The sequence below is a fragment of the Argiope bruennichi genome, chromosome X2 (assembly GCF_947563725.1).
Source record: "Argiope bruennichi chromosome X2, qqArgBrue1.1, whole genome shotgun sequence".
Taxonomy (NCBI): domain Eukaryota; kingdom Metazoa; phylum Arthropoda; class Arachnida; order Araneae; family Araneidae; genus Argiope; species Argiope bruennichi.
Window position 1 is genome coordinate 64,899,327 of NC_079163.1, and position 144,179 is coordinate 65,043,505.

Genomic DNA, 144,179 nt, shown 5'->3' on the forward strand with positions numbered 1-144,179 from the left:
CAACAACGGAAAACTCAATTTATAAACAATTTTCACAACTCATAAATAAATTTTAATAAATGAGGAAACGATTGATTTGCACCTAAATCTTTCTTTGGTGATATTAAACTTAACAATTCTTTGAAAAAAAGGAAAAAGAAAAATAGAAACAGAATTCCTTTCGCTTAGTTAATAAAATAAGCTTCGTGTAATGAATTGCAAAGATATGTTTTGATTTGTACAGATGACTTTATAAAATGATAATCTGTTCCAAACTGTTATCAAAATATTTTAAGCACTTAATTGATATGAAATTCAGGCAAAATTTTTCTGAAATTATCGTTCATCCTTTTTCTACATTTTCGCTTCATGTGGATATAAACATACTATCGACAGTAGCAGCTACATGACATCGAAAAGAGCAAATAGTAACTACAATTACGCGACATTCACAGTGCGAAATACTTCGTGTTTAACTGGGTAAGAGTTAAAGCATTCATCATTCATTTTCATTTGGGGTAGAAACCAACTCTTTCAACGGATTCATTGAAGGGTCAAGAAAGAAGATAAAGAGCTACAAATACAAATCTCCAGAATTTCTTCCCTTATGTGGATCTGTTCCAACTTCATTGTGTATTAAATATCCTCATTTGATAGGGAACCTAATTTTGAGAAATATATTCGATATTTATTTAGTCGTATATATAGTATATATTATATATATAGTCGATATTTTTGGTTTCATCATCTTTTCCTGATTTGGTAAATTAGCAATTTCATCTAAACAATATTGACTATTTTTGAAATATTTAATTTGTAACTACAAAATTATACATAGAGAATGGCCACATAGTTTTATAACATTTTTATTAGACTATGTAAGCTATCTCTGGGTTTAACGCAATTTTATTTTTTCGGTAATTATTTTATTGTACTTTATATTTTCTTTTGATATGATATTTCTTTAATTGTAAAATAACATTTGTAAACAAAAAAAAAAAAAAAAAAAGGGAAGCCTTTATTTTTGTTTTTTAAAGAAAAAGTATTCCTATTCTATTAGTGACAAACTCAGTAAATGCCATGAAATCATAATTAGTAATAACCATAATTAGTTAGAATACAGGAAAAATTTACAAAAATTTTCAGTGGGATAAATACAATAAAAAACTAAACAATCTGAGATGCAAAACTTTCAAAACATTCAATTTTGGATATCAAATTAAAATAATTTCTCTTATCGACAAAAGCATTCGTGATAAAATACCATTACCCCCCCCCCCCCCCCAACAATTTTAGAAAAAATATCTGCTTTCAAATAAGAAAATCTTTAGGTCAACTTAGGCTATCTGCAAATTCTTTAGAAAAAATGGAATGGAATGAAACCGTTAAACTAAAATTTTGTTTAACTGTTTTAACTATTTTTAAAAAGCAAATGTTTTTAAAAGTAATTACAAATAGAATTGACAAGGATATGAATTTATAAAATATGTTCCTAAAAAACTGGAAGTATATCATTTATTAACAGAGAATGTTCAACTAAGGAACATCTTGCTGCCTGTGAGATAATTTGATTTAATAGCTGTCAACATTTTATGAACTTTTGATTCCAGTCTAGATGAAACGATCAATTGCACCAAGACCTTTCTTTTATGAATTGTCAAGGGGAAAAAGGTCATTATCGATATATTACTCGCTTTAATACTGCATTGTTTGTATCAATTGATATTAAAAATATGCACAATGAAATCGGATGTACGATCGGTCGCGGTAATCACATCATAAAATCTCAATTAATATTATATCGACTTCCTATGCCGATTAAATTTACGACACTTCTTTTCCACAATGCATCCCTCGTCTAAACCGCAATTGAAGTAGAAAAAGAATCGGAAAAGAGCGCACCTGACTGCAAAGAACATGGAGAGCAGACGTTCTGCTTTAGTATCTTGTCTGCTGCACTGACAGCAGCATGGTGTGTCACTGCTGCCTGCTCTAATAATCTTCTCTCACTAGACAAAGTGTGAACTAACAATGATGTGCGAAATACATTTATATTTCATGTGTGGAAAACATTTGTTTTTTCTACTTTTGACTTTATTTCATGGAGTAACGAGTTCATTGGATCTGGAAGGGAGCAGGTAAGAGAGTTCTCGTGATTTTTTTAATTTTGGAAATGTACATTTGTAGTCACAAATCTTTTATTTACCAATAAAAAATAATTTAATCCATTTTTTTTTTCATTTCACCTATTAAAATCAGAAAAGTACTGGGAAATATTGTGTTTTTGAAAGATTGTAATTCTCATCTTTCAAAAAATATTACAGTAATATTTCTATAAGTTGAAACAAAATTATTACTTAAAATAAAATTATTTTATTTGGTCCGTAGCTAGATTATAAAATCGTATTTGCTGAAATTTTGTGAAATTTTTCACATTTTTAATTGCAAACATTTTCTGACGACAATTCAGTTCGACGTTAGATTCACATTAAATAATATATCCAAGATCAAAATATAAAATACCGATAGTTAAACCAAAATTGAATTGTGAATTATAAAAATTATGATATATAGTTGCATTGTACTGTCAAAAATGCAAATACCTCTTTATTTATAAAATTATTTAATATGTCTTCTTTAATATGATTCACAAAGTAATATTTAAAAAATATTGATATTTATTTCATTTTATTTATTTTTAAAAATATTACTTCGCTACTTTTATGTTGAGCAATTACTAATAAAGAGAGAAAATTAATATTAAAAATTATAATTTGTAGATAGTTTAGCAATTGTTTTATTTTCAAAAAATTATTTACTTGAAATATTTTCGTAAAATTATTTAATTCATTCATAACATCTATAATCATTAAATTTTCATCTTGGTTAATGATAATTTACCCTTTTCTCCATAAGTTTGAAATTTAATTCACATAAAGCATTTGTAATTGATTTTTTCAATATGTATAATTTGCAGTTGTATTACTCTAAGCACGTCATTATTTAAAAATTATAATTATAAGATGTAAAAACACTCAGCTCATTGAAATTCTTAAACTTATGCAAGTGTTAATTATGTAACGTGAATTATCATGGATGAAATGATTTTAAACATTGAAAACAAAATGTCACTTTCCGAAAAAAGGTTGATTAATTAGATTAACCCTCGGTATTTAAATTACAATAAACAATTTGAGAATCTTTTAAATTTTAACTATGTTCATATAAAATTCAACTGACAATCCTATCTCCATACTTTCATAGGACACAAGCCAAGATTATTTCTACAAATATTTTTACATGAAAAATGAGCCTGCGTTTTTAAAAAAAAATATTTTCGCATTACAAATGCATAATACTTTTTAATACAATGCATTTTTTAAAAATATATCTGAGCCTTTTCAAATGTTAAACTTTTGATTTTGTTTTATATAGATATCATCTTAATTTTTTTTTATGGAAATAAGAATTACAGTTATTAATTATTTCATTCTTTTATAATTTTTATTAGATGTTATTATACGACTTAAATTATCATTAATAGAACGGTTGGAATTCTTTTTAAGAATTTCAAGGAAAGCTACGATTTCTAAAACAATTTCAAATATGTTGTTTCCTTAATTAATAAACCCTGCATGTTGAAATCAATTAGGTTAATTATTAAATATAACTTTCCTTTGAAATCCAGTATTGAATGTTTTGTGTTGATAATTTATCATAAATATAAAAGAATATAGTGTCGCTATAACTCTTATGTGCTTTCTTATATTTTTTTGAAGGATTAAAAATTGAAGTTAGCTTTAATCCTATTAAAGTACGAATTTCAAAAGCAGGAAATCTTACCACCTATTTTATATAAAAGCTACTTTTTTTGTGAACAAATCTGAAACTTGTTTCTGTAACACTGAATAACTGTATCAAGGATGATTAGTTACATTTATTTTATGCAATTTTTACGTAGGAAGTTTGAATGAATTGGTTGAAAGCAGAAATAAAATGAATTATTTTAATCGCAATATAAAAAGAAATAATATACCGGTTATATCCAGCCATTTAAATATATATACTAGATATATTAATCTGTACATTTAAATGGTCGAATATAACTGGTATAAAATCTAGTATTTAAATCTAGAAAAGAATCTAGTATATACATTAAATATATATATTAAATTACATCAGCCATTTAAATCTCTCCCTCTCTCTCTGTATATATAAAGAGAGAGAGTTCATGGTGAGTAAATTAATTAAACAACTAAGCTTTCTATGTAATAATTGGACTATGTACTTTAACGGTAACTCATGCATTGAAAAAAAGGAATTTAAAGACTTGAATTTATCTATTCAGGATGCTGGGAGAATAGAAAGTTAAAAAAGGCTCAGAATATCTGTCTAGCTTTGAAATAAATCTATTAAACTAAGTATCTAGCTTTCAAATAAAATATAGCTTTATGGGTTCAGTGATATTTGTTTTACACTCTGAACAGAAGAGTTTTAAATATTTGCATTTTTGCAGTTCATTATTTGGATATGATCCAAAGTTTTTTTTTTTTTTATCGTGAATAGTGTTCAGATGATATAAGATTGTTTAGAAAAGCGAGAAACCCTTTCCTTTCTGTTAAATATAAACAAACGAAAAAAATTATCAGCATTTGATGAGTGCATTCTTTATTTATGTCAAATAAGCGGGAAAATATTTCCGTACTGTCAAAATATGAAATGAATACGTATCGCGCTTATTTCAGATGTGGGCCTCTATACACACAAGCCAAATTTTATTTAAAATTTTGTAAAAAAAGTGAAGGAATGTGTCAGAAAATTGATCAGTTTCTTTAATAATATTATCTTATTAAGGGAAGTCATTTACTTTTTTTTTACATCAATAAGTGAAAATAAAAGAATAAATTAACCCGAAATATCTGCAAGTTTTATATTTTTGTTACGTTTTATAGCTCTAACTTTAATCTAATAAATATTTCCGATAACTAAGTAAGAATTTCTAACTAATAAATTCAAGCTTTTAATCATTAGTGAAGTTTTTAATCGTTGTAGTAATTTATTTAAACAGCAAATATGGATAATAGTATCGGAGTCATTTTATTTCAAACTGAAACAGATAGTTATAATAGAATGCCTTTTCATGGAAAAAAAAGAGTTTATTTTGGGATGGGCAAAACTCTATAAATCCACATAATCGTGTATTGATTTAAAATGTGAGTCAAGAATGAAAATTATAGTTTTTCTCTAAAATAAAAGTTACAAGAAGAATATATGAAGCCTGAGTATATATTATTTATAATATCACATGTAATCATCCCTTTTATTTTTCAACTCATAGTTGCTGCAAATGGAAAACTGAATTGAGAAAATAGTATAAAAAAACTGACAAACATTCCGGGTTTTATACATATCGCAAAATATAATTGAAGTTTGAATTATAGCCTTCATTGGGTTTTAATTTTGAAACCGAACTGAATAATCGGTAGAGAAAATTGATTTGAAAATTGGTCAAAATGAATAGAGGTAAATGCAGTTTTGGAGAAAGTAAATAAAAAATTTTATCCAAGAGGAATTCGGCTGTAACATAGTGCCCTTCTGTCAAAGATTATCGCATTTTAACATTTTGATTAAACGTAATTTTCATGGATGGTAAAAATAAAATAAGGATTATTAGGCATTCTAGAAATGTTCTTAAATCCTAAAATGCAACATAAATTAATTATGAATATTTCTTTAACAAATCAATGTTAACAGAACTTACAGTACAGGTATTCTTTGGTAAAAGTGTTTAGAATTAATCAAGTTTGATAAGTACATAAAAATTATTGAAATCGTAAATTTGATGCATATGGTATTAAATTTAAATATTAAATCCAAAAAGTTTGAAAATGCGAAGCAATTAAAAAAAACATTGAAGTTGCAACAGAAAGAATCTTCAAATTGAGAATTGAAAAGGTTGAAGGAGAAGAAATGAAAGATACATGCCAGTAAACCACCGTTAAAGAACTTCTTAGGATAACTGAAAAGGCAAAAGAGTTCCTAAATATTCTAAACGTAGAAAAAGCATGATAACTCTTTGCAGCATATATGCAATGATTGTTATCATGAATAAGAATAGTTTTCGTTTGCGAATGAAACGTTTATTTGTATATAATGTTTATACTTATAACCAAATGAATTAAAAATGGATGAATTTATTTGAATAACACCCTTAATGTTTAATGCAATGAGAAATGCGGATGGGGACATAAAACATATTGTTTCAGCTTTTATAATTTTTTCAGTAATTAAATATAATATTAAGTATTATTTTTTTTATATACATCGAAGATGAGTGAAGGATTCAGGCTTTTCAATTTCGATTTGTGGCAATTTATTTTATACCTTTCAGTTTCTCACTTCCATCTTTTGGAGGTAGCTGAAATGAAATTTATTTTTCGAGAATAAAGAATACATGAAGCAAACTCTTTCAAAGGTAAAGATACCGCAAATGGTATATACAGTATATGTAATTTAATTTAATTAATGTGTATTACAGTATATGTACAGTACAGTAATGTAAATTTGCATGAATGGGATATTATGTCATTATGTGATTTTCAATTAGATCTAACTGCCTTCGAAGATCTCCAAATGTTGAATTAGAAACTGTTGGTAACCGTCGACAGAATAATTAATTTTAAGAATCAGCAGGTGATAAGGAAGGCTGGATTGTTCTTTCAACTAGTATTAGCATACTAATGACTAGTATTCCGTTAAAGCATTTCTCCAATTCTTGACGGAGCTAAACATCTTAGTAGTCTGTAACCTTTGATATAAAATAATTGAAGAAGATTTATTGATATTGTGTTATTTTAAGGAAGAAATCTCTACAATATTTGAAACATTTTACTAGAATTTTGTGAAAACCCTTTTCCCTGTACTTTTAAATAAAAATATAACGCAGTTGTTAGTCATAGGAAATATGGGTAAACAAAGTAAGGAAAATTTTCCTTTTCAGAGTTTTTAAAAGCCATCTTTAGCAATTCAAATAATATGAACAGTAAAATTGACAGTTTTTCAATGGAAAGGGATTCTAATATTTTAATGGAAAAGGAGTATGAAATAGTAACTAATATGTCTTGTGCTGCTTGAGATAGATTTGTTTCTGGTAACTGAAAGAGATATAGGTTAAAGTTAGAAGGCAAAAATATATAATTCTAAGATTTTTAAAAGTCAAAATTTAAATTATCTCATTTCCATTGTTTTTATTTCATTAAAATTAGGCGATAGAATAATAATAATGAAATAATCACCGAAGACGGCAACTATTAATAAGATGAATTCAGTCAGGTTAAACAATTTTGATGAATATATCTTATCACAAAATTATGCTATTTTAAATTATGATTTAGCAATAATGATAGAGCATTCCGAGTGGTTAGCTATACTTAAAATGCGGCTACATTAATTTGTGATACTCCTATAATTGGGCTCTTGGAATTAACACTTGAAGAATATTATCCTGCTTAAGTACACATATGTGAAATAATTAATTATCCTACTCATTTCAAGACTTATTTTTTAAACTTCATTCAGTTCTTAATTGAATATTAAACTGATGTGACATAAAACATTAGTCATTGTTAATTACTATTAATTTTTTTAAAGTCAACTAATTAACCAAATTTTTAAAAATGTTTCTTGTATATAAAGAGAAAGTATTGTAAATTCTTTGACGGAGATAATTTAATAAATCTTTACGTTTTAGACCTTCTTGAAATCGAAAACACACACACACACACACATACATACACATTTTCAGAATTATTTCGGTTTATTACCGGTGAACACGATCACTTTAAAACGCAAAGTGCCGAATGGATGAAATTTGATATGTGGATTTTATGCCAAAACTGTACAACTGTACTGTATGGACGAAACCCGTTTAATGGAAAATCTGTTTGTCCTTCTACCAGAGTGTATATGAATATAATAATTAAAAAATGCAACGAGCTAAATAGGTGAATTTTAGCAAATGGTATTTTCATCCAAATTGTAGATCTATATCTAATTTTAGATCACAAAATGAATGATATTTAGTGTATAATCTTAATATCAAAATTGTAGACCCATACTAAATTTTGAACCTAATAGGTCAAAGGAATAGTTCCAAAACACATGCTTTACACTCTGAAGAATATAGCAACATTACATATGGAATACAACAATATTGAATATTACACTCTTGGAATATTGCATTATTATCGAAGGGAGTGTTTCTCTAAAATTCGTCTGATTAATTCGAATTACTTTAATGAATTGAAAATATATTCCCCATTTTTAAAAACAGAGCCCATATCAAAAGTTTAGGATAAACCCCACAGTGGTCTCACTATTTTTAATGATGTTTTCAGAATCTTACCACAATTTATCTGCCACAAGAATTCTTCTTAACTTAACAAATTTATTTTAATATAGACCTTGATTTACATTACAAAGATATGAAGTATAGCATTACTCATTTTATTAACCACATTCCGCCCACTTCATATACTTTCATTTTCTCACTTACTCACACTCGGTAGGAGTTCCCTGATAATGGCCTTTTGTCCAAATCATATCCTTCTATAACAACTCGAATGCGGTCATCGGGAATTTTTTTCTCTGGTTTCTTTGACCTTTTTCAGTTTTGATGATCTCACACCTGTTCTCCAAGAAACTGGTTTAAATCTTTATGCAGGGGTTTTCAGGCTGAAATTCTTTTCTTTCAAAAGTAGGTAGTAGTTTCAAGGATCAAAGTTTATAAAATTTGCTTTAAACTGCATCTGGCAATGAGAAGAAGAATACATAAATTTATTTAGATACTAATAATGAATTAGACCGAGTAATTTATTCATTTTTATGGTTGTAAAAAACTAAGAGAAATTAAAAGATTTGTTGTTGGAAGTTTATAAATGTATAAAAAAACTGGGAAAATTCCGTTATGTGAACTATAAATAGTTATGTGTGAATAAATAATGCATGGAAAGATAAAGAGAAAATCACCATATAAAGAGCAATTCAGACATGATGGTATTAATATTACTGTTTATATTTTTGATCCTCTTCCAACAGTGTGAGCAGAATACATATGGGCACAGAAAATAATGATATTAACTTTTCGTTACTTTTTTAAAAGAATTTTTCAAAATACCATAGTTACGGTGTAGAAGAAATTATATTGTTTGTAGGAAACCGAGACCTTATACAAGATTTGAAAACATACTTCATTTTCTAATTACTTGGGGTTATTAATTCTAACCTATTTGTTAAATATGATGGCTATTTTTTAAATATGATAGTAATTTTGTAGATATTTGTGTTTTAATCAACGGCAAAAAATTCTTAAATCTTTACTACTTTTTTTAATCAAAGAAACATTTATGAATACCGGTGAATGAAGAAATCTACAAATAACACCGACAATCCATTGATATATGATAGAATCACAAACCATTTGTGTATTCTATTAACACTCTATGTGTACTCTAACACACATTTGTGTACTCTATTACTCTATTAACACGCAGGAAGGATTCTTCTCTATTTGATAAGTAAGTATACTTTATCCATTACGCCTGACAATAATGGATAAAGGATATTTACTTTAAGAAATTGTCTCGAAAATGATGTATCTTTCGCGTGCAGTGTCATTATGTGCATGATCCCTGCAATGTACTTTATGATTTTTACAAGGACTTAATGATTTTTATCAGGACAGTGAAGCAATTAGATGAAGATCAAGAACACTGAGAAAGATGTCTTAATTACGAGATAGTGATACATAAATCGAGATAGGGATTTCAAGCTTTTCTTGTGAGAAAAACTGTATACTTGATACTTGTATAATCTGAAAGTCTGCAAAATCCCTTTTAATATTTCCTTTTTAATTGACAATGGAAGCAGGTTTCGACAAACACAAACATTTTAAATCTTCATATACTGTAATTTACTTTTATATATATTTATTAAGTGCCCAGAAATAAATGATCGGATTTTGTAAATCTTAAGTCTGGATAACGGAAAAGAATACATTTTTCTAGTCGAGCCAAAGAGTCGAAAATCAGGATTGTTTCAGCTAATTTTGGCTTTTCTGAATCAATGCTTCCCCGGAAGAGACGTCTTATATATGGGAATGAGAAACTTCCGAAATAATTTTTGGTTCTCCCCACCACTGTGTGTACAGAAATGTTGTGGGGTCAGCTACCCTCTACCAATGACAGGACATGTCATCGGTAGAGAGTAGAACCCCGCCTACAAGACTAATACAGGATTCCTACAATATTCCGTGTCCAATAATTGCCCTTTTAGAACTCAAACTTAGTTTCAGCAAGTGCTGCCGCAACCTCAAATTATGAAGATTTTCCCTGCGACTCAGAGCGGATTAGAGTAGTTGTTTATGGTTAATTAATCAATGCTGCCTCTCAGTTTCCATTTCGTAAATGTCTTTAGTTGCCAATTGATATTATTAGCGTCTTTGACCCTCATGATGGCACGAACCTACATGTATCAGAAATTAAGACGATATAGGACATTTAAAGTTCCGTTTGCTCAATTTTTTTTATGATTTTGTTTGAAAGTATCAATGGTTCCTGAACATTTAAAATATTACATAATGTATGAATAAGCTTACAAGATAGAGACATAAATCCTCTCTATGCAAGTAGAAATTTGGTAATTTTTTCTTTAAATGCTTCTATCTCAAAAATATAATTGAGCTTATGATTTTGTAAACATTATTCATCGCATCGCTATGAAATGTTCCCGCGTATGTTTATATAACAAACATTATTAAAAAATCAAATCATTCTGTATTATGATTTAGTTTTAGTTCTTGACGTTTTATTTAAAATATTTAAGAAAAAATATTATTATGTTTTAATGATTTAAAAAATAACTTAAAAGATACTGTGGTGGCCAAAATTGTGGAAATCTTTTGGAAAAATCATTTTTTGATGTTTGAGGATTCAGAACACTAAGTTTTTTTTAAAAGTAATACCATAAAATTATATATGGTGGAAAATATAATTATTCAAGATAGTTCTGGAATAACTTTTATGCAGGAAATTTTATTACGAAATAAGTTATAAAAAAGAAAAGGGAAACAGATAGAAAAAAAAGGTGACATAACAATCAATCTGATAATGCAGCTTAATACTTAGTTGGATAATATTTAGCTTTGTTAGCTACTTTTTTAAGTTCATTAGTTGTTATAATATGAAACCAAAATTTAATTATTGCTTCGATTAACTGGGTTTTATTGCTGGGTTGCTGCTGACACACAAGTTTCTTCAGCCGCTTCCATAAATTTTCAGTTAGGTTAAGATCTGGGATATTTGGAGGCCATACCAGTAAAGGAATGCAATTATCTTGAAATTACTTTTAGCACACATTAGAGACATGGCATACAGCTGAATCTTGTTGAAATATAAATGTTTGATTGTATTCGAAAATATCACGTGAAAAAGGCTTCAGTTTGTGTTCGGAATTTTCATTTAGGTATATTTGGGCATTTATATTTCCATTTATCACAGAAATCCTACCTACACTTTTTGATGTCATTCAGCCCTATATCATGACACTAACTGAGTGTTTCACTGCAGGTGTATGCATTCAGGGATACATATCTTCGCCAATTTTTCGTCTAATTTATTTTAGGCCATCGCTACCAAATAGGGAGATTTTGGTCTCATCACTCCAAATAACACTGCCCATTGTCTTTCTGTCTAATTAACATGTGTTTTAGCCCAGTTTAATCCTTTCAACCTTTGTTTCAGAGATAAAAATGGCTTTTCTAATGGAATTTGATCATGTATACTAAATTCTTTCAATCTGCGTCAAACATATAGTGCACTAACCTTTATATTATATTGTGCTATTTCTTCTTGTATACTCACAGAGGATTTTCTTCTGTCACATAAGCTTAGTCTTTCGATTCTCCTAACATCAGTTGTGCATCTTCTTTTTCCCTTACCAGTTTGGTTTTGAACAGATTAAGTCTCCTTATATCTCTTCAAAAAATTAGAAATGCCATCTTTGATTAAATTTCCCCGAATTTTTCTTCTAATTTCTCCATAACTGTAGCCTTGATCATGTAAGAGCATTATTTTACATCGTTTTTTTAGGTAACCAGTTAACTCTTGTGCCATTTCTATAATTTTATTACTTTTTATGAGCATATTAAATGAAAGAAAACAATAACCAATTTACTAGCAATAATCTAACACATTGACAAATGTTTACGTTTAAATTTTAATTCTACTGTAATCTGATTAATTCTTTGCCAAAACAAAACGATACCTGATTGACTCTCTAAACACTCAAGCTCCTTGGCTGCATTCAATTGAAGAAAAGCTATTCCTATACAATTAAGCAAATTGCGCTTCTTTTTCCTTGTTATTTAACCGCGACCTTTGAGGGAATGCAGATAATTAAGCAAACTTTATTGCATTGTGTTTATAATTAAATTATCTTTCCAATGATATATACTTTTATGGCAATATTCTAAATATATTATAGATGCGAGCCCTCAAACCTCAAAAATGAACTTTCTCCTTAGAATTTCCACAATTTTAGCTACCACTGTATGTAAATATTTACCATATGACATGATTTTCAAACTGTGTTATTTCAGTGTGAATTTTTATTATAGTTTTTTTTAGATGAGTTTCTTAATAATTTAAAAACCTTCCCCTCAAACGAAATCCATTTTCGAAAACTCGCAGAACGGATTTACTATACGTTTCAGATGCTCAAAATTTTTTCACTGACTTTAGATTTCATATTTTAAAAAAAGAGCATGTCATCTATAACTGCAATAAAAAAAGTCTATTAGAAATCCTCTAAATATCTGTTACTTCGCATTATAACTACTTTTGAGTTGCTTTTTTGTTGTTTCAAACATAAACTAAGGGATAAGAATGTTCAATCCGTAATATTGACAATATTCTCTAAGCAGTAAAATTTGGGAAGACGAATTCGTCAGAAACGTCGATTCAAGAAACATAAAATCTACTTATTGTCTTAATTTTTTATTACAAATCCTTTGCTTATAAGTAAAAAAAAAGAAAAAAAAAAAAAAAGAAAAAAAAAAGAACAGTTAGGAGTATTTTATGCGAAGTCAAGAAAATATCAATGCATTTGTTTACTTTAGCAAAGATTATTGTAAAACGTGAATGAACAATCGTTTCTTTTTCTCCAATTGTCGTAATATGGACAAATGAGTGCAGAACAAAAAAAGAAAATTTTACTTTGAACTAAAAAATAAAACTGTGTATATAAAAGAAATTCTATTTTCTTTGCCATTGCTAATGCCCTGCTTATTAATAAATGAAAAATGACAATTTTGTCCAATTTCGTAGGAAAAGAAAAAATGAAACTATTACTGATATTCAAGTCACTTTTTTAAATCAGCGGTTTCCACCAGGTGGCCCATTGACCACAGATGGTTCGCGAAAGCCTCAGAAGTAGTTCGTGGACAGCACATATAAAAAATAATATCTAACAGATAAATGCATTATAAAAATGCCTCAAAATGCACTTCTTAGCTTTTTAATTTAAAAAAATAACAATGGAGAATCCTCGCACCATCTCCCTTTTGTCTAAAGTTATTCTATACTCTCCAAAAGATTCACTCGGTGGCGGGTGTGGTCTGTACATGACTCAGTTTCTGGCTTAGGCTAATGTCTGCAAACTTTTATGAGCTGGGAATCACTCTTTTAAACAGAAATTGACAAGGATTCGCTCATCAAATTTTCTTATTAATCCTTCAATTGCTTCAAAGAAGCATAATTATATATATTTTTTATGAAAGGAAAACAAATGGTTTCCTGATCTGAGGAATTAAATTGACGAAATTAAAATTTAGATCAAGAATGGAACTTTTGTTACCAGCCATACTACAGCATTAAGACAAGAAATAACTAATTACTGATTCAAAGATCATTAAAAGGTGTCATCTAAGGATTTGCGATCTAAGGATTTTTTGGGAGAAAAAAGATATCTTTTATACATGAAGTAAATACTATACTACTAACTGAATACTATTAAAATTCATTTAGCAATTTAACCATAAAAAATTTAATTAAAAAAAAATTAATAAATGCTCTCCTTTATGACGGAATCTTAACTATGTGTCTAAGAAAAGTATGTTAGAAAGAAATGACATGAAAAGAGCATTTTTTTTTAATCTTCAGAAATATATTTAAACTTCAGTGAAAGTAATGCTAAATGCGTCCTTCCAGAGGAGTTCACTTTGATAGTCCTCATTTATAAATAATGCCAAATTTCTTAAGCTATATTACACAAAATAACAAGAAATTCTTACGTTTGATAACTTATTATTTTTAATATAATGTCAAATCGCATCTCAAATATTAATTATTGACACATTCAAACTAACTCATCTGCTATTGACTACAAGAGTTAAATGTTGGTAAAATACAACCTTAACGTTGGTAATTTACAATTCCATTATTCTACATATTAGGCTGAAACAGGGTGAGAAAAAAATAATATCAAAATTCCAATAAAAAGTAAATAAATATTTATGCTTCATTTCGAATCAATTATGAAGTGAAAACGGTAGATATCGTATTATTTCCGTCTATAATATCCATTGCCGTGGGAGATGGAGATCTTGATATGGTTGTCATTCCTCAAATGAATTGCATTTTTTTCGTTTTTTTAAATTTACACCTGCCTTTGAGTTTACAGGACAGAAGCCATCAGGTCCTTTTAAAGATTCAGTTAGATTATTTAATTTGGTATTATTTATTCAATATTTAAGCTCGATTTTGAATATCTTGAGTAGAGAAGGGATTTCGTGCATAGAAATTCGAAACTTGTTGATCGGTCATCTAGTTACTGTATAAGTAATTAGATTTTGAGAAGCTAATTTGCATCTACCAATCCATTCGACAAAAATATCCCCCACACGTGTCAGGCGTCTTAAACAAGATAGAGGTGTCTTGTTTTAAAATAAAAATATACGGAAGAATATTGAAAGCCTACTTACGAGAAACCAAACCCAACATTTCAAATTTATAATGCAGACGGTAGAGTGGTTCGATGAACCAAATTTTTCCTATTTTACATCTAAATCACATAAATTACACGATAATTATTTGTCAAGACCTGAAGATAAAAACTTCTATTGTTGTTCCGTTATGGTTGCTTATTCTTAATCTATGGAAATTACAGTACACTCCCAAGCATCCGGTTCGCGACTCTCCTGCCTAGTTTTCTTTTATCGTAATTAAATGAAGAAGGCAAGGCATTGGAAGCGGCCGTCTGCTACGATCCATCTACGTGTCATGTGCAAAATACAAATTGTGACTGGAAAAAGAGCAGCGTTAAAGTTATCTTTTCATATCTGTATAATCATTTATCAGTTAAAAATAAAATCAACGTGAGTCAATTTTTTTAAGAATTAGGTCTACAGTTTACGTAAATGTTTCGTTTATGTTTCCTGCTTTTAAGTTAGGCATTACAGAATTTATGTTAAAATGTGAACAGTTTATATCCTTTAACTTACTTTTCCTCTAATAAATTCTTGAAACGTGTAGTGCAGTATATAAACATATATAAACTGCCAGTGCAGAGCATTCTATTTTAACACGACACGTTACCGGCAACTGCTTCTATGATTCACCGGCACGCAGCTGCGTTCACATTCTACGTGGTTTGAAGTAAATGGAGGGCTTAGCATTCAATAAGAAGTGAGAAAATACGTATTATAACAGTGAGTTTTGGTATAAAAGCTTAGTCATCTGATATTGGTGGGCAAAGAAAATGAGTTCATAAAAATCCAGCCTATCCGGCTTTTTTGTTATGCGGCCTGTCCTTCCACCACATTAGGCCGGATACTCGGGAGTGTATTGTAATTTTAATGATACACTGACTATGCGAAAAAATTACGAAATTTATATTATTCAATTTTAAATCTTATTAGACAGTAGAATTCTTAATACAGAAAATAATTTTTTTAGCATCTTTTTTCTCAAAACTGGCCTTTTCGTTTCTCCGTATATTCCGTAAAAAAGAGCAGCGTTAGTGTTATCTTTTCATATTTGTGTAATCATTTATCAGTTAAAAATAAAGTAAACTTGAGTCGTTTTTTTAAGAATTAGGTTATTGAGCAACTACGGCCATTAATTTACTAACTACAGTTATACGAATCGAAGCTAAACTGATAAATCATATTTTATTGAAAAGAGAAATTTTTTTCCATGTACTTATATCCATAGAATTTTACTTAATTGAATTATTTATCAAAAAAAAATCTATATCGAGGGCTCATTTTCCCTAAAGAGAAAGATTTTTGAAAATTTTTAGAGAAAATTAAATTAATTTTATGTTTGAAATGAAAATAGTAATTTCGATAATATCAAACATACTTACAGGGTTCAAAATTATACCAGACATTAAATTTCATTTAAAAACTCCAACTGAATCTGCAACAAACATGTATAAGCTTTATTATCTTTAGAAGTTAAATATTTTTTGCTTATAAATCAAGATGTTATAAATGAAGTTGGTTGAATTATTTTACGATGTATGAATGCTACAATAAAATGATTAAGAACATTTCAGAGTATCAGCTAAAAAAAAAAATGTGTGGAGGTAAACCATTGTACACTTAAGGATAATCTTTACAAAATCTATTAAAAGAGTCAATGCGTGTAGTTCAAACCAATCATTCACTTAAGTATTAACATTCGTACGATGTTTAAGTATCTTTCTAAAATAACTTTTTTTTTAATTTGGTGACTGCTATACATTATTTTTGAGAATCTTCGAATTCCAAGACAAAATGTATTACACATTTATCAAAAAAAGAAGTTTTGTAATTAATTTCCACAAATACTGAGATACAACTACCTTTTATTATAGCATTAATAATTGTCATCCGATTTCAATTAATGTATCATAAAATATGAGATACCGGTTTTTCCATTTCTGAATATTAATGGATTTAGTTGGATCTAAATTATTATCTATATATTTTAAATTTTCATTTCTAGAAAATTTAAAATTTGAAAATAAAAATAAATTTAATTCGTATATTCTTTCATTTGAAGCTCTAAAGTAGAAACTAAACACAAGGATTTTCATTTCATTTTGCATAGCTCATTGAATTATATATTCAAACTGAATGATTACCGGATACGAAAAATTTACTGTTATAAAATCATTGCCAGTGTATGCTTCTTTAGTGTTTGGACGTAAAATTTATTTAGAAATATATTTCGATTAATTCATAAATATACGTTTACAAATAAAATCTATTTAAATAAAATTCGTTTTGTGAATAATTTGCTTTATTTCCTGGATTTTATGTTCATTTGATGTTTGATGAGCGTCAAAGAGGCTCGTGAGTTTTCTGCAATTGAATGGTTAAATTTGAAAAGAACTGTTTATCATCCAACTGAACCATCATTTATTATCATATTCAGATATCTTTTTAAAAACTCAAGAAGGAGGAGTTATTGACTCTATAAGCGAAATAACGCCCTTAAAAAGAATATAAACAACAAGCATTTTATGGGTTAAAAATACATGATATTTCTATCAATATCGGGTTGTTGATATAATCTGAAATTCCAGAAAATGACTCTTGCCCTACTAAACCCCACAAGCAATTAAGCAACCAACTGATTTTAAAATTGTAGAGAATGCCAAGAGTTAAAATGCTGCCTTGCATTAGAGGATTGCAATTTTCAGCTCATAACTTTCGAGTTCCTACTTTCGAACGCGTTGGTCGTATATGGTGTTTACAAACATACTTTGGTAATGGATTTTTACAAAATCTCTGGAATGGGAGTTTCTGGCCAGCAACCCTTTCCTCAAAAGAAAATTACTCACTGGGATAAACAAAAAAAGAAAAGATCATAGCAGTCTTGAGGAAGTGCCAAGAAGTGAGACCCAAATATAATCTAGCTACAAAGACAAATAAGACAATTTCAAAAGTGAGAATGCTTTAGACACAAATGATTAAATTGTAAATAAATAAGAGATTAGGTTTGATAGTTTTCTCAATGATTTAATATTGAAGATGTTACTTGTGCGAAGAAAAGTATTTTACTGAACAGGTAACAAATTCATTAGATTAGAAATGCAACAAAAATACGATTTTTTTTTTTTTTTATGATGATGGACAAAAGTTCTAGATAATGGCAATTTTTAACTCTTCTTTGCATGATGATAGAAATTTGCATCATAAAATTTAGCGAACAGAGAATTCTACTCTAAACAGATGTACTATAACTACTATTTCTACTCTAACAGATGTTGGTTGTTGCTGGCAACTTTGTTCACGACTATTGCGTAATAAGGAATGTAGAAAACCCGCTAAATGTCACAATCCTTCTAACGTGTTTGATCTAGTCATTCCGCCGTTTTGTTGTGGTTGGAAGGAACGTGCGATTTTTTGAATATTTATTATAACTAATCTGAGATTTTTTTTTTGCTCATAAATGTAATAATAAGTGGAAAAAAGGTTTTTTTTTTTTTTTTTTTTTTTTTTTTTTTGTGTGTGTGTGTGTGTGTGTGTATTTCTGTTATTTTCTGTGCAATTTATATAGAATACCCCTAATAATCTTTCCAAAACCATGTGGCAAGAAATTTACATCACTATGCAGTTGTTTTGCTCCTAATGTATGACGAAAATATTTTTTACTATATGTTTATTTTATGTTATTTTTGTAGAGAAATTTAGAAAAGAGAGGCATTGAAGATTGGCCAAAAGTATGTGGGTCACTCCAGTGCAAACACCCTAATTGCAAAGGGTATTCTAAAATCTCATGCAGTAAATATGGAATTAATTTTTGTCTAAATAAGAATTATAATTGGTGTTTTAATTATCATCAGGAATAAAAATGATACAAAGATATATTATTTTTTAAATTTATTTTGTGCTGAGCTTAACATGTAAATTTGCATGATGATTTATTTTGTCATCTCACTGTTTTTTTAATGATTTTATATTACATATTTATACTAGGATTGTTTTAAAAACATTTTTCCTTTAATCTAAGAGCGTGAATTATATCACCCTGATTTATTTCACACACACAAAAAAAAAAAGAAAAAAATCTTGCAAAGTAGGGTTAAATATCTTTTTGTAATCTTTTAAATGTTTGTATATTTTTATTATATTTAATTATAATTCATGCACCAACTGAATGTTTTTATATACACTTTGATTTGAGCTTTCTGAAGTTCATCTACGCAAAATACTATGTAATTGGGATATTACAAAGAACCTGAAATTGCAGAAATCAAATATTTTCTTATACATTGAGCTAATGCTGTGAATATATCATTAATAACGCTGCACACACGCTCCACAAAATTCACTTTCTATGAAAAAAATGTGTTAAGTATAAATCAATTTTTTTTAAAAAATATTTATAATTTAAAAATATTAATACTTTCATAATTTAAAAGGAAAAATGAAATGATTGTTGATTGAAAAAATTATTTGTACATCTGTTTAATAAGTAGGTATAAGATACAATAATTTTATTAAAAAATAGACACTTTTCGCTTGGATCTTCGTTTGTGAAAGTTTTATGGTTAGGAGCTGAGATTTTTTCATTACTTATAAAATGTCTCTTATTTTGACCGATCTTCGTTACAATCAGCTCAGTTCCTATGCCCTTTTTAACAATTTTTTTGAATTCTTATAAGTTAAAAATGTTTTATTTTCTTTTTTATACAGCATTCACTGTAGACAAGATATACGATAATTTAATTCTTCATTCGTCATTTTCCGATTTATTCCGTGACTTCACTATCTACTAATCAAAAATTCCTTCGCCACAAATTGCTCTTGCAATTTGTATGATTTTTTAGTTCCATTTTGAATTAATAGAAATCCATTAAATTCGTTGATTCAGCAATTTTTAGCAATGACAAACCTAGCAGCGCTTTGCAGCGTATTTCGCATAAATGAAATTCTAGCATTAAACGAATTAAATGAAATTGTTTAATATATCTTGTATGGACTAAACTACGTTCTGGAAATCCGTTCTCTGTTAAAGTTTACTGCTTATGCAGTTGATTGATTCCCGAAGTGAAAAAAATTCGGTAGAGAATCTATCGGAAATGTAAAAGATAAAGAAATCTCATCACAGATAGCTCTTAAAATATGTGTCTAATAAAAATTAGCAACGTATGCTTAATGTTTAAAATTTTATAACATCTAAAAGTGAGCAATCATGAAGTATGTTCTCTTAAAACAAAAGTGGGGCACAGTTTGCTGATTGATTATGGTTCTTTGAAACTTTCAGTCTTCGTAATGAAACAGCTTTATTATTTAACAGAGTAGATATGTTTTCAATTAAAATTGGAATTTTAATTACTCGTTGCAATAAAACTTATTATAGTACTTCTAAAAAATTGGCTTTTCCTGAACAGATGCCAAGCATCACGAACATTATGCCACTGTGAATTAAGTGTTTTCGTTAAGCTCACAATGTCAGAGCAATGTACATCGTTAGCTTATTTTTTATGAATGTCTTTTTGTTCTAAAGAGATGGCAAACACCCAAAGAAGTTTTTAAGCCTGTCAGGTGGAATTTACTTTTATTTTTAATTATATGTCTTTAAAAAAATGTTCTATAATATAATGTGGAACCAGTTCTAGTCATTTCCGAATCTTTACCTCGCATCATAAATACAGAATTACCAGAGGAGATTTCAGTTCATGTTATACTCAGAGAACATCGAGGTGTTCAATCTCTCTCTCTCTCTCTCTTTTTTTTTTAAACGCTTATACCGAAAGAAATGTCGAGCTACTTGTTTCGTGTAGATTCAAACACTCAAAGCTGATGATTTTGATGGATGGCTATGTTTGTCGACACTACCGATTTTCTAAGCCTTGCCAACTACAAACAACCATCACATGCCGAAACTTTTGCTGCCAACGCTTTGTAGCGTGACATGAAATGCGAAGTGAATTTTACCGCTGGCAACTTCTTCGTTTTTTTTTTTTTTTTTTTTTTTTCCCTCTAACGATACCAACTACCAACTTAATCTAGTGAAAACACGGTGCTGAGAGATGACTGCGCTGAATCTAGGGCTGATTTGTCTAAACGGCTAAGTACCTGCCGGTGTGAAGGATTGGGATCGTTGCGTGATTTAGAACAAGATAAATTTCTTCTGTCTGACAAAGTGTTTCGCGTCTTCCTTTGACTTTATGAAGATAAACTTTGCTTGCCTTTTTCTCATAGATATATGCAGATATATATGCAATGAAGTATTCTTAATAGTTTTGTATTATAAATTTTTGGAAAATTGCGCAGAATATTTAATTATTTTATTTTGATTAACGTGTTTATTTGAATTATTTTGACAAAATACTTTATTTCTTACTTTGCTATTTCAAAATAACATTTATATAATGAGTCACATATGATCGTTAGCAAACTCCTCATGGTCATCTGTCAGACCTTGATGTACGAATTTTACATAAGAAATTGTATACAAAAATAAAAAGAGGCGATACTAAAGCAACCTAATTGACAAGCAAAGAAAAAAAGTGTCAATAAGGATGGTGACATAACTTAATTAACAGAAATAATTATAAATATGAAGTAGAAACTTACAGTTACAACATAGTAGAGTTTATGGCAAATTTTACAATCTGAGATATTAAGAATATAAAAATTAATTTTAAAGAAATTTCTAAATTTAATATTTATAAATTGCAGATACAAAAATGAAAAATATTTATAAAATTTTTTTAAAAATGCAAAGAAATACTTGGTAGCTGACATTATTGAATTAATTCATATAATGAGCGCCGACTCTGAGCCTTTCAATTATTGGTATATTTTTGTATTTTATTTTGTTTTGTTTTGTAATGGCCAAGTGCTGAACCAATGCACAAAATGTGTTTAGAAAATAATTGGCTTGTTTGTGTTACTGAAGAATGACAAGCTAGTCAAGGCTGAATAATGCATAGTTGTTTCATGTGCACTACTGCTCCTTTTAGTTTTTCAAATTTCAACACCGTGTCTTTCTCCCTTCGGTTGTAACCTTACTGATAAGTTGATTTAGTGGATTGTTCATTTTCTCCTCATCGTAAGAAATGAAAAGTGTGTCAAAGTGAAATTCCTTTTTTGACAGAAAAAAAAAATGCAAAAAAACTTATTCGTTGTTGAATGAAGCATATGTTTATGTGTGTGTGTCACTTACTTACATTTTTGAGAAAACTAAAAGATTTCAAGAGGAGTCAGAAAAGGTTCTGGATGACCTTTATGAGTTTTGTTTATCGTAGGCATTTTTCACATTGATCGGTCAAACAGTCAACCAACATAATTACCAAATTTGTTATGCAGCTGCAAAAATGATCATTTCTTTAAAATTTTTTTTTCAAAGATTAGAAAATTTCTTCTACCACTTGACAAAATGGAAGTATGTGGTGGAAGAGATTAAATGGATCCGAAATCTTAAAAAATTGTATTTGTAAGAAAACTGAGATGACAACTTTTGTATTTATATGATGGAAGTGTGTTTACTCTTTACTTGGCCGGTAAGGAAAAACAAATTATATCTTCTTTATCAGGAAGGAGCATTGCATATATATCTGCATATCTTCTTTACGAGGAAACCTTAACCCACGATTTAGTGTGCGTCAAGACGTTTCGGACCAAGAACAGAATCATCATTTCTAGAAAATCAATCCTATTCAAGTGATTTCACTCTGCATCACATCTTTTTATTCTCCATGATCAAGTCAGCGCTGAAAGGAATTAAATTTGATACTATATTCAGTGGAAAAGTTTTCAGGATTGCTTCGAATAACAGAAAATTTATAATGACTTGTGCAGAGACGGAGGAGGGGAAATACATAGTGAATCACAATATTAAAATTGTAAAAAATCATAAATAAGATGTTTTAAAGTATCAATAAGGCTATTTTGTAGTCATATTTCGTGTCGCTGTACATTGTTCTTTGCTAGGAGAAGTCCCATAAGATTAAGATGGATGGTACAAAAAGTAGTCAACTATTTGTGTAACTAAAATTATTGTTAACATTTCGTTTTCTTGCTTGTTTCTTTATTTCAGTTCATCTAAAACGAAATCCCACGATTAGTAGAGAAGGGTCTAAATTTATTGAATAAAGATTGTTGATGATAAATATTTTTTAGAAGAGTCGCAACACTGCAGAAATTGATTGTTATATTCCTTCAAAGTGATTATTTTTTTCCTAGAATTATTAAATTCTTTCATTATTGAATTCACGGATTTTGGATAGAGGCATTGCAACAGTTTTTCTCATGTAATATATTAGAATAATAATCAATCATAAAATTGAAGTTATTGATATGAAACTATTTGTAGAGATTCATTAACCTTTAAATGTATATATTTGCCAAAGCGCTATCAAGTTTTTTACGTGCGTTTCTTTGGAAGAACCAGCCAGTAAACAATCAACTTTAAATTTCTGCACCGGGAATAATTTGTAAGCCCCTGACATGTTCATTTTGTCTGCATTTTTATTATTTGGTGAATAAGTTGAAAAAATAAGAAAACACACAGATAATAGAAATTGTTTTGCTCTATGTAAGTGAGCCACATGATATTGCTACATGGAAACATATGTTTGTTTGTTTGTCAAAATAATATTTTAAAATAGAGATAAGATTTTCCCATAATTTTTTAAATAATTTTTAATAATTCCCATAATTTTCTCCCATAATAATTTCTACAACACCTAAATTAGCTGAACATATTATTTCAACACATAAAAACAGTAAATTAATTTTGGAACACAATATAAAAAATGACGCATTTGAAGGTCAAATAATTTGATGAATCTTTATCTTACAAAATTTACAATTAATTAAGGATACTTTCATTCACAAATATTTCAGTTAAAATTAGTTAATACTGATTCTTCATTTGTGCTTTATGCATTAAAATATCCAGTATTTCCAAATACTGAGTTTAAAAATAATCTATTTATTACCTGCAAAATAATAATCTTCCTCTACCACTAACCAATAACACTACATTCATAAATAAGTTTCTAAACATTTTTGTACTTGAGAGAATATAACGTGGTTGTACTATTTTGAAGCCGACAAAGAAATTATTTCGTTTACGTTGAATGCTTTCCTTTATTCAAAAGTATAACTTTTTTATTCATGCATTCAAATAATTTTCTGAGCATGTTTTTCATAACGTTTTGTGTTATTTAGATAATTCACGTTGATTAATTCTTTATTTTGTCACGATCGATCCTGAATAGACTTTCTGAGCGTGACACTTTTTTGATATTGGAATTTGTCAAAGGTTTTTCGACAAAGGATACTTTGTACATACATGACAAATATTTTCACGTTGAAATTTTTCTTTTGTATTATCATTTTATTCTTCTCTTTTTTACATAATAAATTCATTGAAAATACACATTTTGATTTTCCATATTGAAATTCACATGCAATAAAAGTCTCTTAGTGAGTTTGCGTCCTTTTACAAGGGAAAAAAAATAGTATTTGAAATGGCTTTTATCGATTGGGTAAACGATTTTTAGGACTGAAAGGAAGTTAATTGCATTTCCACAAAGCGAACTTTCTATAAAAATGGCCCGAGTTCCAGTAACATCTTAAAAAAAACAACAACAACAACAACAAAAAAAATAATGAAACACTTCTTAATAGTTGCAGCTAGATGTTTTTTTTTTTTTTTGCTTGTTTGTTTAGAAGTCCAAAGAAAGGATTAGAAAAAGAAATGAAATTCTGTGTAGAATTTCAGATGAAGAATGGAAAATTTATGTAATATTCATGAAATAAGACAGCTAATATCTGTAAGAAATATCGAACATTTCTCCAACTTTCTATATATATTTGTCACCATTTTTCATATTCTAACTTCGGGAAAATTTCTTCTTTACACATATAATCAGCTTCAAATCTTGTGAACTGGAAAGAGATATACTTCACGCCAGAGATCATTTAAAGATTTTAACATAAATGGTATTCGTAATTGCTTTTTGTATGCAAAATACAACAGAAAAAAGTAAAGGCATATAAAACTAAAAGAATGCTACGAATTAAAACCAAAAAAGTAATTTTGACAAAAATGTATTTGCTAGAAAAATAGGAATGATATTCTTTTTGATAAATTATTGTCTCGCATTTTTAGTCAAAACTGAAAATAGAAAAATTAATAATTTTTGAATTCTGTGAAAAAAATTTGTTAAAATAAGAAATCTTGTACTATAGTCATGCGTCTATTGTTCCGTTTCATTAAAAAAATAGGTAAGATAATATATTTTAATGCTATTATCCGCTAATATATTACTAACCAAACAACTAATTTAAAAACTTTCCTTTAATTTTATTTCATATTTGAAAGAAGAAATCTATTTCTTTGATACATTCGTTTCATGATTAATTTTAATAATTGAAGCATCGCTCTGTATGGGCTTGTTTTCAAATTTCTGTATTTAATTTTTAAAAATGAAATATACATTAATTCTTATTTATAAATGAGTTCACCTCTTGATATATGGGTTAAAGTTCTTTCTTCCATTAAAAAGTGGGACAAATGCTCTGAACTCTCCATTACTATTTAAAAAACAATGTAAGGTTAACATGCGTATTGCTTAGATATTCAAACGATTATGGGCCGAGAGACTAAAAATTTCCGTTACTCGAAAAATATGAACAAACTGGAAGGCTAGTCATCAGTGTTGCCACATACGTTGTATCTAAAAGTAGAATTAACAAATAATTTTGTTTAAAACTCATTTGGTGTTATTTAAAGTTTTTCTTTTTTTGTCCCTATTTCACCGCCAAATGTGATATAAATTCTTACTATGACGTAATAATAATTTTCATTAAATATTTCAAACAATATTGGCAAAACAACCCTCATATGTCATGGATCAGGTGACTCGCTATCTACCAGTCACAAAGCGAATAAAACACAATGTTTACATAAGAGATTATATATATGCATCTATTGTCATATTACATTTATTTATTTTATGCCGAAGGAGTGTCATTAAAATGAAATTTAACCACGGACTTTACAAATTATCCTTCCAAGAGTAAATAAAAATTGTTTTGAAATAAATAGGAAAAGATACAAGAGAAATGAGTTAAAACAATTAATCATAAAAAAAGCTTTTATGATTATTTAACATAATGTCTAATTGCTGTTTTCGGCAAAGATAATGTTAATTTTTTAAAAAAATCATGTTTTTTAAATATGTTGTTTGATGTATCTTGACCTTGATAAATAATGATTTTAATATACATCTTGTTCCTTTATTTTAATTTTAAAATACAACATGAATTTTCTCAATAGTCCTTCTCAAACTAATTAATTTCCAGGCTTTTTCAAGTTTGTTGTATGCTCTAAAATACGTTTTTTTATTACAATCGATAATAACAATCATAATTATCTGATTTCACTTTCATAATATAAAAATTCATTAAATTTAATATGTAAAAGATAGAATGAATCATTCAGAAAATTCAGCAGTTTTACTCATCTTTAGTCCAAAATTAAACCTTTGGAACCATATGCTGATTGATGTAACATTCCCTGCCATTTCTGAATCAATTTCTATAATTTTTATTAAAAGACAAATATCACATTCTTAAACTTCTTTTTCAACTTTCCGTTGTAAACCATAAACACTACAATTTAATTGCACTGAAGTTATTAGTATGGGAAAGTATCACATTAAAATTATTTTTAATCAGATGATATTTGCTATTACGATCATCGTTCCACAGCCGCCGGTTAACTTAGAAACTTAACCGAAACTAAAACTGACATTTCCTTGTTAGGCATGCCATCCTTGTAACGAACCACTTTTTTTCATTATTATTCTGAACTACAGGAAAAGATTTTGTGTTCTGTCTTCATTCGATAACGCTTATAACCCAAACATTTTCATTTCTTTTATTTTTTTCTTCTCTTAGAAAATTTTAGCAATGTTACTTTTTTTATTCTCTGTTCTTGTAGATTTCAAGGTTTTCAAAACTTTCCTGAATTAGACTGAAAAGAATAACAACGAAAATAAATTATCTATCGGTATATTTACTAATATATTTTTTTATATCTTTATTATAATGGGGTTTACTTTATTTATATCCGAAAATTTTCTTATGGTCACATTTATACTATTTTTGTAACCACCCAAACTTTAAACATATTTAATTATCTTTCTAAGCCAAAGCCAAAGGAATAAGAACAAATAAAAGTATTGAATAAATATTTCATTTATTCAAACTGATTATTACTTATTCAAAACTATAATTTATTCAAACTGAACTTGAAATTTTGGATTTACCTGGTAATTTCTGTTTCTGGTGAATACTGATCAGTTTGAAATAAATTTTTCTTTTAAACAATACTGTTGAGAAACTTGATTACCCTTTTTAAAACCTATGGGAAAATTTCGCTTCACACTCGATATCAAGTTCCTATATCAATGTTTATTGCAGTAAAATTTAGTTAATAAATTTGATTGATCAAGCAAAATTTTTGTTATTTAAGGTAGGAGGAGCCAAATATCACCCATGTTCAGAACATCGTCTATCAAGATGGTTAGGGCTGGAACCTGATGGTCATTATGAACTATGAATCTTGCTTCTTCTGTAATGGCTTGTGAAAGCCATGTGCATTTCTGCTGATTTTTCTATCTTCGAAGAATTTTAGTTGATTTGCATGTATAGTGAATTAAAAATTATGGGCCATTACTATTAGTACAATCAATGAGTTTCAAGTGATATTTTTTTTAGCATCCGATGCAATGAAAATAATTGGAACAGGCTACATTTTCATGTAGTTTGTTGTGATCCAGTTCCAAAATTCATAGAATGCATAGAAAGGAAAAGTACTATCACCTGAAGGTCAGTAAACTTTTGAAAAATATCAAGGAAAGCCGTAAAACAGCCAACTTATCATCCCCTACCGATAAAAGCAGAAAACATAAAAGCGAAAAATTGATACATACATACTCCAAATGATTGAAAAATCTATGTATATATCAAATGATGATAACAGAAAAATAGGAATATCTAATATTGTGAAGGACTTTACTGAAATGATTCCCACTGAGAAAAGTGTTAAAATAGGCTATAGGATATATAGTCAAATAAAAAATGCTATTAGAGGAAAATGAAGAAAGAAAAAAAAAAAGGGGGGGGGGCTGCAATTGTATCGAATGCTCTTAAGTTTTCTTGTCTTTTAATTTTTACTTTTGAAAAGAGTGAAAAGAATGCATTAATTATATTTTTTAAGGAAGCTATCTTTTATTTTTTACACTTTTTGCTGTGTCTTTATTAATAAAGGAAGGACGATCTCAACATAAATTAAACTTTATTTCAATTTATTTTAAACGTAGGTGACATAAAGGTCATATAGTGGCCTATATTAGTAATACTCTTTTTCATAGAAAAAAAAAATGCAGCGGCCACAAAAATTTCTTGAAGGGAGTTAAAATTATAAAGGAAAGTTGCAATCTGCTTTATTTTTGAATTGTATACTAGATAATAGATTATACTTATTTTTAGACAAATGTATTTCAGTTAGTCCTTTGATTAAAATAATGTTTTAAGTAGATGGCATTTGGTTTCCCTATCAAATATGCAATTTTTATTTACCTTTTGGAACTTGCAAAAATATCTTGATACTGAGATATACTTTCAGGGTAAAAGAAATGAAATTTCGCTTTACAAAATATTTACGCGCTTACTATTTCGACTTACGACTAGCTTCAAATGTCTCGTGATATCGTTCTTTAATTATGAAAATTAAATATATATTATTTCATTTTGTTTGCATGCAGTTTTAAAACTAGAATTTAAGCAGCTAACAAATCATGACGCAAATTTCGAGCGATTTTGTCAAGTATGTTTTTTTATTTATTTTTGCCTTAAAATTTGGACTAGTTTAGGATTAGGATTAGTTTTAATCGCAGCATTCTTATCTTAAAGTTCGCGATCATATAAAAAGATAGTTCAAAAATAATAGCTTCAGATGGTTTACACAATTTAAGCTTCAAAAAATGAAAGTTAAAATACGCTTAATAGAAATGAACGTAAACTTCTGAAATGATTTTTTTAAACAAATAAATTTTTCGTAATTTTTTTCTTTGATTCATTATAACAAATTCTTCATACTATAATCCAATTATCCTACTTATTAAAACCCAAATTATAGGCATGAATATCATCTGAATATGCTACAAACATGCAATTTGTGATTAAAGAAAATTGATTTTCAACGCTGAAAATATCTCTATATTTAGTGAATTTATAGTGAATTCTTAGTTTTTATGAAGCAGATTCTTTTGTATAGACTCAATGTTATGTAAAAATTCGAATTACAATTCAAGATTTGTTAAACAAAATTCTAAATCCGAAAAATCCTAATTGGTTGTGAGGATTTTGATATTTGTGTAAACTTTTACAATTTTTGCAAATGAACTGAAATTAATTTTTTTTTTCTTTAGGTGAGCATATTGTTGTAAATACTTTTTTTTACCTTTATTTAGTTCTCTCTTCCAAACTTTATGGTTCTTTCACCATGACGAAAGTAATATCTTCCATGCATAAGATGATCTTTTTGAAATATATTGGAAATTTATTTTGCGAAAGAATAATTTCTGTTTAAATCCATTTTAAACAGTAAGTATTAATATCTTTTGGAAGATGTAGAACCTTAAGAGTGCCTAAAGATTTAAAAATCATTTTTAACTATTTTATATTTTTATCTTGAAAAATAAGAATATATTTTAAAAAATTGAATGAATATTATATATCGCTTTACCAGGCAAATATGAATTATTTCTGTCTTAAGTCCCGGGGTTTCTTGAAATCAAAATAGTACGGAAAAGATTTCAAATCGTTAAAATCAACTGACACTATTATTTTTTTTATCGTAATTGAATGAAAGCGGTTACAGCAATTTTACCCACTAAAGTATTTGGACCATTAAGAATTCTTATTGTACAAAGTTATCAATCGAAAATGTTACAAAACTGATCTTCAAAGATGATAAAACCTGTCCCTGACCAGATCAGCTAATTCCTAGTAGCTGTAGGCAAGCAACATAAAGGAGAAATAGGACAGTACTTTCATTGGCGGTTAAATGTTATTAATTGAAGATTTTGAAATCAGTGATGCGTGACATAGATACGAGTTTTTTGTTTCAAGTACCTTTTGAACTTTTTATCGTAATAGTACACAACGCAACAGGTACATTTAAGGAGGAAAATAATGAATGAAATGAAGCAACTCTAAATTTTGATATTTGAATAATGAGAAATAAGACAATAAATTTAAATAAACTTTATTTTTGTTGTATTTTGTAACATTACGTACATAATATAACAGTGCAATATTATACAACAACATACAATAGTACGTCGAAAAATTTTTTTATAGTTTATAATAGCAATATTAAATTAAAACGCAAAACTTGAATTTATTTTCATATAACATCGATGTTAAACAGAATTTAAAGGCATTTTTTTTAAACTAACAGATTTTTAACAGTATGATGAGATTTTCTCAGAAATGTCCCCTCAAGAAATACAAGCAGCGAAAATGCAAGGTTTTTTTTTTAAAAAAAAAAAGCTATTTAAGACCAACAGTGAAAAGTGACAAAAATAAAGCAGAAAGAGCAATTTATTAGTATGCATTATTGCCCTATATTCGCAAAGATCTAACATTTAAAACATTTATTAGCAAAAGAATGTTTCTACATTATGTTTCATTGAATACCTTTAAATAAAGAGCAACTTAGAAGTATATTTGACAAATATCAGTGTTGTGTATTTTTGTGAATCAGTTTAAAATTTCGTAATTAAAAAAAAAAATTAGTATTTAAAATGTGGGAGAGTTGGAATGAGAGTTGAAAGGTGAAAAAAAATTGAAATATTTATAATTAATTTTTAAACTAAATGACCTTTGACGCAGGTTCTGAAAAAAATAAAATTTATGATAGTTAAATTTTTATGTTGAAGTAACTTTATAGTTTTACGTATCCATTTTACATCTAGCTGCAATCTAAAATTAACTTCTCTGCTCTTGAAAATGTCTCCGATTGAACAAAGTGGCTGTTTTATAGTTGCAAAATTGATATTAATGTTATTATATTTAATGATTTTTTTCAAGTGGCACCATCTGCAAGCTTAAAAAATCATATTGATAGGATTTATGGTTTTTAACTGATGCAATTTTATGGGCTTTTAAAATGGCGGTTTATTTACTTCTGATTCTTGAGATGTCATACATAAGAATTTCACAATACAATTGGATCCATAAATTTATTTAATTATCTCAGTCATTTTACGTTCATAAATCTTCAGTATTATAATGTGTTTAGGTAATTAGTGATCGATAGTAACTGGATTCAACCGCAACAAACGGGTCTGGAGTAATCGCTATTTTTTTTTCTTCTCATTAATGCTCTAGGATCTTAACCATGATATTTTACACACCACAGTCTTAATTCAGGAAAAAACCAAAAGGAACGAAGGTTTCAGAAATCATTTAAAACTAAAATTAATGAAAAACTTACATAGAATTAGATCGAATGAAACAATTTCAAATTGAAATAAAAGCGACATTTAGAATACGTTTAAAACTGAAAAGAAAAAAAAATCTAATTCACAAATGATGAAAAGATAATAATTGGATGAAGATTTGTTAAATGTATATGACTGATTTGTATATATGTTACTGTCAATGTTTTTAATTGGCAATTATTGATAATAATCAGTAAATATCAATTTTAATTGAACTTTTCAATCGGCTATAATTAATATTAACCGATTAATCACATTGCCGTAATATACATATTTCGCAAGTAAACGTATGAGGGGAAAATATCATTACCAAAACTTTTTTATGCAAATATTAAGGCGTTAATTTGCTTCGCAACTATAAGGCATTCTCATACAAATTCGAATGAATGATCTATGTTTAAGCCAGTGAGTTGTATTTATTTTTTTGACTTCGCGCATTCCCAGACAGACAAATATCATTACCAAAACTTTTTTATGCAAATATTAAGGCGTTAATTTGCTTGGCAACCATAAGGCATTCTCATACAAATTCGAATGAATGATCTATGTTTAAGCCAGTGAGTTGCATTTATTTTTTTGACTTCGCGCATTCCCGGACAAACAATATATGTAGAAGAGAGATATAAATTACTTTTTCAGTTTTCGATAATATTCTTGCAATGAAAACATTTTCTTCTGATGAGAAATAGATTTAACTTTAAAAATAATATAATTTAAACAAATAGAACCAGAAAAAATGACTTTCAATTGACTCACTAGAACTTTTTCAAAACCCACAATACAGGAAATTTTGCAATTAATATGAAATGCACACTGACAAGTGTTTAAAATAAAGCTAATTTTAATATAATAAATCCATGAATACTACGCTATGAAGAAAAGTAACGAAGAATGTTACCAGTGTTTATAAAGACCCTCCTTAAGTCATGAAGAATTTGAATTGTGATGAAATGTTAATTTCCACCACCAGTCATAGTATATAACGTCAATGGCGGATTGAAGGTACAAAGGCTTAGTAACATTTTTGACTAGCCTTGCCTTTTGAACCGCAATAAAAGGGAAAATGTATTGTTATGGCACTCTTATGACTAGTGGATAATTCTTCCTTCACTTTTCCATGGCGTTTGAACACGCATAAGCTACATAAAACGCATTACAATTATGTAAATTCATAAAACAATTCGCATTTTATATCAAATCCTAAAAGATTGTAATGCATCTTCTTTAAAGAGCGATTTGTTTCCATCGAAATGATTTTAATAAGTATACTTTGATAATCAATGACTTTGATTAAAATTGCATTTTTCCTAGCAAACTGCTTGGCGAATTAGCACTGCTGAATTTCCCTCCTATTTACTAATGTCTTAATTTTTCAAGAGAATGGAGTAAAATTTAGGTCGAATCCAGAAGCTGAGCTTAGACATAAACCACTCAATACTACCGTCAATCTTTCAGGTCAGTTTGAACAAGAGACTGGCCGTTTCCATTTCAAGCGGATAAATTATTATAATTATTAGCTTTCTCTGATTAAAACTGTTCATTATAAGAGCTTTAATAACTTATTTGAGTTTTATTTTCCTATCGCATTACTTTATAAATGTTATATTACCAAAAGGAAAAGGAAATCTGACTAATCCAAGGATCGATCATTTCTCCGTCTGGCTGGAGTAGAGTTAGCATATATTAAGCTTCTGTTGATACTGTGATAAAGACTCTTTTTTTCAATTTGTATCTGGCTTCAGAAATTCATTCTATAATGCCTCTGAAATATATCCCTTCTCTTTGAATATATATAAATTTGCACTCTCTTAATCCTCATTGAATAGTTTTAGTTTACGTTAACAGCTTCAATCTTTGTCTCAAATATTAAATTATAATGTAATATTTGATAGTATAATGTATGCAAATAATTATAGTATATGCATTGGTAAATTTTCTAAAGCATATTTCGCAAAAAGCTGAAATTTTCAAACATATAAATCTTTTATCACACGATGGAGTAACAATTAATGGAATTATAAATTTCGTAATGCCTGTGTTACTGTTTGTAAGGAAATGCTTTGTTTTCGCTCTCTTTTTTCCTTGACCTTGGATGAACTTCAAGGGAACAAGCTATAAAATCAGAGTAATTAAGGTCAAGAAAGAGCTGAAAGAAGCGTATAACTATTTAAAGATGTAGTTGCAGAAAATTAACGCTCAACAATGTTAATGGAAATTCCATAGCACTTGCGTTTGCTTAGAGATGCCGCGATATGTTACTGGGAAGTGCGCCAGAGAACTTAGAAGAAATGAGAATTCTGGTACATCATGCGGAAACTAACTAGAAAGCAGATTGATGGTGTTTTAAATTAAAGTAAGAAGATGCGATTTATTTAGGAGCGTAAAATAGAAAAAAAATTGTAAAGGGTATATTCGTATTCTGGATCTTGATACTTACACCCTTTTAGGGATTACTATACTTTTTTAGAATTTTTCATATCAAATTTTATATATAAAATTCATATTAAAGCTATTTTATCTTGATACAGAGGTTGAGCTAAAGAGATACTTTTTTAAAGTTCAAATTTTGAAGGTTAATGTAAGGGAACTAAAATAATGCAAACAGAAATTAAAATAAATTTTTTGAAACTGTATGTATGAATCTTGACAGAAATTTGATCATTGAACGCAATCTACCTGTGTACAGATGTGGAGTATCTTAAAATGGATGCCTTTTATCCGAAAATCGCTTAATAAATAGAGCCACCCCCTCACAAAACATCAGAAAAATGCTTTAAAATGAACATTAAACAAAACCAGATGAAATGAAAATGTAGCTACAGACACCATTCTCTTAGTTTCGACTTACACCACATCACTAACACGTAGATACTGCTTTCGTTCATAAAATCGCGGTTATTTCTAATCAATGAATAGAATGGTAGTTTTTGCATTCCAATTATATCTACGCTTACAATGGAAGGAATTATTATTGGAAAAAATTAATTTTAATAAAACGAAATGAGAACCCAGAATGTTTTCAATATAATGCAAAACAGAAAGATTAAAAATGCTTTTAGAAATAACTTCATTTTTATTTCTTGGTCGTGTTTCGGTTTTGTTTGGAGCTTACTGCTCTTAATGGAGTTGTGGATAGTTCTTCTGCGATTTCTTTATTATTGTGATTATTTCTGAAAATTTACGGAGTTTTTTTATGATTCATTATTTATTTCTGTAGAGTGTTGAATGGAAATTGAAATATGATATCTGGATATTTTTGGAAACGACCATCATTGCGCTTCCTTCTGTTTAAGAGGATGCTCATCTATTTAATATTGAATTTTCCATGAAATTTTGTTATTTAATCTTTAATGAGCTCATTTCTAAGATTTTGTATTCTAAAGATTGAATATATTTGAAATTTTGTTTATCTTCCAGTACAAAGAATGAGATTTTTATTTGTTCGATAATTATTGGAAAACTACATTTATGCATATAAAAAAACAATTTTTCAGTGATTTAATCGATCAATCTTTGATGTGTTTATTTACAAAATTTTATGCTTCTTCTATTGAGCATCTGATACTTAACTTCCCACACACTGCAGATTATTACATTCAAATGAAATGGCATTCCATGCATGCCACATTCTTCTGGGAAAAAATGAATTCAAATGCGCCAAAACTCAATCAAGGTACAAACATTCAGATTGCAGTTGCTATATCTTCCGGAAATACTACAACAGACCAGAAAAACAAAATTAACCATAAAAAATTAGCCAATGAAAAAGGATATAGAAATTTTTATGTTTTATTTAATTAGAGGTAACAATCCATTAAAGTTTTAAGTAATACTTTTAAATGTTTATATGGCCAACGAAAATGCATCGCATAGATTTGCATAAATATGACGTTATAAATTTAAATTGAATAAATTATACTATTGAAAAGGAAGTACGTTAGATCAATTTGGGATAGGAATGCTTGACTGCATCCTCGTTTTGTTATTACTTCATCCTCTTAAAGGAAATACAATAAAATCAAGGATAGTTGGTTTTCATCAACTATTTCTGTAAGTATAGATTTAGTGAAACCTCAGAAAAAAATATGGATTTAAAAAACATTATATGAAATTTTGACTATAATTAGTAACAATGAAATCTCGGATCAAATTGGTTTTAAGCATCAAAAAGAAAAACTCGCTGCAAAAATTTTTAGCTTCAACTTTAATCATCAGTGCAGATGATTTACTGCATTACTTAGATGTTTGTGCATTAATTTTTTTGGCTCTAAACAAAGGATCTTCAAAAATCTTCTGCTAAGCTCAGCAGTCTGCTTAATATCTATTTTCGTATTTAATGAGTTGAAGCTGTAGTTTCATGTATTAAAAAAAGTAAGCATTACTTAAAAACCGCCTGTTTGACTATAAACATAGTAATATAGTACAAGAAATTTCTGATAGAAAGTCAGATTTGGACCTCTATTTCTCTCTGGCGAAGTTAAGAAAATAAACCTTATATATTGTTCTTTTTTTTTTATCTCGATTCGTAAATAAATACTATTTTTTTTCAATAAAACAATTTTTTTCCTTTGAATAAAACAGGCTTATAAAATAATTCATGAGAACATCATATCGTAATTCCTTCATTATATCAACTTATATTAAATATTCTTGCCCGTCTAATTTGATTTCATTCAGAATTAATAAACAAAAAATTAATAAATTTCATAACTAAAACATAAAATGAATATTTTACTTATTTCATTATCTTTGATAAATATAAACAAGTAAGTGTTTTAAAATGCCTTGATCAGGTCGTTATTTAAATCCATTCAGAAACTTTCTGCTAAATTAAAAGTTTACAAGAACATTTATCATTTACATAAAGCCATTTCTGAATTTAACTTCTGAGTATGACTTTGTTAGTGTTATTTTCTTCACGTACTTTTATTTATTTGGGGTACTTAAACAAATATAAAGTTTTCAAAAATAGGAAACTCAAATCATCTTTTGAGCACCTCTTATTAAAATTCCTTACAAAATTTTAACAAAACTTTTTGCTTTAGAAAGCTGATTTTTGAGCTTTATTTTTAATTCAGATGTCGTATCTTATTCCCTTCTCCCCCATACTGAGTTTTCTGAATTAAAAGGGCTCTTAGATATTTAACAATTTAGTGAAAGATTTAATTGAACTTAGAAACATGAAAGGTAAAAATATAAATAATATTTAATTAAATATTCGAAGTAACGTATTGTTTTATGCTTGGTGCTCTTAAAAGCCTACTCAACCTACTTTAAAAAAATGTGTATATTTCATTTTGAAAGAGGAAACACACAAGAAAGATTAAAATCAAAGCTTTCTATTCACTAAGCAAACCAGAATTTTCTTAAATGTAAAATTTGAATCATAGTCTTTTAAATTAAGAATCTATAGCTATCGAGAGCTTGAAAAAATGCTTACATTGTACCTCAATATAATTTTTTTATTTAAAAATAGGGGAGACCGGGACCTTTTGGCACTAGGGGCAAGTTGGTACTTGGCTAATAGTGCAGTTAAAAGTCTCTAAATGGCAGTAGAAGTGGGAACAGTGTAAACAGGAAGTGTGACTTCATACGCTCAGAAGTTTTTAGTCAGTTTCATATGGACCTGCAGACACTAGAGGTCAAATTGTTACTTTTTCTTGAAAAGTAATTATTAATCACTCGCTTAGAGTGTACAATAATAGCAATGAAGTTTATTGTGTCTTACGTTTAGTAATTTGACGTTCATGAACGTATTTATGAGGATATGTCTTTTGATTAATTTTATATTTCTGAAAAAATGGAATCAAAATAAAAATGGCATGATGGGGCATGTTGGCACCAAGCCGGGCGGGGCAATTTGATACCAGTGAGGTACGTTGGCCTTGTGTTTTGAATGCTGTCGACGACTAATATTTTTTTCAGAGTCCTGGTTAGAAACAGAAAGAGTACGACGAATCGTGCTTCGACTCTTGGGATGTCATTTTTGAGGCAGTAAAAAGAGATATTTTATAATGAACTGTCGCATTCAAAGACTGCTAAACATGTGGGATATCTTTGCTTTCCCTAACACGCTATTGCCAAAAAGCTTCAAAAGCCAGGACTGCCTATCAGCTACCTGCCAACACAAAACATTTTTCAGCTGTCAGGAGGAAGAAGATCTCGCAGAATATGTGAAACAGGAACGTCAGATGTTTATTTTGGTCTCAGTCCGAAAGAACTATGCAAATTTACTCACCAGTTTGCTCTTTCATTAAAATGGAAAGAGCATGATTCATGGAAGAAAAATCAATAAGTAAGCGAGGACTAACTAGTTCAGCTTATTTTTAAAAAGGAACTCTTCTTTATCTGTTAGAAAGCAAGGAGTCTCAATCGGGCTACCTCATTTAATGAAACAAACGTCGCAATCAAACTTTGGTGTCATCGATAATGACAGGGAATAATCGGAATTGTTTCAAGATAATCTTTCGTTTATGTTGTTCATCGTATTGGTGTATTTATCATTTACTGTCTTATATCTATAAAATAAAATGATTCAAGTTTTAACAGTATTTTGTTGCCATCTTATGAATAAACTAAGAAAATAATTACCGATTATTACTACTACAATTTTATTTGTCATTTTTGACAGACAAAATTAAAGATTATTACTACATACCAAATAAAATGTTTAAAAAATGCATATTTGGATAACTTCAAATCCACTGTTACACTTCGAAAGAGGAAGACAGGCTCATCTAGCATTGTAGTCAATAATGAAATTCAATATATCCAACAATCAACTAGAAGGACAGAACATCTTCTGTAATACAATTTCGAATTTTGAAGCTTGACAGTTCTTAAATCGAATACTGATAAAACAGTGCAGTTTCGATTGTTGTTCTCAAATATTGCATTTTAACTTCTTGCCATATTATGGAAACAATTTGAAATAAATTTTAATTTTAAATGGAATTGGCAAAAATAAACAAAGCATTATTTTAAAAGAAAATATTGCAATAATTAATAAAACTTAAGCCTCTATTAAAAAAACGTATTCAAAAGAGAATCAGAGAACCTCTAGGAATTTTCAAAACAAAACCTCCATATTGCAATAAAACAATTTGTTTGAACGTTTTATTTCCTGCTGTGTATTTCGAATATTGAATCCTCTTTATTTTCACCAGTATAAAAGGATGCTTCAACACTCAGAGATTGTATAATTGCTTGCATTTTAAAATTAGATAAGGATTATTTTCCTCTCGGAAGATATGAGTGAAAAAAATGAGGATAAACAAAAAATTTGATTAATTTTTTAAAATTTAGCAAAGAAGTGTACATCTTGAACATCCAAAGTACACAAGTGTAAAATACTACAGCTTTAGGTGAATGGTATCTTATGGATTAGAGTTCTGGAATCAGGCATTCATTTTCATTGTTAAAAGAAGAAGAAAAATGATACAAAAAGACAACTTCAGCTCTTAACGATTGTATAGAAATCGTCAGCTCCTTTTACTAATTTTTCTCATTCTTTATGGATAATAATGCTACGATAAATGCATATGTTCGCATATCAGTTTTGAAAGACTTTAATGTTAAATAAAATCATTTAAACAGTTTTATTGCCAAAAAAGAAAGTTAGAATTTAAAATTGCTGATCTCAAATATAAACTATTAATACAATTTTATTCGATCTTTTAATTCTTAGAAAAATAACTAATTACCTTCTTACTAAGACAAAAGCATTGACTGGATTTTATAGTATAAACAAAATATATTAAGGTAGATGTATGAGGTGACTGATTTTGCATCACAAATTGATTTGAAGTATTTCTGCTAGCTTTTTTCTTCTTATATACTATTGTAATGAATCGAACTATTTAGTAAATATTACCATTAAATATGAAAACGAAATTTCTTGAAACAAATCGTGTAAAAAATAATTAATAAATATAAGTAATTCATAAACTTAGTAGAAATTATTAAGTAATTAATTGATATGGTCATAAGCACCTAGTTCCCCATTTCATCTGTATAAACGGGAGCATCCAATCTAAAATTTAGTAATAACAATTAGAATTTATTTTTAATATATGGGGTGTTCTTTCCTTATTGAAGATTATTTAAATACAAATTTTATGGTTAAAACATAACAATTTGCAGTTGTAAGGGATTGGGACAGAGCTTTACGTCTGCTGTTGAGTGTCTCAAATACTTTCAGCTGAATTACAATGACGCATTTTTTTAAAATTATTTATTTAGCACACGCGTATGCGTTTGTGGGTGGAATAGCCGGAAATAAAATACTTTGACTCGGACTTCGGAAAATACAATATTTCTTAAAAACTTTAAAATAACATATCACATTATTTTCGTAATTGTCTTGACAATATAAACTGCTGCATATGCAAGTCATCCCTTCTTAAAAAAATAAACTTATATACAAATATTTTAAGAGAATTTATAAAGCTAAATTAAGTAGCAAAGCATTCAGAATAATTTATTACAACCTGAAAATATTAATTTATTACAAACTGAAAGTATTAATTTATTACAACCCGAAAATATTAATTTATTACAAACTGAAAATATTAATTTATTACAATCTGAAAATATTAATTTATTACAACCTGAAAAACAGTGTGTTATAATTGCAACATAATGCTTAGTGTTAGATGATTAATCGATACGATACAGAAGAGTAACAGCCAACTTACTCCAAAAGAAGTTGAAAATGACCACTAGTTAGAAATTTCTTGATTGTCAGATATAAATTAATGACCTTTATAATAAAGGTAAATCAGAAACATCATTCATCCCGCTTTTATATAATTGCTTAGAAGATGGGAAAAGCATTTCAAGATTATCATGTGATAGATGCCATCTTCTGCTGGTCACTTCCAATAGGCTTACTAACTTTTCAGAAGGGTTTCCGATAAACAAGTTTTTTAAAAAGCAAATGTTTTGCGACTCTGTTTTCAGTACTCATATTTAAAAAAAATGCTTCGTTTCAGTAAAAAATGTTCTTATATTAATTGCAGATTAATCATTTCCACTTTAATTTAAAGCATAAATTCTACAGGAGCTAACAGAAAATTAGAGAGATACATATTACGTCATGACTGAAGGCCTTTATAATATTATGAGTGAATTATAAGACTATCAAAATTCGAAGCTTAAATATTTTGATGAAGAAGCTACTAAACTTAAATATAACATAAAATATTTAATTATTAAAATTTTAACTAGCATTAAGATTGGCAAACCGGCTGGTCGCCAAAGGCGGCTAGTACCAAATAAACAACACTAACGGAAAGGAAAAATTATTACTTCCATAAGGATAGCAGCATCCAAACGATTACCTGAAAAATGTATACACTGTTTCAAATATTTTTAAAGTGAAGTCGCTATGGCAAGAGAAAATTCACTGGTGCCAAAATCGACTGCAAAGTCATTAAATGCATCTGTAACATCAATATATAAAATAATAAACCAAGATTTTGAAGCATAAAACAGCTAAAAAACATCATATTCACCAGTTTTTGCAAGGCGTGTGACTTAGTGCACGAATAGTAGTCTGTAAAACCAAGTATGAAAAATATTCAACAGGAGATAAATAGAAAATACATTGTGGCCCTTGATTAAGAATGGGTTTATTTAAATAGATCTGTTGTCTGTTGAAAAGTACTTTCTCTAATTTCAAACCCACCATGATTGATTGGAAAGTAGTAGAAGAGGAATGGAAATGAACATGTTTTGAAATTTTATGAAAATCTGTTCTGTCGTGGAAATCACGACGCAAACTTATAATCCAGGAAAAAGGCTATATGATCGAGCATTTTAAAGAATCGTCTTTACATTTTAAACATTAATTAAACAAGTCCGAAATCGTCTTAAAAATGCGTAAACAGACTCTGCATTTTGAGGCCTGAACACAAATGCGGAGTAGGGTCACTAGTGAATAACAACAATAAATAAAATCTTTAATTTTTAATACAAGATTGGAATATATAGAATATATATTCATATCTAAACAGTAATACTTAGTTTTTAACATATTAAACTTAGTTAAAAAACAGAAAATACGATTAATTTCTTTCATTAATTTAATTTTAAGAAAATATTATTTATTAAGAATTCCGATAAGCACACAAAAATGCGAAGAATTAAAAGTGAAGGGGTTATTTGCAGTCAGAATATTCCAAATGATTAAATATATAATTCATAGTTTTCCATTTTGAATTTTTGGACATAATAGTTTAGTATTTGCTTTTTATAGAGGCAGATACAAATTATAATGTTTTTTTCCTTTAAGTTTTTCTGGGTTTCAGAATTCAGGAAATATATTTGACTAGATTTCTTAATATTATAATAGTATCTGATCTCCGCCAAAGATATATCAGTGGCAGGCCCAAATAGCCCCGATACTCGGCAAACATCAGGTTATTAGACTTTAGAGATACTAGTGATGGGTTTTAAAAAGTCGCTATATCATTCATGCGTTTAACATGACATTCATTCCGAATATTTGAGTTATCAGCAATCACAACACTCGGATTGAAGGAATCTGAATGCTTTCTTGTTTCGTAGTGTTTCATTTTAGCCTTTAATATTTAGTTTAGTCTCAAGTATATCCTAAGCCCTATTTTTAAATCCTTTTCCCAGTTGCATTCCCTCATTTTCTTGTTTCTATTTCTTTTCTAAAGAATTTTTAGATAAGCAATATAAAAGGATGGCATGAGTTACTATACTAATTTTCAGGGTGAGATCTCACATTTTAGTTCTGAAAAGTAGGACAATAACCTATTTATGTGCTTTTGTAATTGTAACATCTTGTTATGGGAACCTTCCAAGACATTGAATAACATTATCCAAATTTTTCCATTTGCTTATCCTTTTATCTATAACTACGCGAAGTCAATATATGTTATAACTTCAACATTGTTGGTTTGAAGATGGAGGAATGCAAATGCATATTAACTAAAGGGGACTAGGTACTATTATAACCAGTTCCACAAGATAAAATACTCAATTATCCTAAATCAGTTTTTGAAATGAACTAATTCGGCAATCCTTTATAACTTTTTTAATTTTAAACAAAAAATGTAAATTGAAGAGTAAATTAGAATTTCAGCGTACAGTCTTTAAATTAATCTAATTATTTTTAGTGTAATCATAAAATTGCACTCAGCCAAATAGCTTGAATCGAGTAGTGTCTCAAATTGCAAGCAACGAAATTTTTTCGTTCCATAAATAACCTCTCTTCTCAACAGCACAATTCCGCGTTGTTTTGGAGGAAGATATATCGAATGTTGCAAGTGAAACATTTTTATCTTTTAGTTTAACAAATACAAAAGAAGTACTCAAATATAACTACAAATTGTAACATTTTTGTCCTCAAGCACACATAGAAACATTATTATTTAAGATTATTGAAGCGCCTTGAAACTGTTATCTGTAATTTTATTTATTTCATTATCTTACCAACTCTTTTATTTCAATTATTTTATCATTTCATAAAATGATAATTTGATTTAAAAGAAATTTTAAGTTATTCTTCTGATTTTTATTACAATATCACGGTTTTAAAATTTATTTTTAGTACTGAAAACTAAGGACCAAATTAGGATTTTCTTGCTTATAAGATTGTATCAGCCTGTTTCCTTTTCCCTCAATGATCATTCTAAATATTAAATTGAATTTGTTTCCTAATTTCTTTCAAGATATTTATTATTAATAATTAATAAATCATAATTTTTCTAAGAAAGACAGGATTGGTGTGATGCCAATTTTCTGAGAATCTATTATAATTTTAAAAAGTGTTATTATAGTTTTTAATACAAGTTATTGCTACATTAAGATGTTTACAAATCGTGGGTGAAATGAACTGGGGGGGGGGGTGATTCAAGGATGTGCTAGTCTTTATCTCTTGTAATAGTTTGACAGCAGTTATCCAATTTCTTTTGGTTGATATTTGTGTATAACGATTATCATTTGCAGTATTCTGGCTTATTGACCAGAACTTTAATTTCTAATCACAATTCCAATTAAAAAAAATTTTCCACAAACATCCGGCTGGAAACTCCGAATCCATTTGCAACATCCTGATTGAAAGACCCTCTTCTACTTTACCATCTATTCTTCTCTGAGTAAAATCGTCTATATACGCTCTTTGATTCAAATTATTTTCTGTATCTAGAGAAAAAATAAATCATCTGCATCACATATACACAATATTTTTACTCACAAATACCGGCTTTACCTTATATTTTCTTGCCTTTTATTTTAGCGTGTCTATCGCACGAGTCAAAGTATTTGCATATTCATCAAGAATTCAACAGCATATATTTTCTATACCTGGCAGTTAAGTCGCCTGTTTTAGAAAATAACATTTTTTTTTTTTTACTTGAATGTTAACACATTTTATGCTTATTCCTTAGTCTACAGATGTCAACTTATATATATTTCTGCAAGATATTCTAAACGGCTTTAGGAGAATAAAACATTTATTTTCTTCTAATTCACATATTTTTCAAAGATATTATATAAAATAACAAACGATATTTTTTAAAAATATGAAACATTCTTTTTTTAAGAGAAAAGCAAATATTTTAGACGAGTTCAAGAGAAAAAAACAATTGTTTTCCTTTTAATTCATGTATATTTCAAAGGCATGATATAAAATGACAAACGATGTTTTAGTAAAATATGAAATATTCTTTCGCGCTTAAGAGACCCATTTTAAAATTTAGACACGTAAAGTGAAAGAAAATTGCATTATCTGACTCAAAAATAGACCAGTGCTTAATCTCTTGCTGTTGTAAAATAGACTGCTGCGTTATTTTCAATAAATTACATCAAGCTGTAATTCTTCAAGAAAACGCTTGCAATGCCAAGAATCAATCTTGCAAGAACAATTCTTGAACCTTTGATCGTTGTTCAAGGATTGAACGAATTACTCGTTTGTGGTCAGGATCTCATCTTCTCTTTTTCTTTGTCCTTGACACATTAAGTGAATATCGACCTTGTATAAAGTTGTTTAAATGCTGTGTCTGCTGTCATCGTTTAATAAAATGTATTCAATTGAATCACCACATGAGTCATTTTATATTTATAATTCGGCAAATAAAAATAACATGAATAATCTAAGTTATCTAGAAAAAGATCTCATAAAAGATTGCATAAAAGGCTTAATATCTAAAACAAATCATAAATGGAATGACAGAATTTTATTTTTATTGGTAACAAGTAATTTATTTATAGTAAGATGAGGAAAGTGGCTCCACGGGACATCCCCTTAAGACTTCTTAAAATATAGATTAAAGAAATTTCCAAACTAAATATTAACAATATTCGATAGGTCTTCTACAAAAGTGGTTCTAACGAGAGCCTCTACATAAAAGGAAAAAATTCGATACTTACAACGCAAGATAACTACTCAATTTAAGCTAGTCCAGGGAATTTAATTTTATAATTACAATAAAAAAAACAAAAAACTTTAAAAAATGAACTGAGTAGCTTTAAATTACATTTGACTCCAGTTTTTTGTTTGCAACTTTAAAAAAAATATACAAGATTGACCGCTTGCCTCGTTTCAAGCAACTGTGTACAAGAATACACAATTACTCAAAAAATTCTAAATTTTGTGTTTCTCGTCGTCATATATGTATTGAATATGTCGATGTATTGAGTATGTGACATTTAACGAAATCGTTTAATTATAAGACTGTAGGATTGGCAAACTGTCTGCGTTTCACTGTAATACGGATTCTCGGAAGAAGACATTACAATTACAAATTTACACAGATACTACTATTGTCCTTCTCTTTAGGACTGAAAAACAAGACCCTACTCCACAAAGGTGCAAGAAGACTCGCATTCTATGTCTGCACTACTGATCTAAGAACTCTTAAAGGATGATGAAAATGAACAAAGGAGGCTTAACTAAATATATAAATACCTTTTGGTACTAAACTAAATACCAAAAACTAAAAAATAAGCACTTTGAAAATAAGAAGGAAAGAAAGAAAGCCTTCTTCAGATTCCTTTATTTCGATCGTTGTAGATGCTGAGAATTCTAACATTTACGATTAAGGCCGTGTTAAACAGACCAGAAATATGTCGGTATTTTTAAAACAAATAATTAATTATCCTGTGATTGTACAACAGGGCAACAAGTGTTCTCCCGGGGAGATCTTATTGTTCTATCATAATGGAGCCTTTTACCGGGCTACCTTCTAAATAGAAAAAAAAAAGACGTCAGAAAAGTTTGATATCTAACTAAATTTAATGCCTGCACACCACAAATATTTAGAAAAAGAACAAATGAGAATAAATTATTGGTGTTTATATTAAAAATGAGTGCCATATTATTAGACTTTTTATATTTAATCATTTGGAATATTACGACTACGAATATCTCTTAATCCATTTGTTTTTTGTATCATTCTACAACAGATTTTGCCTGCTTAGTTAAGTTTAACGAATAGTGGTATCTGGTGGAAAAAATAATCATACATTTAAATTTTAATTTTTTTTATCTTCATTAAGAAATAATACTCACTAAATAAAAAAAATTCTGAAATTGAAATAATGAAAAAAATCATACATTTTCTTCTTTTTCATTAATATTAATGTGTTAAAGGTTAGATACTATTATTTAAATATGAATTAATGCACCATGTATTTCTTTCTTATATAAAACATGAAAAACTTCATTTATTTATTAATTTTTTTATAATTGGTGGCTCTATTTCTATATTTGCACCTGGGATTCAAAATCCAAAGATCAGTGCTGGAAACAATTACATTAATATTAAATGGTCGGTATGCATCGATTTGATGAGGACTAAAAATTTTCTAGGAACTTTGTTGAAATTGTTGAAAATAAATTAAAGTTTGGTATATTTTTTATAAATAAGGCATGTTGGAAGTGACTAGTGAGAGAGGATTCATTTTATAGCATAATTCTTATAGAGTTAAGAATATCCCATCATGTAAGTAATTAAGTAAACTTGGGATGTATGAGGTTTCTAATTTATCTTTATTAAAAAGTTATTACCGTATGCCTTATGATCAGTAAATTAAACTTATAGAATAATGCCCGTATTTAATATGTTTAAGATAAATTAGCTATGTACCGTATTATTTAATCATCAGACATTAAAAATTGTGTTTATGTTGCAACAAAAATTGTTTTGAGAATCGAATTCAAATTAATATAATAAGTTATTTTTAAACTTTTGCAATTTAATTTAACTTAAAAAACCTCTCAAAAAGTTTGTTTGAAGTTTTGACTTAGACATAGAGCAACTTATGCTTGCTAGTGTTTTAAGAAATTATTGTAATATATTAATTTTAGAGTTTTCAATAAAAACTGTGTTCATCGAAGACATAACTTAAAATTATTATATTTCCCACTGTTTCGCACGTACCACACCCATGCACATTAAATATATGCACATACAACCAGTTCAAATTTTCTTAGACTCTATATTTATTACAGATGTTGTGATCAGTGTCCGTCTTATTTACAAGTGCAATAAAAATGTTAAAAATTTTATACTTTAACCACGAAACTAGCATTTAAATATAGTTAAGTGACAAAAGAACATCCCTTGTACTAAAAAACACGAGATATGAAACTGGTTGCCTGTAACTATATATCTATAAATTAATTTTTACATTGAAGTAAATGAATAGTCTCAAGAAGTTTCATATGACAGTATTAAATTCACCGAACATTTTGATGTTCTAAGAGGACTACACCTCGAAGAAAATTTAAATTCAGAAATAATCTATGATGTTGTAGCCTGTTACCTCACCTTGCTATACTGATATTTTCATCTTTGTTAGCGGACTTTTCTTTCATTGTGAAAATTGACTTTTTTATGTTCCAAGAAATTCAGACTCTCAAAGCAGTTATAAATGAATTTTTACAATTATTTCATAAGATTGAAGGAAAAAAAAACTTTTCGAAATTCTCAATTTAAATCCCGAATTTCAAAGAATTTTCAATTTACTTTTTTTATATGCCAGAAAGTTAAGAGTATTGGAATTATTTTGAATTTTTCTGGTCTTTCCTTTGCTAAGTTTTGAATAACATTGAGAACATTTAAAAATTATATAATGCAGTCATCTATTTTTGCTAAAATATCTTTGTTTATATAGTTTGTTATATAAAATAATAATAATATAAATAAAAAAAATTCTGTCCCACTTTTTTGCTTTTAAACTCTAAGCGGTTATATGAAAATGGTTACTTTTAAAGAACAATACACACAGGAAGAGAAAATTTTCACAAGTTTTACTGCTAAGATTTTTGTATCGTTCTTTTGCTAAGTGCCTGCGTTCCAAAATCAGGAACATGCTTAATAGCATCCAATAACTATCAATAATGTAAAAAACTTTAAAATTTTGCTTACATGTTTTAAAAACTTCAATTCAATTCAATACAGCAATTCAGTTTTTAGATATTAGTACAAAATTGAAAATATTGAAATTTTAAAAATTTTGAATTTTTAGAAATAACGTCGGCATTTATTAAAAAAGAAAATATCTTATAAATTTAATAGCATGCAAAATGTTCAATAACTTATAAGTCTGTGCAATATTTTAAAATATCGTACAATATTTTATGCATCGCAACTCTAACAATGCAAAGAATCCTATTTGAAATCTTGTTGATGATTTCAGCACAGTTCTTCTAATCATGATCACTTGAACTGAAAACCACCTCACGTTTGAAACCACCTCTCGTTGATTTTGGGAAAAAACAAATAATTATTTATGATCAGAAAGCATTTTATGATATACCATAGCACGAAACATCTCATCTTTCAAATGAATGATATCCACTTTTGTTTATGTATTGTTATATTTTGAAAATTCTCTTGCAATGTTTCAAACAACCATTATTTAGGAAAATTATTTTTATTATATTTCACTAATAGTTTTAATTTATAATTTATTGTTATAAATATTGAGAAATCTTCAAATATATCTTTTGGAAATTTGCTAGCTCTCAAGTGGAATCAAAATTTAACTAAATTAATTGATGAACTGAAAATTTAAAATAATATATTGTCATCTAGAGTACAGATGTTTTCAAAATTTCAAAGTTCTAGCACATCAGGAAGTAGAAATATGAAACAAGTCAAGTTCAATCATAGTACTTAAAAATAAGCATTGGAAATAAGAAAAATCATTCGTATATGTTACAATAATGCAATACACCGACGTCTAACATAAATGGAATAATAAAAATTTATCAGAACTTAAAAAATTATCAGTTTCTTATTAGAGCTTCCATATATTTGATTGCATTTCTTTTTTTAGGTTATCAGAATGATAAAAAAATAATATTGCTTTTATCATTTCAATAGTTTAGAAGTAAAAAAAAATTGTCCGAGAGGGCATATATTTATGATACTAGATATGCAAAGAGGAATTTTTCCTAAACTACGCTTTAAGGAAAAAAGAAAAAAAAAAAAAAAAAAAAAAAAAAACATCTTATTTTTAAAAAATCTAGAAAGAAGAAATATTTTTCAGAGAAGGAAGTATTTCAAAACTACTCTTGACATTAAGATAAGTAAGTAAAAAATCTTAAACTTGAAGAACTATTTTTACTACGATGGTGAAGTAAAAACCCAGACAGCGACATTTATTCATATCTTCAAGCCTTGTTTTGCTTTTTAACTAAACTAAATGAGAAGACATTCAGAAGCAATAACGCTGTGTCAGTTAATTACATACTAGACGACTCACTGCAAAGCCATTGTTATTCACTAGATTTTATCTTTTATCGTTGCACAGGCTGAAGTTATTTTTCAAAATTAATAATTTGGAAAAATATATCTTTCACAATGAGTCATAAAAATATTTCCAAGGCTGTTATAATTTCCTTTTCGGCATGTCAAATCAGAAACAAAATATATATTTTAATTATGAGGAATGAAACAAAATAACTCTTTTAAGGTCTTTCGATAGATTTTCCTACACTGGCTCCGGAACAAAATAGATCATTAATTAAGTTCCGCATTTAAATAACAGCAAAACTGCTGTATTTTAATATGTAACATTTCTAGTATCAGTGCAAAGATTTTGGAATGTAAATTGCTATAAACTGTTATTTATATTAATGGCCAATTACTGATGTCAAATCAGAAATGTTGTGTTATTTTTAGTATTTTAGTACTGTATTTGAGTTCGCAAAATAAACGATGAAGCTTAATAGATAAACCACTATTTTTGATTATTAACTGTTTCACCCTGCTATAACTATTGGGTTAAAAGCGAATGGAATACAATTTTTGATAAAAATCTTGTTTATTACCTTTAAAAATATTGAAACAAATCGAAGTTTAGATACAGCAATCTGCCTCACAATTTTGGCTCCTAGTCTTTTTGTCAGTTGAGTCTTTTTTCCTGCAAATTGCTTCTTCCACATTTAACTCATACAAATAAACAAACTGCGATTTAAAAAAATTCAAAATATATTGTATTTAATTCAAATTTTTAAATTCAATCGTAACAAATGTTAGAAATTCATTTCAACTTCCAGTTCGAAATATCTGGATAGAAGATTAAAGCACTGATATTAGAGATAATGGTAACGAAAGATGAGGTTGTGAATAAATTTTTATGAAAATAAACAATAGTTGAAATAAATCGCTAAAAGTTGTTGATAATAAATTTAATTCGTTCTTTATATTATCAAGAGTTTTAAAACATATTATATTTTTATAGTGATTCGTTTCATTATCATAGGAAATTTCATCCTTTTTTTCTGACTGATAAGAACATAAATAACTATAAAGTTTCAGCGACCTACTTTTTTTAATATTTCATTCCACATGTGTTAAATCAGCACACATGGAAGAGATTACTTTAGATATGTTGTTCTTGCTGTTTCTTATGGCACTTACCTGACAAGCCCGTTGTTGCGAAGACAGCGATTTAAGCCGGTTTGGGAGCGTCTCTTGTTTTTAGTAGCGCCAACTAGGGCCAAGAGTACGACTTAGCTACGCACGCATCACATTCGCTTGCACAACCCCTTTTTACAGGGGGGCACAGCCCCACATCTCACAGATAGAAAAACAACCATGCCCGAACCGGAACTCGAACTCAGGACGCCCAGATCACAGCGAAGACGGCTACCCCTATGCCAAGACGCCGGCTATTTTAGATATACTAAAGACCAGTCTTAAAGCAACGATAGGGCTATTTTGGGACTGAACTCATAATTTTGAACCGCGTTCAGACGACGAGGACGAAACCTGAGATGGCATCCTCCAAACTTCCACACCCACACATGGAAGAACACGTATTTTAGAAAAGATTTATCCTTCGAATAAGAAATCGGTATCTTTAATAACTAGAATAATCAACGAAGGGGGAGAATACTCTCCTTTTGACTTTCGTACATGGTTAAACAATACTGCACGTTTTGTCCAAAATTAGATACAAATTTGAAAGTTTAGCGTCAAGATTATGTACCAAATTTCTTTTATGTAGTTTTGTATTTGTTTTTGAGCTATCTCATTCACACACAATATACAGTAACTCCCGAGTATCCGGTTCGTGACTATTCGGCTTCCGTATTATCCGGCCTAATTTTCTTTTATCGTAATTAAATGAGGAAGTCAAGGCGTCTATTAAGTCCTTTATTCAGGACTTTTTCAAAACCTTAAAACCTCTATACCTTAACCTGTAAGTTTTGACTCTTAAATAAGAGTTACCTTTTCATATTTGTGTAATCATTTATCAGTTAAAAATAAAATCAGTTTGAGTCAATTTTCTTAAGAATTAGGCCTTCGATTTAAGTTAATGTTTTGGTTATGTTTCTTTCATTTAAGTCGGGCATTACAGAATTTATGTTAAAATGTGAACAGTTTATATCCTTTAATTTACTTTTTCTTTAATAAATTCTTGAAACGTGCAGTGCTGTATATAAACATATATAAACTACCAGTACAGAGCCTTCTATTTTAACATGGCACGTTACCGGTAACTGCTTTTATGATTCACCGGCAGGCAGCTACGTTCACATTAAAATAAATGAAGGGCTTAGTACTCAAAAAGAAGTGAGAAAATACTTATTATAGCAGTGAGTTTCGTATAAAAACTTTGTCTTCTGATATATGTGGCCAAAGAAAGGAATTCATGAAACTTCGGCTTATCCGCCGTTTTTGTTATCCGATCTGCCCTTCCAATACCAGAAAATAACATTAGGCCGGATACTCGGGAGTGTACTATAATTCTAAAAATTGTTCTTTTGGATTCACAGAGATTCGTTAAATTCTTTAAGTGGAATTGTTTTGACTATAACAATACTTCTCTCAAGATGCTTCATAATGAAACAGGAAAAGTAATTGACATTTAGAAGGTGAAATCTGTGAGAAATTAAACAGCATCTGTCAAAAAGATCTTTTTTAAATGTCGAAACAAAAAAAAAAATGATAAAAGTTTTGTAATTTATTTTTCAATGGTGGAAAAAGGCAAATTTATTTTCCTAGGAGACAGTTCTTTTTAACAGTGTATGTTTCTTTAACCACTTCTAGTTGTAGCAAATCATATTTTAAAATTTGAACAATCTTACATGAAGATAGAGACATGCCTGAGGAAGCATTTTTAACATAACAGTTACTTACATAAAATTTTCCTGGTAGGTATCTTAGAAGAAATATATCCTTATATCAAGTTTAGTTTAGTTTAGTTATATTAACGTCCCGTTTTAAAGCAACACTAGGGCTATTTTGGGACAGACATCGTAATTTTGAATCGCGATCAAATGATGAGGGTGACACATGAGCTGGCTCTTCACTCTCCAAACTTCCACACCACTCCAGCGGAAGATCCCTATACCAAAACATATGCAACTGCGGAGTCCAGTTTAATGCCGGAATTTTCAGCCACAATTATCGTTTGTAGAAGTCCAAAAACACTTACAGAGTTAGAATTGCAGTGTCTGAAGAAATAAACTGGAACTCATCTCTGAATTTTTTATAAAAAAGCTATTTTTTAAAAAGACTCATTCAAATAAGTACAGAAACTTCATTCTTATGAGTACATTTTGTTTCGACAGTTTAGTTGCTTTTTGTTACTAGATTTTGGGGGACATCATTCTCATTTGATTTTGAGATCTGATTTGCATACTTGAAACATGAAAATGAAATACTTTACATTTATTTTCCCTTACTATTTAGTTTTTCTGTAGTAAGAATGAAATGAATGATTGGTTCAATGCACCTGTATTATAATATACAGTAGCCTTATGCATTTAAGATATTTATCAAGTTTATAATATTCACTTTCATGCTTTATTCGCCATTTCAATCATGTTGTTTATAAAACATTTGAGCTGTTACAAATTACTACTTTACAGATTTCGCTTGTAATGAACTTACTATTTTGTTATTTAGGGTCACAAGTATTTCAGAATTCTAATAGTTGAAATGAATATTTTGATACATATTATGATTGACATTTGAAGATATATTCGGTGGTAGCTCGTCCATTAGGGCTATGGAGCTGAAGTACCTCTTGCTATTATTTTTATAGTTGCTCTTTCGTTTTTTATTTAATTATTTTAATTATTATTTTATAAAAATAATAATAATATTTAATATTTTTTATTTAATTATTAATTGAGTTGAATAGAATAGGAATGCCTGGAATTCTGTAGCTATTTTCTTGGTAAAACACTACGCTCTCATTTTTTACTGTCGTTGATGTCTCTCTTATGGTCCATTCCAAATGAATACTGAATTTTAAGCTTTCACAATACGTCCGGTATTCTTCTTCGACTTAGCTTCCGTTTTGCTCACATACGTGAGGTCAGTAGCATATAAATGACTTAAACGGTATATCTTGTTTAAATTTTGATTTCATAATATTTTGTTTGGAGTATTTATTTCTCAAATTCAAGAAATTATGCTTTGTTCATTTATTCCAAATGATGCGCAGCTTTTTTTTTTTTTTGATAAATAACATAGATTAACTCTACAACCTAGAATACTCCGTCTAAAAAGTATCCGAACTCCGCATTTTATTAATAATACAATCTAATCTACAATCAACTTTATTGATATTACGATCTACAAAAAATATTTTTTGAACATCGTTTAGGGTTTTAAACTGAGTTTTACATTATTTTTAATGCTGATTCAAAAATTAAATCATCTCAATCTCTCTTTTTTCTTTTTTTGAAATCACATAAGAATTTTCACAAAACGATTTCGTATTTTGTGGTAAAAATATTAAACTATTTTAAGATTTTTCTTTTCTTTTTTTTCTTTTGTTTTATCACTTTATGAATGCACGCTTTATGTTTATATCTTAATTTATTCATGATTTAAAGGATAAATGAATTGATGAAAAATGCTACAAATCCTTAAACTAGCCTTTTCTCTTTTCCTCAGAACTCCTGTTTTTGCTTTATTCCTGGTGCATTTGGCGGGAATCTTTTCAACATCTGCTATCAGCTGGCTATCAAATTGATATTCCGTCTTCTTTGATATCGTCTTTCCATTTTTTTTTTTTTTTTATGTCTTGATGAAATCTTCACTTTGCTTCTTGCTGACTGCACATGAATTTTTAGGGAAATAATTCGGATGTGGACAGAGGAAATGAAATTTTAAGTTCATATTATACTTTAATATCTTGAAATTTGCTAAAATCGATTCGACAATGGACTGGATTTCTAAGAAAGCTAGTTACTGCTAATATGAGATATTTTCAGTCTTTTCTTACGTAAGTGTCCATTTTGAGATAAAATTACCATTCCCCAAGGTTTTTCTAATGGAAGGACCTAAAAATACTCTTTCTTCCAGTTTTGCTTCAGTTAAAACCGGAAGCTCTTCAAAACGGTATTTGAAACATTTATTAATTTGTTTCACTACTTTTGCTAAAACTATATAAATTGTTTCCTAAGGTCAAATTTTTTATGAGACAATGAGACTCTAATCCTTTTATGGATTAATCAAATATTAGCTTTGGATATATTTGACTTCAAGTTCCAATGTCTTTCTTTTTTACAATCATTCATTATAGGTTGTGCTTTTATATCAAGGCTAACGCATTCGCAATGAAAATGGGAGTTTTCGCGTAACCACTCTGTACAAACAACAAAGATAGCACCTTCAAATTATTACAAACTGCTTGTTGGGTTTTGAAAATGAAATTTTATTGAATATAAATTCAGTATTTTCATGGATTTTATTTACATCAACTAAAAAAGTTATTGATAATAGAATAGAAGAAATTGGTGGAAGTGGAAAGGGGATAATAACGGAAAGAACGGCATGACTACAATACACCAATATGATAGTGCTCTCATTTTAACTTGTTTACTCTGGCTTTATTGTTGATAATTTATCAGTTTAGACGAAAATGCAAAATAAATAATTATTCATCTTCTCAGGTATAATTTATGTAGAGCAACTTAATACTTAAAATTCATAATTATGTTTAAAAATCCTTTCAAATAATATTACGTTGTTCTTAAATATACAAAGTTCGTATATAAGAAACCTATTATTTCTAATAAAACTGTAAGTAATAGATTTAATTTTTTAAATTCTTTTTTTAGCATTTTGCATTCAAAAGGCTATCCAAGAACATAAGCTATTTTTCAAGGTAATAATTTTTTTCATTGCAGACCTGTGTTATCGCATGCTAAAATCGAAACATTATATCTCCCTAGAAAAATGGTCTTTAGAAGTGTAAGTAATTTTTGTTTATGAATAATGTTATCTCCATATTAAAATTTGTATAAATTTGATTTTTTAAATGGCAACATACAAACCAGAAAGCAAATTCAAAATTTTCTATTTAAATTAGCTCGAACACTTATAAAAGTTTTCTGTTTCTAAGAAACAAATGTTAAATAATCAATAGCTAAAATTCATGCAATTGAATTTTAAATGAAACATGACATTTTTCAATATATCTCTATGCGTAATAGAGATATTACAATAATTCTTTTTTTTGACTAAATTTCATATAAACAAAAATTGAGCATTTTTTCATTAAACTTTCATCTTAGAAAATCTTGAACAGAAGCACATAAAAATTTCTGATGCCAGCCGAAAAAACAGTAACTGAAACACTGTTGCTCAAAATTTCAGTGGTTCCGAAAATACCGCTCCACCGCAAATACCGTAATTTTCTTCTTTTTCGAGGAGTCATCATAATTTAATACATGCATTAGCTGGAGGGAAAATGTCACTAAAGTGGAACTGATAGTAATGTAGACATTTTGATATTACTTACAAATAATTAGGTATTACTTAAGTTAGTTGATGATTATTTTTCAAAACAGTTCTAATACGAAAAGCCAAGGAGTAGGGTATAATCGACTCAACAATCAGATTCAATTTATTGGCTTTTGAGCGAAGTTTCTTTTATGCTTAACATACCAGAAATTTTTTTACTCAGAATTGCAAAAAATTCTAAGAGATCCTTGATTTTTAAAATGATAATTATAATAAAAGAGTATTTTTGAAATTTTGTTTAACTAAGTATGGAAAGATACAGTTGTAAAAAATTTGAGAAAGTGAAGTAAAATAATTAATCTATCGAGCGGATTGATGCAATCATTACATTTTAATTTAAAGTCATCTTAAAGATGAAATCGAAATTTAAAGCTGCATTCATGATTTATTCTTCTAAAAAGTAATTAAATGTGACTGTGATGTCAAAAATGTTTTGCTACAAATATTAATTTTCGTTTGGCGAAAATCTCGTTATGAAAAATAACGTTAGATTGATAAAGAACTTTTTTCGAAACAATCATATAGCTATCATTTTCAGCTACATTAAAAATAATTCGAATGATATACATTTTAATTCAAATCAAAATCTTTTTTTACCGGACATTTCATTATTTTCTTTTTAACAAGATTTAAAGAACAATATAATGAAATGCCGAATCATGCAGTATTCATAAATCTAATTTATATCAAGAATAAAGAAGAAATCTTCAAATGTGCACATACACGATTTATTTATGGATAAAGAAATGGTTAAAAAAATTTATGTTAATATTTTCCCCCCAATTTTTTCTTCTTTTATAAATGGACTTTAAAATAGAATATGTAATTTTGAGCTCTTCATTAAACAAAAGTTTTTTTCTGTTTCATTTGATGCACGTTATTTTAAAACAACTAAAAGGTCCAGAATTAAATTATAGAACCAATTAAAAAGTGTTAATTCTTTAATTCTTACTTTTATCTTATAAATAAAAGTAAGAATTAAAGAATTACCTATTTTCTGCATTTGAGAATACTGAGATGATTCCCCAGATTTTTTTCCTTATATATATCTCAGGTTGTTTGTGCCAAATCGCATAAAATTTCAGATTCGGAATATTCTCGATGTCTGATATTGTTCAAAAGAAGGAAAATTCAAGGTTGCGGTAGGAAAATTTTAAAATGATATAAGTATAAATATGAATTCGTTAAAGAAGACACATTACTAAATTAAATGACACATTTTGCTAATGTATTATTTTTAGACTGCGAGTAATAAGAAGTGTTTTGACACTTTTTTGTAAAACTATGCATTAGGATAGGCTGAAAAAAATCAATTTTTTTTCATGTTGTTATACCAAGGAAAATTTGCGAAATAGTGAGAAATACAATGAAAAAAATTAACAGATTTTATTAAAATCTTCCGCTGTCACATACGGCTTAAAACTCGTATAAAGTTAGCGAAGAACGATTATTTTTTAGTGATTTTTGAGTTTTAAAGTTCTTCCTTATTTGTTCATTATAGCTTCAACTATTAAGTATTTAAACTTTTAAGAGTAATTAATTTTTTTTTATCAAAATCGGTCTATAATTTCAGGCTGTACATTTGCTGAAAAGTAGACAAAAATATGTGTAATTACTTCAATATGTAATTTTTAATACCTAATTATCAACATAATCGTCATACTTTATCACGTCGAGGAATAACAATAGCTTAATGTATATACATAAGAAAATGTTATTTAGGTTTAAAAAATATAATCTTTATTTATTTACTTTTTTGAGGAAGGACATTACTAAACTAAAACTCAAACTTAGAATATCATTTGGTAACAAAATAAATAAATAAAAAATAAAATAAAATGACTAGACAGAAATTTTTTTAATGTTCTTCAGCTATTAAATTCATATTATATTCTATTCTATATTCTTCTATTCATATTCTATTCTATTCTATATTCTTCTATTCATATTATATTCTATTCTATATTCTTCTATTCATATTCTATTCTATTCTATATTCTTTTATTCATATTCTATTCTATTCTATATTCTTCTATTCATATTCTATTCTATTCTATATTCTTCTATTCATATTCTATTCTATTCTATATTCTTCTATTCATATTCTATTCTATTCTATATTCTTCTATTCATATTCTATATTATTCTATTCATATTCTAAATATTCATGTGCTTAAAAGTTTTCGTTTGGCCTTATCGAAAATATCTTTCCCAATATTTCAGTTGTTATAAACTATCCACTATCTTGGCCAAATGTTGCAAAAAATTGTTGACCACAACTAATGCTGATAGGAGATATTTTATTTTATTTTAAAAATTACTAAAAATTAGTCAATTTTTGTCATTTTTTGCAACTATTTTGTAAAAAATTACAAATACTTACAAATTTTGATTCTTATTCTGTTGAAGCAATAATAAATAGCTACACTCATAGCATAATTATTCCTTCAATATTTTTTTAATATCTTGTTTTACTTAGTTGGAGAAACTCTTCCTTAAACTACATAGATTAGATTTCTTTGGATTAACACTGAAAAACAGTTTTTCTAAATTCAAGATTTTGTTCTTTTCATTTCAACTTGAACGGATTGCATAAAAGAATTATGACAAGTTTGTCATGCTTACCGAAGTTTATTATGCTTACAAAATAAGCTTCTTTCACATATAGAATCTATAATTCCCGAAGCTGCAATTTTCATTTTAACTCTCATGATTAATTGACGAATTATCTGAAAAATATATTTGCCATATAATCTTTCGTTTATTACATTTAATATTCAATCTGTATTATTATTTTTGAAACGTATACATATAAATGGTATTAAATTTATTATATACTCAAAAATTATACAAGTATAAAAGGGCCACAGTAACTATATTAAGAATATGCAAAAATCAATTACAAAGAGTTCAGTTTCATTTGAATAATTTAATTAAATTGTATTTCTTTTTGCTTGTGTATTGTTATTTATTCATTTTCTTCTTTGAATTCGGATTTCACTTTCTCTGATGAAAAAACACTTTTACCAGAAAGTTTTGTGCAGCACTTTTTTTTTCCTGGTAAACTCTTGGTATAAAAATAACTTCAAATACGATGCTACCGAAGAACGAACGCACCATCTCTTCTTTCAACAAGCTATTATGTAACCTTTGAAACCAGTTGGCACAATCTGAACGTTCGAGAAATGCAGAAGCCTTTTGTGAGATTTCTTTTATTAAGTTCGTTTTTCTCGTAAAAATAAATAACGGTAAAGACATTGTATAGTGAAGAGTTACAAATCTCTCGAAAAACTTTGTTATTTTTCGGGAGAGTAATTTATTTCAGAGTGTGTGTTTTTTCATGTTTTTGTGATGGTGTTTGGATCGAAATCCAAATGTAAAAAGAAAATATTTTTTTAATTAAGTTTATAATATTTTACTTATCATTTTACGAACATGAAATTTAAGTATACATATCTTTAAACTATAGGCACATTTTAAAATCATTAAAATAGTTGTAATATGGTTTATTGAAGTGCATACATTTCCTACTGTAATAGCTCTAAATTAAATCGTTCTATTGCATTCAAATTTATTAATACATAAAAATGTATTTAAACATACAATTTAATCACAGAGACATGAATTAAAAGTCAAAACGGATACACGAAATTTGCAATAACGATGAATGTTTAGTAACAACATATCTAATGTACCTAATATCTTGAATACAAAAAAAAAAAAAAAACTCTATGTTTTGAAAAGGGAACTTCGAATGAAGATTTGCAAAATTCTCGGGTATAAGCACAATTATTTCATCTAGATTTTTTTTGTCCATCTCGCAGAGTTGCCTATCTCTCCGAGTTACTTGATTGTATTTTCATTTCGTAAATAGAACCAAACGTATATGATCAAAATAATCCTGAAGTTGTTATTGTGCAAAGGTTCACATTGATTATCCATTTATTGGCCGCCAGTACTAGCAGTGTGGCTTCATATCATTCCCAGAATAAATGATTATCTTAGGTTGGTCAGCTGCTATTGTTTTCTCTTTTATACTGTCTATTATTTCAGGGTTACGAATTTCACTATAGTACTTTCACATTACTGGATTAAAACAATTAAGAAAAATCATTTTATCTAAAACAGAATTTATCAAATAATGCATCAAACTAAATTTATCTTTATTTTATCGTCGCATCTTTAATTTATGTTTTTGAAGTATGTGTGAAATAGAGTAAATTTTTTAAATATTTTTAATAGTGCAGAAAGTTGCCTTTTGATGCAAAATGATAAAAAATATAATTTGATGGTTTTCAAAATATCTGAGATATCACTAAGAATATGAAGTTTCATGAATTTGAAAAATTTTGCTCTATTTAAACTTTTTTCTCGAATTACTTAGTTGCATTATAAAAGCCCAAATCAAAAATAATGCATGTTTTATGTCTTTTTTTAATAGAACAGACACTTTACAGGAATTTTAAATTGATGGAAAGGATATAAAATAGTCATTATAAGTCAGAACTTGAAAAAAAAAAAAAAAACGACAATGAAGAAAAGAAAATATACTTTTTTCTAATCTGGAATTATTACACTATTATAATTTTAATTGATGAAAAAGACTTATATGCATTGCATTACGTGTGAGGCATAGAAAGGTTCCCGGTGACGATGAAAAAAAGAATTTTTTGCCAAGCAGCTTTTTCTTTTTAGCTGCCGCTTTAACATTACACAAGAAGACATCAATAAAAAAGATCAGATACACATGAATCTATCGTCTATTGCCTCCATATGGGATTCCACGGGATTATCTGAGAGAGTTTCTGTAATAATAACAAGCTCTGTTTTGTAGAACTTAGTTTAATGACTAATAAGGATAAAAGTAAAACAATTGACGGAATGAAAATCGGAAGAGAACGTTCAAAGAAACAGAAACAACACTTTTAAGACAGCCAGGGTCTAATAATCGAAAACAGAGGATTGTTTTTCAATAAAGAAAGATAATGCAAGTATTTTTTTTTAAACAAAAGAACTAACTCTTCCAAAATGACTATTGCTGACAACTTACAGAAGAGCTATCACTTATAGAAGAACCAAATTCAAAGATTCAGACCATATAACACTAACATTTGGCATTGAAGAGACATTGCTGTGAACCTAATTGAGTTTTTACAATATAGCGTTACCGAATTTTACCGCAATTGTATGTGTGGAACCGTTATAAATGGTGAATTCAATGGGGATGTGATATTGTTGCTAGGAAACTAAATACTGCAATGGTTAGCTTATTCGATATTACAAACCACCTTTACTCCACCTTTTTTTTTTATTTTGACGATGGGAAAGCTAAGGGCCCAATGCATTTAATGGGTTACAGAGTAAGTAACTAGGAAACTACTGTGCGTTCCCTCTGGTATTTAATTATTATTTTGCCAACTGAAAATAACTTCCCCTTTTTAAAAAGGGCAAATGTTTTAAGTGCAGATCAGAAGTATTAAATGGAAATATGTATTATTATATTTAAGGGAAAATATTCATTTAAGGGAAATCAGAAAACTATGGGAAACTTGCTAACTTCAAATGGTTTATATTAGCAAACCAAATACTTCGATTGCCTGTGGCAATTGATAATCCCACTAACAATCTTCAAACATTGATTCAGTATATTGTAAAAAGCTTATGAGCGTGTATTGTTTAACTTTAAGTTAAAGTCTTTATTCATGAATGGTTCTAAACACATCTGGAAGCTTATTTCTTACTCACTAACTACTAACCTGAAAAGAAATAATAGATTCACTTGTTCAAAGAAACAGAAAACTTCTATAACTGATCATTCTATGTGGTGAGCGCAAACGTAAAAGGTAAAAGAACTTGGTTTGTGCCGACTTCTGAAAGTAATAATACAGAATGGAGGAGGAATTAGAATACAATTTACAATTCCATAACTCTGACACTAAGAATTACATTGATATAATCATATGGCTTAACATTGAAATCACATAACCTTAACGACAAAATTTACTTCCACTGATTCCTTTAAACAATGCATTGAGAAAACATTAGTATTAATTGATCAGAGAAACTTATTCATTGGCTTTCCAACAAGTCATAGAAAGTGCAGTTAAACCAGTTACTGAGAACTTTATCTATTAATCACCTTCAAGATTTTCCTAATGTGAAAATTCTATCTCAAAATATTATGCTAAAATTGTATGCAAAATATAGCTCACTGTGCCAAAGCAACAAAAACAAGCATTTTCAGGTGTGGACTTCTTAAAATCTGATCAAGGATTTAAATGGCTGAAATAATATGTTCTTATTACACAAAAATTGCGTACATAAATTATTTTCCTCGTTACGTTTTAGTTTAATTTAATTTAGTATAACACGTCTTAACAAAGTATTATTCATTTCCAGAAAAAGGCAAAGAATTGCCCTAAAAGCTATTTCTTTTATTTTGCATAATATTTTGAGTGCCTTTTCTTGTAATCTAATAAGACCTTCTTATTATTAATTACATTTTTTTCCAAAATATGTGTTCAAAACTTTGAAAAACTAATTAAGCTAACTTTTTAACTAAATTTTATAATGCTAAACTAAATAAAATTTTGCTATAACTAAATAAATTTTTTTAATTTTTCAAAATTTTCAAGTATTAAATTCTTTTGGACACCTTATCATTGCAATAAAACAGTGAAAATTTTTTTAATCTTCCTGTATCTAGAAGACAAATTTTGGCTTTTATAAAATGTCCCAAAATGAAAAAAAAAAAAGGTGGGGGCTGTTTTCAGTGCTTCTTGATGTGTACGTACACTCTAAAAATTCAAAAAATGAAAAGTCAAAAAGGCTTTTGGATGTAAAAAGAAAGCCTGTTTTAAATATAATTTATGTTTTCTGCATTCTTTAAACCAATATTTCATTCTAATGAATAAAAGAGTAAATATATAGACAAAAGTCCGTATCCGTGTTTGATACTCTCTGATGTCTATTACAATAGTTATTCTTAGATTCAGAGTTGCTTAAATGCGATAGCCTAATGTAAAGGGTGGTATTTATTTTTGCATTAACAGAATATTTTGTTTAATTTAAAAATTCTTTCACATAATTTATTTTTTGTCATAACTTTGTTCCTTCCTAAATGGGCATAACAAGTACTTGAGAATCCTTAGTTCAAATTTGTATACAATGTAATTTTTTAAAATTTGTTTAAACAACTGAGGGGACTCAAAATCTTTTTAGACTGTTCATAATAAATGCTAGGAATGTCTATACAATATATAGTATTTATATTAGAATATTGTCATGTATTCGTTCCATGTTCACTAATTCAACATAGTTTTTCTGAAATTTAATAAAATTATTAGAGCGATTCTTTTTAAAGCCATTGAAAGCATACAAGAGAAAAAATATCTGCTGCATACTGTATCGATTCTATAAAGTCTAGGGGAAACTGTTTAACTTCGTCGAAATGAGATAATTACGTATTTTTCCTCTTTTCAAAGAAACTCCTTCGCTGCAGCAGGTGGTCTTGAATGAACATCTGTATTCTATCTAATTGACTTTTTTTTAGTTATTTAGATCCAATTTTTCATCTCATTTACTTGCGCGCACAACTAAATACAGATAAATCTCTTGATTATCATTATTAGTCGATTCACAGTATTCATCAAAATCGTACAGTATATAAAACCGAGACTGCACAAAATATATTAAATTATATACACAAATATATACTATTTCTAACAAATATTACAAAATACTATTTCTAATAAATGTTCAAAATATGCTGTAGCCCATTGTTTATGTTGCACTATGATCACTGACATCAGTATGCAATCATTTGTTCTTCCTCTAATGTTTTCAACTCAACCTTCTGAAAACACCGGAGTATAAGATAAGTCGGATTACTGAGGAACTACTGAACTTTTAATCATTGTATTTATATCCTTATTATTAAAACAACGTTTTGTAATTACCATAATTTATGATTTTCATAATTAAATAATCTTTATTGGTAATAAGTATGCTTTGAATCCAGCATCTTAATTTACATTTAAAACTACTAAAGTACTCGCTTAAGTGCTTTTGAAAGAACTTAAGAATTCTTTGAATAAAAAAAAAATATTTTCCTAATAAAATTGCTTTGAGAGTCGCCATTGAATAAATAATCATTATTGCTTACACAATATTCAATGAGTCATAAAAATGAGAAAATTTAGTTTTAATCTTTCAAAGTGGACCAATTATTTTTAAGAAATATAATATCTGAAGATAATATGAAAAAGAGTAACACAGTACAAAAAGTTCCGATTTTATTTTTCAGAATGCAGCTAACGCCTCTTATCTTACAGGAAATAGGACTAAAAAGGCAAACTTTAAACGCTTCCATTATAAAATTCTGGTTTTCATACCGTGGCAGTTTTCTCTTAAAGAAACAATGAATGGATAAATTAGTAATGTCACATAGGGCCCAAATACACAGCATAAATCAATTTATGAAATAATATAATTAATGACGCATAAAAAAATCATGCAGCTTGTTAGGTGAGAAATTTATAGAAAAGGTATTGTTCTGAATCACATCATTGAATTGAATTGCCTCCAAAATGAACAATGTATTTTCTTTACCCAATGGAAGATATGTTCATGCCGAAGAGTTATGCTATATATTTACAATTTTTATTTTTTTAATGATTTGCATTAAATATTACAAAGATAATAACGAAACATTACTTCTCTTATAATTTGTAAATAGCGATCAAAGTTTCGTTCTTAAAAATATTTTTTTTTATTATGGTACATTTCTTAGGAATTTTATTTAAACACATGTAGTAATATAATACCAAAAATAGAAACTTAAATAATTATTTGTCATTAATCAAAAACTTAGAAAGTCTTCTTTACATAACACTGAAAATTACACATTTATATAAGTTTTAAAAATAAACTGAACTGGAGAAGGCAACATGTTCTGGATGCAAAAGAATAATGAAAAATAATTTTAATTAATTAATTAAGAAAATGATTATTCTGAAATAAATGAAAATTTTTAAATCTGAATTATTTTTGAGTTACTTTTTAAATTTAAAATTTTTTAACTAACAAATAATAATTTGAGATTGAAAAGATTAATTATTTCAGAATATATTTTCATGAAACTGCAATCAGCTTTTGGTAATATCAAAGTTCAAACTAATTGTTAATTTCCAATTCTTTTTGCATTAAAACAGTTTTGAAGATATAGTTAAATTATGTTATCAGGCAGTAAACTTTTAATATATTCTTATAAAAGAACATATAGTGCATAGATTTGATACTTCATATTTATTGAATAAACAATATGTTAAGCCTTGAATTCAGCAATCAAGTATCGAAGTCATTGCAAAAGTAAGAACTTAGAACTGATTAAAACTCTTGATATTTATGCTAAATTATGAAAAAATGTAATGAGCTTAAAGAATTTTAAGCCCCCGCCCCCTGCTCCATCAAAAACAAAACTTTTAAATTCGGTGAAACCTGCGAGATTAGAATGCTGTATTTAAAAAAACTTCGATCGTGACATTAAACTTAAATATAAGAAAATATTTCAAATCGCTATAATATTTATACAATTTCCTTTTTCATGAGTCCAGTGAGTTTGGAAAGTTGTTCGATTATTTGAAAGATAGCTTTGTCATTCATGGAATGTCAATTATCTTGGAATCGGATAATGGTCCAAAATTTTTTTTTTCTTCAGTTTCCGTGCTCGCGAAAAATCAGGCGTCAAAAATCAACCCTCATCATCCCAAATCAAATGTCATAGCTGAGAGCTGTGCTCAAATAACAAGTCTACTTTTAAATGATAGAAAGCACTTATTACAGATTACCTCTCCTCAGCTGTCGTAAAAAATTTCTCATTAAGATTTATCTTCCTCAGCTCAAAGATTTTATAGACTTCTTACTCATTGTTTAATTTCTTGAAACCCAACTCAACTTCCACCAAAGTGTCATCATTAGTGTCCCTTCAAAAATTAAAAATAGTTGCAGCCAAATTCCATGATTTCGTGAAATAGAAGTTGTTCATTATTTGCAGAAGATGATGTCGTTAAACTGAAAACAGCACACAGAAATTAGATTCCTGTTTTGGTTCTTCTGCTTCATATGCTCTCTATTTCTATTTTGTTACTACATCTGATGGAAATATTTTATGATGAAATTTAGAAGTCAATTTCTGAACCAAAACTATTATTTCTTCTGGGCATAAGTTATAATTTGCCTTGCCTCACTTCTCAGGTTTTTTACTAAAACTCTAACAATAACCTAGTTCTCCTAGCGATCCTTTTTCTTCCCATGATGCTCTAGTAAATTACAACTACAATGCTTTGACTATTAAACCAGTAGCAATCCATTCTGGCCAATGCTCTCTCTCCTAACAGGTTAAAGTATTACTAATTTATTGTTATTCTTTCATAAATTGATATACTGTTTTCATTAATTGATTTGTTTAAAAAAGGAAAGTGTAATAATTTTACCCTTTCCACACTTTTAGTGCAACTAGAACTTAATACACCCCAATTGATATATTCTGCCGCAAGTTTCCTTGGATCTTCAAAAATTTTTAAGTGATCTAACTGAAACCATTAACATCATGGGATACTTGTATTATAAAAATAGGAATAGCTTAACAAATCATAGTTAAATTATATGCTTAAATATTTCTAATGTGTTTTTTTTTCCTCCCTAGGTCTAACGAAACTAAATACGATGCATTCCAAAATGACATGTCACAGGTTGAAAACCAATTCAAAAGCCATTCCATTCGGTCGTCAGAATTGCCGAAGGACAATGGACATCTTGCTTTCATAGATAAGCTCCTTGAAGGTTATGATAAAAGAGCCTGGCCTACGTATGGGACAAGTAAGAAAATTGAAAAACTTATGAATGAAGCAAACAATAAGATGTCTCACAAAAATGCATTTTATTTGATCGTATTGAAAATTCTTTAAAATTTTAATAAACCATCAATTACTAGCTATTTTTGTGTCCAACTTGCAGATCCAGAATAATGGTTCTGCACCTTTTGAATCAATTTGATAATATGATTTCAATTTATCATTCTACTTATCCTATTCTAACTCGTTATTGAAATACTCCGTACTGACATTTCTGCGATATGCTTATTCAGTGAGAAATTTCGTCATTTTTTCTAAACCCAAAATTGTATAGTGGTGTTTTATTTACTTTTCTCCCTTTTGTGTTACATTTAATGAACACAGTTTAGATTCCCTCTTATAATTTTTATGTCCTGTCTTTTCTTTGAATGTAATCCTTTCCTAAAACGCCTTTTTGTTCTGCTAATTTTTTTTTGTCACTTTCTGCCATTTCTGTCAATTTGCCACTTTCAGAAATTAGATTTCAGTTCAATTATAAACAAAGTATGGCTTTAATTTTATTAGTCATATGATAGAAGGAAATATTCATATTGTTGAAATAATGAGAAATTAATATTTGATATATTAAATGTCATAAATAATACTTCTTAATACATTAACACTATCATAATACCCGCTAAAGTACCCATCTATCCCTTTTGCCAATGACTTCCATATGCATTTATGAATACCAGACGGAAATATTGCAGTTTGTTTAGAGAGAAAATCAATTTTAATAATAAATACTTAAAGTTCAACAAGTATTATCTAGTCCCGACTGCAAAAGGGCAAGCATACATCAATTTTGATGTCCAGCAAATATTAACAGTAGACTTTTAGAGAAGAATAATTCCTTATGCTTCCTCTCTTTAGCAGGTGGCCAGAATAAAAATTTAAAGAAGAATAGTGCAGACTTTTGGAATAGGTGGCCAGAATAATGCATTTATTTGGAAAACGATAAATTTCTCAAATAAAGACATTTACTTAAATTTTCTGTTGTTCATGATTCAATGAGTATAATCATTGTATGAATTCATTTTTCTCTCAAAGTTGCGAAAAGAAGTTATTCGTAGGTGAGGTTCATGGTAGAAAAAGGTTAGGAAGTCCTAATCTAGACAAAAAAAAATTCTTTAAATGTATTAAGAAACCTTAATGTTGGCTAAAAGAATTAAATATCAAAATATTAGAAATGTGAAATTCTACAAAAAAGTTTTTTTAAAAAGAATTACCAGTTATATACAGCATTGCGCTCTAATTGTAGCCCAATATCTAATTTATTAATTTATAAGTCGTTAGAAATAAGATTATGCTTCCAAATCGAAAAAAATGTCCTAATTCATGTGAAGAATTATATTTTGTGCTGTTTATGTCGACAAATATATTGCTGAAAAAATTACGATGTTTAACTTTTCATATAGGGCTTCAGTCCTCTAAGCCATATTTAGTGAAATATTCTTCACACCACCATTTTAAACAAAAAAGTTCCTCATTACTGAAACTGGCCGCATTATAAAGCTTTGAATATCATAATTTCGGATGATTCCAATAACTATCTTGAAGAAGGACAGCGAATCAATTCATGGCGCTGCCTCCAAGTTGCTTTTGATTAACAAAAAAAAAAAAAAAAAAAAATGAAATTCAAAGCTTTGTAATTTGTTTAGTTTTGGTAACAGAAATGTAGAGTTTTTTTTTTTAATTGTCAGTGTCTCAAGATTATTTTAATAAATATTATAACTAATAGTACTGAGAGATTTAGAATTCGCGATTTTTCAGCATATTTATTGACGCAAATAACATAAAATAGAATTCTTCACATCATTTAAAGCAGTTTTCCATTTTGAAGCATATGTGCATCTAATGAACGCTGTCTCCTATGAAGGTATTGATTTTGAAATTGGCAAGGAAAAAGTTTTAAAAGTAATATAATTAAACATAACTTGTCAAATAGAAGAAAACTTTAAGAAGGACGGTTAAAAAAAATAAGGATCTTAAATTAAAGTTTAAGACAAAATTGTATTATTCATAGAACAAATTAAACATGGTATATACCTACTACATGCATGGGGAATTTTAAAAACATTCAAAAGTTTGAAAGAAAACGGTAACATTTAAAAGAATTAAAAAATATATTATTAAAAAAAGTGTTTCATTTTTACGTGCGTATAATAATAATAATAATAATAATAAAAGAAAATTGGTTGATTTCGGCTCATTTCTGAAAACTAATATAAATGAATTATATTTATCGCTTGATTTAGGAAATTTATTTAAATCTGAGAAAAAAATTTATTTTAGTTTTGCAAATTTTTTTGAATTTGTCACAAATTAAGAAATCACCTCAAATACATTGTTTTTCTGAGCAGGAAAGTATTTAATTTGGCTTTAGATTTATAACTGCCTTGGAAAATCATTTCTATGGGATGTTTAATACAATCCTACGATTATATTTCTCTTAAACATGTACACAAGGGTAGAAATCATTACAGAATTCTGTAAAAGAAACATACTGGGACACTATTTAGCCAAAAGGTTAAATTCAATAAGCTTTTAGCTGCCTTTACAGATTTTCTTTAGTTTTCTAGTCTCTTGTGTGTATGTTTCGTGTTTATTACAAAATCCATTGGTTGACTAGAGGTTTTTAGCTTGTCTTGTTCTGATGAGCTTGAAAAATTCAAAGATTCGGTGGCGGAGACATTTAGGAAAATTCAAGTAATCCGCTCCACAAAGAATGTACGAAAGCTCAAGAAACAAGGCTGCTAAAACACAACATTCCTCGAAATAGCCGCTGTAGGCCACATAGATCGCTCGCTATCTTTAATCGCTGGAAACTAATCACAAGAGATAATTGCTTGTCCACACTCTTGATAAGAAAGCAAACTTCCTGTGCGGCTTTTTGACCTAATGTAACCTTTGACTCGGCTTTTTATACCTAATGCTCTTCTAAAGCATCCGATAACAGGATTCTACCATAAAACTCCCATGACAATCGTCTTTTTTTGTCGGTGCCTTTCTGGTAGCTTTTCATCATGTCTGTAATTGGTACCTTCTGGTAGAAAGGAGGACATAATCTGATTAATCAACGATGCCTTCGCAAATACCTTTTTTGTTGAATTAGAAATAAATTTCATTTCTAATTAGATAAATAACTGATCTGCTTCAAAAAAGAAAATATAAAAATCATAAGCAAAATTTAAATTTTGAATCTTTTAAAATAAAATATTTATCAATATAAAAAATAAAATTATATTTTCCTCCTCACTTACGAGTTCTAAGTTATACATGCAGGGTGTTGCCGAATTCGACGGACAAATTCAGAGAGGTGATAGTAGGCATCAAGAGGATAAAAAATCACCATACAACATGGGGTCCCAAACGACGTTTAGTAGGGGAAAATAGCAAAACATAGGGAATCGGAGAACTGTTTGAAACTGTAAAAAAATAAAAATAAAATAATAAATGGTGTTTAAACTACGATTTTTTAAAAGTGAAAGCACATTCTCAAAAGTTTTTTTTTTTTTTTTTCTATGCTGGTAACATGCGGATTTGATGATCTAGTTTGAAGCAGTTTAGAACCCTTACGTGCAAAAATGTTAAAACTTGAAGAAAAATAAAAGCTTGAAAATATAAGGAATTTTATATTCTATAATTTGATATAATCGTGTAGTGTGAGAACTGGAGAGTTTTAAAGATATTCAAGAAAAACTAAAATGGGAACCAGAAAACCATCACTGCAACATCAGTACCGATGTTTGCAGAGAGCGTTGTCAGCTTTTAAATTTTGCTGTGAATTTATTAATGGAGGTTAGAAAAGAGCAATTGAAGAAGTTGGCTCCATTAATACTGCTTTCAAATAAAAATTTCTGTTTCAACAATGCAACATTTGGACTCTTCTCGACGATGAAACTCTCCATTTCAGAAAGATTTTGTAATTACATAAGCCCTTTCAGTTAAGCTCTATGATTCAAAGATATGATAATTTCAGTAAATGCAATTTACAACATCTATTTTGAATGAAATAGATTCAAGTTTAAGAAGGGTAATTATGAATTTAGGATTGCATCGGATACAAACTTACCTGAATCTGGGAAGCTAAACTGTCTGTGAAGTTCTTTTGATTAATTCTCAGGGAAACAGTTCATTCTTGCTTTTCATGAACAACTGTTTCAAAACCACAATCTTTACATATCCTTATCACTGAACAACACTATATATGATTTAATTGAGTGATAAGTATTTTAGTCTATGTAGTCTATTAGTCTATTTAGTCTATTTTTATCTATATGTAGGAAAAGCTTTATTGTATGTAAATATCACAAAGGCTCTCAGCGCTCAGTACATAAATTTTATTCAATAGTGGTCCTTGTGAGAGAGATATCACAAGGTGTTTTTCGGATTATTATAAATATCATTTAATTTCATACGCGACTAATAAATGGTAATTTATAGTTGTAATTTAAAAACATCGATTTATTGAACAATATTTTTGTTAACATTGCTTGGCACAGTTTCCATTGTTATATGAGATAAAACATTTAAGTGCTTTGTAGTTAATCATACAAAAAGTGACTTTGCATGAAGTGTTTTGAAATAAAATGGTGTAAATATATCTTCAACACAAAATTGCTTGCGAGGTTATAATTTTCAATGAAATTTAGCTAATAAAATTATTACAAATACTCAAAAGATCTACTATAAAAACAGGGATTATGACTGGCAATTATCTCGACTCTATCGCATCATTTATCACATAATATAACACATAGTTCTTAGCTTAAATTCAAAGAAAATTTCGAAATCGAAGTTCTTAAAATGTCCTTACAAAATTATGGGGAGTTATTAAAGCAAAGAAATCATCTATTCAAATCCCAAAGCAAAAGTGATATCAAATGACATCCAGAACCTCAATTCTAATTTCTGACTCTGGAAGTTATAACAAAAATTGCTTGTTTTAGTTTTTAATACAATACTTTTAAGTTATTTCGTTTTATGAACACACAATATGTTCCTAACCAATGACAATAAACCTGCCAAACATTAAATAGAAACTATTCCAGGCTTATGAATATTTTATAGATTTTTGCGAAGATCCTCCTTCCATAAAAGATAGAATTTCGTAATATGAGAAGTGTTGTTAATTATCAAAAAACTGTTGTTTATCTTTTATTTTGTCTCTGTTTTCTTCTTTGTTTACATTTTACTTCGTTTCTGTTTCAGATCAACCAACCTTAGTTACAGTAAATATTTACATCAACAGTTTAGGGCCAGTTAGCGCAGCGAATATGGTAATTATACCTTAATAATGTTTTATCATATATTCTAACACAGTTAAAAAATACAGAATTAAAATCTTTCAGAATCTAAATTAAGCTGTATGAAAATTTTTGTGAAAAATATATCCATTATTTATGCATGATATATTATTGATCTGGTTCTTTTTTCTTCTTTAAAATTTAATAACTAAAGTATTAATATTTAATATTTAAAGCATTGTGCTTATGTTTGTTTTACTTTTAGACCCTTGATAGCTGTTTGTATTTTTATTTATATATGGTTTAGATGCTTGTAAATCTTTATTCTTTGCTGTTCTTTTTTATATGTGTTTTAATTTGCTTTGGGGGCTGTGTTCTTTATGTGTTTTTGATTATTGCACTTTATAAATGGAGTCAATCTCTGTAGTGTACTTATTTCAAATAAATAAATAATAATATGCTCATTGTTATGATGTTTTCCATTCTAAGAAGTAATCCACTTGTATATGACTCAAAATTTTTTCCTAGTCGGAATTATTTAGTTTTCTAGTAGTGACTGAATTGCAACACACATTCTCTTATATTCTCTGTAAAATAAAATTAAAACTTCTTCAGTAATGTTAGGAAACTTTTTTTCGTTCAGAATACTAAAATTAACGACCCTACTGATGGTCACTAAGAGTACATGAATGAGAGGTTATTGGATAAGGAAAACAGGCTCTGCTTACCTGGTAGGCATAGCAATGCTGTGGGATCGGGTTATGTTTCCTGGAGTTACGTACCTCCTACTCGAGGACAGTCACAATGGTTGTGGAACTATGCCGTTAGATAAAGTAGATGACAGACGTTAGATAGAATACATGACATTGACTGACCTTAAGACTGGAACCTGACTTTTTCTCCTCCTGATGTCGTGTCGATGGTCGTTCACTTTTTCTAAATGCTTTGGTAGGACGGGCTAATGTTGGTATTGTTACTGAAATTAATGAGAAAAGAACAATTGTTCCACAATTTATGCTAATGTTAACCTTTTTTTTTTTCGTAACTTCTCCGTACAGTTTTGACATAATTTCTTGAAAAAAATCTTTTTTTAGATAATTCAGTTTATTAGGGGGAAAAAAGAGATCACAATGTCGATAAATATTATAAAGTAACAGCTGGTATAACATGCAAATGGGTAGTAAGAAAGACAGCAACAAACCCCTTTTCAACAGAATCGTCAAATGGTTTGAGATTTTTATCATACCACAGGATAAAATTATTCATCCTGTTTTGGTAGAAATATGACTCGTTTAGTCACTTCTTGACTGTTGTATGCAGTTGGCAACCTCATTTCTGACAATGTTTACAATTCTTTTTCATTCGTAGGTAAAAGAAGTAATCGGTAGAAGCCAATTCAAGGGTTTATGGGATATTGCATCATAAGCTTCGCTTGAAACCTTGCGTGAACTATTGAGTTTGAAGAGAACTATGTCCCTGGCACACATTGCCTCTCTACACGATTCAAATGGGCAACATTATTTCGTGATATTTTGCCTGTTCATTGCATGATCAGCATAAACTTCAACGATTCGAAGCTAAATAAACATTTTCAGCCTATAAGAAGTGTATTATGCTGTACATTTCAAAAAGACTGCAATTTTCTAGTCATTTCAATCTCTAAAGCTTATCTGAGTTTCGATGAACTTTGCCAATAATGCAGAGCAGTTATAGCAACTACACTAGAACAACTAAATTCATCTATTGGCCCTCTGAGGAGAAAAGATTATTGCTGAAGTAACATATATATGTGTAATCATTTTACAGATAGACCCTGGTAGAATCCATCAAAAAAGTATCCAGGCACTTGTTATTGCTCTTAATCTATAAAAGTTAAACTCAAGGTAAAATTATCATTCAATTTAAAAGAACGTTGTCTTTAAAATTATGTAAATTGTATTTGAATATTGGTCCATCTACATATTTATATTGGTATAATCTTCAAATTTTCAAAATACAGCCCCTAATGTTAATCTAAGAAATCTCCAGTTATAAATTTTAGACAAATCGGCTTGAAAAACCGAATATAGGTGAGAAAGAAGATTTAGGGTTGTTTCACTTCAAGCAAACGCAGCAAATCCGTCACTTTATTAAAACTTTCCCTTATAAAGTTTTCCTTTCAGTCATTAATATGGTAACTTTGCTCTAAAAATTAATGTTTTTTATACAAAATGTTATTAAAAATGAAACAAGACTAAATAACAATTCGAAATCCATGCTTCTATATGTTGCAAATAAATAATAGATAAATAGCATTTTCAAGGCATGTTATTTAACCCAATCGAGAAGCCTCATTTTTTTTCTGAGACCATCCCCAGACGCCAAGATTCCATACTTATTAATAATTGCAGTTCAATGTCGTTGCACACAACGTGTTCTATCCTTCTTTAGAAATTATTGTACACACTGTAAGCAACCCGTTTCGAATGGCTTTAAATAATAATAATAAAAATATTGGATAAGTTTAGCAATTAATATTAATAAAATTAGCTTAAATTAAAAGTTTTTGGAACAACTGAAAAATAAAAGTCTTATGTTCATTTTCTAAAAATCTCTTCTATAAATGAAACTTAAAGAACATTATGCTGTTTATTTGTATGCCGAAATTTCCACAAAATGATACTTTAACTCATTTTTTAAAAAAAAAAATTTATGCTTAATATTTTTTTCAGAAAGCATAATCAATAATAACGCTTATAAATATTTTGAAAATAATTTTCGGAACATTTATAAGCCTTTGCTTCAATTTTTAAAAAAAAGTATTTTGTGAAAGTCTAGTGAAAATCTGTAGTCTGTGCTTTTTTTCATTAATTGAAGACCAAGCAAATAATTTCTTCAACCGTAATCGATTCGCATTTGAAAAAAATGAAATTTCGCTTGAAATATAACCAGAACAGAATTTATTAGCATCAATTTTCACCTTCATCCTAGTGTTTATCTTAAAAAGAAAAAAAATTATCTGAATCTAAAGTAACGTTGAAAGACATGTTTTGTTTTACCATCCATTTAATAAAATTTTTATTTCTTCTTTTTATATTTTTATATAAATGATATGCCTTCCCACCCACCCCCAAAAAGGCGAAAATCATGCTATTCTGAAAGATTTTGGTTATTGTTACATAACTTAAAAACTATTTGGCAGAAAGGAATAAAATTTAGAACAGTGATATTTTAGGTTTCAATCAAATGATTGACATCAAAAATTTTATGACTTTCATATCAAAAAATTTTAAATTGTGAATTTAAAAATCAATTAAAAATATAAAATACATTTTTATCTAAAAAGATAAAAATGTATTTTATATTTTAAAGTTATGTATTTTATTATTTAATTAAAGTTATGTATTTAAAAAAAATACATAACTTTAGTCTTGCTTCCTGAGTACTTTAATGTGAATTAAGAAGTATTATCAAAGATTTCTTATACATTGAAATATATTGAAAAAACAGAAATTTTCATTAGGAACCCAAATTTTAATTGCTTATAAATCATCAAAAGTTACTCAAAATTTCAAAATGTTATAATGCATTTGAGTTAGTGTAATCTGGAAAATTCAGACATGTATTCGTATTTGGGGGTTGCTGTTTGAAAAAATTAGGTTTGAGTAAATCTAAATACAGAGAGGATCTTTACTTCAAAAAAAATATTTCATATAGTTATAGGGATCATATTTCTACAGCGATAGGCATTTACAGCTTTATAGTGCGGTAATTAGTTTCGGAATAAAGAGCAGTTTCTGGATACATTTTAGACTGACTGTACCAAGTTTATCAATATTTTTTCTTGAAAATATTTCACACTTTTTAACAGTATCTTTTTTTTTTAATTTTAAGAATTATGTTTTAACACAAATAAAATAAACTGTTCAAAATGAGGAAAAAAATTTCGACATTTGAAGTCTTGTGCAAATTTACAGTTGACACTGACACAACAGTCAGAATCAAGCATTATAAAATCTAGATAAATTTAGATTAAAAAAAATACCTCAAACTGCAAAAAAATTTATAAGATATCTACATAACAAAGCAATATAATTTTTGTTTTTGTATTTAAATTACAGGATTTCGGAATGGATATTTATTTAAGACAGTCTTGGGTAGATCCTAGATTGCAATTTAGAAAGTATGGAATGAATGAAACAGTCACTCTGAATGGACAAGATCTTATTGATAAAATTTGGAGGCCAGACATTTTCTTCAGGAATTTAAAATCAGGAAGTTTTCATTCTATGACTGTGCCAAATAAACTGATAAAATTATCTCCTGATGGCCGGATACTTTTCAGCATGAGGTACTATTACTTTAATAGTTAGAATGCATATTTTTACAAGACTTTTGAATTTTTTTTTGTTTGAATAAGAATGTATGAGTGTATTAAAGTTGCTTTTAAAACCAGAAAAAATTATTGTATTATAAAGATCAAAAAGTATTAGGAATAATTCCTTTAAAATATGCAAACGCTTGAAAAAATTTTTTACAATTTCTGTTGCCACTTTCATCTATATTTGAAAATAATCCACATTGTTTTTCTTTTATCATTTGCAAATAAATTGATTTTTAATGCGCATAGACTTTTTTATATCAGTGGTTTCATAAATTGAAGAAAAAATTCTGCACAGAATTTTATTTTCGTAATGAAATTCCGGTTTCAAAATCCTTTCAAATACATGACCCAAAAGGGTGTATGAACTAAAAATCAAATGCTATCACAAAACAAAGTTCATAAATGTGCGCTAGAGAGCATTGTACAAAAAAAAAAAAAAAAAAAAAAAAAAAAAAAAACATGGAGAATCCAACATAAGATGACCGACACGGAATAAAAACAACAATTTCAAATTTTATTGTTTGGTTATCTATCAACATGTCGTCGAACTTTTCATCTGAATGCTATAATGAAAGTTATAACAAAAAGTCTACACTTAAAAAAAAAAAAAAAAAAAAAAAACTGAGTTTGTGCAAATAGGTAAGCATTCAAGGAATATAATAAGTAAAGCAGTAGTTAAGCGTGTGTACAGCGATGTAATAGGTATCCATTGTAGCCAGCGTCGTGCATCACATTTACGTCATTTGCTCTTTACAAAGCATCAGATATTTTTCATTCCTGAAATGATGAAGTGATACGCATTTGAAACTTTTCTTGGTGTTAAATCTTAATGCTTATCAATAATGTTCTGAAATCTCGAAATTCTTATTTTTATGCAGTGTAGCCTTTTCCCCCATGCAGTTTCCCGTTCTGTGATGCACAATGCTGCCTAGAGGGTAGTTTTTCAACATTTTGATTTTTCCGGAGGGGAGATTCCTTTCGCACAACTGATTTATATTTTGTACAATTATGGTGTCAATCCGCTAACCAGCTTCAGCGGCAGGATATTTTCAAAAAGTCTTTGAGGATAAATTATTAAAAAGAGTTCTTTAAATGGTTCAAGTAATGCAGATAATTTGCTGAATAGCACACAAAATAAAATAAAGAGTTCCCGAACTAAAGGCGATCAAAGGTAAAAGCTTACGGTGACAAAATAACGTATGAATAGCGACAAATTGTTCTTGCACTATGAGGACTATTATTCAAGTTTCTTTCCCGGGTAATGAAATTCAATATGGTCCTAATTAGAGTCTCTAAGGATGTCCAAAATATTATTGATCTCCTAAGAAGTATGCATTGTAAGTTTGGCCTAATCTGTCAAACGAAAGACGGTAATAGAAGAGCCCATGTGAATCATAAAACACTAAAGCAGCACTGTCCTTCCACTTATTTGCAAGTTATAAAGAAAAAAATGAATATGCTACTAAATGAAAAAAAAAAAATTAAAGAATTTTTGACTGACCTACACATAAAATAAGCACATATTTTGAAAGCACAGAAAAAAATTCTTTAAGATTAGGATGCTGGATTTAAAGCCGAACTACAAGCCTCAAAACCTTGGCGAAATGCAAAATCGGATTGTCGCTAAATGTTTTCAAAAACTGAATACCAATCTAGCTAAAATCCGTCAAATTTATTAAAGTCCATTTCATGAGCTTTCGAATGAGCCTGCAATCAACCATATCATTTACGAGTCGTTTGGTCAATATATCACTGAAATCGGCTTTCGTCAAAAAAGAAAACTCATAAGGGGCCATTTTCACTCTTAGTTTTAATTTCCTATTCAACTCAAATCTGATATTTTATTTATTTAGAAAGAAAATTCTACAATAAAATAAGAAAGTAGCATTTTTATTAACTTACAAATATAATGGAAATAAATAGACGGACTTTTGGAGGGATTTGCATTTATTTCATTATCCACTATCCTTGCATTTGCCGACTTTTCAACTAATATCTATTTCGAAGAGCGAAGATTTCAGTGATGTATTGCAAACGAGAGACTAAATTTCTGCCCAACTATAACACTGATATGGTTTATTATAAATTCTTTCGAAAGTTTATGGAATGAATAAGTCTTTGGTAAATTTGAAGTATTTTAATTAATAAGGTAGTTTCGGTATTCAACAAGACTTCGGCAATAATTTGCTTTTTCATTTCGTCAACATTTTGGTACTTGTAGATCAGCTTTAAATGCAGGTATCCTAATTAGCGCCATCTTATAGAATTTTTTCTTTTCTTTAAAAATATGTGCTTTTTTTATATGTAGGTCTGTCAGAAACTTTTTTAATTGGTATTTTTTCCCGATTGCTAGTTTTTTTTATTTTATCCGCCATAATCTGCAAAAGGAAAGAGACAGGACAGGCTGTGTTGATTTACGGTCCGCATGGGCTCTCTTAGTATATTGTTTCCTTTGATAGACTAGGTCAAACAATACTTGAATAGTTACATTTAAAGAGTCATTAAATTGATTGTTCAGAGACACGAAACTTCAAAATCATTCAAACTGCGAGTTTTTTGTTGGCCCGCTACATTTTAAAGAAGTCGTAAATAGATGAAGCCCAACAGCTTTTTGATAGGCAAAAAAGCAGGACTTTTCCTGATTGGATGACCTGAGAAGGTCTTAATCGAAAGATCGGTTGGAAAAAAAAATGGCCGTGAAAAATAATTTAGTAAGAAAAGAAGGAGAAATATTAGAAAATTGAATTATGTCTAGCAGTTCTGAAATATCCTTCGAACTTGCGAAACTTTGCTCCTGATGTTGCTTCAGATCTGTCATATCTTTATCGAAAGTACCATGTTAAGCGGTCAATGAGATACTCTCCCAAGTCCATCCATCTTTAAATGCTTATTTTATGAAATATGGATGTACATTTTTCATAGAGAAATAGTTTTGCAATAAAGATAGTTTGCTTCAAAAATGAAGTAAGACCAATAACATCATGTTAAATTCGATCAAAAATCAAAACAATATTGGTTGTCTTGATTTGAATGTAAACATACTGAGGCATAAAGCAGTAAGTGCTGTTATACCTTGATTCCGCATGTTTGATATCAAATGAAATATATCAAAATACTCTGTTAATCGTTTTCATAGATTGTCTTGGTGTAGTCATGCGTTCAGTCATCTGTTGATAAATAAAATTACTTGAGTCTTTTTTGGATTTTTAGAAAAAACATGAGTTGTAAGAAGACATTTCGCGTATTTAGTACTTCGACAATGCATCTACTCACATCACATTTTTGAATAGGATTTTACTATTTAATAAATGCATGTCATCGTAAATTTCCTATTCTGGCGATGTGGTATTCTGCTACTTTTCACTAATTTTCACAATTAAAACTGACTTACTTAAATCCTGGTTTTAAAATTGTTCTGACATTTAAAAAATTCTACAGAATATTCTAAATTCAAGAAAATGATTTTTAAACGTATTTTAAGAATTGGTATGAGTATATTGTAACTAGAAAGTATTTATTTTGAAAGACATGCAATAATTACTTATTAATAAAATTGAATTTTTTTGCTTAATGGATTCGCTCTCAATACTTTTTGATCCTAATACTATTTCTGTTTATTTATTAAAATCATTTTACTCATTATGTATAAATTACGTAATATAAATCTCTATATAAGCTTTTTCTGCAGCTAAGATTCTACTCAACTTATCTTTAGTTATGCCTTATAAGTTACTAGTACCTTTTCCAAAAGAATTCGAGCATTTGGTTTTTGGATATTTCAAGTTCACTTCTATTATAGGTTAACACTTCGTCTATCATGTCATATGTCATTTCGACTTTATCCTTTGGATGCTCAGAGATGCTGGGTCGTTCTCGGATCATGTAAGCATTTATGTGACAACCTTATGACATTCTTTTATGGGTAGATATTCACTTTTATGGGTAGATAAAAATTATTATTATAATTTTTAGATGCCATGACAACAGACCAAGTTCAAATTCAGTGGAGAGAAGATACTCCAATAACTATTGAAAAAGAAATCGAAGTTCCTGAATTCTTTGTAGTTCTACAAGAGCCAGGAACCTTCCTTAGAGATATTGACACAGGTATGATTTTATCGACTTTTCACGACACTTTAATTAAATCTGAAATGCTTCATAAACGTAATTCTTCATAAAAAAAAAGAAATGTTTTTGATGATATTTATTCATACAAAGGTACTTTAAAAATAATTCTTTCTTTTCCTTCCATTCTTTCTTTCCTTCCTTTCAAATCTTTTATTTCCATGAAGCTAGAATATCACAGAAAAAGATAGACAAATTTCATTAATTAAAAATTAAGTAGTAGTCACTTTTGCTAGCATACTCACAATAATGTGATTTATTGCCACGTTGGAAATTTTAAATTTCCATACCATAGCAGAATTCTTTATGTCGAAGATATACTAGTTATTATTTATATAATTTTTTTTAATTGGAGATGAGATGTAACATGCATACATTTGAGAGATAAAGCTTGATTTTCTTTATAATCACCGGTTATTTTCATTTTTAACTTACGGATTTATGCCTTATACATATTCACTGTATTTTATATACTTTTTACACACTTATTGATTTATAAATTACAAATATAATCTCAACTTGTTATTACACTTTCTAATTTGTTTTTTACAGGAGTATTCAGTTTCTTGAACGTAAGTTTCGTATTCTTAAGACAAAACGGATACCACCTTTTGCAGACCTATCTTCCAACATATTTGATCGTTATGATGTCATGGGTTTCTTTCTGGGTACCAGTTGAAGCTGCGCCAGCTCGAACACTTCTGGGAGCGACAACATTGCTAACTTTGACTACTGTAGCTTCTGGAATTCGCTCTCAATTGCCTCCAGTTTCCTATGCAAAAGCTATAGACATCTGGATTGGCGCCTGTTCCGTTATGGTTTTCTCAGCTTTGTTGGAATTCGCAGTGGCTAGCTACCTTTGTAGGATGAAAATTAGACACAGACAGCCAAAGACTCATTGTTTAACATTTTGGGTAAGTGAAATGACAGATTGTTCAATTTCCAGCAGGGTCTAAGACCAAGAGAAGAAAATCATTTTTCTATCAATGTTTTCACAATCAAAAGGTTTCATATCACCATATATATATATATATATATATATATATATATATATGGTGATATGATAATCGTCCCAACTGCCCAATCGTCAGTGGTACGCTATACTTCATCATGAAGAGATTCCGTGCATGCGACGCTCGTAATGGGATGTATTCTGCGTGCTTCCTAATTTTCACATCCAGTCTTTCAACTTTCCTGCTGTCATTGTGACTTTGCAGTTTTCTTTATTACTGAAAATAATATGTCAGTTCTAAACAAATAAAATACATATATATACAAAACATATTCTCAAGCATTTTACATAGCACGAAGAATTTTATTGTTTGATAAATATTTTTAAAAAGATTTTTTTTAAATCTTTTAAACAGACTCTCAAAAAAATCTATACGAAAATAAAAGAATTATTAACATGGAAAAGAGCAACTATTGACCTATTTGCAGCAAAGATTAGACAGACCTTTTGAATTCTGAGACTCCTCATTACTCAGCAATATCAGCATCTGGAGGAATAATTATTTTTAATTCGTTATCAAGTTGTATTTTTTCCATGCTTTCTGCAGCTTAGTTTATTTTATCACAATTCGAAATTGTAATTATATTTAATTTGCATTTTGACAGCATTCTTAGCAATAAAACAGAGAAAGCGTTTTGTTTATCTGTTGTTACTTTCTGATTTTCTCTAAATAAAATGCTGTCTAAATCTTAGCGTTTTATCTCCAGCATTTTTTCAAAAATACTTAGGCTTTTATGAGTTTAAAACAAGTAAATGCTTGAAAGAAATTTATTATTTTTCCTTATTATTAATAAGGCCAAAATAATCTATTTCGAGGATATCATGAGAAAAAAAAAAACGTGATCAAGAAATAAATATAATTGGATATTTCTTGATCTTTAGTGTAATAATAAAAGTGAGGATATTTTGGAAAAGAGTAGGAATTCCAATTAGCATTAAAGTAAGTAGATTTTACTGCAGAAATAAAATACATTCCATTTTCATATGTTCAATATTTAAATTTTACGAAATAAATTCAAATGATGTTTATGCCATGATCATAGTTACTATGAACCCAGCAATGCCAAATGAAGGGGCATAGACAACGTCAGATTTAGTACCTTTATGGCAGGAATACAATAGTTAAAAAATCAATAATCCAACGGAGCACAGTTTTCGATAAAGGAAGCACAGTTTTTGATGAAGGAATTTGATATTGAATTGATATTGATATTAATTGATTGATTTGATATTAATTTGATATTGAATAGCCTGATAGAGAATATATTTGGTACATTCATTAACAATAAATAAAAAAACACATTATGAAACACATTATCAATTATTGCAGAACAATAATTGATAATGAAATTACGCAATGAAATGAAATTAGAATGAAAATTAGAAGTGAAACAGGTTCCGATTACACACATGAATTCTGAATGCAATTAATCGTATTTCATAAGAAATGATTATTACTTTATTACGTAATTTTCTTGATAAAAATTTCCATTTCGATTTCAGAAAACTGAGCGCCCAGACCCTCATGCTGACGGTAAAAACCAAGTGGTGCATACTCCAGAATCAGACAAGAAGATTCAGCTCCGAAGATCTCATGCTGTCGATAGATATAGCAGAATGATTTTTCCATTTGTCTTTCTAATATTTAATATGTTTTATTGGATTTATTATCTCTCTCAGCGAGCAAAAATGGAAATCAAGCTTTTGTAAAAACTCTCTTTAATATGTATTTCAGCTGTAGTTTTACAGAAAGACACCAAACGCATCAAACTTTTATGATTTCATATGTGGAAAAAAAGTTTCTTTATAAAATATTTAAGCTGCATGGTGTTTATTCATACATAAGCACATCAGAATGTAGAGCTCAAATATGAATAATGAACCATTCTTTCTTTTTTGTTCGTGATAAGGTCTTTTGCTTTATGTTTCCATTTTTCATTCACAAATTTCACATGTTATAATACCCAATATCTGAATGGACTCTACTTCAGCTAAACAATTATACGAGCTAAGTTTTTTTAATAGCATTTAACTGAAAAGTAATTCTATTATTCCGTTATTCAAGAAACTAAATTGTTAAAGATAAAAGCAATCCCACATTGCTGAAAAAATTAACGTAACGGCAAATATTTTGAGGTTTTTTTTCTAACAGAAGTAAACGAATTTTCTTAATTTAAGTGTTTTTGTGTATTAGTCATTAATCGATAAGAATTATAAAAACGTAAAAGTGGAAATTTTTTAAGCGTACAATACATTTTGAATCTTATTTGTCGATTACATACCACCGAAAAGACACACACTAAATTTATATAGCTTGACTGAAAGAAACGGATGTCTTTATAAATTTTCAATGTTTGAAAAAGAACAAAATAAAATGAAAAATATAAACTGTCTAAAATATGATTTAGTTCATTTTGATTTTATCGTAAAGACGTCTTATGCTAAAATTTACGTCATGTATGATTTATGAATTGATTCATATTTATAAAATTATAATTTTTGAAAAAACTTCAAATTTTAAATTTATGGAGGAAGAAACTATTGGGAGCGTTACTCTAATGTAAATATTCAAGAATAAAGAAATGACAAAAGTATTTACTAAGAATGATTAATAAATTTGACAGAAGTTAAACAGTTATAATCGTATAATATTTTATATAAATCAAAACACTAACAGATATTTACTTTTTGAGTATGATAGGTGAACGCACATCAAAACTTAGTAAAATATAATTTCAATTATATGTCAGAAAATAAAAGGACTACAATAATAATAAGACAATGGAGAAGCAGCCAAAAGATCTAGGTAAAATAAAAAAAGAAAGAAGATCGCGATGGAACAAAATACAAAAATTTGAATTATTAAAAGAGTATCGAGAAATGCTACTCATCAAGAGAGGAAAAATATTTCTGTATATTCGAAATACGTATAATTTAATGTAAGGTAATTGGGCACGAATTTTGCAGAAATTTTCATTCCCTTCGAATTATAGCGTTATTATGCGTAAGAAAATACTATAATTTATGTGAATGCATAACTATATTCTGAAGAGCTCATTAAAAATGCAGCTTTTCAAATTAATTTATTAATGAACGAGTCGCATTTACAGCAAAGTTCATATTTACGCCGGCATATTCCAATTACTTCAGAAAATTGGAAGTAATTGCGTACACACATTTTGGCTTTTGTTTACAGTAACAAACTGATTTGAAAAGAATTTATTTGTAATGTATTCTCTTATATTTAAGCTACCTAAAAAAGCGATCGAATTACGTAGAAAAACTTTCATCTAATTCTTTGCAATCGTAAATTGTCATTAACCACCAAGACAAATCATGATTTGTCAAATTGGTACTCTTCAAACGTCAGCTGACCACAATCAACCTCATCAATCCCTCAGACTAACGAATGATGGTCATTCATCTTGGTATCTTCAACATAGCCGATCAAAATATATGAATATTTGTTGAAAACTCAATTATGAATTATTCGTCATGTCACTTTCTCCATATGCACAAGTGTTTCTTATTGAAGAGAGTCATAACTATCATCTTCAGATTTCTTTCCTAGCATCAGGTTTTTGTTTGTCTGTTTATTTTTTATGCTGCTGTTTTTCCTTTCTTGACCTCGATTTTCTGGTTTTCTTCTATATTCGACATCAATCAGGATCAAATCACTATTAATAACTAGCTTTTACACGCGAAAGGTTTGTATATGTAAATCACATGATAGACTCCTTAAAAATATCTGTTGTTAATTTGGCGTAAAATGATAACATTATTGGCGGGACAGGGCACTATCGTGCTCCTAAACTTAATATCATTTCATGCCATATAATAAATTTTTTTATTACGTTAAAAGCTTGTTCCTAATTAACCCACGATGGAAACTATCAAGGGCAATGGAGAATCAAATCCTGTTTCTCAGGAGAAAATCTAAAAATAAAAATTGCATCTTATCTGTTACTATTATTTCCTACAGATCCAATAAATGTATAACTTAGCAATTTAACTTGTAAATAACCGATGTAGGGAATAAATAGTAACTCATAGAAAAACTTTAGTTTCATTTTTTTTTTGTAATACGATTGCATCTAAAGTAAACGAACATTAGAAAAATTTGTTGGAAAAAAGATGGGAAAGTATTTACTTTCTTCTTTAAAGAGGACACATATTTTCCAGCTCTGTAAAACTTTACCTGCGCTCTACTGTAGTCAGTGTTCCCAGTAATTCCTTGTTTCCAATTACCCTCACCGACTCTATAATCTTACGGTGTTTTTTTTTTCACTTACGAATAATGATGTAATGATTTATAACCCTACATTTTTATTGCACTTACGAAAAATGATGCAATCTTTTTTTTAAATTAGTATCCTATCCAAAAATGACAAAGACGAAAAAAGCCCCCCCCCCCCAAAAAAAAAAAAAAAAAAAAATTCAAACATAAAAAAAAAAGGATCCTCCCATGCTAAGAGTCGGGGGTCCTTCATTTCCAATACCTAAGGTACTACAAACTATAAACATTGTGATAATGCTTTACACCTAAATAATATCCAACCAACTTATTGTAAATCATTGTTGCTCTTATTGCTTAAAGTTAATGATATATAATGATAAGATGATTAATGTCATCAGGTGATATAGAGAATCACGGGTTTATTTAACGGAATCTTTCGTTTTTGCTCTTTCATAATCTTAAATGTAAATCCCCCTCTCTCTCTCGTATTCGGATATTCAAGGATGAAATTTGAAACCTCCACATCGATACTCATTGTCTTCTGTCAGCGACAATAGAACAACCAGACATTATGTATAATATTATTACATTTGATTCAGAAAAGTAAGTTTTTTTTTTAAATAATTTAGTAGCAAAATGGAATATAGTGCTTATTATGTATCAGAAAATTGAGTTATGAATATTATAAAATATTCTTTTGATTGAATTCTTTTGAACCAAAGTACTTTCACACATTCTGGATTTTCTTTTGTTGAATTTCCTCCCATATCAACTTTTTAAGGTCGACCCCACGACAATCCGCCTATCCGAAATGATGTAAGACCTTGAATGTCGCCTGGGAGAGAGCCATTATTTATTTTTTGAAAAGCTTATAATCATCGCCCAATATGGGTGGTAGTTGAGGGGATACATTATAATTTGTTTGACTAAAATGAAATAACTAAATTAATTAATATACAAGCTACTCTGTAGTCAAGAAATATAAATTAAAATCTGCATAAAAAGGAATAAAGACGCATTTAAAATAAAATCGCAACATCCAAAGCATGGTATATACATATAGTATACTACACACCAGTATCAAACAACAACTGATTAATATCTAAAATAATACCAATTGATTAAAATTAAAATGAAAACATAAAATTGGTAGAAGAAAATAAACAATTAATTTAAAATTCTAAACATGGCAGAAGTAGCAAATAAAGAACACCACTAAAAAAGTAAATTAAGAACCTGTGCAGAATCATGCGAAAATTTTTAGAAAACTGTATTCCTTACACAAAAAAAGCCACTAGAATCTGAGACCAAAGCAAGACAGCAAACAACCTAGAGCACAGACCTATCACCACATCCTCTTTGCATTTAATCGCAAACATATCTTGAGATTTCACAAATATTTCCTATAGTCCTCAGCGAAACCTCGTTCTAGAGTACACTTAGGAATCAGTGAGATTTGAATTCATTAGAGGGACGAGTGATAAGAACTTGTAAGCGTATATTCGAAAGCGAAGTGGTCGATCTCTTCCAGACTACCGCTTATGCACGATTGATTATTTATAAAATGAAATCTGTATAGATAAAAATGGAAAAGGACTATGCCTTGGTTTGTAAAAGTAATTATTTATTGTGTGTTAATAAATCAAAATCAACTCTGAGAACATATCCTCTGGCTCTGAGAGCCTTAACACACTATGGAAATTATGAAGCGAGTAATTATTATGCGACCAAGAGTAATCTCTAGATTTGAGTGTCAAAAAAATTTGTTTTGTTTGTCGAAATATAAGGCCATCATTTTCACACAAATCAGAAAGTGCCCTTCAAAATATTTGCTCCTAGAAAATGAACCGATCACTTTGGCCGTATCGACCTCATCACTGACGCGGACAATCGGATATCGCGTCCTTTTGAATTCATATCTGCAATGAATGCCAAACGCCAAATATGATCATCGGAGAAAAAGTCAAAGATCCATCAAGACTTAGTTGTATTAAAAGAAAATTATTCAAATTTCATTTGAAAAGTATTTTCAAACAATAAAGTTTGCAACGTTCATCTCTATTATTTCCTGGCAGTTATTAACTTACTAAATTCCAGTTATCTTTTCTTTTTTACATATTCTTAATTTGAGATATGAAAGAATCTTTTTAACTCTTTCAAACATGGTGGTTTATTTCCTGAACTGTGTAAAGCTAATTATTTAATAAATGGTAGTTTCATTTTTAAGCCATTTGAAGAAGAAAGGACATTTTAAAAGCATAGTTATTCTGTGAACCTCATTATAAAAACTTTTTATTTACTTCAGATATTTGCTACAAGGACCATTTTTGACACATCAACCGGAAAGATCTATTAGAAGAATATGCGATAATTGCAGCACAAAAATAAATAAACAAAAATAGAAAGCAATACATACTGAATGGATCTGTCCAATTTACCAAGCACCTATATGCTTAACACACACACACACATACAAAAAAAAAATCATTTAAAACATTTCGTACTGAGGAATGATTGAGAATAATATTTTGATGCCCTTGAAAAATAACACTTAATTTTAAAAAATAAAATTATTTAATGTTATAATTCATTATTCTAATTGATTTCTGCTATTTATTTAAATCCTGATTGTGAAATTTGCTTTAAAAGTTTAAAAATTTGATATTAAATGGTGAAACTTTGATTAATTCGATATGCTTGAAAGCATTCTATATTATATATTGAAAACATTGTAATATTAAATAAATACCCCTTAAAAAATATAACAAAAAAAGTTTTTGTCTAAATTTGAAATGTTATACTAAAGATTTTTTGAGCATAAAAATAATTTTTTTTCTTCTAATATAGCAAATTTTTACTTGTGTGCAACAAGGTAATTATTTTTACATAAACCCTTGCATCTGGAAAAGTTAATATGGAAAGAGATGTTTGAGTAAAATCTCTAGCTGTATAAATTCTTATATTCAAATACGAATGAAAACAAATTTAACTACGAAAAATATAAGTTATTCAACAAACAAGCTGAAACGTATAAGTACATGTAAAAAGTATTCCAATAGTTTTATATGTTATTTTTTTCAAACTCCTAAGTAAACATTAAATCAAAAATGCTAAAGATGAGAATCAGTTTATTCCAAAGTAAAATTATATAACTGAATGCAAAAAAGTATTGACATAATATGAAACATATTATAAACGCATAAAATAAGAGAAAATAATATAAAGGTTATGAGTGAATGAGATGTATTGTTTGTTACAACAATTAGCAACAATTAACTTCGTTACGGATATTAACAACCACAAAAATTGAAAAAAATTTCTCAAACAAGATGAGTACTGATTTAACAATCTGACAGGTATTATCATATTTAGTGATGTAGGCATGTATATCTTTTTGCCATGGAACAGCACCAATACTATTGAAATAAGTACGAAATGTCTTTCTAACATCTTTTGATAACTGAGCAAGTGAACAGATTTGAAATGTGAGAGCAAGAATTGCAAACCAACATCGGAAATGAAAATGGAAGACTCACAAAAATGTAGGAACAAAATAAAGCAGTGGAAAACCGCCTAAGAAGCAACAAGAAATTATTTTTCAAAAAATTCGTTATGGGGTATTATATTTAAAAAAAAAAATGGTTTTGGGGTTTTCGTTGAATACTGGTATCCCCGCTTTTTCTACCGCTGCATCATCCTCGTCGTCATTATATGAAAAGTTGCCCACCCAAGCTCGCCCTTCGTACTTTCCTCTAGTGTGCTACACTTTGGACACCACTTTACACTTTTGCTTGAATCAACCAGTATCACTGCCATTTAGTCAAAACAAATTTTTTTGTGAATAAGGGGCTGGAATAGCAATTAATTCTCCTACGACTGTTGCAGATTTGGCACATCGATTGGCTAATTCGTTACTCTGGATATCGGCATTTGCTTTCAACCAGAACAAGCCGACTAGCCAGTCCTTCCACCTTAAGCACATTTAGTTTAATATCATTGATAAATTTTGTATCACACTTTCTTGAAATTTCAATTGATGAAAGGCTACTTGTAATAATACTAATTTTGATGCAGTTTTTCCAATGTCCAGCCAGCCTCAAAATTAATTTCTGTCATCTCAGCCAGTAAAACGGAATTATAGGGAGCTAATTTGAAACAATTTCTAATTATTTTATTATTTTTACAAATGAAAGCAGCGGCCCCACCATTATCATTAGTCTCAGAATGGTGGGTGCACACCTCAAATTCAGAATTTTCGATACTATTTGGAAATTTGACAATTTTATGATATACAAAAATATTATTAATTTAATTTATTAATATCCAAAGAAAATTTAAAACTTGAGAACCTTTTATACAAATCTGTAACTTAAAATAGAGACATAGAGAGGGGGTGTTTCCAAGAAAAAGTGCGTTTATGGGACTGGCCCTGAAACATTTAGCTATTTAGCTAACCCGTTGAACTGCATGTAGTTTAGCAATGTGTTGCTTAGTTAAGTGTCTTCCCTATATGCCAACACCATGGAAGAGGGCTTTTTCTGTCACAATATTGTACCATCCTTTTAATAATTTAATATTAGTGCCCCATTTCTGCCCAGTTACATAATTAAAATTATTTGACAGTGTATAAATATTTTTAAATAATAAAATAATAAAATTGCGACATACTAAGAAATATAATTTTATCTCAGACGATATAACGCGACGATGGTATTTGGTATTCGCCCAGTGCTGCACATAATGCATTAGTCTAGAATTGCTAAAAAAAATCACCAACTGCTTATAAATAATACTCTCGTCTTATTGAGGGAAGAATTCATTCTCATTAAGTGAGTTGCACCATGTAAAAGACTATATTAGAGTGAATTATTGGATCATTTGGGGGGGGGACTGAATATCATTTAATAGAATGAATAAGTCATAAAAAATTAAGACCTTTTCTCATGCCACATTCATTGAAGAATAGCAATGGATAAATTTCAATTCATACGCTAAATGATTCAATATCGGATTTCTTCCAAAAAATATAGCCGAACAGAAATACCAACATTTCTGAATTTTACTTTGAAGGATAATTTACTATTACTGATTGCTGATTTAACTACTAGGGATATATTTTGGTATGGATCTCATAATTATTCAACCACTGTTAATTTAAAAGGATTTTGGAACAGCCTCACCATATCATATTAACGCTCCAGAATTTGTACATCAACATACATATATCTTTATAAAAAAAAATAATTCTGCGTACAATCGTTATTTAGACTACTCCTTTCATTATATGCAAATAATCTGGTCTATGGTGTAATCTTCTACTAGCATTCATTTTGCAGGTACCAACTGTAGAATATAAAACTAAACAAAAACTTTAAAAGAATACTATTTTTTATAACATTCTTTACTTAAAGAAATAAAGTAAATAAATTCTTTTCAATAAAATTACACATTAAGCTTAAATAAATAAATAATGTCAATCATGCTTTACTCAAAATAATAAATTAAGAATTAAAAAAATTGTCAATACTAATGAATAATATTTTAAATTAAAAATGTGAATGAAATAACAGCTATCTGAAACAAATATTTAAAAATAACAATAGCAAAAATAGTTGTTATTCAAAAAATCGTAGATATGCACTTCTAATTCGGGCTATTCTCAGAAAAGTGTTTTGAAATGTGAAGTCGCTTCATGCTTAATGGTATTATTGAAATCTTGACTTCCCAATATCCGTGATTTCGCATTTATGGGATGATACTGATGACATTATCAGTATCAGTATCATCCAGTAAAGATAATTCGCAGTTGCCTGTGAAGCGATCTTCTATTGTTAGTCATTCTACTGGTGCCATCTATTGAATCAATATTGAACTAAAGTAAAAACTTTAAAGAAAAGATTGTTTTTTTTTATTTCATTTCTTTTAAGAAAATGCTTTAAGCCAATAAATAAATTAAATAAATGATTTTTAAGAAATTAAAATTAAATATTAATCTTAAAAAATACAAATTAAGTCAATCAAATTTTACTTAAATTAATAAGTATTCACTACAATTACTAAATTTACTATTAATTATAATCAATAATTTTCAGTTAAAAGTATGATTGAAATAATAGTTATTTGGAACAAATATTCAATAATAATAATAAAAAAAAATATTTGTTATTCAGTAACATGAAATTGCTAAATTTTCTGTTAATTGGTAAGATTACTGTATCGTGTTCAAAGAAGTATAGAATTATATCACTTATTTTACGATTCTTAGAGAAAAATGTACAGTTCAGGTAAATAAATTTACAACTAAACATTAATAAATGGGAATAAAGAGTAAGTAATATTTTTTAATCCCTTTCTTTCAATTTGATATTTTTTAATCAACTTTTTCATTAATTATTAATATAATTTCGTACATAGCCTTTTATCTTTACATTTTTCAATTATTAATCTATTTTCACTATTAATTCTATAATTTCATACTTTCACTCAAAATTGCATGAAGAGAAAGCATTAAAATTATAAGTAAATCGTGCATGAGAAATGCCCCTCCTTCTTGGTGTATCTTAATTCATTAATTTATTATTTCTTTTCCTTAGTTTTTTTTTTCATGCATTTTTTCCAACCCCATCCAGGCCGAAAGTTAGTTTTAGAAACAGGAGCGAAATGTCAGTTGTCAGTACTGTGTCGTGATACATCCATAACAATTCATGTATCAATACGCCGTAAAAAATACGTTACTGCGCATACCGCTTCACGCAGGGTTTACCTGAGAGAACCGTGCGCAGATTAGCAGTAATTAGATTTGGCGATACGAAAGATAAACAAATTGGCGACATCCGGACCATCCACAATAAAGTAAGTACCCCCTTCAAATTGACCAATTCTATAGGAGAGTCATATGAGCATTGAAGATTTTCGTAAAGTCAAAATAAATAATTTTAGAATGTTTTATAACCTTTAATTTTATTGCAGATTAATTCTGCATGTACACATCATTTTAACCATTATTTTAATTTGAATACTTTTTTTAATTCAATTTTATATTGAAATGCTATGCTGCACAGTTATTCTACAAAAGAAAGAAAGATGTAATATTTCTTCCAATTAAAATGACAATTCTTTTTTGCTTTGAAGAAGTTTTCATCGACTTTATAAAATATAGAAGCCTATCAGTTAACATATTCATTCAAATCTTTAAAGTTAAAATGTACTAGTGTGACTAGAGAAATTATCTTTCTGTACACAATGAATTAAACAGTGGTAACATTAATTATCTTATTTAATTAATAGTTTTGAAATGATATATTGACATATTTAGCTTTTAAATTATTTTTTCTGTAATATTTAAAAGTTTATAAGCTATATTTAAAGCAATAGTTTTTATATCAGTATTAACACCTGTTTTATAACTGAATAGAGTTGCTTAGACACAATGCTAATTCATTGCTTAATATGCTAAAGAAACCAATTTACAATGCCTAGAGTTCACCTTTAAGATTTTTTGTGTCAGAAAAATAATTAAAAACACAGAAGTGCTTTTGTAGACTCCCAGGAGACCTAGAAATTAACTGCAAGAGGTCTTCTAAATCTTATTTGCAATTCTTAACATCCTTATGGAACATAAGGAACATATACAGGTTGTGGATGGCATGAAACACTTTCTAACCAGTTTTTGTTTATTTGCACCCTTGTATCCTACTATATACAAATAAATATATATATATAAATTTTGTCCAGTATTTTAAAGGTCTTCGAAAAGTATAAAGTAGTTTTATTTTTAATGTAGTAGGTTTTTTAATTAAACGGCTCTGTGTGCTCCTTTCTATTAAAAAAAAAAAAAAACAACAGTGCATTCAGTTTCCAAAGAATTGTGATTGACATAAAAAAATATGTTACAGCTAAAACATGATTTTTGCCTTCTTTCCACTTTGTATTATCATGTTTTACCACTATTGATTTCAGTTTTTAAAATAAAGTATGCATAAATTTATGAATGGTATTTTTCAAACAATTTGTTTTTGTTTATTTTCATCAAATAGACTATCCGAGAAAAATTTATGTAACAATACATGCTGTCGTAAACATTTATATTAAGATGCAATGCTATTATTGTTTGTAACTTTTTTAAAAGTTTGTAAAAGTCTCCTGAAGATAAATCTGTTACTTACATCTTTAATATGTTATTTTAAAGCTGAATTTAGAAAACAAGCATTACAATAAATTTGAAATAATAATTATTCATTTTTAGCAATATAAGTTAAATATGAATTGAAAACAATAAATAAAAATAAAATGTGCAATTTCCACTTTAATAACTTTATTATTTTAAAAATCTGGAGAATGGGCATTTTATAAATTGAATATGAAAGTTATGAAGTCAGGATTTAAAAAAAACAATTTAAAAGAAATACATTAACTAGTTAAATGCAGATTTAGATTAATTTATAGCAAATATGATTACTTTTAAAAGTATTTTATTTAATTTTTGAACTATTTTTTTAATGCATTATGTTTTAGATTATGCATGTTAATACAATTTTGTGGTAAGTATGGTTTGCAATTTCTGACAGATGTTTTCTGACAGATTTCCAATCCAATTCTTAGTTCTGAAATCAGACAACAGATGGCAGTTTGACTCTGCATCCTGATTGGCTAATAACATAAGGTGTACGACTTCATCTAGCCGCTCGTTAAATATCAACGCTTATTCCGCCCTTCTCTCTCTCTCAAACGTTCTTACCTTCGAAAAGTACTGTTTGTAATGAATTCGCTCGTCCCATAGGGATAAAGATGGGTACTGAGATGCTACTCTTACGTTGGAAATGGAAGAAGTGCTGATTTATAATATTAATGCCAGTCTTGACTGTATATAAGGGATTGGGGTAATCATCTAATAATTAACTATATCATTTCCAGTTGTCATTTTTTTAAAGCTGTAACGTGAAATTAAACGTGTTGACAACATTTGTTGGGTCTTGTAAAGTAGTTTCTTAAGGAGGGGGGGGGGGGTTGTAACATTATTTTGAAGAGAATGTTTCGTTCATACCATCTACGTAATATCTGAAGTTTATGGTTTATAATAGTAATTATTTCAGCTGATAACAGTTTTTATTATTTTTTATAGTAATATTTTATGTTTTTGTCAGCGAAAATTTCTTTTATAATGTTTGCTCTTTTGAAATGTATTAGAGTTGATCTGAAATAAATAATAATAATAATAATAATTAAAAAAAAAATAGTATTTTGTACGAATTTTAAATATAAAGTTTTCAAACACATGCCTTTTATTTTTAAATTGTGCTTTTTAAACAAATCACTGTTAGCATTAAAATAATAATATAAATTATTTACTTAATAAAATTTTCACAATTTATGTTTTGCTGCATCTTTTGAAGTATTTCTTTGTCTTTTTCAGCAGCAATCATATGACATCATATAAAATTAGTGTATAAAATTTTGTATACAAGTGTATTCCATTCACTTGTAAAAATTCAAATATGAAGTGCACATTATTTTATTGGATGAATAAAAAGACTGATATATGCCTCTTTGCTTTAAAAGAAAAGAAAAATACTTCATATTGAATTCTTTTTCATCACTTCAAAACAAATTTTTCATATTATCAGAATATTAAATGCAAATCCTTGGGCCTTTTAATTGCCTTTTGAAATAGAGTACATTTACAACAGTTTTGATGAAACAAAAAAGCTTTATATGAATTTCATGTATGTATATTTATTTTCATTGATGCCTGGGGTATATAACTTTCTTTTATTTTGCATATGTGTTGTTATAAGCTTATCTTAGATTTTTACCAAAAAATTCTTATTCATTGATGACAACTAGATTGGAATAAATATAATGGTTTAATGTATCTTCTAATTTTAGACTATTAATTCCGTTTATTGATTGTAGTACCATGTACTGTTTTTGGTCTTATATTTGTAATAGCTGTACTTTTGAATTGAGTGTTAGTGTGTCCATATCTGTGTTCTTTTAAAATATGATATTCTATTATACAGTTAATCTATTTGAAAAATATCAAAGAGCTTACACTTGGTTAAATTTAGAGAAATCACCTCATACCTTACATATGTTTTATAACATTTCTTCTATAAAAATAAGCAATATAAGGCTCTACATCACAAAAGTGCAATTCTTCCAAATATAATTTAACAGGGGAAGACTTATAATGATATTTCAAAGACAGTACGAGTTGATAATACATATTTAAGAAATATTCACAGAAAGTTACTGCGTAAAAGAGGCAGAGCTTGTATTGAATGGATATCATAATTATAATTTTTATAAATATATTATTTTAATTTATTCCATTTTGATATGATTTTGCTATAGAATGTATTAAATATTTAATTGGAGGAAATTGAATGTTTTTACTTGAAACACTTTTGTTTTCATACATTTCTTTCTTTCTGCCTATATCATTACTTACAATAGGTATTTATTTACATTCCTTCAGAGATTTGTTTCATTTTCATTACCTGTGTGAACCATGACTAGTACTTACTTTAAAAGATATAAAATGCGAGTTGTGCTTTGCAGATAATTCCGAGAAAATTGAATTCGAAAAATTCAGCTATGTTTATTTACTCTGTAAGTTTTTTTTTTTTTTTTTTTTTACATATAGCCTATAGCCCAGTGGATAAGCATGAGGTCTTAAAATTGTGGTGTGCTTTTGCAGACAACTATTTAATTTTTTAAATAAGTGTGTTGTGCTTTTGCAAGTGATTAATACTGAATAATATTGTGAAAAGAAAATCATTTTTTTTTGTAATCTTTCTCCATTAAAAAAAAAAAACTGTCTAAAGTTTGTTGAAGTAATTGCTGATCCTCCAGCTGTTGTAACATAGGTTGTAGTGCAGATGTATTATAGCAATAGTGACTTAACAGCTTGTAATAATTCACTTAAAAGAATTGATTGGATGGTATGATTTTTTGAAAGAGATAATAAAAATAGCAAAACTATCAGCATCAAGAATCAACCCAGAGACCTAATGCTTATTCAGTGGTCCCTGTGCTGCATGAAAAAAAAAAAAAAAAAAATGAAACATATTGAGTTGGAAATTCAGTCTGAAATTTGTCTGCATAACATATAAATTGCATATGTTTTAGTCATAGTCTGCACAGTTGATGAAAATGGATGGAGTCAGTAAGTATACGGATAAATTCCACTCCTTATGCTTAGCCTGAATAAAATATGAGATTCTTAATTGGAAATTTACCTTTGAGCTTTTAATGATTTGATTTACAAATATATTTTTTTAATGTTTAGTGTTGTGAATCATTATTTCTGAAACAAATAGGATTAATACATATAAATGTCAGATTAATATGTTTTATTAAATAAAATCTTTGGGTGATACTCCTTGGTAAATTTAAACACTTTTAGTTTCCAAAATAGTCATTCCAATCAAAAGCTCTTGGTTCCAAAGAGAGAGAAAGAGCCTGTTGATAACAAAATTGAACAACCATATATTTGACATCAATTGATGTGTATAATTAAAAAATCGGTTGCAGAACAATCAATATAAAAATAAAATTTTTACAACTGTTTAAAAACCCACATACCTTTTGCATATTGCATATGAAAGATTCAGTTCAATAAAATTTATGTACAGTTTATCATTCTGAATTACAATTTTTTAGACTAAAAATCTGATGTGAAGTTTCAAACTGTAAATAAACCTGCGAAATCTTCAATTTACATACTTTTAGATTGAAAGCCATAGAAAATATTTTAGCAAGAAAGCTGGTTTGAAACAAACATTTTACTTAATGAAAAGTTCTTTGAATATTTTATTTAAATTTCTGAATGCTACTGATTTTTGCATTAATTAGATGTGGGAATATCAAATGCCAAAGAAGTTTGTATTTTCAAAATCTACTTGCACACTTGTCGGAATTTCATTCATACTTTGTTTACGTTCCATATTATTATATTTAATTGAGCAGATAATTATAAATAAATACCTGTGCATTCGACTAGTTTTTATTTAGTTATTTCTAGTTTTGTTTTGGTTAAAGTTTTCTTCCTGTTCTCAATGAAATTATAGTTGCCAAATGAAAAGTTTATTAAATTTCTGCTTTATTAATCGTATACAAATACTAACCTTTATAGTGTATATTCAAAATAAATTATGATAGAAACAGAATAATTTGATTTAAAATAATTCGTGATTAAAGAATATTGTTTTGTATTTTGACTATCTTTTTTTATTGCAGTTAACAGGAAAATTTATTTGTTTTTAAAGAAAAAACACAATGGATTTTGAAAGCCCTGATGTAGCTAAAGATTTCCCAGGGTTGTATGCATCTGATAGTGTGAAAAGGAGCCAGTCTCGTGACAGTGATTGTATGTTTTGACACATTTTGATTTTCATTTCTAACCACAAAGTTTTGCAAACTGTTTTTTTTTTTAATTAATTTGATTGAGAACAGTATGTTTCTAATATTTCATGCATATTTTTTCCGAATTTCTTTTTCTTAAATTGGATTAAAATAAAAATGTTATTTATGTGTTTTTCTACTTCTACCTTTCTTAAAAATTGTGCAAATAATAAAATTTCTGGCATAAGAAATAAACTAATACAAAAATATGAGTTTATTAAGCTAAAGTTTTAATTACTTTTTCTATTCATTTCTGTTAAATTCATAATCTTATTATTTCTTGCCTTGAATACAGTCACTTCACTTACTCTCAACAGTAAATTCAATGCCAATTTCTAAAATAATATTATCATTGCTAATTATACGTCAAGTTTATTGTTAGATGAGATTTTAAAAAAATTAGCAAGTGTTTGATAAAAAATGAAAATTTCATATATTAAAATTTTTATTTGGTATTGATGATAACAATCATTTTGCTATTTAATGTTTAAAAATAATTAGAATGACCAGGCTAACTAGAGTAATATACTAGTCATTCACATGAGTTTGGGAATAAATTTGTTATCAGATCATAAAAACTAATTTTTCCTATTTCTTTTTTGCTAGAATTTAAATTTTTTTTCTTGGTGTTGATGTATCACATTCTGCAGAATATTATTTCTGCCTTAATTTACTTCTTGCTGAGAAAGGACATCTTAATGATTATTTATTGTTTATAATCCTTAATTATTTGATAGGAGCATGTAATAAATCTTAAATTACCTTACATAATATGTTACCAAACTGAAGCTTCCTTGCACTAGAGAAAAAGAATCATTTGTAATAAATATGGCAAACTTGGAGGGGAAAAAAATCTGCGCTGGTATTTCGTGTATACTTTTTAAATATTGTCTTACTGAGTATTCTTTGATAAAATTTTTATCTAGAATTAAACTATTCTTTTTTACTCCATTGATATATCTATACTCTTTTGGTTGAAAATTCAAAAGCTTAAGGCAGATTAATATAAATATTGCAAAATTACATTTGAAAATGTGGTATTATATGGTAGAACAGAAGAATTGTGAGTTTATTTATTTTATATTAATCTGAACTTGATTAAAACAAAAATAAAAAAAATCCGACCCACAGTTTCTCTATTACCTTTCTGCTCATTAAAATATTGTTAAAGGTCTTTTCTTAGAAAACAAAAATTTTCTGAAAAAGTTTTTAATCTTAATAAAAGTTTCTGTGCAATTTTTACTTTCCTGTTTAACATTCCAATGTTACTTGTGATTCTTTTTGATCAGTTCAATGTTATGCATAATTTATACTTATCCTTCTTGGAGAACCTGAAGACAGTCTGTGTGACATCAATAGCCTTGCATGAAACTATAGGGAAATTGATACAGTGATATGACAGTGCATAATCAAAAGCTTTAGTATAAGATGGTTTCTGAAAAATCTACTTTTTAGGTTAATTTTCCATTCTCACTTAAACTAGCAAGAATGGTCTTCCCCAAACTTTCTTGTGTTTATTCTTCAGATGACAAAATTATGTACCAAATTTTGTCCTTTAGCTATTTATGTGTTTTAGTTGTGATGTTTGCTTGCATTTTCACACAAACTTCCTGTAGATAGATTTTGCGTAAAATTTGACAGATATTTTCAAATTCAATGTAAAGATCAGGTTCAAAAGTTCCGAAGTGCGAAAATTTATCAAAATTTCAGGATGGAATTTTTTGATGATTATAATACTTCCTTTTTGGTTCATATATGAGAGAATAAAAAAGATTGGAAATACATGCACCATGCATTTTTATGAAACTACCTCAAATTTTCTTAAAAATAGAATGTAACCAATGAATGAAGGGAAATATAAGAAATGTGCTGCAAACTTTAATGATCTTGTCATTGAATATTTTTGACAGAGGATAGGACTATTGAACTTCAATATATCAATTTGAAGATTCCCTAAGAAAGAAAGGGGGGGGGAGGAGATAGGAAAAATTTCAATATACTGATTTGCTTATTGATACTTTTTCACTGCTTTCTTACTATAAGAATTATGCAGTTTTAATTATTGATAGTTAAAGAAGGCTTAAAAGAATTAAGCTATCATGAATATTTTTGTTAACAGTATTATAACTTCATGGGAAAAAAAAGGACTGCATTAATATATTTCAGTGTCTGATGGATCACATTATAAGCTTTTGTTTACTGTGAGTGTAGCATACATGAAAAGTAGAAACACAGTAATGATAAAATGACAATCACTGATAATTATTTTCAAGTAGGAAACAAAAGCAGTAAGGATAGTAATGAGACACCCAATAGAAATCGCTGATAAAAAAGCTAAACTTTTTTTAACATGACATAATGATTCTTAATCTAAATAATGTGATATGCAATTAAAAAATACATAATTTGTTTATAAAAGCAAAATAAATTTTCTTCATTTTTCAACAGTTTGGTCTAATACTTCTTTGAGCATGGTATTTTGACATAGCTGTTTCAAAATGTTCACTTTTATACAGAAAGATTAAAATTTCTTCAAGGATACCAGGAATAAAGCTGTGTTGTGCAATTTGGAATACTTCCATTACTTGCACTCTAGATGATTTTGCAAATAATCCAACTTCATTGTTGCCATCATCTGGTTTATTCTGATTGTTGGGGTAATCATCCACAATTAATTCTTCATGCAAAATTTTTTTGAATTCATTTCCCTAATCTATTTTTCTTTATGAAGTGAGTTTTTTTCCCTGCCTTTTTTTATAATTTTGGTGTCTGTAAGCTTTCATTTTCTCTTTTTTCCTGATTTTTTCAGTAGTTTCTTCTACAAAATAAACTTTTAAGAGAACACTTTTTTTTTTTTTTTTATAATAAGTAAAACATTACTCTTCCATTTTGTGGCTATTGTGCTTATATATAGTCGATTTAAGAATTTTTCTGTCTAAGAATTAAGTTTGTCATTTTCAGATGCACTTGAGAATTTGTTTTTGGGAATGAGCCTTCAAGATTTTAATTTTTTTATGGTCTGTATGTTATAACTTAGCAGTCACATTAGGCAGCAAGAAAACAAGTTAGCGTTTGTCAGTTTTTGTAAAAATGATCTAGGATGGCCTGAGTAATTATTCTCAAAGAAGCTGTTAGTCAAAGCTAGATATTTCTCAAAAATTTCTCCTTTGGTTTCCATGATTATTTGTTAAAATCATAACCAATATGAAGTGATTTCATGACTTTAAAACAATGAAAATGTTGGCTTTCTTCTACCACAACAAATTTTAATTTCTCTTTATCAGACATTTGACAACTGTAATCAATCTATTTTAGATTTTCTCTAAAACATGCATCATCAATGAAAGTAAAATTTTTTATAGGCAAATTGAAAAAAAAAAAAAAAAAAAATCTTTTACCCTACCGAGTACATTATCAGGCTCTGATCAACCCCCCCCCCCCCCGTTGGTTGTTAGAAATGTGTTTTGTTATTGGTAATTTTGTACATCAAAAAATGCAAACACTTTTACCTGATATTATTTTTTTTAATGCCATGTTGCTTTGTGAATTTATTGTGGTACTCATTTGAAAATTTTTGAATTAGCAGGCAGCATATTCTGTAGCTTTATCCTTAATGAGCAGCCACTCGTAGGAATTTTCTTGTCTCTTTTATCATTTTCATTAATTTCAATATTGAGTCATCCACCTTGCCAAAATGGAAGAATTTAAATTTGAATAATGTTCAACATTGTCAAATTTTGAATAACTAAATCATAATTTTTCAAAATTGTCGATAAAGTACTGGTCAAAATTTCATACTTTTTTAACACTTGTTTTATTACTCCTTTTTAGTCTTATTAAGCTTAGTTTCTTTTTCATACTTAAAGATTTATGTTTGGGTGCTATATTCACTAGAAGAAATCTATTGCTAAACTGAATTTAAAGCAATTTTTAGTTCATATTATTAAGGTATCATGATTATTAAGGTAGACAACTGCCTAGGAACCCTGTAATATTAAAGACTCCCGAAATTTCGATTTTTTTTGTTATATTTTATGTTTCCATTTAATTTACATGACTCGTATATTCAAATTAAAATCATGTTTAAATGTTAGAACATTATTCTAATATTCCTAATTTTATTTTACAAGTTTTATTTTCTGTTTAAAAATTCTAGAACAAAATGCTACTCTATAATTTATTAAATTCCTGATTCTGTAATTAAATGCCAATGAGATTGTATTTCAAATTTTTTTTAAAGATTGCTTTTAAATTTGAATCTTGAATTTTTTTTTTATATGCAAAATACTGAAGCTTACTCTCTCAAATGGGATCCATAATTAAATGCTCTGTTGGTTTATTAAAATTTGATATTTAAAACTCCTTATATAGAAAATTAAAACCAACAAAAAGTATCTGGTGATGGAAGTTTGAAAGGGAAAAGGGGGCTCCCAAAACTGCATTGCTTAAGAGCCCTTAGAGAATTTGATCTTGTTCTTAGTTTAAAAAGGGATTTGTAAATCAAAATCTAAGAATTCCGTGACTCAGCAACAAGTGTTTATTTCTCTTTTATAACTGATTTCTGGTCTTAATTATTATTCTAACAAGAAATGGTGAAATAGTTCCCTGCTTCCTGAAAATTAATATTAGGACCCTCTAAATAAAATTAATGGTTGCTTTTCAACAACAATTAGTGTACATATTTTTATGCAAATCTTTTCGTTCCAAATATAGAAATTTAATTTGATATCCAGAAATTGTTTTTCTATTGAAAATCTAAGTTTCCTGGAGGGGAAAAATAAAGAGATTTTCAATATTTAGAGATTACATTGTATATATATTTTTGGTTTTATGTTATTTGTGGTAAATTGTTATCTTTATATTTACTTTGGATAGTTTAAATATTTATAAATTCTTAATTATAGATAGTGATGAAGAAAAATCATCCAAAAAAGATTTACTTGGTAAAAAGAAAGATAAAAAAGAATCTAAGAAGGATAAAGGCTATGTAGTTTTTGAAGGAGAGAGTTCAGGTGATGAATTTGATGAAGCCAGGTTAGTCAAAAGTTTTTATACTGTCTGATAATTAAACTGATCGCTCTATATTTTACTTACAATATCTTAACAAGCATTTTCATTGAATGAGAAATGTATATCTTAAGTGTTAATAAGATGTTATGTAATCTAACAAAATCTTACATAAAAATCTGACAACCTTTAAAGTGGGCAAATTATTCAAATTAGAGAAGATAGTTTCTTATGCAAATAGTTTCAACATCTAAAACATAGATTTATATCAGATTTTGAAACAAATCTATGTAAGGGTTGATGGTCTGAATTCTGGCCTGTACATTCTCATGCATGTAAATTGGATAATTCAAAAATGCAACGGCATAGAGAAAGGAAAGTTAGTATATGATCTTGCTTCTAAAATTGTAGTTGTGTGTCAAATTTTCATTCATTTGGTTGAAAAAAGGCATCTGAAATGTATACTTGGTTTTCTTCATTATATTGTAAAGCACGGAATACTTTTGTGCAGGACTCTGAAAGTAAAAATCTGAACCCTCTTTGCGTTCATGGAGGCAGGCCGGAGGATTGTGCCATTTTTAAAGAAATATGTCAGAAAGTTTTGGGAGTGCTCTCCCTCTAAATTCTCCTTCGAACGTCTAGTAAAGGGTACTTTGTATTATGAAAACGGAAGCATAGATTCTGTGTTTACTAATATTCAAACTTATTTTAAACTAGATGAAAATTATTGCCCAGCATTAAAACATGGTGCCAATTAGTTATTAATTTTTCTTCTTAATTAATATCTTTTACTTGAATTATGAAGTATCATTGTTATTTTTGTTTGTTTGTATGTATTTCTTTTTTCTTTGAGTATTGGGAAACAGTATGAATCTTTTGCTAAATTATGTGATCTTCAAAGTATTGTACGAGCTTTATTGCCAATATTTTCTTCTATTTTTTTTATTATTATTTTGCATACCTTTAAAATTCTTAATTGAAGCAAAACGCTTCTAAAATTAAAATAATACTAAACACATTAATTTTAATGTTATTTGATACATTGTACACATGCACATTTCTCCTGTATTTATAATTTTTTCGAAAAATAAAATAAAAGAAATGTAATATTTTTTTCTTATGGGATTTAATAGTTTCAGAAACCTGATAGTATTATTATTTGACGATTTTACCCTGCATAGATGATGATACACTGTGAATAATACAAAAGCATTTCTATAATTCTTTGTTAGGTCTTCTCTTTTTCCATCAAATGCGTTTTCTATACTTTTTTCTCTTCTTGTCATTTTCATCTACATTATTTCAATTAGGAACATGTATTTATGGTTTGTTTGGCTAATTCAATTTTGAAATTCTCCTTTGTTGCTAACTTCATAATTCCACCGATAATTGAAGTATACTATGTTGTCAATATTGTTAAGTATAATGTAAATATCTCCTCCTCCATCTTTCATCACATTCTTATTTTTGTAAAATCAATGCTTCCTGGCACATGCACAATAGCGCGGAGGGTTTCTGTAGTTGAAAATATCTGAAGCGAAGCCAGATAAAAATTTACAAAAATTTATTCATTCACTCTTTTTTTTAAAAAAAAATTTATGCGATAAAAGAAAAATTTAGCAATAAAAATCAAATTTTTACTTTTTTCTGTAATGGGTTAAATATTTTTCAAATGTACATGTAATTTTTTTACAATGGTTGGTGAGCTAAAAGTGATGCAATTTTGCTCTCTCTAAATAATTTCTTTTATTTTGATATAATACTACTTCCTTTTAGTTCAACATTGCATACTTTTATTACAAATATTTTATTTCTGCTAGTTTTCATTTTGTATTCATAAATGATTTTTTTGTATGTGTTAATGGAATTATTAGTCTTGATTTGGGTGTTGGTAGAATAAAACAGGGAAGTTCCCATTAGAAAGAAATAGATTATTTCATTCTTAAAATTCAGCCAATGCTCATGTGATTTTGCATTACTTCTTATATGAGTAAACCTATGACAATCAGTTAGTTATGAGTAAAGCCTGTATAAATGTGTACACATCTTCAACTATATTGTGTAGGTTGGTTAGTATGATTGCAAAAATTGGGAAATGCTTACAAGAATGATTCTTATCTAAAATCTAATGGTTGAAAATGATTTTTTTCCTTTTATTTTCTTAGCATTAAATTTTTATTCCATATTGAATTTAATTAAAAGGGTAGAACATTATTTCCCTCCATACTATTAAGAATGTACTGTGCAATGCATTAGAGGAACAAAAGGAAATGAAATCATTCTGAAGTGATCAAGATTTGCATTTCATTTATTTTTTTACAGATGAGTTTTTTCCCCTTCCTCTTTTTGTACATATACAAGCATTTTGTTGCATGCATTTATGTATAATATATGTTTGAATAATAATTTTTAATATCAAATTTCTTCTTAATCAGGAGCCCTGGTAAAGGCAAAAAGAATAAGTCCTCTACTTTCAAATTTCCTGGCAAAGATAAAAAAGATAAGCACAACAAATCTAAAGACTCTAAAGAGAAAAAAGATGAAAAGGAAAAAGTATGCAAAAAGGAAAGTAAAGAAGGTAAAAAAGATTTTAAAGAGCCAGAGAAGATTAAAATCAAGAAAAAGAAAGAAAGCAAACTTTTAAGAATAAAGGATAAAAAAAAGAAAAGCATTGATCAAGAAGTTAAAGGTAGTTAAACATATACAGTCTTTCTCAGATTTTTTAAAATAAATTTTTATTCTCTTTTATTTTAACTCTTCTTAGTCTTCTGTAATTTGTTTTTATGAAGACCATTTTAAATGTTAATTTGATATTCATATTTCTTCCGAAATTTAAGAGATTTTAGTTTAACTTTAGTATTCCCTAAAGAATACTTATGTAGAAATAAAGCATTAAGGTAAGTGTATATTAAATGATCACAATTAAATCTGGCCTTTTCAAAGCACTCTGTAGTTGAAACTAAAATGCATATTGATTTTGAAAGTTATAGATAGACAATTCAAAAAATGCACTGAAAATTTCCGTATAAAAATTGCTAAGATGAACATTACTGACATCATATTTGAAAAGATATGCAATAAATATATAGGCTGTTTTAATATTTTCAGACATTATGACTGTACAAAAAATGATAATTGTGGTATTGTAAATGAAGGGGGGGGGGAATCTGATTTGCATAAGAGATGGACTGAGCATGAGTTCCGAGTATAAAAAGATGGAGATTAAATGAGTAGCAATATTTTAGTTACTAAGACTATTAGTTTACTGTGTTTGTTAGGCTGTCTGATATTGTAAATGAGTATTTTTATTATAATCGGCTATTTTGTCATACTATGAATCACATGCATCTTATTAACTGTTGCTAATTGAAACAACTGTTAATTAACAATAGTTGTTTCAATTAGACAATTTGCAAAAACAATTAATTAAACAATTAGACAAATTTCAAAAACAATTAATTAAACAATTAGACAAAAATTAACAACAAACAAACAATGTTTGTTATCAAATGCATCATTGAGTTTTCTTATTCAATCATAAACATCCATACTCATAATAGACGTTTTTTTGGTAACATTTGTATTATGGTGAAATTTTAATAGTGTTTATTATTTTTGTTGCAGTTATACTTTTTTCTTAAATACTGCATTATGAATTACCAATGCAGTAATACATAAAGGTAGATCTTAACAAAGAAAAGTTAACTTAAAAGCCTAAAACTTGTAAAATTTTATGTATTAAATTTATATTGTTTGAATTTTGAATACAATATTGCGTTTCTAGTTAATTTTTACCACCTGTTGAAAAACAATCTGCTGTGATCACTACATTATATAGTCTGTTATTTAAAGCAACACTTTATTGTTAATATTTTCTGGAAATATAAAGTTCCTCTTGAATTATAGAGGACAAGCCAATATTTGGAGTTCCACTTGCCGTTGCTGTAGAAAGAAGCAAGAGCCATGATGGTATTGAATTGCCTGTGATAGTTCGGGAATGTATTGACTATATTGAAGAACATGGTATAGTTTCATTATTTGTTTACTTGTATTTATTTTCTTTGTATAGATTTGAACATTGCCATTCATCCTAATATGCAGTCTTTATTTCTTATTTTAGGATTAGCTTGTGAAGGCATTTATAAAATCTCTGGATTGAAATCCAAAGTTCGAAAATTAAAAGATCAGTATAATAGAAGGGAGAAAGTATATTTGTATGAACATGAGCCCCACATTGTGGCTAGTCTTCTAAAACAATTTTTACGTGATCTGCCTGAACCAATCCTTACTGCTGCTCTTGCATCAAAGTTTGAAGAAGCTGCTGGTAAGATCCTTTTTCCATTGTACTTGCTAGATATATTTTTCTTCAGTCATGTTATCAGAAAAATTCTTGTACTCTATTCTTTAAAGAAACTTGATTTCTTAATTTCGAGGGTCTTTTAGTGATGAACAGTTATACAACCACTTCAGACGACTACTAAAGGGATGCCAAATACATCAAAAAACAAAATTCCATGTACCAAATTATTCAAGTATAAAAGACACATTAGGGAAAGCAAAACTTTTTAAGAAAGGAAAGAAAGCATGAGGTTCTTAGGGTGGTTCTTTTAGTTTTGAGAAAGAGAAACCTAAAATACTCATGTTTCTTACTTCCTGCATTTTTCGTATGCAGATGTTGTGTCATCTTTTTATGATTGCTTTTGAACTGCCAGAATGAGCTCATTAACCTTGTCTATCAGTGACAGTTAAATAGTTCGTTTGTATAATTTATCAATTCAGGGTAAACAAATGAACGATGAAATGTCTTTGTCAGCAAGATTAAACGACGAGTCGACGAGTCGATTAAAAGAAATCAATCCAAGAGTTGAGGAGCTGAGAACTAACAAACTTGGAGGAAAGGGAAGGTAAGTTAGATAAAACTGGCTATAGCATATTCCTGAAATAAACCAGTAGACGATTAGAGTCAGATGAACTGCTGTGAAATTTTTTTTTTATTTATCATATTTTTATTCTTGCACCAGTCTACTGTGTACATCGTAAATATAATTAATAGAAATAAAAAAATCATTATACTCAATTAAATACTCATTCATACGAGTTATATTTTGTTGAAATACCTCACTGCTTAGTTTTCTCTTTCCTGCTCATGTAACAAACTATATCAACCTGTTAATAGAAACTTTTCATGACTTATTGAAGTGTTTGGTAAATTTGATTTAATTATTGCAAATCATATCAAAAGACTGAAAAATCAGAAGTAAATATTTATTATTTCGGAAAAAGTGCACAAAACAAAACTCTATTGATTTTTCTCCATATCATCAAATCTATAGCGAACAATCTGAAAAAGTCCAAATATTCTATTACATTAAACTATACACCAAAAATGTAAATGTAATCAATCATAAATTGTTATCAATAATTTTTCAGTATATTTTGTTGATAATTTTGCTATTTGTAACTAAAGAAAGCTTTCTGGGCTTTGTTGAAGTTTCTACACTGCTGCAAAAAGGATCAACTATTCTACCATGAAAATTTTTTATATATAATATAAATTTCTATATTTCTTCATAAATATGTATGTTAAATTTACTTAATATATATAACTCTGTATATTTAATTTAATAAAAATGCATAGAAAGAAGAAAGGAAAAGATACCAAAGGAAAAGATACCAAATCTAGCAAAATATAACTTTTTCTGCTACGTTGGATACAATTTTTAAACTCATTAGAAACTATTTAAGCAAATAAAGTCACAATGTGAAAATAATAGTTTGCTTAATTTAAATATTATTAATACATTTGAAAAAGAATTCAAACAAAATCATTAAAACTTGGAAAAAATGTTTTTTAATAAAAAATATTGTTATTAATGAGGTTTTGGAAGGTATAAAACTAATTAAAGACTTAAAATCATTTCATTCTTGATTCAGGTTCTCTTAGAAGCACTTTGCTAAATTTAGAAAATTAATCTTAAGAATTTTTTCGGAAATTTAGCTATAAGCTTGAAAATGTTATTAATTTTGCCAGGTTCAATGGCATGTAGATAAAAAAAAAGTTTTTCCTATAAGAAATTTACTGAGAATTATTTGAGATACTCAGGATGTTTAATCAAACTTTCTATAGATCAATGAGTCGTGAATTCTATCTGTGTTCTTGATATCACTGACGAATTTTCTGCATCTAAAACCAGATGGGTACTGTTGCAATGGGGGAGGGGTATACTCATTTATTTGTTATATATTTAGTTTTTACACAAAATTTGTGACATCTTTATGTGTCATTTCATTATTTGTGAATACAAATTGTATAAAACTGTTTAATAAAAATTTTCATTGTATTTAAGTATTGTTGGCATTAGTGATCACATAGTTCATTATAAGTATTGTTTCTCTCTTTATTATTAGATTTAAATTTGTCAATTTTTTGCAATAGTAGTTTTTTAAATTAAACTTTGCTCTTAGTTTTATCAGTAATTTTTTATAAATTTCTATTTAAATAATTTGGGCTTATTCATTAAAATTATTTTTTTGCTTTAATTTTCTTTCTTTTATTTATTTATGGGGAGGGGCAGATGTCAATGTGGTAAAGGAGAGAGAATACTAAAACAGTAATTTGCTTAAGGTATGAAAATTTTAGAACTGGCTTGTTAGTTTCTTGAATAGTATGGATATGAATGATGATAGTTCGCCGTAAATTGAATTTACTTTTAATTTACTGCTTCATTTCAACTCTGGTTAGAGATGCAATGCAAAAGATCTCTGAAACACAGTTCATTGGAAGGCTAGTACACTGCTGTTCATTTACTGTTATAAAACTTTGGTTATCAATTATCAGTTTTGATTTTGCTTCTGTTTCAACACCGGAGGTATGTTTTGCATATTAGAAGGAAAATTTATAATATGATTTTATAATGTATTTGCATAAATTAAATCTGGTTTATATTTGGAAATGAAAATATGCTCATTATCTCTTGATTACTAATTAAAAAATATTAAGCAGTCCTCATTTTGAGTTGTAATTTTCTTAAGTATGCCACAGATAATTTGTCTGCTAGTCAGATAATCTGTTCCTGTGTAATGTAATTGATTGTAATTTGAAAATTAATGCAAGATTTTTGCTGATACATAATGTAAATATATTTTACATTACGCTTTAAAAAAATGGGCCACTTTTGTGCATGCTGTGGTGTCTCATTCATTATGCTGCAATGCTTTGAAATTATTTTTTTTAATTACATTTTCTTTTTTTAACTTATTTGGGTATTTTTTCATTGAGCTCCATGCTCTTTGTTTACTTTTTCACTCTGAGAGTTCGGTGAACTACGAAAATGTAAAAAAGGCTATAAAAATATGAAAAGAAGACAAATGAAACAACAAACAGCATAAACATTAGACGGGGCTTCGGGAAGCAGGCCCTGAAAGCCCACTATACTCGCAACTTTGATGATGTTAAAAAAAAAAAAAAAAAAGAGTGCGGTAATTAAAGATTGAAACAACTCACTTTAATTTTCATTTTATATAATTCATCCTGTTATTATTCTATTCTCATCTGTTTACTATGATGCTATTGTGTGCTCCTGTAAGTAGCTTATTATTTCATATTACTCTATGTAAATGGTTTTATAAATGATCAAGTTAAATATATATTATTTCGTTTACATCTACAAAGGGAATTCTTTCATCCTTTAAATTTAGAGGCGCTGGAGCTGCAATCAGAGGAAACATTACATGGGGCACTGAACATTATGGTGGAACGAAAAAAAAAATCAACTTCCGATTTTCAATTTGTAATAGCGCGGAAAAGTTGCCTTTTGGTATAGATAAAATAAATTATAAATATGAAAAATATTGGAGTACGTTTTGAGGTGCCGCAAGAATGTTCAAGTTTCATAAAAACACATTTTTTGGAAAAGAATTTTTCGTAATTCGATTAGGAAATGAAAATTTTTAAATAGGCGTTATAATATGAATAAAAATATGTAATAACAGTTTTACTATTCCATTGGCATGGTATCCAGGACACTGAGTCATCGCCGGAGTGAACAAATGCTTATAAAATTGCCATCTGTAGCTTCCATTGCTGATCGTATCGGAATATCAAAGCTACTGTAGTTATAGCTAGTGCTGCTTTACAAGACTTGGGTGCAATCAAAGAAGAAGACCAATTCAATGTAATAGACATTGTGAAAATTAATAGAGCAAATCGAAGAGATCTCTTATGACAACCGTTATAATCAGATAACCGAAAATAGAGGATTGCTTATTGATGGAAGAAAATACTTAACAATTGTTGAAGAAAAGAAAGAAACGAAATAAGTTGTACAAAAAATTTATTTCAGAAAAGCTCGTTTCACTAATAGATGAACCAAACTCTTAAGCTTTTAGCCACAGAACACCTAAATCTAGCATGGGGAAAGATGCAGAAGATAGTATATTGGAATTTCTTGATGGTACAGAAAACGAGAAACAACTTTTGAACTTTTCTGCTATTGGGTGTGATGGAAGCGTTGTAAACACTGGGCATAATAATGGTGTGATTTCCTCGATGGAAAAGGAAATCGGTAGATCTTTACAATGGTTAATTCGTTTGTTTGTAATGAGCTACCATTGCGACATCTTTTTTGTGGTTTAGAAAATAATACGAAGGGACCCAATGAGTTTAATGGTGAAATAGGTCAGCAGCTAGAAAACTGTGCTAATTTTCCTGTGGTTACTTTCTTGCCAATTGAAATAACCTTCCCTGTCCGTGCAAAAAATATTTAAGTGCGGATCAAAAATATTAATTGGATATGTGTATTGCTGTATCAAGTAAAAATTGCTCACTAGATTTATAAGAAACCCTGGAAATTAGCTCATTCCAAGTAGTTGTCATTAGCTAACCGCGTGCTTAGGTTGTATGTGGAAACTGAAAATCTAGGGCTTGGGAAAATTATGTGCCTGTGTGGTTTAATATTAAGTTAAAACCTTCATGTACTTATGGTACCAAACGTCTGTTTAACCTTATCTCATATTCACGCTATCTCTCTGATGATCTCAAGGACGTTATAGAATGGTAGAGATGGGTACTTTTCTGCTCCAGAAAATACCTTTTTCTCCATGCTAAGTGATAAACGTAAAATTCGAAGAGAACTTGATTTCGACGCGTTTTAAAAGCAAGAACAAAAAGTAGAGGTAGAGCCAGGAAGTTTAAAGTTCCAAAGATAAATTACGATGCAAAGGATTATTTCGGCATGATATAGCTTGAAAAGGACGTTACTAGCCCCCTCCCTCCCTTTGTTAAAATATGTTTCCAGTGACTCTCTGAAAGACTTTATACGGAATGCATCTGAAGCTGAACCAAATAGTATAGTGGGTTTGGTTATCAGCTTTCTCCGATTCATTTTCCCGCGCAAGCAGTGGAAATAGTTGTGAAACTTTTGACCGAATCTGCTCAAAATGTCTGTGGCTCACTCGCAAGAAATGTTGTAGAAGCAAGCAGTTTGCAGCTGTAACATTTGTAATAATTAAGAATACAGAAGTAAGAAACATAAAATTTGACATTAAAGAATGTATTTTTTTATTATTGTATTTTGTAATTAATATTTCTTTCCAATTGTAAGCTTATATTATATATTTAAAACCATCTTTTGTAGCATTATATACAGTATAAATTCATAAATATTTATATAAGTTTCTAATTTTTCAATTTTTTTTTTTTGCTCTTTGCGGCCTCTCAAGATGTTGTAATATTGCAAATACTTTAATATATATTTTTTAACCTAAAAGGCAATTTTTTTCCACACTATTTACCAAACTAAAATCTAAAAAGGATTTAAAGGCCAATTTCGTTCCATCCTACAGAACATATTTTCCCCATTTTCATTCAAAGCTCATCATTCGCACAATTTTTGCTTTTTATGAGATACGGTTTTGATTCTTGTTGCTTCGACAGAAACACATCTGTTTTATCGTAATTCATTTTCTTTCATTAGTGGTAACTCTTCAAAAGAAGCTGTAGTTAAGAAGAAAATCATGAGTATTTCATAGGCATCTTGTTATCCACCTGGGTTGAGCATTGTAGTTGGATGTCTTTCCAAAAGGAGTGTCATATTTAAAGGCTTTCTGTTTATAAATACTACTGCTACATTTTTTTCAGTGTTGAGGGAAAGGGAATTTTTTTGAAATATAACATGCTTAAAGTTTGTTACAAAGTTTATCTTTTTGTTAGATTTATGAGACAGTTTTGGTTTTATACGATCATAGATGAGAATTTTTAAATGTTTTTTATATGCTTCGGTTTGAAAAGATTTTCGTAAGTGAATTAAATGTTAAAGAAGAAAAAAAGTATTATTCTTGATAGGTATATAATAAGTAATAAAAAAAAATATTTTTGAAGAGATGGAAATGTGCATCTTAGAGCAATTTTTTAAAATTTTCAGTTAGAATTTTAATTAAAAGCTAAGTAAAAGTTTGGTGTTTTGCCGCGATAACTTCCGAAAATGATACAGCATGAAATTGATTTTTATATCATCTTAATATTCAAAAAATTATTTTTTCAATTATGATAATTTTTTTGGTATATAATTTTTTTTTTCTAGATTTAATCTGTTTAAAAAATTTTTTAAGTACATTTTCCATTAAGAATACAAAGGTATGTAAGAATTCTGAGAGAACACCAAATTTTATTATTAAGATTGCAGATATGTTTTTCGTTTTTGATTTACAGTCCGACTTACAATCGATATTAATACGAAAAATTATGAAATTTGAAAAAAAAAAAAAAAAAAAAAAAGGAAATTAAAAATATGTCCTTAACACAAGTCATAATTAGCTAAGCAGATTTCAGGATTCAAGCGATTGGAGAAGTATCAGTATGTTACATTGTTTTAGGTTGGAAATTAGACTACAATGTTTAAAGGCTAGAAATAAAATTTTTTGTGAATTTTAGAAGAACTAATAGAAAGTAATGAAAATGCATACTAAAATGAACAGAACGGCTTAAGGTTTCTAAAATAGTACGAATTATATATCTATAAAAACTTGAATTTTAAAAATATTTTGCTTGAAGAATTTATTAAGACCAAGTTGCATGAAATATTTAATTGAAAATTTTAAAGTTCATTTATCCCAGCGAACTAGCTGGTCGCCAAAAGCGACTAATCTATACTTATATAAAGCTCAATGTGTGTGTGTGTGTGTGTGTGTGTGTGTGTGTGTGTGTGTGTGTGTGTGTGTGTGTGTGTTGGCGCTCTACAGGCCAGGCCATTTGACCTATAACTACTAAATTTAGTACATGTATACCTTAGAGGTCGGGAATGTGCGCCTGGGGTCCCTTTTTTTGAATTTTTAATTAGAATTTTAATTATTAATTAAAAACTAACTTTCCCGCCAAAAAAGTCTTCCATTTTCCCCACCGCCAAATGAGTAAGGCTACAGTTTTTTTTCCCCCAACAGTAATGAGGCTAGGGTTAACATTTTTCGGCCGATTATTTTAAACGATTCATTTTTTTTTCTTAGTATTTGATGCATTTAAAATTAAACATTGTTAATTAATCGATCTGTTCATGATGAATCGGAGAAAATTTTGTTGACAAATTCTTGAGATATTACATAAATTAAGAAATATATTCTTTAGTGCCCATAAAGTTTAAACGCTCAGTGACTCTGTTATCAGTAATCATATTATAAAAAAATGCTTTGTTTCAGTAAAAAATATTATTTTATTAATTGCAGATTAATTCTTTCCACTTTAATTTAAAGCATAAATTCTACGGGAGCTAACAGAAAATTAGAGACATATTACGTTATGATTGAAGGCCTTTATAATATTATGAGTAAATTATATGACTATCAAAATTTGAAGTTTTAAAATATTTTGATGAATAATCTATTAAAGTAGGAATTGCGTAAAATATTTAATTATTAAAATTTAAACGAACATTAGGATTGGCGAACCAGCTTTTCGCCAAAGGCGGCTAGTATGTAATAATTCTGCAACATTCTTAATATCTCAAGCACTTTTTTGTAAAATTTATACATTTTATTGTTCAATTGATCATATTTATTTTACTTCTCTGTTTATGTTTGGTACAATTAATTATTGTATGAAGTTCAAATTTTTTCTCTTAAAGACTGTCATGTCTGAATAAATCTTTTTAAATCTGAAAATATTAATCATGTTGATTTGATTTTTAGTTTTAAAGAATGAGCAGAAGAAAGTAGAAACACTACAGAAGTTGGTCAATGAGCTTCCTAATTGCAATCGTCTCCTTTTGTCATGGATATTTATTCACATGAAGCATGTTATGGCATTGGTAATTCCATTTTGTATTTTACAACATAATTTTTTATAGCAATTTAGTTGTGTAATACACTTACTCTCAACATTATATCTCAACTATTTTATAAAGTTAATTAATAATATTTATTATTAATTAACTATTTATTTTCAATTTTATAAAGTTAAATATAATTTAAATAATTATATTAATATTGTGCATTATGCAGTCCTTATTAATATTGTGGATTGTGTGAATCCTGAGAAATTTATATGTTAAAAGCCTTAGTTTTCTGAATATACAAAAGGCTTTGATCTGGAAAACAAGTACACTAAACAGGCAGTACATTTTTCTTTTATAGAAAAAAAAAAACCATTGGAGAGATAGGTATATAATTCCTATTGGAAAAATGCTTTAAATGTCAAAAGAATTATATTTTGCATTGTTCAGTCAACAAACCTATTCCTATAAAAGTTATGGAAATTAAATTTTTAGACAATCTCTCAGTATATATGTCTCTCTCTCTCTCTCTCTCTCTCTCTCTCTCTCTCTCTCTCTCTCTCTCCATGACTTTTCGATGGAATTTATATCAGGGCTTTGGGGTGGAGTGTCCATGACGTGAGGACAATTATATAAGAGCCAGGAACGCACCAAATAAGCTTTTTGTTTCGGATCATTATCCTAATGAAATCGCAAGTTGTTGCCGAGAGAAAGTTTCTACTCACATTGTGGCAATTTTTTTCTTTAAAATGTCGAAGTATACACTCTCATTCATTCTCCTTTCAATAGAATGCAGGGTTCATGGGCCACTAGTTGAAAACGACCCCCCTCCTAGACTCTTACTCATCCGCCGCCATGTTTCATAATTACTTCCAAATTTTTTTGCACACAATTACTTTTTCGATTTTCTCCAGATATAAGGCATGCCATCGGATCCAAAAAGATCGAATTTTCTCTCATCAGTAAATAAAACCCTTATTTTCTCACTCCTTGCGAAGTCCCTCTTTTGCGAAATTCAGGCTTAAATCTGATTTCGCTTATTTATGAAAGGCTTTTGTCTGTCTTTTCTTTTGCCTTTTGGAGCATATTTCTTATTGTTGATAGGCTGACTTTTTTTTTTTTTCGTAATTTCTTTTCCACAGTGATTGCTAGCTTTGGTGCATTAAGGAAAGGATTTGCTTCCATTTTTCTTATTGAATATTGCAAATCTGCTTCATTGAAAGTCTTATTTTCGACTCTCTTAGGCTTATTTTCCACATGATTATTGGTTCTGAAGCGTTTTATGGTGTCATGAACCGTTGAATGACTTTTGTCGACAAGCTCTAATATTTTTGATACAGACTTTCCATCTTCAGCATACTTAATAACCAATTTTCTTAACACAAGGCTCATTTCGGCCCTTTGTCTTGACATTTTAATTAAATTTATGTTATGCTTTCACAATAAATGAAAATTACACTATTGGGAAATCCCTTTAAACAACTAAAATGTTAACCATAAAATTGGCAATAATTTTCACCCTGAGCTGCAATTATTACGTACTGAATTGCGAGATATCCGAGTTTGGCTTATGGTTTCTTTTTCATAAATTTTACTTTTTTGTCTAAATTATTAATTATATTTAATGAAGTGGCGCTGTTTGGTTCTGTTTTTATCTATACAATAAATTCGGCGTTAAAAAAATTCTTTTAGCCTTTTTCTAATTCATTTTAATTCAAATATTTTGGTAGAACAAGTTTTTTTTTCCTATGGTGCCTGAGTTTCGTTTGTAGCGACTGTGCACACACACGCACGATTGTACCTGTGCTCTGGAGTTTTGGTCGCCAATTAACATGACAATGTTAAGATGTTTAATACAATCTAGAGTACCTTTTTTTGAGTTTTACAAATGTTATTAGCACTATCTTGTAAATAATTTATATTTGCAAGAGCTATGGTACTAAAATTCGATAGTTAACAATAAGAAATTATATTCTGATTTTATAATAACAATGAAATCAGTTATAATCAGAATATTATATTATGTATGAATTGACAAATGTGTGTTTCAATTAAAAAGTTAAGTTTCAAATTTAAAAAAGGGATATACTTAGTTTATTTTTAATAATCCTTTCTCTTTTTCTAGGAAAGAAGAAATAAAATGAACCTTCAAAATGTATCCATTGTGCTCAGTCCTACCATGCAAATTAGCCACAATGTTTTGCAGTCTTTTTTTACTCATATAGATATTCTTTTTAAGGGTGTAGAGTTGAAAAAGTAATGCATGACATATTTTATGTTCTTGAATTTGGTTCCAAGATTTTTTTGAATTGTCTAATTAAATTTTTTTCCCATCTTTTAAAAGATATGTCCCACCTATTGAACTTGATAGCACACGATTATCTCTGGAGTTGCCAGATTCACCTTCTGCTATTGCTGATGAACTTTCAAGACAAGAAAATGTACTTAATACTCTTCATGCTGAATTAAATACTGGTTTGCGTGATCAGCAAAAGGAAGAAAAGCTATGGGAAATTCAACGTGTTGTAACACAACTTAAAAGAAAGGTATAAATTATATTTTGAACTGTGAAACAATTTTGTAATTGGTATAAAATAGTATCTTCAAAAAAATATACGCAAGCCACTTATGTCAAATATAGAAAGATAAGTTAAAAAGTAGCAATCAGACTGCATTTGTTCAGAGATTTGTCATAGTTCTAAATGTCAGAATTAAAAAAAAAAATTATTATAGATGCTAATTAAATAAATCCAATTAAGAAAGCTATAAAGAATACTATTTTATATGGGTTGTAGCTTTGAGACTCGATTCCATCTATCGTTTAGGCCTAGTGCTGATTAAATCCGTTGAGGTTTTTTTATTTATCTGTAGAAGTTTAATAAGAGGGTTGATAGCTCATTTGTCATCTGACCATTTTCAAATAATCCTTGAGTTATTTCGAGACAAGTTAATAATCTGTTCAATCAATTACCAAGTTTCTACATTTTAAAATTTCACAACTTTTGAAGCAAATCTTTTTTTTATGTCAAAATTATTCAAGCATCATATATGTTGGACACGGGATTGACATTGAGTACAAAAATGTAATGTAATATAAAATATGTGACCTATTTTGGTAATAGAAATTGGCGAAAATAATTCTGACAGTGTCATGTTGCATTTGTATTCCTGTAACTTTTAAATGTATTATGGCATTAAATCTTCAATTTAATGGACGATTTAAGGCAAAACAGCTCTATTACACGACATTGTGCAATATTTCCTTGATGTTTTTTGATATCTGAATGTTGGAAAATATGGGGACAATGTTGATGGTAACTTCGCATTTTGTGTTATTAAAAGTATTCTATAGAATTGAAACTCAATTAAACTGTTATTTCGTTATCTGTACCAATGCAAGTGCGTGTGTCTGTCTGATGAGAGTTAACTGCTGGGCTTAAGCTACCAAATTTGATACTGATGTATATTGTGGAAGATAAAATCCTTAGAATTATTTTTAAACTTTAATTTCAGTTATTCAAAAATTAAACAAGATTTTTATAAAATAGTTTTGCTTAAAATTTATTTTGACATAACTTAAGGTTTAAATTTCTTTTTAATTTTAATAGATTTGCAAAAAAAAAAAAAAAAAAAAAAAAGTTATTTTAAAAGTCACCTTCATAAACAGAACATTTACGGCAGAGCAGCAATTCCCAAGCTTCTTGTCACAGATGCTAATGTCAAACGGCGTCTACTGTGGTGCCGTAACCACAAAACCTAATCGATAAGTGGAAGACAATTATATGGTCAGACGAATCAACTGTCACACTTTTCCTCACAACAGGATGAGCATCTGATCATGATTGTCTCCTTCCACCTGTCAGGTATGGAGTGGCCCTGAAAGAAAGGATCACTGAGAAGAAGTATAGAGAAGTTTTAGCTAACCAGGTCCATGTCGCAGACATTGTTTCCAGCATTTTCAGGATAATAATGTTCATATTCATGTAGCGAAACTTTTTCCAATCTTGATTTGATGAACACGAGGATGAAATGAAACATCTGCCTTGACCCGCATGGTCCCCCGACTTTACTATAATCGAACCGTTATATTCTATTTTGGAGCGTTCAGTCTGGAATCGATATCCTTCCCTTGCATCTTTCCCGAACGTTTATAAAATCTCGCTATATATTTTTCTCTTTTTTTAATGTTCAAAAGAGTTCAAACTTTGATGTAGCAACAGGAATTGCAAAAATAATGTAGACACTTTGAATTTTTACTTCGTTTTATTTCATTCCGGGAGGCATGATTTATATACAAGCATAAGCGACGAGCACATCAACACAATAGCGAAAAAGGGGCAAGCGAAAGAGAGAATATTTTTCCCCGTGCTTATATACTGTGAGATTTTGATGGGGATTTCTTTACACATGACGATTTTGGTAAGGGAATTATAGGGATCTTTTAGAAGAATTTTTCAGGTCAACAATTTTTTTATCCCTTCGCTCGGAGCGTGTGAACCGCCGACCTAAGTTTTTTTTACAAAGCTTGTGTTGAATTAATTAAGTAGAAAAAGGGGAATAGAATCAGGAAATAAGAAACTTTTTTAGAATGACTTTGATATGGGCTAAATTGAGCTAAAAATTAGGAAATTAACTAAGTTTAAATTAGACTTTAAATTATATATATATTCTATTATGTTTATCCGATATTTTTATAAACAGAAATACATTTATTGATCTTCTTTTTTTAAAATTCTTTCCATGAAGGTATTAATTTTAAAGTCATGAATCACGAGAGCAAACGGGATCTTCAAGAGTAATGGGGGTCGTAGAAATTTCGATAAACTTTTTTTCGGATTCATGAAACTTAGTAACTGAAATTATTGGGGAAAATGTTTTTGTTTGGAAGAAATTTCATTGAAATTTAAATGCTTATAGCATTAAATTATGCTTATAACATTAAATTATGCAGTTATTTGTTCATTTATTATTAATTATTCTTCATTTCTGTATAAATTTTCAAATTATAGCTTCGCAAAATTTTTAGATTCGCAAAAACATTTAAAACCTTACTTGTAGCATCAGTAGTATTGCTTGTCTTGACAGTACTTCTATCTTTTAAAAATAGGGTAGGAAAAGCTATGCGCTGTGGAATTTTATTCTCAAAATAAACGCAGTTTGTTCGAGTAGTTTTTTTTTTTTTTTTTTTCCCCCTCTGCATTTAGAAACATTACTTTCGGATTGCGAAAATTTTGGTTTGGGAACTGTTTTCTGTTTCAGTTTTTCTCTTAATCATCGAAACCATTTAATATCAAATTACGTTAGATTGTTGTGAGAATTAAATATTAAATGCATAATAAATTAAATGGGTTATTGAATTCACACAATGAAAAACGTGGATTGTGTGCTGCAGTACCTATGCACGAGTTTCTCTGTTGCTGATGAAAAGAGATAGAGATATTAAATTTATAATTTGTTGAATGGCTGTTATAAACAATATTGAAATATTCTCATGATCATAACTATACCGTCTATCATAAAAGTATACCGAAACTTGTTATTGTTCGTAATCTATAAAAGTTAAATTCTAAGAAAAAATCTTACGGGTTTTGGAAGTGTTCGTTTTAATAATATGTAAATTGTATTCGCAGTAAGGAGTCATCTACATATATATGTTTGCATAATCTTCAAATTTTCTATTTGCAATTCCTTATGTTTCATCGTTTAACTAATAAAAAATTCATTGATATAAAATGTTAGACAAATCGGCTCAAGATACCTGAACCTAATCGGGGGAAAAAAGATTATGGAGAAGTTTCACTATACACAAATGTATAGGTCATTCTGTTGATACTTTCTGTTATTCTCTCTCTCTCTCTCTCTCTCATATATAAACATTATTAGAAACGAAACCAGACGATACTTTAAACTATTTTTAATAATTTTTTTTTCTGCTGAAATCTTTTTACCATAAGGCTTATTAAATTTTAAATAAATAATTACTGAAATATTTTTATACTTTTGTTTCATTTTTTTTAAAGACATTTTGTGGGTTTTGTTTTTCCCCAGTGCTTTTTTTATTAATTAGATAGCTCGCAAATGATTTCTATAACAGTAATAATTTCCCATTTGTCCCAAAAGAAATGTCTCTTGAAATGTAATCGGTGTAGAGTCTAGTACATACACCGATTTTTCCCTTCATTTCAGCGTTTGTTTTAAAAAGGAAAATAATATTAATAAAATAAAATAAAAAACCTGCCTTAATCTAAAGCAACTTTGAAAACCATGCTTTGTTTTCTGTTCTCTTTTAACCATTCTTCCGCCCCTTCTATCTAGATTTTCTCCAGAGAATCTTTTTGTAAAATTGATATATCCTCCCTCCCCCTCCCCCTAAAAATTGCGAAAATCGTGCTATTCTGAAAGTATTTGGTTATTACTACATAACTTTAAAAACTATTTGATAGAAATGGATAAAATTCGAAATAACGATTTTTTAGGTTTTGCATCTACTGTTGGTATCGTAATTTTCACCAGTTTCTCTTCAAAAATTGTTGAATTGTAAATTTAAAAATTAATTAAAAATATAAATTATATTTTTAAGTACATTTATTTTGTCTTGTTTATTAAGTATTTTAATGCATAATAATTATTATTTTCAAAGATTATATTTTGAAGTATATTGAAAAAATGGGAACTCTCATTTAACATTACGAATTAAAATTTTCTGTTGCTTTTAACTCATCAATCGTTTACTCAGATTTACAAAATGTTATAAGTATTCGAATTATTTTAATTTAGGAACTTCGAATAAATATTCAAAATTGGATGTTTCTGTTTGAAAACGTTGAGTGTGTGAATATATCTAAATGTGGAGAAAATCCCTTACATGAAAAAATATTTTATACACATATTTCTACAGCGACAGGCATTTAAGTTGTATTATGCGGTTATTAGTTTCAGAATAAATAGCAAATTCCAAATACTTTTTGGATTAACTATATATTGAAGCTCGATAAAGAGTTAATTTGATAAAATTGCCCCCCCCCTTCTTTATCCTCTAGACACCACTATGAGTCGCATAATTCTGGAAGTAAATGTTCAGTTTTTACTAATGTTTCATTTGGTTGTATTCTTAGAGGCTATTTAAATATTTCAGATTTTTTTTAATTATATGCTTGTACTCTTTCATTTGCTCATGAAATTTTTATGATTATATAAGGCATTTTAAGATATAGTTCATTTTATATTACCTCTAACAAACTATGTAATAATTAAGTCCTTTTTGTATCTTCACAGCTTAGATTTTTAAGACAAATTCAAAATACTTCTAATTCAAGATCTGAAGAAGCTGAAATGAAATGTAAAGGAGATGAAGCAGATGAAGTTGAAAACTTAAATACTGTTATTCAGCCTTTTCCTACTTCTACCAACTCTGTGTCAAAAGATACTGCTATAACACATGAAAAAGTTGAAAGCCTTAGAATGGAATGTTCTTCATCTGTAAATGAAAGCAGTGAAGAGACTAAGCCCATTGTGGAGGAGACAGTCAGGAAAATGGAAAAACTTAACATTGAAAACATTCAGCAAGAAAATGATTTAAGCGGCGGTGACATGATCACTGAAATCAAAGTAAGTTTTTGTTTGTGTGTTGTAAGATATGCATTTTGATAGAGTATATTCTAGTGATAAATGGAATGAATTTTGAAGAAATCTACATGTTGTTATCAACCTTCTTATAATACTCAAAAGTATACTTTGTAAAATATTTTTTTAGAACCACATATTATCTTTTTTCTTTTAATCATTTTTAGAAGGATTTTAAATAAAATGCCCGCTATCACTCCGCTTATTAGCTTAAAATCAATTTATAAAGAAAAAGATATATCTGTTACATGATTTTTGTATAACTGTGTAGATTTTAGAATTCCATATTTTTCTTTAGATTGTAATCTTTAATTTTGTTTAATAATTCAGATTTGTAAGATTTGAGTAAATTCTTCAAAATCAGTTTTTTTTTCTCATTAAAGATTCAAAATATAATTAAAAATTGCATGAAAGGGCAATATACTTTGGGATCAGTTTTCTCTTTCACCACATTTAGAAGAATTTATTTATTAAACCTGTTTTAGGAATATATATATATATATATATATATATATATATATATATATATATATATATATATATATATATATATATATTTGATATTCCCATTTATACAAACGACTTTAGTAGAATCGATCCCCCCCCCCCCTTTTCTCCTCTTTATTGTGCTCCCAGAATTATTTCATAACTGTTTAATTTTTCATTTATAATTGTTTCTTCAGATTCCTGACATTTCTCAAAAACAAGTGCATCATTTTCAATCTGATATTTTTATTATCTTATAAAAATATATCAACCTATATATAATATAATTACTTATTATTGTTATATAGTAATTAGATATTTGTATATTTATTTGTTTACAATTGTATTTATTTAAGACTCCTATCTACACATCACCTATAATTTCAGAGCATGTTGTTATTTGTTAGAAATCAGTAATTAGTCTTTTACACATTTGATAGAAGGCATTTCATCTTGAATCTTTTAAGAATATAGAAAAAATATACGTGTATGACAGTAAAATAACATTTTAAATTATTCTTCATATTTTACTATTTACTTTTTCTTCAGTCTGGCATATCTGTAATTGTTATATTGGGACAAACTTTCTTATTTCAGTGAAAGTTGAAAAGCAGATTTCTGCTGAAGCTAGTCAATTAAATCTGATTTTTTAAATTTTAACTATATACATAAGTAATATGGATAAACCTTCTCAAGCAATTGAGAATGTTAAGTGATCTTAACTAATCTGGGACATCCAATCACTTAACACCTATGATATAAAAGTGACCATATTCTATATTGTAGTAAAATATGGAAATAAGAAATCTTCAAAGCCAATTCTTTTAAAATTGAATCAAATGATTCTGATTTACTTTTTAAAAAACACCCATTCGCAGTTAAATAAAATTTGCGACATGTATTCAATAATTGACAAATACAAGATATACAGGGTGGCCATAAAATAACTTTCCCTGTTTGGCGGCATCTACAGCTAAAACGAATGAACGAAATGAAACCACGGAAGGCTTGGAAAAATAAATTCCGTAGGAAAAAAAAAAAAAAAAAAAATGGCGTTGCTGTCACGTATGAACGAGGAAATTTGCATATCGAGATGGATTATATAAATTTTCTGGTGCATGTGTGGCAGCAGCGTCATGCATTCCTTGTAAAAAGGGAAGAGCAAAACTTGACCTTATTCCGCGCCCATAACAATTTACCAAAGTCAAAACTGCGCATGCTCAAGTTTCGAGGGTGCCAAATTGTTTTTGGCATACAAGATAATGCGCTATCGGGCCAAATGTTGTGTAATTGAAAGATTATTAGCTAAACACGTCATTAAACAAAACAGCCTTGATTATTATAGTCACATTATTTATTTGCACAGTCGATTTTTTTCATTCTTATATGACTGTATTAATAAAGCATATTTTGTTTCCCACGTTCACATGATAAGCATTAAATGCTTGAGTTTTTAAATTATATTAAATTTCTTTTAACTTAGGTTTGAAAATTAATGCTTTTAAAATAAATACTTTTCACATGTGAAACTTTAAGTGATATTATACTGTTCATTAAAGAGGTTTTGTTCATTATTGAATTTTCTATTACAATCCTTACACGGGAGCTTGTACTCCTTCACAGGCTCCAAAAATTCTTTTTTCGGATGGATTTTTAAAATATGACGCTTTAAATTCCGCTTGCTATCATATTGCTGTTTACATTTCAAACATTCAAAATTAGCGAAATATTTGGAATTTACAATGTGTACTGAAAATACATTATTTTCAACATCACTCTCGTTACTGTCATTTTTAGCAATGGGATTTGGCTCTGAAAAGGGCCGTTGGTTTGAAGATTCCAGAAAAGGCATTAAAAAATGAACATTTTCAAAAGCGAAAAATAAGGCAAACATAAAAGTAAATTGGTGCGTTTGCTGCTCGAGAAAGCTGTGCTATCTGTTGGACCATGTGCAGTTTTACCTTTGGCAAATTGTTACAGTCGTGGACTAAGTCTAGTAGGAGCAAACGACGCGTTAGCAGTTCGTTCTTGACTATTGATGTGTTCTTGACCGTTGTTCGTGATTAACTCTTGATGTGTGCTTTATATGAGCTCAACCTTACCTCAGCATGCTTTATTGATAAAACTGTTTTACACTAGACAGTGTAATACCGTGGTTACTCTTAAGTAAATCTGCGTGTCTTGAAACAGAATATAAGATTGGGAGCTATGAACATCGAAACAGACAGTTTACACTCAGTAAGGAAGAACGTCATTCACCGTATACAATGTATTGTACACATGGAAGGTCAGAATATTTGAAATGCTGCACAGCGTCCTGATGACCTAAATATTGATGAATAAAGGATTAGTTTTTGTGAATTTCATGAATTCATTCATAATTGTACTCCCACAGAGGCAGTATTTCTCCTATCGGCAACTTTTGGTACTAATTCTTTTTTTTCATCAGAATTCATCTTCCCATACTTTTCACAGCCTGTATATGAAATGCTTCATTTCATTCATTCGTTTTAACTGTAGATGCCGCGAAACAGGGAAAGTTATTTTATGGCCACCCTATATTTTTATTCTGAAACTGCTCCAGCTATTCCAGAGCATCTAGTCATTTTAACTACAGCCTCCGGATTTTTTAAAATTCCAGTGTAGACATTTCGAAATCCTGGTATGCAATCCAAGGCAGAGTGATGGGAAAGAATTTGGGTTATTTACTTAATCAAAAAATTATATGAACAAATGTTGAAAAGTAATGTAATTAACAGTTTTAAAATACCCCCCCCCCCCAAAAAAAAAAAAAGAAACAGAAACAGATTTAAAAAACACCTGAATACTCTATTTTGCTGTAACTGTTTTTTCTGCCGGCTGATGCATCATTACTTTAGCAATACTGGAGTGAGCACATTCTTTGTATGGTTAAATTTGGGATGAAGCATTCTTTAGAAGTTTATTTTGTGAAAATTCAATCGAATCAAATTTTTTAACCTTTAGGTTTCGGGGACCAAACTGAAAACTTTCTCTACATGCGGGCCCTTATGAAAAAACCTCGAAGATAATTGTCTCTCTTATAACCGCTTTTTTTGAAGATGACCTCTTTATTTTCGATCACCCGTAGCGTTAGTCGGTTGTCTAATCCCTCTGTAGTCAGTAGGTTGTGGTTATTATCCTAGAAGTAGTTCGATATTCACAATTTTATTTCATTTTATTTTCCTAATATGGTGAATCACTGATTTTGTAGGAGACGCTTTTAAATAAAATATTACATCATTGAATAGATTGTATTAAATTTTCTGCTGTATAATTTTTTTGACATATTAAACAAAAGTTCACTAATTTTATAATCATTTTATATAGATAATATGAATAAAAACATGTATTACGATTATTTCGGAATTTGAAAATTAATTGAAATTTAATACATTTTTAAAGGGTAGCTAGACTATGAATTTAGTTCTTTTAAAGCTTGGACATTGCAATATGAACTTCATTTTACTTTTATATTTCTAGCAACACAATTTTTTATAAACAAGGTAGCGATTTATTTATAATAAATTGCTACCTTGTATTAATCGCAAGATTCGAGGTATTTGTATTTCCTATTTCAAGATGTTGACATCTTTCTTTATGTATCACAGGTTGCACTGTTCTTCTTTTCCACAGTTTAAAAGCGTAATTAAATGTCTTAATATATTGAATGTCTTATATAATATTTGTAGTTCGAAACTTTTATAAAGTAAATAAATGTTATATTTCTCACCATATTATGAACGCCTAGAATGCAGATTGACAATTTAATTTTTTTCTGGGAGTTTTTATTCTTTACATGTGTCTCATTTTTGAAAAGTACATTTAGAGTTTTGTATATAATCGATAGCTGAATAATAACAAAAAAAAAAAAAAAAAAAGTGCCCCCCCCTTCCCAGTTTCTAGAATGCAAATAATTATGAGTTTTTAAAAGTGCAATTCTACAAAGTTAAATTTAATATATTTTTTATTTAAAATTCGATTTACAGATATTAATTATAACTTATGCGTTAATTCATGTTTGTAAGTCGGTATAATAGATAATTTGTTTATAACTACTATTTCTATATATAGTTGCAACTACTTCAACTATATATAGTTGCGACAATATTACTCTGAAAAGTAAATTGCTTTATTTTTGAAAATATCGTCGTTTTAGATCTTCTCTGTATGATATTATTTAGTTCAGCATATGTTATTGAACATTAGTATTACGGATACTGGAAAACTGATGCAGTTAGATTCGATTGACTATATAACTCATGAATGGAATTAAACTTACTCATATAATACATGCTAAGATTGTTTCTTTTGAAAAATAGTCACCAAAACATAGCCACAACTTATTAGCGCCAACGCTGGTAGAACTTATTAGCGCCAACGCTGAGTTTGAATTCTACTGGTCGAAATCATTTGACCCTAAGGGTTACAGCACAATATAGAAAGGATTTTATGGAACAGTTTGGTTGCTACTAATAAAATTTACTTAGGGAAGGAAATCCCTACTAGTACAACAGCTGTTCCAGCTCGTAAACAACGGGGGGGGGGGATTTTGACACCCCGCAAGCAAAAGTAAATAAGAAGTAGAATAGTTTTCATTTAACGAAATCTTCTACAGAACATTGACTTTAAACAACATTTACAAGTTATTTACAATCCATATTGCAAAACGTAAATTTTATTTAACAGAGTTTTCAGACTTTTTTGCTACATTTCGGGACTTCTTATTGTGATCGCTGAATATTCCACGAAGCATGACGTATTGCACATTGTTACGGAAAGTAAAGAAAATTATACATTGAGCGATGAAGATGATAAAAAGCCTATTAAAAAAACTTCACAAGAAGGATTGATAACAATATTTGAATTCGACTAAAAAGGGTACTAGAATTTTTAGAAAATGTCACTTATAATGTGTTTCAATCTTTGTAAAAGGGATTTTTTTTTCTTCTGAAAAATGTGTTAAACTTATACAAAACATGACTTAACGTTTTGTCCTATATTAAGACATTTATTCAAATAAGAAGGAAGAAAAGCGGATAAGAAAGTTTTCCTTTTTTTCACTTTCATAATTTAATTTACTAATGAATTTTTATCAAAAAAAGTTTTAAGTAGAAAGACCGGACTGTATTTTATTGATACAAAAAAAAAAAAACATGGTTTATTTAATATTAAACCGAGACACTTTTTTCTCTCTGAATATTGAGTCGAAAATCAAGACTGGAACGTTTAATCATTTTTATTGTAGCAAAACCAATAATTAAAATTAACCTTTTCATTTAACTTTTAAAAAAATTAATTACTTAATTTTTAATTACAGCCATTTACTGATAAATAAAGAATTACTTGAAATAATTTGGTACATTAAATTAAAATTTTGATATTACCCTTAACAACCCTTAACAAAAGTCCAGATTGCCTGTTCACCGTATTTCGAATCTCTGTAGAATAGTGTATGTCTTTTCAAAAAGAATTTAAATGCTTGCTCTAAGCCTCTGGACAGTTCATTGTTTAAGGCCCAGTTGAAGGGTATCAGGTTTTGGAAAAATGTTAACCCTCCTCCCCCATAAAGGGGATAAATGTACATTTGCTTGTCACATTAATTTACAACATGCTCTTCTAGAAACAGGAACTATTTCATGGTTGACTATCTTTCAATTTCTCAATAAAGCGCTCGAAGCCGCCACCATCAATGTTTTACTATTCCTCCAAAGTTATTTTACTGCTGGCGCATCCAATGCTATTTTAACCCTCCTTCATAATGAGACACTTTCATTGACTGTAGCATTTGCTTCTGTAGATAGGAGACTTAAGAAAACACTTGTGATGTTTATTTATATGTTCATAAAAAGTAGGAAATATATAATACTGTGTTTGTATATCCATTTTTGTTTACAATTTTACTTAGGAAAATGTTCCTGATGCATCTTTGCATGTTAACGAAAATGAAACCCTTGAAGAACAATCTATTCAAGAAAATGACGGTACATATTTTTAGATCTAAATTTATACCTGCTCTTATTTACTTCAAACTCAAAAAATTTGTTATCATTTTTTTTCCATTGCAGCCTCTATTCCAAAACATTCAACATCTGTCAAACAAGATGATGAGGATGAAAACATTTATGCCTTAATCTTTGAAGAAAAGATGATGAAAATACAATACGATGAGTTGATTCTTTTAGGTGATGAACTCAAGCGAAAAATCAATTCTGAAAAGTTAGAAATTGATAGATTAAAAATGGAAGTTAATGAATACCAGCAACTTTATAAGTAAGTATTACACTCATAGATATTTCAATATGATAATTATTTTAAGTATCTTAAGTTACTAAATGCAGTGTTTCATTTGGCACTCTTGTTCAGGCTCTTTATAATTTGCGCATAGTTTTATATACGAGTTCCTAACATTCACATGCTTATTTATAATGTCATCCATGAGTCATATTTCTTAATTTTTTTATTATTTTTAACAATTGCAAATAAGAACAAAATGCCAAAGGAAATTAACCTTAACTTAAAGCATTGCATGATAGACTTTTTGTGAAACATAAGTTTAAACATGAAATCTCGGCAGTATATTTACTCTATTGTTGAGAAGCCTAGGTTTTAAAATTTAACCAGCTTTATAAGAGTTGCTTTCATAAGATTATATGCTTTCATAAGAGTTGTACGATGTCACATAAATCTATTTTAATAAATTATGAGGTGGTCGTGAGACAAAATTTGCCAGATCTTGCTATACTTTTCCTCTTTGTGAAACCAAATTCGGTAAAAACACTTTTACTAGCCTTTCTTCAGAAATTATAACTGTATTATGTAAAAAAATTGTAAAAATTAGTGTGATATATTTTGTATATTTTAAATATTTAGCAGAAAAATCTTTCTAAATGTTGCATTTAAACTGCTTTTTTATGGTATTTAAATTCCTAAAAAAACTGGGTAATGATATATGCAACTTTGAAATTTAAATTAAAATTTCTTTAATTACTGGTCTTTTATAGATAATCAAAAGTTATGAGTTAAACTTTAAAAAATAATTGGTTTATGCATTTTTATTAATGCTTCAACAAATACTTATGAATCCTACTCAGTAAAACATTGATAAATTTTTCGGTTGGTTATAAAACTCATAAATTTTTTTGTGATGTGAAATTGATTTTTAGTGTCCACTAAAAGTTAATCACATGCAAAGTAGGCAACTGCTTAGAACTTTTGGGGATCTTGGTATTTTTAGGGTAATTTGATTATATGCTTTCATTTGATTTGCTAGGTCCATACATATACTCGTTCAATAATTAAAAAATTTTCAAGTTAAATTTCGGTATATCATTTTTAAATTTTTGTATTCACGTTTTCATATATACTTGCAAATCAGTGTGATCTTTATTTAGAAGTTGGCTGTCTCTTTCCCTAGTCAACAGCTCTACCAACATATGTTTACATTGGGTTGTAATTTTGTAATTTTCTTACAATGTTTAAAATTATTGATTTTTTTTAATTTTTATTTTTGGTATGCAAAATACTGAAGCCAGCTCTCTTGGAAGTGATTCATGGAAGAAATATTTTGTATTTCAGTTTGTAACTTAAACTGATTCTTATAAATTTAAATCGATAAAAAATATTTGATTTTAGAAATTTGAGTGATTAAAAGGCCCCCTCAAAACTTGAACTATCTGAAAATCCTTAAAAGAATTAATTCAGCTCTATACTTAATCTATTAAGAGTTATTAGCTTATTGAAGTTATTTTTTCCTGTTTGAGAGATCTTAAGCATGTGATAACTTTCATTTCTGGATTAGATTTGTTTTGCGTTTTGGGCCTGGTAGTAAGGTCTCAGCTTCGGAATCGGAAGGTTTCGGATTCGAGATCTGTTTCCACCGAAGAATCGTTGAGTAAGCGGGTCAGGTGCACGTTAAATCTGTCGAGGTCAAACGTCCTCCCGCTGGTCTGGCGTGGAAATTTGGAGAATAGGGTGCCAGCTCAGGTGTCGTTCTCGTCATCAGCGGTTCAAAATTACGAGGCCCGTCCCAAAATAGCCTAGTGTTGCTTTAAAACGGAACGTCAATATAACTAAACTAAACGTGCGTTTTATTAAGGTATATAACTTTTAAAGTTGGCATATTAAGTTGTGTATTTCGTAGAAAAAGGGCATGTTCCTTATTTTAAAAGTATTATCAAAATGTGCACCGTCCCGGTTAAAAATCATGCATGTGTTATTCAATACGTAACGGTCAGGGTGAATGAGTGGTTGTAAATGCTTCGAGCGCCATCGGGAGAAAACATCAATACGTATATTATTCCTTTAAATAAAATGTCATGAAGAGGTGAAAAAATAGGGTCATGACTAGGACACCATCAATTATTACTAAATCAACAGGACTAAAAAAATTATATTATGTGCCAGGTGCCTGTTACCTTCATTATGCTACTGCCCTTCTTTATTAATTTATTTTTAAAGTAAGAAACTATTTATCTGTAAGTGCAATGTTATCCATTTTGTATTGACATTTTTTTTCTGTAGTTGTTTAATGGGAGAATCTTACAAGAAGAAATAAATAACAATGTTGTAAACTATTGTAATGAATATTGTAAAGAACTCTGATGTTTAATTTATCACCTCCCTTATCCAGGAGCAAAAACATTCTCACTGATGGAAGCAATGCATTCCTTATATAATAGTTTTGAACACTTACATTGAAAATTCTTTCTGTTTGTCCAACTAAAAATTTTGTCTTTGGAAGGAAAATGATCAAATACAACATATTGATTAAAAAGTAAAATGCATAAATAAATTAGAAACCTTTAAACTTTATATGTAGAAAACTTGTGTGTCTTGAACATTTTCAAGCAGATAATGGAGATAATAAAATTTGCATATTTCGAGTAAAATAGGCAGAAATATCTTATATATAGTTTGGAAATTCAAAACATATTTATTCTGTAAATTATAAATAGTTATATTAATTATTTATTACATTCTGATGTTTTATGAGATAATTCTCCAGAAATTTTCTTAATTATGTAGTTAATACAAAGTTTTATATGCTTTTAATTTTAAAAAAAATAGGCTATTTATTTAAAAAGAAACTTAGATATATTGTTGTGATCAGCAGTTTATATAATTTCTGTATCCTATATATAAATTTCTAATGTTGAACACAACCATTCTTCTTGATTAACTTTTTAATTTATTTTGTAAAGGAATTGCTATGGATTATGTTGTGAATCCTATGACTAATTTTTTTAACAAAGTAGTTTGAATTTTTAGGTACAAGCGATATGCATTTGATTCTACTGAAAATAGCTCATCTGATAGTGATGATAGCAGTGCTTCTGTATCCTTTGTTAATAATTATATCGCTAGAAAATATTGTTATATAAAATACTTTCAAACAATTAAAATATTAATTCTTAACAACGATATTTAACCTTGTTTTTATGTTTCCTTTAAAAAAAGTTTTATATCTATTTCTTACATGATTTAAAATATTTTTATAAGCATTATATTTTTTATATTCAAAAAAATAAATTTACATGTCAAGTATATTTTAAAAAATAATTTCCAATTATCCAAATATTTTGAAATTATTTAAATTTTTAAAAATATTTGAATAATAGGAAATTTTTGAAATGCTCCAATTCCTTATTGTTAAAGGGTTGATGTTATATGATCAAAAAAAAAAAAAAAATGAAAATTATGATTGCCTATAAATTAGCATATGAGTATATATCTTCCTAGTGAGCTCATTGGGAAGATTAACTTATATTTATACTATGCATGAAACTCTATGCTGTGTCGAAATTATCATAAAAATCTTCCTCTATCTGTCAAATGCTTTATATTATTTATATTTTAAATAAGAATACAAGACACCAAATGTGCAAATTCCACTTCTGAAGCAACTAGAGTTTTCTCATTCATGCTTTAAGCCATCAGGTCTTTAAAGACGCATTTAGAAATCGCTATTTTGGTTTTAAAACGTTCGAGGGAAGTGTACAGTTCTTAAAAATGAATTGTTATCTGTTAAATTGAACATAACTTTATTTGCTGTGGATACTGATTAAAGTTATTGTGCTAATTCAAAAATACTGAAAAATCCCTTATGTCGGCCTTTTGAGTATTTTTGTTGAAAGATTGTTGACAATGCTTATGTGAGTGATAATTTACCTTACTTAAGAGCAGATTAATCTCTAATTATTGATGTTTAATTTTTCTGATATTTTTTTTTATTTCTTTTATTATTTACTTTTTAGTGATTCGAATCTTTTCTCTTTCTGTCTATCAGCAGATTCCGAAAAATTTCTCAGAAATATCTCTTCAATGTGTATGTGAAATAACAAATATTAATTAATTCTTTTGACTAATTTTCTAGGATCTGAAATATTCATTTAATACTGATAACTGCTGGTCATGAATTTTGCTCTTAATTCAGCAGATGTTTTCAAGTGGAAAAAATTTTCATAGGGGGGGGAAGGGATTTAAACAATATAACCATTCTTTAAAATGTGAAATTGAAGGTATATGTGGGAAATTTCATTGTTATGTGAAATTTGTATTATATCTAAAAGAAATATGTAGTTATTGAATTAAATACTTGCATTTAATCAGAAATGTTCGACCTTCAATACCATAATCTTGATTAATATACAATATATTTTCCCCTGAAAACTACTGAGCAAAACAATAAGCAATTTTTGACCAAGTTTTTAGATTATTTAATAAATTGGCATTTTAAAAAGTACATGCTTTGATTTTTTTAACCATTTGGAAATGTGCTGGAATATTTAGTTGCATGTTTCTTGATCGCCAAGAAATTAGTCAATTGCAATATTAATTCGTTAATTTTAGTCATGTTACATTTTCCCATAGCATGATATATTTCCCTTGTTAATGCTTAATCATAATATAAATCAAATCCAGACATTTCATATTTTCATGGAAGCGCGAATTTCAGCGTTTTCGGAATCGAATTTTATCATTCTTGAGGCTTGTTAATTTTCTTTTATCTATGAATTCTACAAAATTTTTAATACCTTAATCACTTTTTGTATACATTTATTCATTATATTGTTCAATTAATCATATCTAATTTACTTCCCATTGTTTGTTTGACTCAGCTCATTATTTCACGAACTTCATTTTGTTGTTCCAAGTCTGTGTTATGCCTGCAATATTGTAGCTTCTTAAAATCTTTCTAACAGTAAAATAAAATACATTATATTAAACTCTTTTTGTGACGATTAGGATGATTTATGTCCATGGCCGATTTTGAATGATGTGAAAGAATACGCGCGTATCTTCTGTGAACAAATTGTAGAAAGAACACATCAAATCAGCGATTAAAAATTTTATTACTATGAAACTATAATCAACCGAACTAAATCAAAAAGACCTGCTCTAGTTAAGAAGAGATTTATCAAACATACTTGCGAACACACTATTTATACCTAAAAGAAAGTTTAATCAAATGAAAGGTAAAAATGCGTAGTTAGGATATGTAGTGACTATTTTGAATGCTTTTTATTACTGTGCTATATTCTTCTTCCTGTATTATCTGTGTTTACCTAATTAGAAAAAAAAATGTATGAACAAGAAAAAAAAAATAAAGCATTCATAGATGGAATGAAGATATTTACACATTTATTAGATTACTTTCCATTAGTAATCGCAATTTACTTTTTAATATAACACTACCTAGAATTGACATTTTCTCTGAACACAGCTTTTGAGTTCAAGTTTGATCATAACATAATATATTTTTACATACTTTTAAATGAAGAATTTTTTGATAATTTAACCTTGATTCCTAGGTTAATTTACCAAAAATTATTTAAAATGTTGCATGTCAATATGAAAATTGCCTGACTCATGTTGATGAGACAAGCTGTTAAAACCTTCAGGAGAGAAATTCAATTATATTACATTAAAATTACTTCTTTCGAGTTTCAAAGTTTCCACTGAATAAATAAAATGCATTGAATTTTATTAATCAAGTCAGTTTCGTTTCTTAATTTATAAATTAGGATTATGATGATGAAGAGGAAGATTTAGCTGCAGTTCTCGAAGATTTAATAAAGAAAAACAAGCTTTTAGAAGTATGTATATGCAATTCTTTTTCCTTCTGTATTTTCATCTTCCCCTATTGCGAGTTAATGAAAAAACATTGCCAGTGATAGTTTTTATTTGATGCTATTAACTACTGGGGTAATAATTGTTGATATTGAATTCCCCATTGCTTTAAAATGCTTCAAAATAGATTTCATTTTGGAGGGTCACTGCTTTATCTAAGCTTATAGCCTTAGAAGATGGATGCATACTTTCTATCTAATGTTTTAATTAACTGAAACAGGCATCCTTGTTTTAGAGCTCCCTTAGTGGGAATTATTTTTTATTCCATTTCTAAAAATGGAATTATTTTTTAATTTTGTTGAAATTAAATAGGAATTCATAAACAACAGAGCTTCATATTATGTAGCTTGTGCCAGTTGTAGAAAATGGCACGTTTTCACAATTTTAAAAATAGTTTTTCATTTTATTTTGCTTAAATGAGCTCATTGGAAAAAATATGGGTTATAAATCAATGTTTTTTCAATGAATTAATTTAATAGAATGACAAAAAAGTTTTTATGGTCCAATTTTTAAATTCTAATTAATTGTGACGCCGAAAATTTTCACACTAAAAATTTCTCCCATTCTAAGAAATATTCAATGCATCATCATGAATGGCGAAAATTAAAGTTAAAATTTGCTATTGTGACTTGGGTAGCAATAGAGCCCACTGTCGGATATATTGCCAAATTGAGAACAATTTTGGATAGATGTAGTTCCCAGCCAACTTGCATAAATGTAATAAAAACAATTTTTAAAAGTACTAAACTTTATTGGCTAGTTGAAAAATATTTTTTTTAATTTTAATTATTTCTAGTTTGATTATTTTCCCATTGTTTTATGATTCAATGGAATTGAGTTAAATCTTTTTTTTTTTTCTTCAGACAATCAAAATTGCTATCGTAGACTTAAAAAAAATAATCTTGATATTAAAAAAAAAATGGTTCGAAATTCAGCTTAAACTGAATTTCCATTTATTTATGTCCACGACACTAAACAAACGAACAACAATAACGACAACAACAACAACAAAATCTTATTCCACTTTTAAACATTTGCGGTATCTTTTAATTTTATTCTAAACATCTGCTAGGATAATTTATATCTGGATATATTTGCAAAACTTTCTTTTATATATTAAAACAAATTGTGTCTTAATGAGCAGATAATGCATCAAATTATTGTATAATAATGAAACAATTGTACTTGGCCATTTTGAACCTGACGGGATCGCAATAAAATTTATTTAAAGATTAAATTGATATATGATGGATAAATAAATTGTATTACATTTTACTAAATAAACTAATAATTTTTGTTGAGTTTTTTTATTTGAAAATAATTTTAAAACTTAAATTCAAAAATTTCCGAAAGTAAGAACTTTTTTTGCTGCAGGTTTAATTGTAATTAAGGGTCTAAAAAGTTATTCATGATCACTGAGGATACTACGACTTTGGTCAAAAACAAGTCAGAAACTTACAATTTTTAGTCTTATTTTCAAATTCGAAATACAGCTAATATTATATCATTATGTTAATAGAAATTGCAAGGGATTAGCCGCTCGAACTAGCCAAATTTTTCTAATTATGATAGCAATTAATTATGAGTAAACTTAATAGTAATTATGATATCAACTTATCTTTCTAATCAGGTTTTGTTCAGAAGAAACTATATTTTATTGCATATTCTTTTCCAGTGTCTCATCATTTTTAGGATTAGTAAAAAGTGATGCTACATTTTTCCTAATTTCTTTTGTATTTAACTTCTGTGGTAAATCGAGAATTTATCTAGTCGGAATTTAGGAGCTTCTGTGATGCAAAGATACCTGTAATTCTCTACTATAAATCTATGAAGATAAGCCTACATACAATCCCTTTTTCACTGATTTAACATATCTGAAGGCATAATTGAATTACGTGATTCGAGCTAATAAGTGTTTTCAGAATAAAAAAGAAAGAAAAAAAATTATGCTGTTGCTGTAGTTTGTCTCTATATTTCTCTACAGTTACCAATATTTTTTTTTGTAAGAAAAATTCTGGTATTTCGCGTAAGCGAAAGAACGCTTCCAAAAGAAGTAGATAGTATCTTTTAACACTATCTGGATTTTTTCATTACCAATTATGAATAAAATTTGTATATGTTTTAACTTTTTCAACAGATGTACGGCCTTATGCTCATGCTTGATGAAAACAGAAAAATTGTGCATATTAGTCCACAGCAGTTAGGCAAAATAGAAATATATAATATAACCCAAAAGCAAAACAAAAAAAAAAAAAAAAAAAAAAAAAGAAAGAAACGTGATAGAGATACTCTTAAAAGCTTAAACGAATTAATTTTTTTTTTAAATTTACGCACTTCATTTTGGAAGAGAAAACATGTGAGAGTGTGAAATTGAATCTTTCTAAACCCCAAGAAACGCAGAATCTTTTATAAAAGTAAAAATTGGAACATATTCTTCTAAATTAAGAAGTTTGAAAAAAAAAAACGTTCATATTTACCTCAATATAATTATTTTTATTTAAAAATACTATATTCATTGAAAAAAATTCTTTCCAGAAAATGTAGAATAATATAATTGTTCTGTCTTTGCTGTATAATATTATTATCTTCTGTAATGACGTATGTCACTGTATCAGATATTATAATTTTTGTGCAATGCAGATTATGCAGCAATAAAAGTGAAATGTTTTCGAATGCCATCATTCGATTTGAATGTTTTCGATTATCGCATCTACTACCTTGTACCTTAGATCGATCGTCATTTTAATGAAGAACAGTAGAATTTCTGAACTATGGGAAATTGCATAGCCTGAACAAACATTCTTCCACGTGCTTTCAGAACGCGCTTGCGGAAGATCTATTCAGGAACACTTTGCAACTCTTAAGTTATAATAATAAAAGAAAAAAAATCAGACATTCCAAATGCCGATAAAATTCTATTTGCAGTTTTGACTTCTTTTCTTCGTTGTTAATTATATGGGGGGGGGGGGATTCAAGACGCTATATTAATAGAAAAATAGTTTTTCGGCAAAGTAGATTCAATTAACCAGGAGAAACATCTCGGCCATGGCGACAGCACTTTAAATCAGTAACCTTGGCGTTACACCTTTTTCGAGCAAACATTGAAGAAAGGCTTCAAATGTTTCTTGCAACAGAATACTTCCTTTACAACTTGTCAATTATTTTCCCCACATATTAAGTGTATTTGAAAATAACTGAGAAATTCGTAAATTACGTATCACAGCTTCTTTACAATTTGCTGTTTAAACATAAACAGACGCTGGTTTGCTCCAATCGATTTATAAAACACCAATGAAAAATCTAAAAAGTGATGGAGGCGTTATACACGGGAGAGGTTTCTACAGTAGCTTTCTTAATATGTGATTTTGTCTATATGTAACATGTTTGTGAGGCAAATAAAAAATTCAGCTGCATACTCTTAATTAGTTACTATAAACATGTTGAATTAAGAAATTACTATTTAGTGAAATATGCAAGAAATGAAATAACTTTGCAATAATGCTCGTTTTTACTGTCATGTACGATCTGTCTTCACTGGATCTGCTTAGTTGCATAAGATAATGCCGTCTATAAGGAGACTGCATATATAGAAGTCTCTGCAAAGAATCGTAATTGATAATATAAAATTTGGCTTCCTCAAGCTGAAAAGAGATGACATGACTGGGACAGTGCCTTTTTCAATCAGTATAGTAATGTTCAGTAAAACGCAGCTTTTCGAGAGAATAATGTACACAGTTTATTCACATGACAATTTACAAGAGTTTGCCAGTAAGGATGTATTCGATTTTGCAACAACGGTACACAAGGCTTTATTCAAGAATAGTGGCGTTAGAAAGGAAACATAGAAAAAAACGTTTTATGATGTTTTGAGCACAACTCCAGAACTATCAATTAATAGCATTTACAACCTGTAGTTTGTTCTTGATGAAGGTGTATTCATTCAACCAGGAGTATACCCAAAGCAAGGGACCATCTTTCGTGTTGACAATATTTGTACTCATCTTACATCAAGAATCATTACACCGATGAAGTAACAGTTGCTTTTGACGAATGAATCTTGCAGCACACAAGCTGTAAAATTGAGAGATGGATAAAGTGCATTTCATGGGGAAAAATGTTTCCTCGTTTTAATTGGCTTACTGAAAATTTTCCAGTAATCCTGCGAAGAGCGTTTAATTGCCTAGCTATTACATGAATGCAGCAATAGAAAATGCTAGTGTACAAACTGTCCGTTTTGAAATACCAACATATACCAAGAATAAGAAGCAGATTGTCGCTGGCAAAAGTATTTTTCTTTCTGTTTTACCTTTTGTTGTTATTCCGAACGGCATTAATATTCTCATGGACAAAAAAAGTAAAATGTCCGCCAGTGTAAGTTTTTACGACTAATGAATGGTGGGTAGAATTTTAATGTTCAGAGCGATTGCTAAAATTTCGTTTTTGTTTCTTCACGTGGTTAGTTCTTGTGACATTACGGGTAGGGAAAATTGTAGGCAGTACATTTGCTCAGCCAGAATTCTTATAATGACGTGGAACAAAAAAAAAAAAAAAAAAAAATAGGTTCATGAATGCAATGCACAATACTTCGAAGGAAGAAAATTTGAATGTGACGAAATATGACTGTGAATTCACTAGCAGATCAAACAAATGCTACTGTTGTCTCTTTCCAACCATATCAACATTTACGTTGAACAGCCCACCAAGTGTAAACATGGTAAGAGCGTAGTTTGAATCTTTCGGCCTAGAATTAGAAATTAATGTACAAATCTTTGACGCTCAGATACTCTACTGAAGAACCAGTGTCTAATTATTTGTAGATGCAATAAATACATGTTTATTGAAGATACTCTGTATTTTATTAGTATTTGAGAGAATTACCGAGACCAAAGTTATCTTAATATCAAAGCAGCATGCATTGTCGAAAAAGATATTATATAATCCTAATTATAACAAAGAAATTCGTCTAAATTATCTAGATAGAAAAACATAAATGAATACAATATATTTAAACAATATAAAATTATATTGAGATACAATATAAAGATTTTCTCATACATACAGTAGCTATGAATTCTGAATTTAAAAAACTATGCTCGGAACTTCCCGCTTCCGGAAGATTCTGCATTGCTTAGTGCTTAAAAAGATTCATTTCCAAATTCTCCTATTTGTTTTGCCTTCCAAAATGAAATACACAATTTTTTTTAAAGAAGCTATTTCGTTTAGACTTTAAAAGTATCATTGGTAAAATAAAGAATAGTACAGTATTTAGAATATTAAACTAAATTTTATTTATTCTTTTACTTTTTTCAAGTTTTGCAGCTCAGTTATTTCTTTATTGAACGCACATAAATAAATAAAAAAACGTTATCATTGAAAAGATTTCATATTTTACTGGTATTTTTTACACAATATATTATTACAGAAAAACAGTACCAGATATAAATTTTAGCCCAATGTAATAATGTGTGAATTAATTATTTACTAATATTTACAAAAAATCAGAATTGTATGATATAACCGTTTTATTGTTTGACTTTTCCGAATTTTATCGAAACTGTTTTTTAGATTCATTGAATCGTGAGTTATCTATCATTTGACATATCTAATTGCTGATCTCTTTCTTAACCTGAAATATTACAAGGGGTGTTCAAATGAAAAGGTGCGAAATGTCGTAACAAAGTAACTATTAACATATTTGCCTATACCGCTATGGGAGAACGTAGCGAGGCATTTAGGGATGCGGTTGGAGTCTTTGGCTTAGATCGGAGCATGCGCTGGAGATAGAGCAGAGACTCTTGTAAAGAGTGCCGTTCAATTGATGTGGCAGTGCATGTGAAGACAGGATGGCGTTATCCGATTTCTGACAGCGGAAGGTGTTACACCGGCCGCTATTCATCGCCTGATCGACACCGTATGCGGGGAAGACTGTGTGTCAGACAAGTCAGTGAGAAAATAGAGTGCCCGTTTTCGTGCAGACCGTGAGAGTTTAGTTGATGATCCGAGACCAGGCCAGGCAAACACAGTCATCACAACCGATCTCATCGACAAGGCGGACAACCTAGTGAGAAATATTCGGCATGTCACATTGCGAATGTTGGCGGTGAAGGTGGATGTCAGCGTTGGAACAGTGTGGACAATTGTTAACGACAGGTTGCGTTATCGGAAGGTGTGCGCGCAGTGGGTTCCGAATCAGCTGACCGACCAGCACAAGGAATTGCATATGGGACTAGAACTTCAACATCTCTTTCGTTATCATGGAAACCCCGCTTTTCAGGTGTGGATCGTCACAGGTGATGAGAGTTTGTGCCATCATTACGAGCCAGAGACAAAGCGGGACAGCATGCAGTAGAAGCATACGTCATCACCTCCCCCTAAAAAGTTCGAAGCCGTGGCGTCAGCAGGTAATTTGTTGATCACCGTCTTTTTCGACGTCCAAGGTCCGCTACTTGTTGAATTCCTCGAGCACAGAAGAACCATTAACTCAGATGTGTATTGTGAGACACTCCGAAGACTACTCAGGTCCATCAAGAACAAAAGACCGGGGCTACTCACGGAGGGTGTGGTTCTGCTCCATGACACCCGCTAGTCCAGACGTCTCCAGAATCACACAAGCGGAACTGGTCAAGTTCAAGTGGGAGCAGCTTGACCATCCGCCCTACAGCCCGGACATGTCGCCTTGCGATTTTCATGCGTTTGATCCCCTGAAAAAACATCTGAAAGGGAAGCGCTTCAACTTGGATGGCGAACTCAAGGACGCTGTGAAGGACTGGGTCTCGTCACGGCCACAGGAATTCTGGGAAAAAGGAATTAAAATATAGTATCCTGAGGTAGCGAAAACATATGGGTGTCGTTAATACTTGCTGAACTGTTTACAACTGGAAGAGGTGAAAAATCGTTTTAGAAATTTGTTTAACATTTTTATAATTCCCCATCTCTTTTGTTCATGTTCTGCATCCAAATATTAGATTAATTAAACTTTAAAAAAATTAATCTGTGTATTTAAAATCTTTTTGTTATTTTTATATAATATAGTAAACATTGAGTGGTATTTCTAATCATCTTTCATTTTTTTAGTTTATTTTTATTAATTTCTTGTATTTTTTTCTCTTTTGCAGGAAAAGAATAAAGATATCAGTAAAGTTATACAACATGAGCGAGAAGTTTGTCTTAATATAAAAGTTGAAATGAAAATGTTGCAAACCGAAGTTAAATATATGATCGCATGAAAATATTCTCTTGTATAAGAATATACAAACAGAATTTTTAAAAGGAGTTGTTAAAACTTGTTCCTTGAAGCGTTCCAACAGAAAAATTTTTGAACCTGTGAATGTATTGTACATATGATGTATATTTGTATTATTCAGATATTATTTTAATAAATGGTATTTATTCCCCTATATCTCTATTTTTGTAAATTATATTAAAAATAAGTGCTGTCAGTTACTAATATATGTATCTTATCATGAAATTGATTCACTAATATTTTTGCATTTCATATTTATATCAAGTTTTCAATTGTTTTTGAATAAATTATTTCACTTGATATATTATAACTCTAGCTATGCATTATTTATTTTTCTGTGGCATTCTTACCATTACAGAAAGAAAATATATAATGCTAGTATAGGATAAAAACTACAAAAACACAAAATAAAGCTATTAAAGCACTACTTGAAACTCTTGTACAAAGGGGCAAATTTTTGGATCCAGTAATCCAATGAAACCATAATCAATGTGATATAAACACTGCTATCTACTCCTGAGAATAATTGGTGCATAAATTAGAAAATCTTTTTAAATTAAATTATGCAGAAAACTGCATTTTGTCTATTTAGGCTGAAATATTTTTCTGTTCTATAAAGAAAATCGGTAATTTAATAATTGAGTTTTGAGAGAATAGCCAATTCTATAGTATATGCATTATGAAAAACTAAATAAATACCTTGCGTTTATTGAAACATTAATGTATTAAAATTGCTCAGCTTTATAAGGAACGCTGTAGCTGCAGTTTACTTGATTGAATAATACTGATATAGCGTTAAAATAAATAAATAAAATCTGGTAAATATTGCTTTCTCCTTCCCACTTTTTTACTGATACTTTTAATTAAAGAGGCTAAATGCTTACCCCATTTATTTTTTGCATTATTCTAAAAAAATTTTAGAGACTTCTTTGAAAAAAATTTAGAGAAGCAAGATGCATGGAAATTAAGCTCAAATTTAAACTAAAAGGCACCCAAGAATTAGTGTTGCACTGAGATTGAAAGTTGCTACCAGTACTTGCATGTGTTGAAAATAGTCAGACTGGCAAAAATAGTCACTTTTAAAGGCAAGAAGCAATTGTTGTGAGTCCCTGAAATCCAAATATCTTCAGGAGAAGAGCAAGCCATGTTTTTTTACCAAGTGGAGAACTGGAATAGAACAGATAAAATTCAACCACTTTGCTACGATACGATAGCAAGCAACACAGCGAGAATAAATGTTGCCTGTGCCAATATAGAAAATTGTTCAATCGTAATCTGTTGCATCTCCCTGGTCGTAATCGTATTTC

At 28.6% G+C, this 144,179-nt stretch overlaps 2 protein-coding genes across 4 annotated transcripts; both read left to right on the forward strand.

Moving 5' to 3' along the window:
- The first annotated feature begins 1,900 nt into the window (after nucleotides 1-1,900).
- Nucleotides 1,901-83,358, forward strand: LOC129960480 (glycine receptor subunit alpha-4-like). 2 transcript variants are annotated; one of them, XM_056073945.1, is made up of 8 exons: nucleotides 1,901-2,117; nucleotides 66,526-66,698; nucleotides 71,927-71,994; nucleotides 76,062-76,291; nucleotides 80,124-80,206; nucleotides 80,297-80,431; nucleotides 81,002-81,363; nucleotides 82,965-83,358. In XM_056073945.1, exons 1-8 carry the CDS (start codon nucleotides 2,011-2,013, stop codon nucleotides 83,169-83,171), a joined length of 1,365 nt encoding a protein of 454 aa, XP_055929920.1. In that variant the 5' UTR covers nucleotides 1,901-2,010; the 3' UTR covers nucleotides 83,172-83,358. The 2 variants fall into 2 exon arrangements, with proteins under 2 accessions (XP_055929920.1, XP_055929921.1); XM_056073946.1 differs by lacking the exon at nucleotides 1,901-2,117 and adding an exon at nucleotides 18,072-18,092.
- Nucleotides 83,359-92,465: 9,107 nt separating this feature from the next.
- On the forward strand, nucleotides 92,466-143,028 carry LOC129960276 (ralA-binding protein 1-like). Of its 2 annotated transcripts, none has more exons than XM_056073576.1 (15): nucleotides 92,466-92,550; nucleotides 97,939-98,068; nucleotides 103,008-103,137; nucleotides 105,546-105,799; nucleotides 107,017-107,133; nucleotides 107,231-107,434; nucleotides 115,288-115,406; nucleotides 117,496-117,626; nucleotides 117,715-117,916; nucleotides 122,646-122,978; nucleotides 129,406-129,481; nucleotides 129,566-129,770; nucleotides 132,768-132,834; nucleotides 135,524-135,595; nucleotides 142,745-143,028. In XM_056073576.1, exons 2-15 carry the CDS (start codon nucleotides 97,978-97,980, stop codon nucleotides 142,853-142,855), a joined length of 2,112 nt encoding a protein of 703 aa, XP_055929551.1. In that variant the 5' UTR covers nucleotides 92,466-92,550; nucleotides 97,939-97,977; the 3' UTR covers nucleotides 142,856-143,028. The 2 variants fall into 2 exon arrangements, with proteins under 2 accessions (XP_055929551.1, XP_055929550.1); XM_056073575.1 differs by lacking the exon at nucleotides 92,466-92,550 and adding an exon at nucleotides 94,403-94,577.
- Nucleotides 143,029-144,179: the final 1,151 nt, after the last annotated feature.

Bases quoted from the DNA above. Each gene is read 5' to 3' on its own strand.
- LOC129960480 (XM_056073945.1), top strand. From the start codon at position 2,011: ATGATGTGCGAAATACATTTATATTTCATGTGTGGAAAACATTTGTTT. The intron at 66,699-71,926 runs GTAAGAAAATTG...TTTCTGTTTCAG, and splicing joins CTGGCCTACGTATGGGACAA to ATCAACCAACCTTAGTTACA. The intron at 80,207-80,296 runs GTAAGCATTTAT...TATAATTTTTAG, and splicing joins CTGGGTCGTTCTCGGATCAT to ATGCCATGACAACAGACCAA.
- LOC129960276 (XM_056073576.1), top strand. From the start codon at position 97,978: ATGGATTTTGAAAGCCCTGATGTAGCTAAAGATTTCCCAGGGTTGTAT. The intron at 107,435-115,287 runs GTAAGATCCTTT...TTTGATTTTTAG, and splicing joins AAAGTTTGAAGAAGCTGCTG to TTTTAAAGAATGAGCAGAAG. The intron at 132,835-135,523 runs GTATCCTTTGTT...TTTATAAATTAG, and splicing joins GTGATGATAGCAGTGCTTCT to GATTATGATGATGAAGAGGA.